Consider the following 144,179-nt stretch of genomic DNA (forward strand, 5'->3'; position numbering starts at 1 on the left):
TCTAGGGTTGCGTGCAGGGGGCAAACTTTTGAAGAATAGCCGCAACCTTTCTTTTTGCTCAGCATTGTTCTTTTTCCCCAGTCATTCTTTCATTTGCTTAATACTGTTTAGAATTTTGTCTTTTAGTCTTCTTTAATATTCAGCATATGGTTCATTTGACATTTGATTACAAATAAAATCAGCCTCACCGTAGTGAGCATTGCTATTTCTTTTATTGTTCTATGCACGACTGTGTGGGTCATGTTTCTTTCCCAGCAGCCATCAAGAGATCGTGAGGGCTGCATCATCAAAGAGTCGTGCCTTCATCGCCACCAGCAAGGATTGTCAAGGAACGAGGAAGCCGACACCCCTCACTACATCAGAGTGATATCAGAGCCAACACCTTTCCCCTCATCAGCAAGATGGGTCCGGAGGTGAGGGGCGATCCAGCGACGAAAATTGAGCAAGTGGATGCTGGCAACGCAGATCCAATGTTGCAGATGATGAAAATGATGACGAAGATGCAAGAGAACGTATTGTGTATCAGCCGAGATGTGGTCGGCATATCCTGACAACTTGATGGGGTCAAAAATCGGGTTGCGAGGATCGAGTTGTCGGCAGCAACACCTACACCTTCTACACAGAAAATGGATCCGATTAGGGGCAACAATGTTGTCGTCCTCATTGAAGCGGTGGCTGACGGTCCAACCCAACCAACTCTTCAGGCTGCCGCACCATCAGAAAATGCAGGGAGGGAACTGCACAGGAACGTCAGCCTCGTATCGCCCCACTCTGAGGTATCGATGATGGTCTGTGGCGAGATGACCACTCGGCTGGGGGAACAGGGAGGTTCCAATGGCAGTTTGGGTGCGCTTGCCTGACACCGACCCACACAGCAGGGGCTGCAGGTTGGGCACGACATGCGTGGCCTGAACTTCATGCTGGACCAGACCGAAGCGGGGCTCCCCAACCGCAGTTTGGGTGTGCCTGCCTAGCACCGACCCATGCAGCAGGGGTTGCAGGTCGGGCACGGCCCGCGTGGCCCGACCGTGCTGCCGGGTCAGGCAGCCTTAGCCCGGGCTGGGGAGGGTCTGTCGACCTTCCCAACACCTGCGCACGGGGGTACTGTCACAACCCACCTGCGGGTTAAGGGGACCGACCCATTGTGGTCTGGATCTAACCTCTCAGGGTCCGATCAAGACCCTATGTTAATTGGGTCTGGACCCGGTTACCGAGGACCACCTTTTGGGTTCTCAGGAGCGGGTCCAGGTCTAACACCCTCCTACTCAGTTGAATTTGGTTCACAGTTTCCTATGAATCTGACCCAACCCGTTAATTTTGAACCCCAAAATGGATCCTTTACCGACCCAAACTTGTATCGGACCTGAACGGTGCGCCTGTTTGATTTTGAGTCGGGTCAAAACCAGACTCATAATCGTGGATCGAGTTTAAACCAAGCCTTTTACCCCCACAACTCGATCCCCGATCCAACCTATCCAAATTTGGGTCTAACGAATAGTTTAGGATTAGGCCCTATCCATATTCAGTCGGGCGAATCATCTCAGTCCTATACCAACCCAACCAGATACCCGCACTCAAACCAACCCATTAACTCCTTACTGATCCTAAACCAGGTCCAACACCCTTGTAATAACCCAAACCCATTTTACCCGTTCCTACCCACTTAGAGCCCGAGACCCAACAAACTCGTCCACCTTTAGTAGGACCTTCTTACATCCCGATGCAACAACGTCAGCCACAGATGAGCCCCACCCGCGGGCCAACCAGACTGAGATAGATTCAGCAGGGACCGGTGCGACTTGAGCGCCGTCCATAGATCATCGGAGTACCACAACACCAACAGCCAGGCAAGCAGAACCGCGATGATAGAGCAGTGTGGGACGATGATACTTTTTGGAATGAGCACCCTGCAGGCATGGTGGAGGCTCGTCAGCAAAGAGCACCAGAGCGTCCCTCCACGTACAGGGTGAAGTTAGAGCTTCCAAAGTTCGCATGTCGGTTCGATGCAGAGCAGTTCTTCGATTGGTCATATGCCATCCAGTTTTTCTTCGACTATCGCAAGGTCGCCGAGTACCATCGTGTCTCCCTAGCCTCTACCCGGTTGAGAGGCCTAGCACAGACATGGTGAGTTGAGCTGCAGAGGTCGAGGGAGAGACAAAGATTAGTGCACGTATAGACTTGGGAAGAGATGCAGCAGTTGATGCAGCCTAAGTTCATGCTGTCGGATCACGCCGAAAGAGCCTACAAAGAGTACCTGACCCTGCGTCAAGGCACCAATATTGTGGCAGATTACACTTGAGTTCTATCATCTTTCCCTACGAGTGCAGATCGAGGAGACCGCCCTCTAGCAAGTCATAAGGTATATTTCTGGTCTCTGTCTTGCTATTTCTGACGACTTCAGTTGTATCACAGTCGAGTCATTGAATCAAACAAGTGGTTATGCCATAAATGTAGAGAAGAAACTGAAAAGAAGGCAAGAACATAGGACTTCCTGTAGTGATCAGTCCAGTCACCTAAAGTTGAGTTTTCCAACTAGGAGAGCGAGCTCCCCTAGGAAAAAAGACTCAAAGTCCACCCCAAGAGTCAACCCTAGCAAACCCGATCAGTCTGGACCAGCGTACCACAACAGATCTAGGGGTAAACCCAGTGAATCCACCATTCGTTGTTTTAGGTGTCAAGATTTTGGTCATATTGCGTCCAAGTGTCCCACCATGTGTAAGAACACCCATCTAGTAGAAGGCATTGTTGAGTCTGCGCCTGATAGTGAGAGTGAGGGTGAGTCGCTTGTTGAGGGAAATGACGAGGTGAAAGTCGTAGAGTTCGATGACAACATTAAAAATTTGTTAACCATCCATCATGTGTTGACCACATCCCGAGAGTCGCCCCCCACAAAATGGTTGCAAAATAATATTTTTAGAACCCGATGCAACTATGAGGGGCGTGCATGTGATATTATCATTGATACCAGAGCGTGCAAGAATATGGTGTTTGAGAGTGTCGTGTCCACCTTGAACCTAAAAACGGAAAAATTGTCCAAACCTTATAAAATGGCATGGTTCAAGAAAGGCAACGAGGTGTCCATCACCTTGCATTGTCTAGTTCGATTCTCTATGGGGGAGCATTACCACAATGAAGTGTGGTGTGATGTGGCGCCCATGAGTGTGTGTCACATCCTATTGGGACATCCCTGACAGCTTGACCATAAGACTATCCATGATGTCCGTAGGAATACGTACACATTTGTCTTTAAGAGTCATAGGATAGTTCTCCTTCCCACCAAGGAGGCCGGGTTGCTCCGGCTAGCGGGCCTATTCGACCGATCTTCCCTTCTTGGGCTGCCCAAAACTTGGTACCTTTCTCCTACAGTTAATATGTCTGATCTATATGCTTACTGTGGAGACAACAAGTCATCAGAGCCGACTTCTTTCCCACCAGGGGAGAATAATGCAGGGCAGGATAGACCCAGACCATACCGCAAGACCCGTGACCTGGATCCAGATGAGGCTTTTAAAAGCCTCATCTAGAGTTGCGTGCAGGGGACAGACTTCTGAAGAATAGCATCAACCTTTCTTTTTGCTCAACATTGTTCTTTTTTCTCCAGTCGTTCTTTCATTTGCTTAATACTGTTTAGAGTTTTGTCTTTTAGTCTTCTTTAATATTCAACATATGGTTTATTTGACATTTGATTACAAATAAAATCAGCCTCACCGTAGTGGGCATTGCTACTTCTTTTATTGTTTTGTGCACGACTGTGTGGGTTGTGTTTCTTTCCCAACAGCCATCAAGAGCTCGTTAGGGCTGTATCATCAAAGAGTCGTGCCTTCATCGCCACCAACAAGGATCGTCAAGGAACGAGGAAGCTGACACCCCACTGCATCACATGTACAGAAGGCTGCAAAAAAAACTAACATCGAAAGAGTTGTTTCCTTCGTTATGGGATAAATGCAAGGTTGTATGAAGGAATTCTCTTTTAAATTACATGTTTTTTTAACCTTAGTTGTGTGATCCTTTGGTTTATTAATTCATGTTGTTCATACATATTTCTACATCTTGGCCATGAAAAATAGTACTAGTGCCTTAGAATCTGTCGTTTGCGACTGAATTGGATTTTTTGAGAGTTACAAAATTCAGTCCCACTCATATTTTTTTGCTACGACAATGAGGTCAAGGGCATGGACCACAAGTTTTGTTTTCACTTGGGTTGACTCCATTTCTCTTACATAAATGTTGTTTTTGCCTCGTACATGATAAATACAATGTCATCAATTGACCTTGAAGGTATTAGAATTAAGTATTCTTTTATTTATTTATTGTGTATTGTATTATTGTAATATGTTCTATGCCCCAAGGGCATTCTTATACTTTTTCCTGTAAGAGTATTAGATATATATTGAAGAGGCACGCCCCAACAAATTACCACCTCCTCTTCTTTCTCTCTTCTGTTTTCTTTGTAAAGCAGGTAACACTGACAAGGGAGTGGCTGCAACTTCACATGGTACCAAAGAAAGTCGAGAAGAATCATTAGGTCATGTCCTTCGTTCATCAAGTAGTGTCCTTCATTCATCTTCGCTTCTATTCCAATCTGAATCTGGTAACGTCAAACCAGATTTAATCCTTTATCATTTTTTTTTTAAGAAAACGTCTTCACTTCTTTTTCAATCTGAATATGGTAATGTCTAACCATATTTAACCTTTTTTCTCTAAAATTGTCTCTCTTTTTTAAAGTCAAAAACATATTCTGGTGATCCAAAAGCCGGTTCCCACTAAACAAAACTTATAGATCACATCTACGATGTTAAATGTGAGAAAAATACCAAAAACTATGTTTTTTGAAAAGGTCTAACAGGGAAAAATGAGGGTTGGTTGTTCACCAAGTTTGCATATTTATGCCTTTGTGTGGGGCACTATAAGTACCACTAACACCTTTTGCGTCGACTTTATCCAACATTGGCTTCTAGAGATTTATTGCCTACCTACTTTTCAACCATAAAAGTGAATGTGGATCAAGCTTTTTGTTTTTTTAGACAATACAAGGAAACAAACCTATAACTCACTGCATATCGGCTAGGCTTAAGAAGGTAAAAACCCTTGAGGTTCTCCTTGTCCACCGGAGAGTACACCCAGTTTGTGGCAAGGACGCCAAAGGTGGGTTTGTTGGACATATGGATCGGGTCAAACCCAATGGGTGACCCAGTTTGACATTAAAAGCTTAGTAGGCATGATAGTGGAGGGCAGTTAATGCCATAAGGGAGGAGGTTACGTGAATGTGGATTGTCCATATTCACTATACCTCCTCTCCCTCCACTATATAAATGGTTGGTTGGCTGCAATGGATGATGAATGAGCATTGCCATACAGTAACAACTTTAGCCTAGCCTATATTCGGTTTATTGGGTTTAGGGTCCTGCTCATCGTCGACCTAAGGCCTGGGCTCATCGTGGGCATCGACCGACTGAGGAGAACGCCGAGCACCCACACTCGCACACCATGGCGTCTTCAGGTACACTTTTTATATTTGATTCTACAGATACGCCAACTTTGGGTTATGAGCCCACACATTTTGGACTGGGTCAGACCTGGGTAAAGGTCGAACCGAGTGAGACCTGGATCCAGTTTGGATCAAGTCCAACTCAGGTCCAGTTCGGATCAGATCCAACTCGGGTACATTTTAAACCGGGTCGAACCCATGTTACTGCAGGGTCTAGACACTATTTGGCCTGAACCAGATTAGGATCCGATTTGGCCCTCTCCAGGATCGGTTCAGAGCTATTTTTGACCGATTTCTTATGGTTTATCACCAGTTCCAAAAGCTAGAGACCTTGTTTTCATGAATCTATAAAAATACAGAGATTTTCTCATTCGGTTATAGGGTTTTATGAGCATTTGTTCATAATTTTATACCGATTCATAATGATCAAAACTGATTTAGACTCTTAGATGACTGGTTCAGGGCTATTTTAGACAGTTTCAGGGTGTTTTCAGATCGATTTCTGCTTAAGGACCCCAGGTTTTTACCCACTTGAGCATGCTTTAGTTATTTTCATGCTTTATAAAGTGTTTATTGTATGAGATACATGACTTATGCATGTTAATTCATGTATTTTAAGTTGGTTAAGTTATGCTTAGTATTTTAAGCATGAATTATGATTAAATTCATGACATGTTATCATCAAAATTAGTTTATGCATATAAGTTGAAGCATAAACTTGTATTTTGACGATATAAAATATATTTTGTCATGAATATACATGCATTAAAATGTGTGCATGGGCATGCTCCATAATACGAATATATTTTCGGTAAAAGATCTCGACTGACTGATTCATATAATCACCAAAGTGATCTGAGTCATGTTGATTAAGGATTCTTTAGACCGTATTAAGATTTGTTATTATGATTGTGTGTAAATTTATGAAACATTGATTTTACCCAAAGGTAGGTCATTGTGTTCCAAATTTATACAGGGTGAAATAGTAGATATGTATTCCGGCCCATGAAGCATGTTCGTACCCAAAGGTAAAGTACTGAATTACTTCTGGTTACATGATCTGCTAGTTTTACCAACTGAAGTCAATTCCTTGAGAATTGAAGAGATGGAACAACTATGAGTATTGTCATTTTCACCAAAGTGGAACGATAATGGCTCAACTATGCTTGTCTCAAAAAAGGTGAAAATAAAAGGTCTCACTTTTACCTTTTCATCACGAGTCTCATCTGAGCAATAATACTAATGTCTTTTTTATTCGTTCCTTGTTGTATCAGGTTCTTTTCTTATTGATAATTCTAGTAATATCTCCCTTCTTGATGGATCAAATTTTTCTGATTGGAAAGAAATTGCGTTATTCACTTTGAGCTATATGTATCTAGATCTGACTCTTAGAATTGATGAACCTTACGCTCTTACAGAGCATAGTACAACTGATCAGAAGGCTGCCTCTGAAAAGTGGCAGCGCTCGAACAGACTTAGCCTGTTGCTTTTGCAATCTTGAGTGGCTAAGAATATTCGATGCATCATTCCTCACTGCAGGACAATGAAGGAATTTTTGGAAGCCATTGAGGCTCAATTCGTCACTTCTAATAAAGCAAGGGCCAATACGATCATGTCTAAATTAGTATCTATAAAATATTCTGGCGACAGTCACATCCGACAACATGTTTTGGAAATAAGGAATATTGTGACTCAATTGAATGACATGAAGTTTACCATCTCTGACTCCTTCTTGGTCCATCTGATCTTAACCTCGTTACCTACTGAGTATGAACCCTTCAAAATCTCCTATAACACACATAATGATGAATGATCTTTTAATGACCTCTTGGCCAAGTGTGTTGAAGAAGATGAGAGATTGAAGGGTGAGAGGGTGCCAAGTGTACATATGACTTCTCATAAGAATAAACATAGGTCAAGGTCAAAGAAAAACTCTTTTAAGAAAAAGATTCAGAATAAAGTCGCTGAGGAGAGCTCAAACTCTCAGGTGAAAGCTAAATCTCAGTCAAGAGGCTCTTCTATGAAGTATTTTTTCTGCAAGAAGAAGGGGCATAAGAAGATGGACTATTTGAAGTATAAAAAGTGGCTCAAAAATAAAGGTAATGAGTCATTTGTTTCTCATGAGTGTAATTTAATTCATGTTCTATTGTATAGTTGGTAGATTGATTTTGGTGTCATGATACACATTGCTAACTCTTTGCAGGCATTTCTGAACAAGAAAGAACCAACAGAGCATAAAAGAAACATCTTTTTAAGAAATAGAATGTGTTTGCATGTCAAAAATGTTAGGACTTGCAGAATTGTGTTAGAGTAGAGATTCATATTAGATTTGGTCGATACCTGATTTCAATTTCAAAACTTGATAAGTTTGGCTTTATATTTAAATTTGAAAATTCTAAGCTTATTATTATGAAAAATTCAATGAATATATGTTCTACATATATGTGTGATGGTTTGTATCGATTAAGAACTAAATTCTAAATTTGAGAATCTCACTCCATTGAGAACTCAATGATTGACAATAAATATGACCTAAAGGATGATCAATCCTATCTGCTTTAGCTTCGAAGGTTAGGACATATCTCGAAAGAGAGAGTTCAAAGACTCGTGAAAGAGAGAATCCTTGAATCCCTTGATTTCACGAATATAGAGCCATGTGTTGACTGTATAAAGGCTAAGCAATCTAACACGTATAAGAAAGATGCCAAACACAACAATGAAAAGTTGGAGATAGTGCATACAGATGTTTGCAACCTTTTTCATCGTGTTATATAGGTGAAAAGTATTTTGTCACCTTTATAGACTATTACTCATGGTATATATATCTCTACTTATTATTTGAAAAATCAGAAGTCTTTCAGGTTTTTAAAGACTTCAATAAAGAAGTAGAGAAACAAACCGATGGAGTTATTAAGGTTGTCAGGTCTGATAGAGGTAGCAAATATTATGGTCATTTCACTGAGATGGAATAAAAAGAAGGGTCATTAGCGCAATTTCTAAAAGAGAAAAACATTATACCTCAATATACCATGCCTGGTAGTGCTTACCAGAATGGTGTAGCTGAAAGAAGAAACCGTATGCTTAAAGAAATGGTTTGAGCGATATTGAATCACTCAAACCTTCCTTTGACCTTGTGGGGGTGAAGCTCTTAGGACAACAATGCATATTTTGAATAAGGTTCCTACGAAGGCTGTTCAAAAGACTCCTTGCAAGTTATGGATAGGTAGAAAATCTTCTTTACCATATATGTGCATATGGAGATGTCCGACATAAGCTAAATTGTATAACCCATATATAAAAGGCTTTGATCCTAGGACGACTAGTGGTTTCTTCATTGGTTATCCAAAAAAGTCAAAGGGCTTTAGGTTTTATTGTTCGTTATACACCACAGATAGTAGAAATAGATAAAACAAGATTTCTTGAAAATGGTTATATTGGGATAGATGCATCTCAAAATATTGTTTTTGAGAAATCGCAGGATTCAGGTTCCATGCCTGCGAAGCATAAAGGTCCGATTTTTCCTATCATTTTTTCTTTGGATAATGTAAGAGAAAGTCTGGTCAATGAACATCAATCTCAAATAGATTCGGTTGTTGATGAGGATATACAACAACAACAGGATACAAAGGCTCGTTTTGAACCACCTGTAACACCTGTATGGAGGTCCATAGGAATAAAAAAATCTGTTCTCCATCCAGACTATGTGATGTAATTATAAGAGTAATGATTTCATAGACATTGATGAAGATCCCTTCACATTTGTAGAAGCCATTGAAAGTGAAAGATCAACACATTGGATCAATGCCATAAAAGAAGAGCTTGACTCTATAACAAAGAACCAAGTGTGAGATCTTGTACATCGACCTGATGGAGTCAGACCTGTTGGTTGTAAATGAGTCTATAAGACCAAAACATATTCTAAAGGTCATGTGGAGAGGTACAAGGCTAGGCTTATTGCAAAAAGTTTCACACAGATAAAGAACATTGATTATAATGAGACTTTTTCTCCTATCTCAACTAAGGAATCATTAAGGATAATCATGGCTCTCGTAGCTCACTTTGATTTAGAGCTACATTAGATGGATATGGAAATTTTTTTCCTAAATGAGAAGATATACATGCAACAACTTCCTGGTTTCAGTATAAATGACTCGAATAATTTAGTTTGCAAATTGAAGAAGTCAATTTATGAACTTAAACAGGCCTCCCCGCCAGTGGTATAAAAAGTTCAATTAGGTAATTATAAACTTTGGATTCACTGAAAATATTGTTGATCAGTGCACTTACATAAAGACTAGTGGGAGTAAGTTCATAATTTTGGTTTTATATGTTGATGATATTTTTCTTGCGATTAATTATTTGAGTTTATTATATGAGACAAAAATTTTTATTTCCTCTTATTTCGATATGAAGGACATGGGTGAGGCCACTTATGTCCTAGGAATCGAGATCCGTCGTGACAGAACTGAGGGTGTCCTTAGCCTCTCTCAGAAATCCTATATCCTTAAGGTTCTTAAAAAATATTGGATGGAGAATTGTTCTCCTAGTTTGACACCTATAGTGAAAGAAAATAAATTAAGCTTAAATGACTGTCCTCAGGATGATATTGCGAAGGTGCAGATGGCAGCTGTCACATATGCTTCGGCAGTTGGGAGTTTGCAGTACGCGCATACCTGCACTCGAACTGATATAGTGTTTGTTGTGGGAATGCTTGGTAGATATAAGTCAAATCCAAGCATTTTGTACTGAAAGGCAGTGAAGAAGGTCATGTGCTATTTACATGAAATAAAAGACTATATGTTGACCTACAGGAAAACTGACAATCTAGAGGTCATTGGATACTCTGATGCAGACTTAGAAGGGTGTATTGATAGTAGAAAATCCACTACTAGATACATTTTTCTACTAGCAGATGGTATTGTCTCATAGAGAAGTGGAAAGCAATCTACCACTGTTGCTCATACCATGGGAGAAGAATTTATTGCTCTATACGAGACTTTATCATATGCCATTTAGATAAGAAACTTCATTATAGGTCTTGGTATTGTGAACTCTATTGAGAGACCACTAAAGATCTTTTTGTGATAATGAAATAGCCATATCTTTTTTCAAATAACAACAAGAGCTCAACCTCGTGTCGACACATGAAGTTAAAATACTTTGTTGTTAAAGAAAGGATTGAGAGTCATCTGATATGTATTGATATAATTGGGACGAAGGAAATGACTGCAGATCCCCTTACTAAAGGGCTAGCACCAGGATTGTATTCCCAACATGTAAATGAGATGAGTCTTTTTTATTTCTTCTGATGTATGACAATACATTATGTGATCACATTTGTGTATATGAATTTGATTCTCTATGGCTTTGTATATTGTTGATTTTGCATAAAGGATCTCTCATATGAGTTATAGAGAATAACAATATTAAAGGACGAATAGAATAGGTAAGAGACCAACCTATTCATAAAGGTAATTTCAACATGCTAAAGCACTGAAGTTGAATTATAGTGTAGTGCATGAAAATATAACATTTCATAAAAGAGTGTTCATCTCCATGACTCATATGATTTATTCTTATGATAAAGGATAGCATGTGAACCCACATAAAGAATTGAACCGAGATAACAGTATAAACATCGATTTAGTGCACTTTTGTGTCAATGGGTCAAGTGAGAGAATGTTAGACATATGGATCGGGTCCAACCCATTAGGTGTCTTGGTTTGACATTAAAAGCTTAGTGGGCTAGTGGGTATGATAGTGGAGGGCAATTAATACCATAAGAGAAGAGGTTACGTGAATGTGGATTGTCCATATTCACTGTACCTCCTCTTCCTCCATTATATAAAAGGCTGGCTGACTGCAATAGATGATGAGTGAACATTGCCATACAATAACAACCTTAGCCTAGCCTACATTCAGTTTATTGGGTTTAGGGTTCTGCTCACTGCCGGCCTAAGGCCTGGGCTCTTCGTGGGCATCGACTGACTGAGGAGAACGTCGAGCATCTGCACTTGCACACCATGGTGTCTTTAGGTATGCTTTTTGTATTTGATTCTGCAGATACGCCAACAGATTTCGTTGTCTCATCTTAGCCGTAACTTTCAATGCCCTGTGCCTGATCGCATCCTAACCATGGTCACAAGTATCATCGATACTTTGAAAATATGGTGAAAATGTGTGATGTTTTTATACAATCATTTTAAACATTTCAAATATCACAATATTATGACTTAAATGAAAATGTTGTGACATTATCGTAATATTTATATTTTATCAGTAAAAAATTAAAATGATTTATTTTAAACATTTTAACTTATTATTATATTTTTAATTTTTAATTTTTTTATGATGAAGAACCCTCACAAAAACAGGGTCACTAATTAATGGGCCCACCCTGTGAAAGGTAAACCTCGGTTGTCTCACCGACACCCAAGGCCCTATGCAACCACCCAAAAATAGGTGCGCACACACCAGGTGGAGTCGAACATGAGATGAAAGGGTCGGCACCTTTACCCTAGGCTTCCTACCTGTCAGGGCAGGTTAAAGAGGTTATGAATTCAAGTATCATTTTAAACTGTCAAACTTCTAAAATAAGGATAAATGATTAATTTTATCTCACACATAAGGGTAAAATAGTAATTCAAAACATGAATTAGTTTTAATCCAAGAATAATCCACTGTTAATTTATGATTGGGAGCAATTTGATTAACCCAAGTAAAAATTTTGGTGTGAATTTGCAAACTTTTAAACTTTTGATGTGCGCATGAATTAGATGAAAAGTTTGAGGGGTATTTGAATTTTTTTCTTAATTTTATTTTGTGAATATTTCCTAAAAATGTGAAGAAAACAAAATCAAACCACAATCTACAGATAAAGTAACAGCTCATGAATAAATGCCATTTTAAATGTTGGCCACTATCATCCAAAGTCATGGGACAAGTGGACCCACCCACATGGTTCTCATTGATTTTGAAGTTGGACTAAAGCCTGGCTGGATCTCGAATTTGGATCCAAAGATTGCAAACGGTTCAGATTCAGTATTGGGCTTTGGCAAATTTTTGTTGTTCTTGATCCAACTCTCCAATGTATTTTTTGATCCGAAATCGGAATCGTCCAGTGTGCATCCCTACTGATCATGATATTAGACTGAATTGTCAACCTGTAGCTTAATTTGAACATATGTGGTTTACTCAGTACCTTGAACCGTGGCTCATGAGAGAAAGAGAGATCAGTTGATCTGTCATAAATCTGAATCAATTAGGATAAACTGGCTCAAAAAAATTGCAATTCTTGCCTACAAGAAATCATGTCTTGCATTAGATTCTTTTGATGAAATTTTTTATCTCTATAATAATGTGAGCTGCCAACGGAGGCTCCACTTGTCTGGCAGTTAGTGCACGTTGTGGCATTGCAAGTTCAAATCCCAATGGTATGGATGTACAGGGATGGCAATGGACTGGGGCAGGTGAGGGGGACAAGGGGTCTTCACCCTGGCATCGTCTTAAAATTTTGCCTTCCATCCGTGCTTGGGTTTTGATTTTAACTTCCATTCCCGATTCATTCATCATTTCATGTCTTTCATCCCTGGTCCAAACTGGGTGAGGTAGGGCGGGGCCGTTTCTCCCCGGTCCACTACCATCCCTAATTCACACCTCCATCCCTATGGAGAGGGGGCTTTGGACCTCCACCCCCACTGCGTTAGAGGAATGAGAGAAAGGAGAGGAGAGAAATGGGAGCTCGTGCGACTCGGTAGAGGAAGGAGAGAAACGGTTTTACGTTAGGGTTATATATTATATATTATATATATATATATATATATATATATATATATATATATATATATATATATATATATATATATATATATATATATATATAGGGTATAATAGTAGTTTTCTTAACAGAGATGGGAAATGGGGTGGAACGGGGTGAAGGCAAGAGTAAGTCCATCCCCACGGGTTTTGATTTTAGCTTACATCCCCAGTCCAATATCTATTTTATGTCTTCCACCCCAGTCCAAACCGGGTAAGGCAGGGCTCCGTTTCCCCTCGGTCCACTGCCATCTCTGAACTGGTAGGGGTCTGCCAAACACCAGTTTTCTCTGTCAAAAAAAATGTGAGCTAGCTCTCAGTTTTTAAATGTGTTCAAGAATATGTGCATCATAATAATCTATAATCTAATGGCGTTATGATTATCGACCATTTGACATAAAATTAAAGGTAAGAAGGGACATTACCTAAACATTCCACTGAATAAATTATATTCAGATTTGATTTGAGAAAATGAAGTATGAAAAACCTAAACCAGCTCATTTCCAGTCTTTTCGGAAGTTGGTTAGAATGAACCAATCTCTAAGTGCACCTACAACCACATAATAGAAGTTATAGGTATAGGTTGCATCTTTTCAATCGGATCTAATGGATGTATTCTTTGCTGATAAAGAGAAAAAATCATGATGCCCCATCACACCCCAAGTATACAACTCGGCTGCTATTTCAACACAAATTTTAAAATATTTTTGATTGGTTAAAATAATTATTTAATATTTTTTGATATTTTTTATTGTTTATTTTTTTTAGATGTATTCAACATAGTTTGTTTGATAAGAATGATAGCTTAAAACATGCTTTTTGAAAAAAAAATACACTTTATTTAAATCATGCAGTTTTCAAACGTGGGATATTATTTTTAGGGTATCTTAAAAGAACTACATATATGTGATAATCATGTTTTAAACATGATTTTTACTAAAAACAATTATGTAGATCATATTTGTAAAGTATGATTGACAAGGAGTCATGAGTCAAGCTGTAGGCACAAAATCAAATACATGCTGGTGCGTATGGGCTGACATTGCTTTATCATGGTTGGGGCAAGTAAGGCTGTGTAGTTGTGCCCTCAACCCGGAGTTTTACCTTGAATGGAGGCGAGTAAGTGTTTTGCACAAGGGTTTTTCTTTATATATATATATATATATATATATATATATATATATATATATATATAGAGAGAGAGAGAGAGAGAGAGAGAGAGAGAGAGAGAGAGATGTACGTGCACGCACCCTACACCAAAACAAGAAAAGAAAAAAGGTAGGCAAAAACATTCTCAACATCTGATTTTAAAGGCACTAATTTTTATAGGTTGGGGTCCGATACCTAGCTAAATCATACCTCATGGCATAGCAAGCCTCAACTAATCTTACTAGATAAGCATTTTGATTTAGAATAGGGCTTCATAAAAAGTTTAAAAATTAATGAAAATCTGTTGGGATCCTAATATAGTTAAGCAATTTTGCACTTAATTTAAGATCTCCTGTGGTAGGGAAGCAATTAAATTCCGACCCAGCAAGAGATAACACAAACCAAAACTTAATCATAATAATTACATTTATTTTTATAACTTAACTGCCTTGCCCATTGGGTTGATTGGTGTAAAACCCCAGGCATTCTTTGCCCACCCAGTACGCTCAGCTTCACAACAAGAGATGCACACCCATGGGTTTCGAATTTGTGAGGTCCTCTCAGCTTGGCAATATTTAGGATACTAATTGAGAAGTCACAATTGACTTTCAAATAAATATGTTTGTTATTACCTATGATTTTGAAATAATATTGGCCAAACTAATCATTTTTTGGCCGAAAAATGCCAAATATGAGAAATTTTATAAACATGTATAAGTGTTATATAACCAACACTACAAGAAAACACGTTGTTAGCGACGGACTGTAGCGACGAAATATTTCTGTTGCTAGTTAGAGACGGATTAACGAGCGACAAACATCCGTCGCTATAATCCATGAAGCATACGAAACCAGTGATGGAATATAGTCCGTCGCTCAGTCTGTCGCTATTTTGCGACGGATTTTGCGACATACTATTTTGTCGTTACGTCTGCACGATTTACCGACGACTCTTGCGACAAACTTTAGTCCGTCGCTAAGTAGCGACGAACTTAGCGACGACGTATCGTCCGTCGCTGGTTTCGTAAATTTGATTCACGTGGGCTTAGCGACGGATTTAATCCGTCGCTAAGTTTTGAATAACCCTAATCCCAGACAGCTTTTCCTTTTCTTCTTTCGCTGCTCCCGCCGTTCGCCGGTCCCACCATCCGACCCCGCCGCCCAGAGAAAGGTAAAGCCCCCCCCCCCCCCCCCCCCCCCCGCGTTTTCCGGCAGGGGGTCGACCCCCTACCGGAAACGCAGGGGGTCGACCCTCTATCGAAAAGTCAGGGGGTTAACCCCTTGCCGAAAAATGGAGGGGGTTAACCCCCTGCGTTTCCGGCAGGGGGTTAACCCCCTACGTTTTCCGACAGGGGGTTGACCCGGGCAGGGGTCGACCCCGGCAGGGGGTCAAGCCTTTTCTGCTCAGGCAGGGGGGCGACCCTCTGCTGTTCCGGCAGGGGGGCGACCCCCTGCTGTTCCGGCAGGGGGTCGACTCACTGGCGGAAAGGCTGAGGGTCGACCCCCTGCCCGAACACAGGGTCAGTTAACTCCCTACGTTTCGTAAGGGGGTTAACCCCCTATGTTTCGTAAGGGGGTCGACCCCCTACCGGAACAGCAGGGGAGTTGACCCCTTGCTAGAACAAATTTTTTTTCGTGGTGACTTCATTTTAAAACAGTGTTTTTTTGTGCAGATTTTTCAACGGAACCAGCTCGTGCTCAGCCACCTGTGGTAAGTAAGTGTCAAAAATAATGCAAATCGAGTAAATACCCGTGGTGAGTAAGTGATGCAAGAGTATCACATGTTATTTAATTTATTAGATATAACACTTTATTGTTCACACTCGCTTAGTTGTTGATATTTAGTGTTGCTTCGTTGGAGTTCGGAGATCATGCTGAACATGATTTTAATGTACGAATATTGAAGTGTTCTTATTTTTGGAGTACGGAGTCCATGCTAGGCATGATAGTAGTTAGTGAGATATTGAAGTGTGTTTGTTGCAGGTACATGTTTGCCATTTGTTTGATATGAATGATTACAATGTATTGCAATGTTTGATGTAATTGTATCCATGCTTGCATGTAACTTTCAATTTGATTATGATTTCCATGTGAAATTGTATAATGAAAGCATGTTTCAAATGATTGTATCGTGTCATTAATAGTTTGCACATGAAAATATTAAGTTATTAATGCATGCATCAAAATTCTTGTTATTGTATGACATCATATATTGCATGATAAATTTGATATGTTCTTCATCGTAGCATTCTGATTGTTCTCTTTTAATATGTTAGGCTATTATTCGTAACATCATAAAAAATGACTACAAACCGTGAATGGATATACCGTAGGATATTGGACAATGAGTTATCGCATGAATATATGGATGGTGTTGACAGTTTTATTGAATTTGCAACAGCAAGTATCAGTACAGTGGATCCCACAGGTCAGATTAGGTGTCCCTGCAAGATTTGTAAGAATAATCGATTTGTAAAACCTATAGCGTTAAACATCACCTATACAGGAAGGGTTTTGTGAGTGATTATCAGAACTGGATGTTTCATGAAGAAGAATTTAGAAACGATTTTGATGCACGGGTGAATATGGTGCACGATAATCCATATACGGATTTGATATTTGATGCCGCAGGAACAAAACTAGGTTCTGCTATGAGTTCTAGTGATGTAAGAACTGCCGTAGATGAAGAATCACCAAACGATACAGCTAATAGATTTTATGATTTACTTAAAGATGCTGATGAGACACTTTGGAACGGTTGTGAGAGTCACACTATCTTGTCTGCAGTTCTTCAACTAATGAATTTGAAGTTCGAGTATAATTTGAGTCAATCATGTTTTGACCGTTTGTGCATGATTGTGAAGAGTATGTTGCTCAAAGATGAGAAATTGCCACAAAATTTCTATCGTGCAAAAGTTATGGTCAACGCTCTAGGCATGGGTTACAAAAAGATTGATGCTTGTCTAAATCACTGCATGTTGTATTTCAAGGAGCAGGAAAACAACATATCATGCCCGTCATGTGGGCATCCTCGGTTCAAGCCAAAGACAAGAGACAATGGTAGCACGATGTCAAATAAAGTTTCATACAAGTCGCTCTGCTACTTTTCTATCACTCCTAGATTGCAGTGATTGTATATGTCTTCAAGGACAGCTAAACACATGAGATGACATGCAAATAAAGTTCGACTCGATGAAAACAAGATCACGCATCCTGTTGACGCTGAAGCTTGGAAGCACTTTGATCGTACTCATCAGAACTTCACAATGGAAGTGTGAAATGTTAGACTCGGTCTATGTACAGATGGATTTAATCCATTTGGGGGTAGATCAACTCCATACTCATGCTGGCCAGTATTTGTAACTCCATACAACCTTCCACCAAGCTTGTGTATGAAACGTTCAAATCTTTTCTTGTCTCTGTTGATCCCTGGTCCGACCTCACCTGACCAAAATCTTGATGTATATCTAAGGCAATTGATTGATGAACTAAAAGTACTGTGGGATGACAATGTTACCACGTATGATGCCCACAAAAAACAAAATTTCAACATGAAGGCCGCTGTTCTATGGACAATCAGTGACTTCCCTGCATATGGTATGCTATCTGGTTTGAGCACACATGGGAGGTTGGCTTGTCCGTACTGCATGGAGGATTCCAAAGCTTTTAGATTGAGGCATGGAAGGAAGCCTTGCTGGTTTGAGTACCATCGTCGATTTCTACCCAGCGACCATCCATTCCGACGACAAAAGAATGTGTTTAAAGCGGGCACAACTGAAACAGAAGGTCCATCCTCAAGATTGTCTGACATAGAGATTATAAGAAGATTGCGATATTTTTCAGATGTATTAACAGATGCCCGATGTCCTACACCCTTCCGTGGATTTGGGAAGGATCACAATTAGATGAAGAAATCTATTTTTTGGGAACTACCGTATTGGCCGACCCTATTGATACGACATAATTTGAATGTGATGCATGTGGAGAAAAATGTGTTTGATAATGTGTTCAATACAATAATGAATGTTAAAGGAAAAACGAAGGATAATCCGAAGGTCCGTATGGATTTAAAATTAATATGTAAAAGACCAGAATTGGAACTCAAAGAGTATAATGGCAAAGTACTGAAACCAAAGGCAAAGTACGTGCTCGGACCTGATCAAATAAAACATGTATGTTAATGGTTGAGACAACTGAGATTTCCAGATGGATATGTCTCTAACATTGCTCGGGCTGTGAAAATTGACGATGGACAGTTATATGGGTTGAAGAGCCATGATTGTCATATCTTTATGCAACGATTGATACCCCTAGCATTCCATGATATGTTAGACAAACCTATATGGGGGGTATTGTCTGAGTTGAGCGGATTTTTCAGAACATTGTGCGCATCGGAGGTCGTAGTATCAGATGTAAAGAATCTCGAGGACTCTGTCATCACCACTGTTTGTCTTCTAGAAAAGATATTTCCGCCAGCATTTTTCGATGTTATGGAATATTTGATCATACATCTACCATATGAACTAAGGGTTGGTGGCCCTGTGCAATATCAATGGATGTACCCATTTGAAAGGTATATGTTTTTGTTTATATTTGTCTCTTTAATGATAGATATTTAAAATTTGAAATGTATATTCTAGTCAGATGCATGTTCGACCTAAAAAAAAAGGTTCGTAATAAAGCAAGAGTAGAAGGCTCTATTTGTGAGGCGTACACTTTAGAAGAGATTTCAAATTTCTCATCTATGTACTTTGAACCTCATATTCCAACACGTTACACATGTCCGCCCTGTAACGATGATGGAGAACAAGTAACTGTAGCTGACAAGCTGTCGATATTTCAACCACTTGGGCATGCATTTGGTAGTTGCCGATCAAGGCTATTGACAGATCGAGAGCAAGATGCAACACACATCTATATTCTTTTTAATTGCTTAGCGATCGACTCATACATCGAGTAAGTATATGTAGATGCAACACAATTATAAATCCTTTTATGTTCTATATGTGAATACATGGCTCGGTAATATAAGTATTTGTGGTTTGCAGACGATTTGATCTGGAGTTGCAAAGAGAAGTTTCACATCTCACTGATGCAGAAGTACAAAAAGAACGTGAAACTAAGTTTGTGGAGTAGTTGAAACAGTTGGTAAAGAAGCTAACATAAATTTTATACTTATAAACAACACTAAGTTACTTAATTGATCGTGATCACAATCATTGTTTATGTCTGTGCGTAGGTCCGCCATGGTGATGTTAAAGATCAAGGAATATGTGATTTAGAAAATGGTCCGACCAAAGTTGTGCAATGCTACAACGGGTACATCATAAATGGTTATCGATTCCATACAAAAGATTACGATATAAACAAATCAACGATAAATAGTGGCGTGTGTGTCAAGGGTAGCAGCTACGGTGAAAATGAACATGATTACTATGATGTTATAGAAGAAATAATGGAGTTGACTTACTTAGGCATAAATAACAGGGTAACTTTATTCAAGTGTCATTGGTTTGATCCAACTGCAACAAGACTCGACAAAGCTTCAAGCATTGTGGAGGTGAATCATAAATCCAGGTTTGGAACATATGAACCATTCATATTAGCCTCGCAAGCTCAACAAGTTTATTATACTTTATATCCGAGTATAAAAAAGTCAGATAAAAATGAATGGTGGGTAGTTTGCAAGGTGAAGTCCAAACTATACCCCGAGTATGATCAGTTACAGGAAGATGAATTAGCTGAAGACAGCGATTACTATCAATCAGATGATGTCTATGACTTCGCTTATGGTCACGATGTTGCGCATGATATGCATGTCATATCTCCATTGGCCGATGAAACATTCATAGAGGAATGTGATCCAAATGATGTACCAAGTGGATGGGCAAACAATGAAGAATAAGAAGAAGAAGAAGAAAAAGAAGAAGAAGAAAGTCAAACTAGTGACGAGAAAGAATTCTCAAGTTAGTGAGCAAAATCTTGTACTACAAACCTCTATTTAAATGCATTGCAGTACTTGATGTGAATGATTTGAATTATTTGAATGTATTGTAATACTTGATGCGAATAAATGAGTTGTATTACAATACTTGGTGTGAATGATTAAAAATTTTATTTGAATGTATTGTAATACTTGATACGAATGATTCGAATGCATTGCAATACTTGATGTGAATGATTTGAATTATTTGAATTTTATTTGAATGTATTGTAATACTTGATACAAATTATTTGAATGCATTGTAATACTTGATGTGAATGATTTGAATTATTTGAATGTATTGTAATACTTGATACGAATGATTCGAATGCATTGCAATACTTGATGTGAATGATTTGAATGTATTGTAATACTTGATACGAATGATTCGAATGCATTGCAATACTTGATGTGAATGATTTGAATTATTTGAATTTTATTTGAATGTATTGTAATACTTGATACGAATTATTTGAATGCATTGTAATACTTGATGTGAATGATTTGAATTATTTGAATGTATTGTAATACTTGATACGAATGATTTGAATGCATTGCAATGCTTGATGTGAATGACTTGAATGCATTGCAGTACCTGATATGAATTATTTGAATTATTGTAATACTTGATGCGAATGACTTGAATGTATTGTAATACTTGATCTGAATTATTTGAATGTATTGTATGACATATGTTATTTGTTAGAATATGGTTCGTGGAGGTTACAGTGGTTGCTCATCCAGTAGTAGCCAGACCCAACCTTTATCTTCACGGGCTCTTGTGATAGGTATATTGATTAACTAATTGGATGCTTGATTAGTTCAAATGCGCATTCTGAGAACTTCTAACGTATTTTTTTACAGATGATGTTTAGCCTATACACGACCCACCTACACCAGTTGATCGCACAAGTCAGGAGCTAACACAGGAAGTGGGGTCTTCTCAGTCTGGCACAAGAAGACTCATTCGAATAATGTATATCGATAATCGACCGTAAGTATTTCATTTTCAATTATTGCATATCTTATAAATATTTTATATTGATATTTATTGTGTAACAATTCATGTGCAGCACGAGGTTTGAGCCACAAGAAGTAGTACAGGAGATTAGGAATTCACTTCTTCAACATCTACCAGGACCGGTTGTTCAATGGAAAAAGTACCCAACGGAGGTGTTAGACAGATTGTGGTCCTCATTCACGGTATATAATTGTTCATCATAGTTAATGTGTTTCATATTTAATTTTTTTAAATAATGTCTACTAACTTTCTGAAAATATTTGTAGGCTTCGAATTGCTTCGCAACTACGGTAGAAGAAAATGATGCAAGGAAGGTGTGGCAGAAGGTGACTGCCAATCGATTTGCAGATATGATGCACACTATGAAGACTGCAGCAAAAAAAGCATCTGGCGTAGTAGATGATCTGCTACAGTGGAAGGGCCATGACCCTATTACTATCAGGAGAGATTATTGGAATGAAATGTGCGATAAGTGGGCGGGAGATGCATTTAGAAATCGCTCTACGAAGGCTGCACAAAATCGAGCGAAAATGCCCGAAGCCCATCTACACACAGGTGGATCTAAGACATTTGAGAGCCACCTGAAGAAAATGGTAACTCATCAATATATAATATTAATTTTATAAGTATTATTGAAAACTTGTGTACTAAATCTTTTGTCCTTTAACTTCGTAGGAAGCAGAAAAAAGAGGCATTATACCATATAAGGATGCGTTTATTGAAACACAAAAATGGAAGACCACGGGAGTCTTCGTATTAGAGAAGGCGAGAACGATAATGGTATGCATTTATTCTATTAAGAATCATTGCAATATACAAGTTATTATAATGTTATCATTAATTATTAATGCATACTTTAAACATTATTTTGTATGAGGCATATGAGCAACAGATGGTAGAGCGATATGGCGATGACACTACTCAGCATCTATCATTTGATCCTGCAGCATGGGTGACTGCAGCAGGTGAACCCAAAAAAGGTCGCGTGTTCGGGTTTGGGAGTAATCTGAACACTTCACCAGTTATTGCTTCTTTCAGTTACGGCTCACAGGCTACTTTCGCCGACATAAGCTCCAAGCAGCAGCCTATTCTTTCCGGTGATGATATACGCCAGATCATTAAGGACACAATGAATGACTACTTCCATGACACTGTCGCCCCCTTTCTCCAAGATGAGATCACCAGTATTGTGCTGAATAGAGGATCTTCGATTGCAGGTCCCTCTCAGGTATAATCACATATTCAGTTTTTTGACTGCCTTAGCACACATATGAGCATGATAGAATCACATATATAACTTTTTGCCTGCCTTAGAGCATATATGAGCATGATAGAATCACATATAGAGTTTTTTTATTGCCTTAGAACACATATGAGGATGCTATAATCACATATAGAGTTTTTTTATTGCCTTAGAGCACATATGAGCATGCTATAATCACATATAAAGTTTTTTTCCTGCCTTAGAGCACATATGATCATGCTATAATCACATATTCCATTTTTTGACTGCCTAAGAACACATATGAGCATGATAGAATCACATATAAAGTTTTTTTGACTGCCTTAGAACACATATGAGCATGCTATAATCACATATTGAGTTTTTTGACTGCCTAAGAACACATATGAGCATGTTATAATCACATTTTCAGTTTTTTGACTACCTTAAACACATATGAGCATGCCAAAATCACAAATAGAGTTTTTTTACTGCCTTAGAACATATATCATTTATGATAGAATCATATATAATTTTTTTTGTTTTGCCTGCCTTAGAGCACATATGAGCATGCTATAATCACATATTCAATTTTTTGACTGCCTTAGCACACATACGAGCATGATCGAATCACATATATAGCTTTTTGCCTGCCTTAAAGCACATCTGAGCATGGTAGAATCACATATAAAGTTTTTCTAGCTGCCTTAGAACACATATGAGCATGCTATAATCACATATTCAATTTTTTGACTGCCTTAGCACACATATGAGCATGATAGAATCACATATATAACTTTTTGCCTGCCTTAGAGCACATATGAGCATGATAGAATCACATATAGAGTTTTTTTTATTGCCTTAAAACACACATGAGCACATGATAGAATCACATATAGTGTGTGATTTATTTCATTATATTTTGTTTATCAATACTGACTGTTCTTTTCTTGTGTAGGCTGCTAGCGATAATCAGCGTAGCAGAGCTGAAGGGACAGATAAAGGCAATGAACAAGAAGATGCACAAAATCTTGGCGATGATTAGAGAACTGTGTTGAAGAAGTTCTATTTTTTTATGTTTTCTAATTGTAATTGTTGAATTGTAAATAATTAAACTTGTTAATTTTAAGGTTGAACGATTAATTATTGTAGATTCCTTTTATATGGATTTTTTTAGTGTAGTTTGTTTTTTATTTACAAGAAATATAAATTGTACCGTTCTCGGTATTTAATTTTCAAATAAATTTTTTTTATTTTTTTCGTTTTTGCGACGGAAACATCCGTCAGTATGTATATAAATATAGCGACGTCTTAGCGACGGACGTAAATCCGTCGCCAAGCCGAGGTCGCCGTTTAGTACCGGCGGATTGGCGACGGAATAAAGCGCTCGTTAGTCCGTCGCAATTAGCGACGGATCTGGCGATGGATTTATTCTGTCGCCAGTTAGCGTCGAAAAATTTGCGACGTAAGCATACCGTCGCCTCGTCGTCACTAATCCGTCGCTACGCCTGTTAGCGACGGAATGTGGTCGTCACTAATCTACTGCTTTGTTGTGGTGTAGGTGTGAGAAACGAGATGAGTAGCTTGGGGCTCGGCTAATGTTCGGCTTGTAAAGAGCTCATTCAAACTCATGAAATAAGCTCGACAAGCTCAAGCATGACCAACCAATGTTTGTCTTAGTTCAACTCTTAATAATAAATATGGCTTATATAAATATTATAAAATGAAGATGGTCCAAGTGTTTGGCCCAATTTTCTTAATATCAATTCACCAGGTGAATCTTTTTTCTAAAAAAATCCTTGAATCGATCGCAATCACCAACTTTTTACCATAAGAAGACACGTGTTATTAAACAATAAAAAATAAAAATAAAAAATTATTTTAACCAATTAAAATATATTTAAAAAATTGTGTTGAAATGACAGCCGAATCGGCTAAGAGTAGTTTTGACCGAATACAATCGAATGTAGGAAAAACTCAACCTTGAAGCCATGTATCTATATACAACCGAATTTCTTTTACATTATAACAAACAACTCTTTAATCTCTACAAGGCAACTCTTTCATCTCATTGGGATAAATCTTGGCAAGCAACACAACAAATCCTTCATATTTCTTAAGAAATTCCTTCTGCAAAAATAGCACAAAAAGTGATCCCTTATAATATAATGTTATTACTAATAGCAGTTGTCATCAAAATAAAAGTTCATAATGCAAACCAAGAGAATACACAAGACCATGCATACTAATGTCAGTGAATATATGATTTAATAATGTAATTGTGTAAGAGGTATAAGAGAAATAGAGTCAACCTGAGTGAAAACAAAACCTACAGTCCATGCCCTTGACCTAATTTTGTAACTCTCAAAAAATCCAATTCAATCACAAACGACAGATTCTGAGGCACTAGCACTGTTTTGCATGGCCAAGATGCAAAAATATGTATGAAGCAACACAAATAAATAAATCAAAGGATCACACATGCATGGTAAAAAACATGCATTTTGCAAGAGAATTTCTTCATACAACCTTGCATTTATCCCATAACGAAGGAAGCAACTCTTCCAAAATGAAGTTTTTCTGCAGCCTTCTGTACATGTTACCAGTGTTGTGAGAGGCGTACGCCTCAGTACTTGAAGCGTACGCCTCACAGGTGAGGCGCACGCTCAAGGTACTGAGGCGCACCCTCAGTACCTGAAGCGTTCTAGAATTGCTTTGAATACATAATTATGTAAAATAATTTCAAATATATCACTGTTTGGATTGCCCTCACTATGATTTCAGCTAAATGTTTGATGCAAGTTTCAATAGCATTAATAGCTCCCGATTAATTGCGTGGTGGTAAACCACTAAAAATCTTGCATTAGTATAACTAACTTAAATTTACATATACCTGTATACAGTGGCGTAGCTAGGATTCATGTGGGGGGGGGGGGGCAAACAGGGGTGTAGCAAAAAAAAAGTTTATTTGTGTGATAGTCGGGGGTTCGGGGGCAGCGCCCCAAAAAATTTTTTTTTGAGATAAAATAAAAAATGGCTACAATTATTAATAAAAATCTATTTCATATGGACAAATCAAACTGTCTGCTGCAGTCAGGGCTGGGCTAGGACTGGGCTTTAAAAAAAAAAATAACTGTTTCGGGGGTCAGGACTGGGTTGTAGCCCAGTCCTGCCCCCCCCCCCCTAGCTACGCCTTTGCCTGTATATAAGTAAGAGATGTGCGCAAAAGTGCATTGCTGAAAAACTATAGTTTCATGATAGTTCTATTGCATGTATGCATTTGATATGTCCAAGAAAAAAATATTTATATGCATCACTAAGATTTTTTTTTTGTTTAGGCCGTTTTTGATGGAAACAAATTCAAGGTTATAATTTAAAAAAATTGGGAGCTATTTATTTTTCAAGTCCTTCAAAAACCTTATATTTACTAAATCAACCATCAAACAAACTCATATATGTATATAACAAACTCATATATGTATATTTATATTAAAAAACCATTTACCAGTGTTATTTTATTAATATTATATATTTATTATTTTGATCATGAAGCTTACGCTTCAACGCCTCGAGGCTTACACCTCGCTTCATAACATGCTCAACGCCTCGCTTCGCCTCATCGCATTTAACAACCTTGCATGTTACTAATAAATTTATCCATCTAAAATGAGGACAGATCATTGGACATATGCAAGCAAAACCATGCCAAATACAGGTTGGAAAGGGGATCAGTACATTTTTAGCTTACCCCAAGTAGAGTGGCTTTCAATACTTTTTGCATATCCATTTTTGACAATCCAATCTGGAAAGGTATATGAAAATGAATGTCATCAACAACAATATTTAGTGTCTAAAATTAAACCCATTGACCTGTGTGAACACTACTATGCTTGTGACAAAAAAAAAAAGAAATTTCATCATCATTGCATGTGACAACACAGTAAAAAAGTTGTGAAGAACAGAAACCCAAGAATCCCAATATTAATAAACTCAAGTTAATTCAAGTAATACACAAGGCTATGGCTAAATTACTGTGACTGAAATCAATCCATGGAAAATGACAGGCTTATTTAAAAGTGGTTATTGGGTTGTGAAGGACATTGTGGCTGCACCTTGTGTTAGAAAAGAAGAGAGAAGACCGTGGAGAGTTCTTGAAAGAGACGTCTCCTGGTTAGACTACTTGAGATTTCCTTAGCAGTTTATTAATAACATCTAATGGGTACAATTACAATCTTACCCTCTGTGATATTTCAGTGTACCATTATGCTTAATTACATGAAATGGCAGAATAAAAAAGTGTCAAATACATCCACATCCACTGCATGGCATAGAAAAAGACTAGCATGCCTTTGAACACGTAAAATGATGAAAATATTCCTTAGCCTATTTTCTAAACCAAGTTAGACCGAACATAGTCTGTGACCATAGAAGGAGTTTCTCTTTAGTCATCCAGTCACGTGCATGACAGAGCAAACTAGTGAATACTTATACGCAAAGGAAGGACCATCAAAGACTAGAATAACATTTAGATGCAAGGATACTTGAACAAAATCTATTACAAGACATACTTATCCTTAAAAGAGTAATAAATGCTCCTCTACATCAACATAGGAATCTTTATGAGAAATTCAATTAAGTAGGTCCAATAAGATAAGTGCAACTGGAAATAACACTTTTCTGATAAGACAAACAAAAGAGATGTGTAATGCAATTTATTTACCTCCTCGGGCTGCATTGTATACATCAAATCCTCAATTCTACTTCCAAATTGAAATAACTTGTCAAATACCCTGCAAAAACAAGAAGCTGAAACAACTTATAAACCTGAAATTACTATCCTATCCAAGAAAGGATTTGTACATGGCAGTTCAAATCTGAAACAAGAAATAATTGCATTTTCAGGTAGAGATCAATGGAAAGATTAAAGAAAGATGCTTTGCTTATGGAACTTACCAGGTATATTATTGAAGTAATATGGCGTGTGCAAGACTGTTCATATGACTCACTAGCTTGATGGTAAAACTTAACAAGTGTGAACAACATTGGCTAGCTCATAAAGGCTACAATAAAACAAATAAAAGAAGTTCATGTACAGTTGAAATTTCTTAGACTTAAGAAAAGTCAGGTTTTAAGAACATAAATCCTTACCTCAGCATAATTTTCCAGGAGTACAACATCAGAATACTTAGGGTCAGTTTGTGCAACACGTTCCAAAGTCACAAACATTATTGTCACCTGTATACACGATTCAAGTTGTGATTCATTATCCAACTTGAAACTCACAAATCAAGAAAACAATAGATTTAAGTGATTATTCTTAATAGAGACAAAGTTAAATCAAATCTCATATATCTTGAGATGCTCACACTTCCAATAGGTCCCATTGTATGCAGGGTTAGACTTCCACCCTACAACACAACTATTGATGCCAAAATCTTCTCTCTTTGGAAATTTTACAAATTCCAGTGGTTGCACATAAAGCCACATACTTCATTAAATGTGAAAATCACACTAAACATCCATTAGAACCAGCAATTATCAATTCATTTTTTAAGGAAAAGCAAGACCACAGGTTAAAAGTTTGACAAAGCCAGGAAGAAGTACAAATAATGCCTACAAATTGAATATAGTAATGTGAAGGTCTGAATACCATGTATTCTTCGGAATACAATATGATGTTAGGCTGTCAGCACATGAATTAAAGCCAAAAGTTTGGCGGATATTCAAAAATCTTCCTTTAAAAATTGTATGAAATATCTGGTGAGCACTTCTAAGCTGCCTTCTTGTTTTGATAAATCTTATCAACAAAATGAAAATATCTTGTCTTTTTTTAGAGGAAAGATAATTAAATCATATTAAATCAGCACTGAGAGAAGTGTGATGAGATATCATGCCCCCGTTCAGTGATTACTCAAAAGAAAAACATGACAGCTCTTAACTGGGAGCATATGAAAGCCCCAAGTGTTGAAAATGAGGAAAAAACTCAAACTTAAAGTCGTATCTATATAGGACCGAATTGCTTTTACATTGCAGCAAACAACTCTTTTATCTCTGCAACTGATGGCAACTCTTTCATCTCATTGGAATAAATCTTGGCAACCAACACAACAAATCCTTCATAATTCTCAAGAAATTCCTTCTGCAAAAATAAAACAAAAAATGATCCCTTAAGATATAATGTTATTACTAATAACAGTTGTCATCAAAATAAAAGCCCATACTGCAAACTAAATGAATACACAAGACCATGCATACTAATGTAAGTGAATATATAATTTAATAATATAATTGTGTAAGAGAAATGGAGTCAACCCAAGTGAAAACAAAACCTGTGGTTCATTCCCTTGACCTCATTGTCGTAGAAAAAAATTGAGTGGGACTGAATTTTGTAACTCTCAAAAAATCCATTTCAGTCACAAGACAGATTCTGAGGCTATGGCTATGAATCTCAATATTAATAAACTCAAGTTAATTAAGTAATATACAAGGCTATGGCTAAATTACTGTTACTGAAATCAATCCTTGGAAAATGGCGGGCCTATTTAAAAGTGGCCATTGGGTTGTGAAGGACATTGTGGCTACACTTTGTGTTAGAAAAGAAGAGAGAAGACCGCGAAGAGTTCTTGAAAGTGACCTCTCATGGTTAGACAACTTGAGATTTCCTTCCTTAACAAATTATTAATAACATCTAATGGATATAATTACAATCTTACCCTCTATGATATTTCAGTGTACAATTACTAGCAGGTCTTTGAACATGTAAAATGATGAAAATATTCCTGAGCCTATTTTCTAAACCAAGTCAGACCGATCACAGAATATCATCAATTGACCTTGAAGGTGTTAGAATTAAGTATTTCTTAATTTATTTGTTGTGTATTGTATTGCTGTGATATGTTCTATGCCCAAAGGGCATTCTTGTATTTTTCTTGTAAGAGTATTAGATATATATCCAAGAGTTAAGTGACCTCCTCTTCTTTCTTCTATCCTTTCTTTCATATGTTTTCTTTGTAAAACAAGTAACACTGACAAGGGAGTGGCTGAAGCTTCACATGGTATCCAAGCAGGTCGAGGCGAATCATCAGGTCATATCCTCCATTCATCTTCGCTTCTATTCCAATATGAATCTGGTAACATCAAACCAGATTTAATCATTTCTCATTTTTGTCAGAAATCGTCTTCGCTTCTTTTTCAATCTAAATCTGGTAAAGTCTAACTAGATTTAACCTTTTCCCTTTAAAACCGTCTCTTCTTTAAAACCAAAATCAGATTACGCCTAGATTTCAAAAAATAAGATTTTCTAAAAAAGAAAATCGAGAAAATCTCATGTTAGGAAATATATATATATATATATATATAGATAGATAGATAGATAGATAGATAGATAGAGAAAGAGATTATTGTTTTTTATTGTAAGAAGAGACTAATATAAGTTTACATACAAGAGTTATGGGTTTAGTTTCATATTTAAAAAGTAATGAATCCTGACCTTTTCACAGCCTATAAAAAGGAGGGCTGTGCTCCTTCACAACTCACAAGTGAAGCATGCGTGCCCACATTATGTGGGTGGGAAGCGTTTAATGCTTCTTTTTTTCTCAAAAAAAAGGAGAAAAAGAAAAGCAAAAAGAAAAAACGACATTCATGTCTTCTCACTGAGTGGGCAGACATTTAATGCCTTTTGCTTTTCTAAACAAGGAGTACAAGCCCACAAGGCTTAGTATTTATCACGATTTAAAAAAATAGTGATACTGTGAGATATTGAATATATGATGATTTAATCTGAAATATCACATTTTTTATTTATTGTTATATTTTTCATGATAAATTAAAAAAACATAAATATTTGTGAATATAGTCCATATCTTACTCTCACTATTTAAAGGTTTAAAGTTTGCTACATTCATTTGTAGGTGCAAACGACTCAGCAAACTTGGCTTATTTTTTATTTATTTTTTTGTCTTTCTTTGGTCCAAATGGCCCCATGGATGTGATCAACATGTTTTCAGTGGGAACAAACATTTGAATTACTAGAATTCAGCCTGTATACAAGGTTTTTCGGCAATGCAAAAATGAAAGGTTGTAATTGCATTGAATTTTTTCAACTTAAAAAACATGTTTTTCATAAAAAAAAAAAACATAATCCAAGAGTTGCTTTCCACTAAATCGAGCATATTGAACACGTCTGTTAAGTTAGATCGAGTCAAAACAACTAGTATAATAAGCTTCCAATTAGATTGCAGCTACAATAGGACTATGCTAAATATATACTCTTATTTAAAGAATATTTATATAAAAAATATAAGGACCATCCCTATCTTAGTCGTTATTTACAAACTGGTCGTGTCATGATAGGATAGCAGAGGCACTGCCCACAGTAACCCGTGTGATTGGGCAGTGCACGACCCAACGAGGTCAATTGAAAAAGGTATGCTTTAAAACAACTATTTGATTTTTTTAGACATTGTTAGTATAGTTTGTTAATAATAATTATTTTTTTACTGATTTAGAATCCTCGCTCTGCATGACCCTGGAGGGTAGGACGATCATTTTTAACTCTTTGCAAATCAGTGATTGTTTTATATTTTTTTGCAAAATGGTCCAGAGGTAACGGCAGAAGAGCCAATTTTACTCATTTTTTGGCAAATTAATCCCTTATTTATATTTTGCAAATTGATCCTCTATCAATATGTTGTCTTGTGATTTTTGCATTTTTTGTTTAAGAAAACAAAAATCATTGAATGTCCGCCCATTCACGCGGTGCCCAGGCATGAAACCAATTTTCTTTCTTTTTTTGACTCCCTTTTGTTCAGAAAGAGGAAGCATTTGTGGGCAAGCATGCATCACTTGTGAGTTGTGAAGGAAGGCACCCCTCCTTTTTACAGGGTGTGGAACAGCCTTAATTACCTTCTTCCATATGGCCCATAACTTGACTTTCTCTTCACCTCTTTTATTTAAACATATATAAGTTTTCATTCTTTTTTCCCCAAAATAATTTCATTTCTCTCACAATCAAGTAATAATCTCTCTCTCTCTCTCTCTCATAATGTTTATCTATATTCTTATTTTCTTAATTTGCCGAGGTTTTCTCAACTTTTTTTTCAAGAAAATTTCATTTTTTGAAAATATCCTGATATACTCTTTTGTTGAGAATATCCCGAGAACGAGATTTGTGACTATTCTCAAAAACCAAGAATTTTCCAAGAATATTTGAGTCCCATCCTCAGGTCAAGGAAACATCCTCGACGGTCAGTAGCACCTCAATAAGCTGAAGCCTGGTTCATGATTTATGAACTCATCACCCTTCATGTGGTGATGATCAGGTGCAACGGCAAATTGCATTTGTGCCTGAAACTATCATAAAAAACCACATGTTTGACGATGTGACAACTACTACTATAATGTTTTCTTTTTTCCGTTCATTACAGGGAAGAAACTGTACCTAAGATCGGAAGCTGGTTTTAGGTTGCCAACCTGCAGTAGTCATCCTGGCAGTGTAAAACTAGCAACCCCCTTGACCACGAGGGACTACTACTATAATTATTACAACCAATAACAACTGTCAACTTTCAAACAACAGTCGGCTAGCTTCAACTCAACACAATTTATTCAGGCTTGTGTATATGACCGTATTCATTTTTGTCAAAGTTATTTTACAAGCTCGGCCTGAACGAGTACTGCTCCACTCAGTGAGAGACAGAACAAGTGCTACATGAACAGAGATTTTCCATGTTTTGTGTGGCTCTAGTATTTTGGTATCACTGAATCTACTCCGTTAAAACAACTTGCGTGCCTCGGCAAGATATGGTGGTCAGATGGAATCAACCATTTGAAGACGCAGTTTATCGCGTGCGGAAGTAGCATCACAGCATTACGACTCGTAATATTAGCAACAACGATAATAATAATTTGAGAAGAAACAAGCAACAACAACCTTCTAAAAAAGGAAGCCAACAATAACAACAGCAATAATGTAACAATATAATATAATGAAAAGGTCAAAAGACATTAATATTTCTAACATAAGAACCCCCCCCAAAAAATAACAACAATAATAAAAAGCATCATCATCGTCATAACCGTCATCAAGGGCGGAAATAAAAGCAATCAAGAATAAAGCAAGGATTGTTTAAACACCAAAAAAAAGGATGCATGTGCTAGAAAATAAAAGCAATACTGTTTCAAACAATATCAATGAAAAACACCAAGTAACGATCCTGAAGTTTCCCGTCGGATTTATAATTGACACGGAGATAAAAAATAGTTTGCTAGTCAAGACCGAATGAATTCTTCTGGAAGCTATCTGGTGATCTCCAATGAGGAAACTCCACAAAAACGAGACGTTCGACCGTCTAAAAACTGCAGAAACTAGAACATTAAAGTGAGTGATGCTGCTGCGATTTCAACCTCCTAAAAGATCGATGAGTGGACATATGAACATCGCCTTAACTAGAAGTACTAATTAAACAGATCCAAAAAGGAAAAAGAAAAACATCACCGGCTGCATTCTTTCCACGTGAAATAAACACGAAAACTCGATCTAGTCACTCAAAGTGAAAAAGTATCAACTCCTAAACCGCAGCTTCCAATCTCTTCAAGTTCGTCGAAAATCCGAGTCCAAAAGAAGAGGAAAACAAACTAAACACAGCTCAAATCACGCTATCAACTCAGTCCACCAAAAATCAACGCAATTCGGAGCAAGAAAACCGATAGAATTGCTAAAGATAAAAAAAATTAACAAAAACTGAATGATCGGAAACTCAAATAATCTTAGGGGCAATCGATTCCTTCAGGAGGCTCCAGTATCCCGTCTTCCGCGTACATGCTTCTGTAGACGGGCCGGCCGGCCGTCTGCTGCGGGCCTTCTTCAACCTTGATAGTAGGACTCAACAGAGAGAGACACTAGCATAGGCTTCTCTAAGACACTAATCGGACAAGAGAGGCGGTTGAGTGAGAGAGAGAGTGTAACGACCCGATCTAGGGCCTCTCGAGCCTGGGTTCGTGGACGTTAGTTCTCAGAGGGAAATTACTCAATAATTTCAAAAACAACTCAAAATCATGCCAGATTTTTTTTTTCCTTTTATTCAATACTTGAAGGTCCATACATCCATTTACAATATCATCACCATCCAAAGACAAAAGCGAAATAAAAAGTAAAGGAAAATCATACTTCTGATGTGGCTAATGTGGCAGAGTCGTACTAAGTCCTGTGAGTGATTGCAACCGTCCCTGAACCTACAGTTGCAATCAAAAGAAGAGGGGTGAGTCTACAACCCAATTTACAAATAGACATGACCGTTGCAACTGTAGTGAGCTCTAAGCTCCTAGTCTTACTTTAGTTTGCTACCTATGCACACATGTTAGTTATGAGTTTTATCTCATTTACCACATCTCTATTATCATTTTCAAACACCTCTTCTACTCTAATCAGCTATTCCAGATATAGCCTCCTCGGGCGTAGCAACCCATGTAGACAACTCAGAGTCTACAATGTTGGCCAGACTTATGAACCATTCACAAACAACATAGTTCAAATCGGCCTAGCCTACGGACACAGGTGCTGCAGCAGCTCGCCGGTTGCAAGCCGGGAGCGAAGAGACTCAAACGGTAGCTAGCTGAAGAGCCAGGGTGGCTATACCTGCCCTCAAGGTGTCTCAAGGAGCTATACCTGCCCCTAAGGTTTTATGGTTCATGCTACATCCTACATGTGTCTAATGGGCAATGTTTTAACCCCTAAGGGTCACCTAGAAACGTTTGAGATATTTCCAGGTTGCTCAAGAGGTACACACCTTCACATTGCCTCAGACCATGCCTCCTAGTAGAGTTCCCATTATACACGAGGTAGTCATCCTATACACAACTTTTACTCAACATTCACATCTCGGAGTCAGTGCGTTATACAATCCTCAATGTATATCCACTAACTACTTTTTAACACATGTTTACATGTCTAAACTGTTAACGATGACAACCCACCACATATTAATTCACGACACTTACAATGCCCCTCCTAAGACATAAGCGTGACATTCCCAAGGTAATACCTACCATGAGACTCTAGAACTGCACTCTCCATTTTCACATAACACATTAATCATATACATGCAATCATGTCATGCCACACTTATTTCATAACTCAGAAAATATGCACGATCAAGTTTAAGCATCATACTTGAATTTTATAAATTCCTAAGCATGCAAAACAGTGTCTAAGCACAATAAACATAACTAGCATACTTGAAGCACTTGGAATCGTATCTAAAATGCCTAAACTAACTAGCATGTGTTTTAATCAACTAAGGAGGAATTTGCAAATGTTCACTTACCTGAAATGCTTAAATTCCAATTCTGAGCCTCATGCAACCCTTGCTTTGAAAACAACGAATACATCGTATCATCAAAATTACCAAAACACCCATAGACTTAACTGTCAAACTCTGACTTCATTCTTTCAGAGTTTGTTCACGCATCCCCTACTAATAGATTCTACCCAAGCAGTAGAATCCATGGATTCAAGAATCACATGGATCTGACTTTGGAGTACTTAGTTATGCCTTGTATGCTTTGTAAGCGTATCAAGGAAAAAATGGTCTTTTTTGCTCTTTCAATGACTTCTATGTCATCTTTACTTCATGTTACTTTAAGATCCACACCCATAATAAAATTTGACCACTTAGGTCCTCAACTCAACTATGATTTGGATCATGGATTCGGCATTCTTGATCCAAACCTGCTTGAAAAGGGTTTGTTCGGATCTAAATCAGGTCGTCTAATCGAATCCAACCTGAGTTTTGGGTACAACTGAGATGCAAACCCAAATCCAATTTGTAATAGAAAAATCGAGTATTCGCTACTTCGATTTTTCCACCACACTCGATAAATCAATCACACACGTATCTGATTTGTCTCGGTCTAGACTTAGTTGGTCTGACCCATATTGGGTCCACCTTCGGTCTAGACCAAAACGGTCCACCATTACAAACCCGACTCGGTCTGCTAACTACTTCGGACCCGACTCAGTTCGTATAGACCGATACGGTATGTCACAACACACATATCCACACATCATCATTTTTCTTTTCGTTTGGCTTGGTCTGGACACACCCAGACTGAGCCTACTTGGTCTGGTCGACCAACTCAGACTGGTTCACTTCTAGCCTGATGACCGACTCGGCCTGCAGAAACTGCAGACCGAGCTTGTCATCACGACGGGCAATAGTCAACTTCTACCGTCGTCAGACTTGTTGCAGCTTCCTGCAAGCAGGGCAGCGCCGCCGGCGCTTGCTGATTGTCAGTGGCTGCCGACCTAACAGCGGTAGCAGGGGAAAACCCATTTTTCTAATTCTTCTTTTTTTCTGCAATGACAAGGGCAGTGGTCGGAGCTCCTGCCTTCTAGCGACAGACAGTTCGTTTTACCTCATTTTCAGTCACTAACATCGGCAATAGCAGAGGAAAACCCCCTCTGCTTTTCCCCTAATAGAGCCAGACAGAGAGGGTTCTCCCTGCTCCTGCATCTCTGCAACTCGCAAGTGACACCTCCGTTGTCGACGACTACTGCTCTGAACATCAAAAGAGAGAGAGAAAAAAAAACTTACCTGGTGGTCGGCGACAAGCGGAGTTCCTCTCCCTCTTCTCCCTTCACGCTCCCTCTCTGCTCGTTTAGAATGGGGAAATGAGAGGAGCCCCCCCTTACTCTTATAGTTATGGGGGTTGGTCGATTATCCCCCTCCCTCCTTCTGTATTAAATGGGGGCAGCCCCCCTTCCTCATTATGTATTAAATGGGGGCAACCCGCTTCCTCTCCCACGATCTGATTCGTGGGAGAGAAAGGGGTGTCGTCCTCATCTCCTTCCGTAACCCCCCCCCCCCCCCCACGATGGGGGGAGCGTTACAATTCCACCCTCCTTACAAAAAGATTTGTCCTGAATCTTTCTCGAAAATAATTGGAAAAATTGTGCATGCATATCTGCCTCATTCTCCCATGTAGCTTCATCTTTACTGTGATGCTTTCATCTCACTAGGACCATTGGGACAATCTTGTTTCTGAGCTTGTGCTTCTTAAATTCAATTACTTCAATTGTTTCTTCCTGAATGCTTAAATCTTCTTAGATGTCTAATACTGACTCAATTGTATCCAGTATATGTGAAGGATCTGACACGCACTTTCTTAACATGGATACATGAAATATGTTATGTATTCTGGAAAGCGATGGGGGTAATGCCAACTGATAGGCTGTAGAACCTATTCTTTTCAAAATCTCGAATGGGCCGATATATCTTGAACTTAGTTTGCCCTTCTTTTTAAACCTCATTACCCCTTTAAATGGTAACATCTTTAAGAAGACGTGATCACCTAACTCAAACTCCAACTCACGTCGCCTCTTATCTGCATAACTTTTTTGACGACTTTGGGCTGCTTGGAGTCTTTCACAAATGAATTTGATTTGCTCTTCCATTTGCTGAACCAATTCAGGTCCTAAGGTTTTCTTTCACCAACTTGGTCCCAGCATAGTGGCGTCCTACAACGTCTCCCATATAAGGCTTCATAGGGAGCCATCCCAATACTAGCTTGGAAGCTGTTATTATAGGCAAATTCAATTAGCGGTAGAATATCGTGCCATGAGTTGTGATACTCTAGTGTATAGGCTCTCAACATATCTTCCAATGTCTGGATGGTCCTTTCTGACTGCCCATCCGTCGGCGGGTGAAAAGCTGTGCTCATTTTTAACTGAGTTCCCATTGCTTCTTGAAAGCTTTGCCAAAACTTCAAGGTAAATTTTGAATCTCTATTAGAAACAATGGAGTCTGGCACTCCGTGCAATCTCACTATCTCTTTTATGAAAAGATGAGCTAATTGTTCAAAGGAACACATTGTCTTGCACACGAGAAAATGTGCATACTTGGTCAGTCTATCAACAATTACCTAAATCACATTCATTCCCTCTCTGGTCTTAGGAAATCCTATAACAAAATCCATCGTTATATCTGCTCACTTCCATACAGAAATAGGTAGTGGTTGCAATAGGCCACCCGGTCTCTGATGTTCAATCTTTACTTGCTGACATATTAGACACTTACTAACATACTCAACAATATCTCTCTTCATTCCATTCCACCAGAAATTATTCTTCAAATCCCTATACATCTTTGTACTTCCAGGATGAATGGAATACTTTGAATGATGTGCCTCTGCAAGCAATTGTTTCCTAAGTTCCTCATCCTTAGGAATACATACCCACTCTCAAAATCTCAGCATGCCTTGATCATCTACTTTGAATTTTGGATCTTCACCATTAATTGTTATTAATCTGATTCCTTCTAACTCTTGATTTAAGAGTTGCTTTTCTTTGATTTTGTCCCAAATTTCTGACCCTAAGGTCGTCTGGACAAACATCAATCGACCCGACAGACATTGTACTTTGGCTTTTTGTTCTACAATGCTTACCAGCAGACTTGATATAGATAGTCTTGTGACTGATTCTGCTTTTCGACTGAGTGCGTCAGCTACTACATTAGCTTTTCCTGGGTGATACTTTAGCTCAAAATCATAATCTTTTAATAATTTTAGCCATCGCCGTTGTCTCATATTCAGTTCCTTTTGAGAGAACAAATATTTTAAACTTTGATGATCAGTGAATACCTCAAATTGTTCTCCATATAAGTAATGTTGTCATATTTTGAGTGCGATTACTACTACAGCCAATTCTAGGTCATGAGTTGGATAATTTATCTCATGCACCTTTAGTTGTCTTGAGGCATATGCGATAACCCTGCCATGTTGCATCAGAACGCAACCCAATCCTTTATGTGATGCATCGCTATACACGGTAAAACCTCTAGTGCCAGAAGGCAAAACTAACACTGGTGCAGTGGTCAATCACTTCTTGATTTCTTGAAAGCTTTTTTCGTACTTCTCATTCCACTCAAACTTCACTTCTTTCTTTGTCAGCTTAGTCATGGGAGCTGCCAATATAGAAAATCCTTCTACAAAGCGTCTATAGTAATCAACTAACCCAAGGAAACTTCGAATTTCTATGGCATTCTTGGGTGTAGGTCAGTTGGTTACCACTTCAACTTTTGTTGGGTCCACCATCACTGCCTCTTTACTGATAATATGTCCCAAAAATGACACCTAATCAAGCCAGAATGCACACTTAGAGAACTTAGCATATAGCTTCTGATCTCTTAGTATTTGCAAAACGATACTCAAATGTTCTGTGTGTTGTTCCTTACTGGCCGAATATATGAGAATGTCATCCACGAACACCACCACGAACTTATCCAAGAATGGTTTGAATACTTGGTTCATTAAATCCATGAATGCAGCTAGGGCATTCGTCAGCCCATGACTAGGAATTCATAATGACCATATCTTGAACGAAACACTGTCTTGGCAACATCTTCTTCCTGAATCTTTAGCTGATGATACCCAGAACGTAGATCCAACTTAGAAAAGCAGGTTGCACCTTGAAGTTGATCAAATAGATCATCTATCCTTGGCAGAGGATACTTGTTCTTTATTGTCACTGCATTTAATTTCTTGTAGTCGATACACATACGCAATGACCCATCTTTCTTTTTCATGAACAAGATCGGTGTGCCCCAAGGTGATACCGATGGTCGGATAAATCCGATATCCAACCACTCCTGCAGTTGATCCTTGAGTTCTTTGAGTTCGGCAGGTCCCATCCTATATGGAGGAATAGAAATTGGCGTTTTACATGGAGCTAGATCTATCTGGAATTTGACTTCCCTATCTGGTGGAAGTCCTGAAAGTTCTTCAGGAAAAACATCCACGAATTCTCGTACAATTTCTACCTCTGTGACTGAAAGTTTATCGTCATCCTCAGTCTTCATATAAGCCAAGTATCCAATCCAGCCCTTCTGTAGATACCGGTTGGCTTGAAGACATGAGATGATTGTCGGTTTTGCAAGTTTTCTAACGCCTTGAAAGGTGATAGTTGAGGTTTCAGGGTGTTGAAAACTGACACTTTTTCCTCGACAATTAATCGTTGCATGATGGTTAGATAACCAATTCATGCCCAAGATAACGCCCACTCCCTTAAAGTCCAGTATTAGAAGGTCTACAGACAATAGATGTTCTTCGACTTATACCATACATCCTTGGATGACTTCTTTTATATACACTGACTTTCCTATTGGTGTTTTTACTTGGTACTTTATTTCTAGAGATACAGGTAAAATAAGTAATAGTGTAGCAAAAGTAGGGGTGATGAAACTATGTGTAGCACCTGAATCAAAGAGAACATGTGCACTAACACCAGAAATTTGGAGTGCACCTTCCACCACGTCAGGGCTAGTCAAGGCTTCCTGCAGCGTCGCTGCATAAACTCATCTAGAAGCAATTGGTTTCTCCGTGGGTTTTGCTTCTTCTCCATGGACTGGCTGGGGACATTTCCTTGCAATGTGTTCCATTTGACCACAATTGTAGCATTTAGTATTCTTTTCATCGCAACGACCTTCATGATTGACGCCGCAAGTCCTACAATTGTTATTGCCCTTGGAAGATGCTCCTCGGTATCTAGGTTTCTTAGCTTTTGGTTGTTCAAGCTTCTTCCCCTGCTGATTATTGTTGTTTTCTGCACTGCTTCCCTCCTGTGGCTTCGAAGATCTGTCATTGCCTTGCCTCTTCTTGAAAAACCTTCAGGACGATGAACTAGTTTGTCCTTGTTGTACTTGCTTAGGTTTTTCTTGTATCTCCGGTTTTGTTGTTCGAGCATCCCAAAACTCGTACCGAGATGCCATCTCCACCAACCTGTCGAACCTCCGAATTTGCAGAGGTCCCACCATCCTTAGAATTTCAGGCTTTAATCCGCGCTCATATAGCTTGCATTTTTGCTTCTTAGTAGATACTAAAGCCTTCGCAAATCTGGATAATGAATTGAACTTTGCGGTGTAGGCTGCTACACTCATACTTCCCTGTTTGAGCTTTCTAAATTCTTCTTCTTTCTCCATCCTTTCGATCCTAGGGAAGAATTGTCTGTAGAACTTGTTCCTAAAGGTGATCCAGGAAACAAACTCCCCACTTCCCAAGACATCTCTGATGGATCGCCACCAGTACTCAACATCCCTAATTAAGTTTGATGTCGCGACCCATGCTTTCTGGTCCTCTGGGCACTGTATCGCATCCAGTGCTTTCTCTGCTTGCATCATCCATTTCTCTGCTGCTACTCCTCCAGGAGTTCCGTCAAACATGGGCAATCTCATATTCTTGAACTTCTCAACTCAAGAATTGCTTCCTGACGCTACTTGGTTTTGACTTTAATGCAGTGAATTTTGTAATAGCTCATACAAAATTCTTTATGTGGCATAGCCGGGAGGCACACCACTATCAATTGTAGCATGTTCGTGTCGAGGTGAAACTGGTGAAGCACCTCCACCTTCTGCTCTCATGCTCCTTGGAGGTAGACTGTCTGATGTGTGTGGAGACACAGGACCAATGGGGCTTGCAACACTTCTCCTTGCAGAGCCCTCACTCTCATGCCTTGCTTGAGAAGGGACTGCTTGTCTCTTGCTTACTTGAGAACCTCTTGACTGGTATGATGTTCCCTGACGAGTCCTCATACTGCATTATGAATAAAGTGATTACTAAAGTTTACGTTTGCTTCCACATAGGTTTGCACATTTGTCGTAAGAACTTACTATTTAATAATAAAAATAACATTTTTACAACTTTTCACAGGTTCTTCCGTAATACAACCTGTTACTTACTGCTATCACTAGGCAACCAATAGGCCTTTATTACATGATTTAAACAAAATAAACACTAAGGTGTCGGGGTACGAGGGGTGTAAGTAGGTTCTTCTTCTTCCTCGGAGTCTGAAGGAACCCTAACTGGTGCTGGCACTGCCATGTTGTTAAGAGCACATAAGTATGCGTGCCTATTCATATGTCCCCTGCCTCTCCTCAGTAAGGTCATTCCTCGAAGAGGTTGCACTGATTCTCTTATTTGTTCATTCTCTATAACATTAGTGCCCCTACCTTGTTGCAACATCAACCCTTGAACACCCTCATGATCAGATGCACCGGATTGCTCCTCACTTCTCCCGCTACTGGTAGCGTTGCTCGGTCCTGTCCTATATTGGCTAAAACGAGGTCTGCCGCAGCCCGAGCAACATGCTACAACTCTCCTACCACCTCGATTTGCCAGTGAACCTCTCCGAAAGAGCCTGTACGGAGGACATCCTCGTGACCCTGGCGATTCTCCAACGGATGGTTGGGGTGGTGCTACCTCTTCCTCTCGATTATTGTACCCTCAGTTGTTGATTATGACTGAAACTGGGGCCGGAGAAAGAACGGGAGGTGTCATACTCCCCATTGCCCTAGTGATGTCCATCATGACCGTCAAGAAGACCGAAAGGATGACAACCATCTGATCCGTCTGGATCACTTCAAGATGCCTCTGTCTCCCAGAGCTCCTACCGCCTCTACAGTCGCTCTCGTTGCCACTATCGTTGTTAGTATCCATTCATGCTGACAAGAGGCACTCAAAATTTCAGGACCTTCCTATGACTCTTTTGTCACATATGCCTTTGGATGGTTGTAATTATCGTTCTTTTAGGACCTTCAACTTATTTCAAATTCAAACAAAATTTTTATTTTATAATCCAACTTTTCTTATTGAAACCTGGCTCTGATACCACTTGTAACGACCCGATCCGGGGCCTCTCAAGCCCGGGTTCGTGGACGTTAGTTCCTAAAGGAAAATTACTTAATAATCTCAAAAACAGCTCAAAATCATGCCAATATTTTTTTTTTATTTTATTCAATACTTGAAGGTCCATACATCCATTTACAATATCATAACCATCCAAAGACAAAAGCAGAATAAAAAGTAAAGGGAAACCATACTTCTGATGTGGCAAAGTCGTACTAAGTCCTGTGAGTGATTGCAGCAGTCCCTGAACCTACAGTTGCAACCAAAAGAAAGGAGGTGAGTCTACAACCCAGTAAGCTTTCATTTACAAATAGACACGACTGTTGCAATTGTAGTGAGCTCTAAGCTCCTAGTCTTAGTTTACTTTGCTACCTATGCACACATGTTAGTTATGAGTTTTACCCCCTTTACCACATCTCTATTATCATTTTCAAACACATCTTCTACTCTAATTGGCTATTCCGGACATAGCCTCCTCGGGCATAGCAACCCATGTAGACAACTCAGAGTCTACAATGTTGGCCAGACTTATGAACCACTCACAAACAACGTAGTCCAAATCGGCCTAGACTAAGGACACAGGTGCTGCAACAGCTCGTCGGTTGCAAGCCGGGAGCGAAGAGACTCAAACAGTAGCTAGCCGAAGAGCCAGGGTGGCTATACCTGTCCCCAAGGTGTCTCAAGGAGCTATACCTGCCCCCAAGGTGTCTCAAGGAGCTATAGCTATACCTACCCCCAAGGTTTTATGGTTCATGCTACATCCTACATGTGTCTAATGGGCAATGTTTTAACCCCTAAGGGTCACCTAGAAACGTTTGAGATATTTCCAGGTTGCTCAAGAGGTACACACCTTCACATTGCCTCAGACCATGCCTCCTAGTAGAGTTCCCATTATACACGAGGTAGTCATCCTATACACAACTTTTACTCAACATTCACATCTCGGAGTCAGTGCGTTATACAATCCTCAATGTATATCCACTAACTACTTTTTAACACATGTTTACATGTCTAAACTGTTAACGATGACAACCCACCACAGATTAATTCACGACACTTACAATGCCCCTCCTAAGGCATAAGCGTGACATTCCCAAGGTAATACCTACCATGAGACTCTAGAACTGCACTCTCCATTTTCACATAACACATTAATCATATACATGCAATCATGTCATGCCACACTTATTTCATAACTCAGAAAATATGCACGATCAAGTTTAAGCATCATACTTGAATTTTATAGATTCCTAAGCATGGAAAACAGTGTCTAAGCACAATAAACATAACTAGTATACTTGAAGCACTTGGAATCGTATCTAAAATGCCTAAACTAACTAGCATGTGTTTTAATCAACTAAGGAGGAATTTGCAAATGTTCACTTACCTGAAATGCTTAAATTCCAATTCTTAGCCTCATGCAATCCTTGCTCTGAAAACAACGAATACATCGTATCATCAAAATTACCAAAACACCCTTAGACTTAACTGTCAAACTCTGACTCCATTCTTTCAGAGTTTGTTCATGCATCCCCTACTAATAGATTCTACCCAAGCAGTAGAATCCATGGATTCAAGAATCACCTGGATCTGACTTTGGAATGCTTAGTTATGCCTTGTATGCTTTGTAAGCGTATCAAGGGCAAAATGGTCTTTTTTTCTCTTTCAATGACCTCTATGTCATCTTTACTTCATGTTACTTTAAGATCCACATCCATAATAAAATTTGACCACTTAGGTCCTCAACTCAACTATGATTTGGATCATGGATTCAGTATTCTTGATCCAAACCTGCTTGAAAAGGGTTTGTTTGGATCTAAATCAGGTCATCTAATCGAATCCAACCTAAGTTTTGGGTACAACTGAGATCCAAACCCAAATCCAATTTGTAATGGAAAAATCGAGTCTTCGCTACTTCGATTTTTTCACCGCACTCGATAAATCAATCACACACATCTGATTTGTTTCGGTCTAGACTTAGTTGGTCTGACCCATATTGGATCCACCTTCGGTCTAGGCCGAAACGGTCCACCATTACAAACCAGACTCGGTCTGCTAACTACTTCGGACCCGACTCAGTCCGTATAGACCGATACGATATGTCACAACACACATATCCACACATCATCATTTTTCTTTTTGTTTGGCTTGGTCTGGACACACCCAGACTGAGCCTACTTGGTCTGGTCGACCAGCTCAGACTGGTTCACTTCTAGCCTGATGACCGACTCGGCCTGCAGAAACTACAGACCGAGCTTGTCATCACGACGGACAATAGTCAACTTCTACCGTCGTCAGATTTGTTGCAGCTTCCTGCAAGCAGGGCAGCGCCGCCGGCGCTCACTGATCGTCAGTGGCTGCCGATCCAACAATGGTAGCAGGGGAAAACCCATTTTTCTTCTTCTTCTTCTTCTTCTTTTTCTGCAATGACAAGGGCAGTGGTCGGAGCTCCTGCCTTCTCGCGGCAGGCGGTCCGTCTTACCTCATTTTCAGTCACTGACGGCAGCAATAGCAGAGGAAAACCCCCCTATGCTTTCCCCTTAATAGAGCCAGACATAGAGGGTTCTCCCTGCTCCTGCATCTCTGCAACTCGCAGGTGACACCTCTGTTGCCGACGACCACTGCTCTGAACATCAAAAGAAAGAGAGAAAAAGAAAAACTTACTTGGTGGTCGGCAACAAGCGGAGTTCCTCTCCCTCTTCTCCCTTCACGCACCCTCTCTGCTCATTTAGAATGGGGAAATGAGAGGAGCCCCCCCCCATGGCTTTTATAGCCATGGGGGTTGGTCGGTTATCCCCCTCCCTCCTTTTGTATTAAATGGGGGCAGCCCCCTTCCTCATTCTGTATTAAATGGGGGCAGCCCGCTTCCTCTCCCATGATCTGATTCGTGGGAGAGGAAGGGGCGTCGTCCCCATCTCCTTCCGTAACCCCCCACGATGGGGGGAGCGTTACAGAGAGAGAGACTAGCATAGGCTTCTCTGAGACACTAAACAAGAGAGAGAGAGAGAGAGAGAGAGAGAGAGAGAGAGAGACTAGCATAGGCTTCTCTGAGACACTAATCTGACAAGAGAGAGAGAGAGAGACTAGCAGAGGCTTCTCTGAGACGCTAGACAAGAGAGGCGGTTCAGAAATAAATTGGCAAAGGCGGGAACTGGCGCGGCGTTTATATAGCGCTCTCATTCTTATAAGCTGTGACAGGTGGACGTGCACTTAAAGTAGCGTTAATTTTACGTAATTACCCCCAAATTTTTAGTTCAAGGATGAGAAAGGATCTTCCGGAGCTTGTTTGACTTTATTCTTTGGCTCTAGGCCCATGATGCTTAGTTGACCCCGGAAGACTTTTAAAAGTCAAGGGAACCCTTTCATGCTGCCATTTGTCCACAAAAAAAGGCTGGAGCTGGAAAATTGTTATGCAATTTACACGTGGCAGGACATTTTTGAAGGCTTATTCTCTAAACAAATATCTAGTTCATGGACACTTTTATTGGCTTGCTCATTCTCCCTGCCATAAAACTTGAGAATTTTGTTGAAATCTTTATATATACTATTTACACGAAAAAACGCTCTCAAGGTCAGAAAACTAATTGTGCTGGCTATGCTTGTCGTACTTCCTATCTCTATATAATAGTTGCTTAAAACACTTAGAACGTCATCGAAATCCAAACTCTCTTTTGGATGTAATTTATGTCGTAGTCATAATATTCACAGTTTGAAAATATGGTGATCATATTATGATTTTTTGGAAAGTTATATAATTCTAATAAATTCATGATATTCTTCAAATTTATGGTTATTTTCAAGATATCATGGTATAAACAAGATGTTTATTTTTTTGTTAAAAATATCTTTGTGCTTTTGTGTACATTTTAAAATTTTTAATCTTGTATGGCTATATTTTCTCGAGATTTTTGACCTATGTCACAGGGACACTATTTTGGCGATGTGTCCTGGGTGACACTGACACTACAGTTAATATTTAAATATTTTTAGGTTTTATTTTAATAAATTATATATTTTTTTTTATACCAAAAAAGTTAGTTTTTATCGACCAAAAAATAAAAAAACAGTTTCCTCATGTCCTGTTTTTCCAAAAAACAATTATAACTTGCGAGTCATACCCGCATCACACGTCCTCGTATCCACATGTCTTTGTGGCAGTTCTTGACATTGATTTATAACCCCCTCATGTGCAACAAATGACATATGAATTAAATATAAATTTCTGGGATAAAAATATGAATTAAATAGTTTTCTCACAATAAGCTACGAAAGAATATTATTTTGCAGCACTCCAATCCCACTTTAACTGTAGGATTATATAATGGGTGCAGGATTAGATTGCTGGGACTTCTTTTTATTGGAAAATCATCAAAGATAGTGTTTTCTTTTTTAAATAATCCAAGAAAAACTGCCTCTCTATTGAACTCACTTGTGTAAAACCCTATGTCTCCCACACACAGCTTCGGTTTCATGGCAAATGAAGCACATATAAGTCGTGATGTTCACGTTCGCCGGTTGCCCTTATCAAAGAATTTTTTTTTTATGATCAATCAAACTGGGGATTAGCTCCCATTACTTTCCAGTTGACAAGCCCTACCCGTCCCTACACAACCAGGCAATTATTCAACCACCTCATACCATGGGGTTCGAACTTGCAAACTCCCATCGCATGGTGACTCGCACAGCTGCTCCAACCAAACAGCCGAACCCCTGTTGGTCCTTGCCAAAAGAGAGTTAAAACAAGAAAGGAAGAAAAGATAAAAGCACAAGCATATTGCACCTTCTCTGATAATTTACCAATAGGAGAAAATGGAACTTGCAGTAACTAGGCTAATAATCAGTGAATTTTGATTATAAAGGGAGGTTTTTGAGTCTCAAAAAAGAAAATTATTTTGCCGGTTTTACAGCACCACCGTTACAATGGTCCTTAATCTCCCCCAACAAAGCATGAGTGGTCAATCAGCTTGTGGACATTAGTGGGATCAAACACAGCTAGCGACCAACTCAAAGGCAATTGCTCTCACCATGACAGTACTTTTATGAATGTCATCGGAAGCTTTTTTTTTTATTGGGGGAGGGGGTGGGGGGGGCGCAATTTTCTACTGGATGTTGCACAACCAAAATTTCATAACTTTATCACATTTTTACATCAGAAAAACATAATCATGTTGAACACATCTATAAGGTTTAGCTGCCTAACACTTTGTTTGATAAGAACGATAACTTAAATCATGTTTTTTGAAAAAAAATACACTTTCTTTAAATCATGCAGTTTTGAAACGTGAGATATTATTTTTTGGGTATCTTAAAAGAACAACATATATGTGATAATCACGTTTTAAACATGATTTTTACTAAAAAAAATTATGTAAATCATATGATTGACAAGGAACTAAAAGATTATGAAAAATATGGTTTCTATTAGAGGGGTAGAACCAATGTGGTGGTTACCCATGTGGTCAGCGGGGTCATGAGTCAAGTTGTAGGCACAAAATCAAATACATGCAGCATAGGGGCTGAGTCAAGTTCTATTTTGGTTGAGCAGGTAAGGCAGGCTGGGTAGTCATGTCCTCAACACAAAGTTTTACCGTGAATGGAGGCAGGCCACTGTTATCGGCAAGGTTTTTTTTCGATCATCAAAAAAAAATATATATATATAAGGCTGTAGGCACACCCACCCAAAACCAAAACAAGAAAAGAAAAAAAGTAGGCAAAAATGCCCTCGACATCTCATTTTAGAGGCAGCAATTTTTATGGGTTTGGGTCGGATACCAAGCTCAATCATATCTCATTGCATAGCAAGCCTCCAATAATCTTATTAGATAAGCATTTTGATCTAGAATAAGGCTTCATAAAAAGTTCAAAACTTAATGAAAATCTGTTGAGATCCCAATATAGTTAAGCAATTTTGCATTTAATATAAGATCTCCTGTGGTAGAGAAGCAATTAAATTCAGACCCAGCAAGAGATAATCCAAACCAAAACTTAATCATAATAATTACATTTATTTTTATAACTTAACTGCCTCGCCCATTGGGTTCATTGGTGTAAAACTGCAGGCTTTCTTTGCCCACCCAGTACACTCAGCTTCACAACAAGAGATACACATCCATGGGTTTTGAATTTGTGAGGTCCTCTGGTGGGCTAATTGAGAAGTCACAATTGACTTACTTTCAAATAAATACATCGGTTATCACCTATGATTTTGAAATAATATTAGCCAAACTAGTCATTTTTTGGCCGGAGAGTGTCAAATGTGGGCAATTTTATAAACATAAAGTGCCATTAACTATGGTGTGAGAAACGAGAAGAGCTCATTCAAACTCATGAAATACAAGCATGAATAACCAATGTTTGCTTAACTGACTCTTAATAATAAATATGGCTTATGTAAATATTATAAAATAAAGCCGATTCAAAGTGTTTAACCCAATGTTGTTAAAATCAATTCGCAGTAAACAAACCCTTGAATCAATTGCCAATCAGCAACTTTTTACCATAATAAGACGTGTTATTAAGCAATAAAAAATATCAAAAAATATTAAATAATTAATTTAACCAATTAAAAAATATTTTACAAATTGTATTGAAATGACAGCCGAATCAGTCATTTTTTAATCGGCTAAGAGCCGTTTCGATCAAATACGGCCGAATGTAGGAAAAAACTCAACCTTAAAGCCATGTATATACAACCGAATTGCTTTCACATTGCAGCAAGCAACTCTTTCATCTCTGCAACTGATGGTAACTCTTTCATCTCATTGGGATAAATCTTGGCAACCAACACAACAAATCCTTCATATTTCTCAAGAAATTCCTTCTGCAAAAATATAACAAAAAGTGATCCCTTAAGATATAATGTTATTACTAATAACAGTTGTCATCAAAATAAAAGCCCATCCTGCAAACTAAGCAAATACACAAGACCATGCATACTAATGTCAGTGAATATATGATTCAATAATGTAATTGTGTAAGAAAAGTGAAGTCAACCCAAGTGAAAACAAAACATGCGGTCCATGCCCTTGACCACATTGTCGCAGCAAAAAAATCTGAGTAGGACTGAATTTTGTAACTCTCAAAAAATCTAATTCAGTCACAAACAATAAATTCTAAGGCACCGACACTGTTTCGCATGGCCAAGATGCAGAAATATGTATGAAGCAACATGAATTAATAAATCAAAGGATCACACATCTAGGGTAAAAAACATGCAATTTGAAAAAAGAATTCCTTCATACAACCTTGCATTTATCCCATAACGAAGGAAGCAGCTCTTCCGATGTGAGGTTTTTCTGCAACCTTCTGTACATGTTACTAATGGATTTATCCATCTGAAATGGGAACACATCATTAGACATATGCAAGCAAAACCATGCCAAATATAGGTAGGAAGAGGGATCGGTACATTTTTAGCTTACCCCAGGTAGAGTGGCTTTCAACACTTTTCGCAGATCCATTTTTGACAATCCAATTTGGAAAGGTATCTGGAAGTAAATGTCATCAGCAACAATATTTAGTGTCTAAAATTAAACCCATTGACCCGTGTGAATACAACTATGCTTGTGACAAAAAGAAAAAAAATTTATAACCTTTGCATGTGACAACACAATCAAAAAGTTGTGAAAAATAGAAACCCAAGAATCCCAATATTAATAACTCAAGTTAATTCAAGTAATAGACAAGGCTATGGCTAAATTACTGTGACAAATCAATCCATGAAAAATGGCAGGCCTATATAAAAGTGGCCATTGGGTTGTGAAGGACATTGTGGCTGCACCTTGTATTAGAAAAGGAGAGAGGAGACCACGGAGAATTTTTGAAAGAGACGTCTCATGGTTAGACAACAGATTTCCTTCCTTAGCAATTTATTAATAACATCTTATGAGTACAATTACAATATTACCCTCTCTGTGATATTTCAGTGTACCATTATGCTTAATTACATGAAATGGCAGAATAAAAAAGTATCAAATACACATGGCATAGAAAAAGACTAGCATGCCTTTGAACATGTAAAATGATGAAAATATTTCTGAGCCTATTTTCCAAACCAAGTAATCTGAACATAGTCTGTGACCATGGAAGGAGTTTCTCTTTGGTCATCCAGTTTCGTGCATGACAGAGCAAACTAGTGGATACTTATACGCAAAGGAATGACCATCAAAGACTAGAATAACATTTAGATGCAAGGATACTTGAACAAAATATATTACAAGACATACTTATCCTTAAAAGAGTAATAAATGCTCCTCTACATCTACATAGGAATCTTTTTGAGAAATTCAATTAAATAGTTCCAATAGGATAAGTGCAACTGGAAATAGCACTTTTCAGATAAGACAAACAAAAGAGATGTGCAATGCAATTTATTTACCTCCTCGGGTTGCATTGTATACATCAAATCCTCAATTCTACGACCAAATTGAAATAACTTGTCAAATACCTGCAAAAACAAAAAGCCGAAATACCTTATAAACCTGAAATTACTATCCTATCCAAGAAATATTTGCACATGGCAGGTCAAATCTGAAGCAAGAAATAATTGCATTTCCAAATAGAGATCAATGGAAAGATTAAAGAAAGATGCTCTGCTTATGGAACTTACAAGGTATATTATTGAAGTAATATGGCGTGTGCAAGACTGTTCATATGACTCACTAGCTTGATGGTAAAATTTAGCAAGTGTTGGAACAACATTGGCTAGGTCATAAAGACTACAATAAAACAAATAAAAGAATTAAGTTTTTCCATGTTTGAGAGAGTCATGTACAATTGAAAATTTAGGAGACTTAGAAAAGTCAGGCTTTAAGAACATAAATCTTTACCTGTTCTGGAAAGCAGCATAATTTTCCAGGAGTACAACATCAGAATACTTAGGGTCAGTTTGTGCAACACGTTCCAAAGTCACAAACATTATTGTCACCTGTATACAGGATTCAAATTGTGATTCATTATCCAACTTGAAACTCACAAATCAAGAAAACAATAGATTTAAGTGATTATCCTTAATAGAGACAAAGTTAAATCAAATCTCATATATCTTAAGATGTTCATACTTCCAATAGGTCCCATTGTATGCAGGGATAGACTTCCACCCTACCACACAACTATTAATGCCAAAATCTTCTCTCTTTCGAATTTTACAAATTCCAGGTAATGCTTTGGTTGCACATAAAGCCACATACTTCATTAAATGTGAAAAGCACACTAAACATCCAGTAGAACCAGCAATTACCAATTCATTTTTGAAGGAAAAGCAGCAGACCACAGGTTAAAAGTTTGACAAAGCCAGGAAGAAGTACACATAATGCCTACAAATTGAATATTTTTAGTAATGTGAAGGTCTGAATACCATTTAATGTTCAGAATACAATATGATGTTAGGCTGTCAGCACATGAATTAAAGCCAAAAGTTTGGCGGATATTCGAAAATCTTTAAGAATTGTATGAAATATCTGGTGAGCAATTCTAAGCTGCCTTCTTGTTTTGATAAATCTTATCAACAAAATGAAAATATCTTGTCTTTTTTTTTTAGAGGAAAGAGAATTAAATCATATTAAATCAGCATAGAGAGAGGTGTGATGAGATATCACGCCCCTGTTCCGCGATTACTCAAAAGAAAAACATGACAGCTCCTAACTAGGAGCATATGAAAGCCCCCAAGGGCTGAAAATGAGTACAGAACTCTAAAAATCCGTCCATCCTTGGCCGATCCAATCGGTGGAGAGGTGCAGCCATTTAGGATGCATCCTCTCCTTGACCTCCCAACAAAGCTGGTTCAAAATCCCCTCAAGATCATGTATATATATATTAGCAATTACATGTGTAAAATGACCAAAATGCCCCTACATGGGCAAAACCTATTACAATAATAAAGCAGTTAAAAAATATATAATATATACATATACACTCATATGAATATATATATATATATATGAATACATTTTACCACCTCCAACAACTCTCTCTCTCTCTCTCTCTCTCTCTCTCTCTCTCTCTCACACACACACACACACACACACACAAACACACACTCATACATTTGGAGAGTTTGAGTTAAGAAGTATATATATCATAAAAAAAGAACCACTTCCCACTTGGAAATAAACACAAAATTCATACCTTATTTGATATTTACCATTGCAAATTACTTATTTTTACTTCTTACTTTAATATCCCTCTCCTCCAACTACCATCTCTTCTCTGTCTCTCTCATGTTTTTGGAGAGATCTAGTTAGAAAGTGATTTAACTTTCCACTTGGTAATAAACACCTTTTAATTAATTACCACCCTTAACTATTTTAGCTAATTATTTTACCTACTTTACCTCTTATGTCTTCCTTGATTTATTATATTCTTCTCCATATCACCCATAACAACACCCAATTATCATCCAAAAACCGAGTAAGCTCATCTTCTCTTTATTCAACTCTTGCATATGATTTTTCATTTGGCTGATGAATTTTATGCTGAATTTTTAATATTTAATTATGATTAATTATTTGTATTCATGATTTGCTGAACCAGCTAATCACAATTTGCTAGGAAATTGGTTAGCCAAGGTTGGGTGATTTTATTTATTACTACTTTTTCTGATTCATCATGATTTCCTCAATAATCTGGTTGCTAAGAATTTGATATGTTTTTCCCACATACTAATTTCTTAGGAGGCCAGATGGGTGCCACTGATTGTTGATGATGAGCTTTGTGGTTAGAGTTTTAGACATTCAGGGAGTCAAGGCTTTGCCTGACTCGCGAGGTTTTTGGTAGGATAAAAGTTTCTCGTGAGGACATGAGATTAGTCTATGGTTTTTTTCTTTTTCTTTTGAAAGAAGAAATCCATAGGTTCTTTCAAGTGGTGAAAAGAGGTTTTAATCAGCCTATGCCAACATAGTTTCCTACTTTTAACTTAGGTTTATTAAATTACTGATGGACATATTTCTTGATGGTTTGCTCATTTAAATATATATTGTTATATAAAAAGAGAATTTATTTTCTTTTTTTGGTTGTATATTTTAAAAATAATGTATAATGTATTTTTAACAATATATATTTATGTCTTTATCTATTTATTTGTCATAAAATATAATATAAACATGATTTATCTAGACCCAGCCATATGGATGGGCCGTTAAATATCTAGTCTCCTTTAAAGTATTACGTAGTCACTATTTTTAGCTTGTTCACACTTTCTTGATCAATAGTACAAGCAGGGCATTTTTTGGGGACAATAAGTGAGCCTGAAACGAACAACCCATTTCTATCCTAAGGCTCCCCATTAAGCTCATATTTTATAAGACATGGAGTATCTTCGAAGAAGGTAATGTCAAAATATACAAACCTCTTATTAGTAATAACAGATCAAACATTTAGAGCCTTCCTAGATGGGAGGTAACTAATAAAGATAAACTTTATGACCCTATGGTCAGTTTATCTCAATAGACACTTGGTCCGTCAACATAACAAGTATAGCTAAATAACTTAAGAGTAACAGAGAAAATAGGTGTCAGAGGATTTACAACATGAACAGGAGATTTTCCTTCAGAAGTATTTGTTTCACATATGGTTAATGAGATAAGTTGTAGCAAGTACAACTTTTGACCAAAAACCTTTAGGAACATTTATCTCAAATAGGAGAATACAAGTGATCTCCAACAAATGCCTGTTTGTACTTCTCAGTGTTAGAGCAAGAATAAGAATAGAAGAAAATGGGAACAGAAAATTTTCAAAAAAACTGCATTAGCTTGATGATGAAAGTTACACCAAAACCTTTAGGAACATTTATCTCAAATAGGAGAATACAAGTTGTTGAGAATAGGTGGTTTTAAGTAGAGTTATTTTACATTAAGATGCTTTTTGTAATTTAGTTCTTTATAATAGGGCTGTATTGTAATTAGGTCTTTAAGCCTCTCTCTATTTAACATAGAGAGAGGCCCTAATATCGATTAAGGTTCTGAGGTTTTTCTTTGCAGCCGTCTCTCTCTCTCTCTCTCTCTCTCTCTCTCTCTCTCTCTAGGGCCCAGTTCATCTTCTACATGGTATCAAAGCCATACCGACCGTGGGAGCGTGATCGACTGTGACGTGGGAGCGTGATCGTGGGAGCGTGATCGACCGTGACGAGGGAGCGTGATCGAGTCTGATCAAGGCTCGATCGATCGTGGAGGCCATCGTGATCGTGATTCAATACCTAATCAGATCGTGATCAAGGCCACCAGATCTGTCAACAGATCCAATGAGTAAAAGAAATAAATACCTAATCAGGTCAACGATGTAAAATGTTTTTTTTGGATCTGTTGACAGATCTGATCACGCTGCGATGCTTGCTGTGAGTTCGCAGCTTCTTGTTTTTATCGTTTCATGACTACCTACTGTCTCGGTGGTATTTCCTGCCGTCAGTTTCGTGGCTACCTGTTGGGAGTTGATTGTTGTTGGTATACTGTGCACTGAACATGTCGTGAGATATTGATATAGTTGTTGTTGGGAGTCTGATTACTGTTGGTGATTCTACATATGGTTGGGGCCCTGTTTTGTGTATCTTGATATCGTGGCTGTGGGGAGTTTGATTGGTGTTGGTACTATTTGCACTGAAAATGTCGTGATTTCAGGTCGTGACTTCCTGCTTATTTTTTTTTTACAGCAATCCAACTCTTAGTGATGTTGCTCGTAAGAAAAAAAAATGAATGACTTATTGTCAAACTGTATATGTCTGGGGAGCTGCCCCTGTTATGAAAAAAAAAATATTGCTGCATATGCAGAAGTCGTGTTAGCTGTGATTCACTGAAGTGCTGAATTATCTTTCTGTTTGTGGGCTGCTCACTACTGTAGTGGGGTTTTTTTTTGTTGTTCGTGAGTGAACAACTGCTGGTTGGAATATCAGTTGGCGTGTGGGTGTAACACGCGGGGTTTTTTTGTTTAGTGTGGAGACTGTCCAGTTTTTTTTTTAACCTGCAGTATGGCTGAAACTTCGAAAGGTGATTCAAAATTGGAACATATTGGAGAATATAAGGCATTTGCCAATCCCTTTTCGTACGGCTCGTCTGTAAGGTTAAATGAAACTAACTATGCCAGGTGGTCCAGAACATTTATGATGTCGGTATTTAGACATCGTAGAAAACATATCTTGTTGGAAGATGGACCCACTGAAAAGGTGGGAAAATATGTTACCTGGGATGAAGATAATGACATAGTCATGTCATGTATTATGAATAGTGTCGAACCCCATATTGCAGATGATTTAATTTATTATAATACAGCCAAACAGATGTGGGACAATCTTCGAGATACATACTCACAAGAAACTAATGTGAGTCGTATCCTACAAGTCGAACAGGAAATATACAATTTACAGCAGGGAGATCAAACCTTGGCCCAGTACTATGCCTCCGTAAAAGCTGTTTTTGAAAGACTTAATGCTCACAGACCTCTCTGTTGTTCGAAACAAAAGGATCATCAAGAACAAACTATGGTTGCTAGGTTTCTTACAGGTTTATCTTCAGAATTTTCTGTTGCAAAAGTCCAAATGTTGACTGGTTCAGATGTACCTACTCTTGCTGAGGCATATAACCGTCTAAGCAGACTTGCTATATCTCTTCCACATTCTCAGCCTGTGACTCAGTCTTCTGCCTTAGTTGTCTCATCTGGTTATGGACGTGGAAATCTTCAGAACATCAGAGGACGAGGTCGCGGCCGAGGTGTGGGAGGCAGAGGAAAGCTTCAATGTACATTCTGTGGAAAATCTGGACATTTAGAAGATCGTTGCTGGGATAAGCATGGCCGACCAACCTCATCTTCATCAAAGTCATATGCTCCTAGAGCTAATACTACTTCTCTCGAGGCAACAAAGGCACAAGACAATATTTCTGCAAGTGACAGTAGTATAACCCTCAGTCGTGCTGAATATGATGAATTGATAGCTCTTCGTCCTTTGAGCTCTACCTCTCCTGTTGCTGGTGTTGCCTATTCAACCGGAAATCTTCTTCATCCGACTGACCATAAGTGGATTATTGATTCTGGTGCATCCAGACATTTGTGTGGAAATTCACTTGTTTTTTCAGATCTAAAGGATATTAAGGCTCAGCTTGGAGTCTCATTAGCCGATGGGAGTACCTCCCCGGTTGTTGGTCAGGGAAATATTTCTATATCCTCCTCATTACAGTTGAAAAATGCTCTTCATGCTCCAAAATTTCCTCAAAGTTTACTTTCTGTAAGTTGTCTTGTAAAAGAACAAAACTGTAGAGTAATATTTGATCCAATGGGTTGTCATTTTCAGGATTTGCTGACGGGGAAGAAGATTGGTGGAGGCTATGAAGAAAATGGAATCTACTACTTACATCATCCAATGGGTACTGTTCATGCTGCAGTGGACCATTCATTTAGTCCTGTTCAGTGGCATCGTCGTCTTGGTCATCCTTCACTGTCAAAGCTTCGTTCGGTCTTTCCTCAGATTCCTTCCACCACATCATTTCAGTGTGAAGCATGTCAGCTGGGCAAGCATCATCGAAGTTCGTTTCCTTCGAGTCAGAGTCAGTCTAGTAATAAAGTCTTTGAACTTCTTCATGCAGATGTATGGGGTCCTAGTAAGATTCCTACTAGGACTCAGTGTTGATACTATCTAGTTATTGTTGATGATTTCTCTAAGTTATCATGGGTGTTTTTAATAAAGGAACGATCTGATGTTCCAAATATTATCAAATCTTTAATTCTTGAAATAAAAACTCAGTTTGAATCGAGTGTCAAGATTGTTCGCACTGATAATGCTCTCGAGTTTAAATCAAAAAGTCTGTTACAATTTTACCATGATAGTGGCATCCAACCCCAAACTTCCTGTGCCTATTCATCTCAACAAAATGGGGTGGCTGAGCGAAAACATCGTCACCTACTTGATATTGCCAGGACCATTATGATCCAATCAAATGTTCCTGCGTTATACTGGGGAGATGCAATTACAACAGCTTGCTATCTGATCAACCGCATGCCTTCCTCTTCTGTGGGTGATCAAATTCCAATTCATATCCTAAAACCAAATACCCCTCTCTTCTCCCTCTCGCCCAAAGTGTTTGGATGTGTTTGTTTTGTACACAAACTTGGCCCTGACCGTGATAAATTAGCTGCTCAAGATACAAAGTGCATATTTATAGGTTATCCCAAAAATCAAAAGGGATATCGATGTTATGATCCTACTTCTCGCCGAGAGTATGTCAGTGCGGATGTGTCTTTCTTGGAATCCACTCCATATTACTCTAATACTGGTTCCCCGCTGCAGGCTGATCCAGCTGAGTCTTGTCCATTACCTATACCTCCTTTTCCCTTGGAATCCGTGCCCTCATTCCCGAACCACACTTCATCCTCTTCCAGATTTCATAATCCTCCATTGGTATATGTGCGTAGAGATCCACCTCCGCAAGTGCCTCCATCTTCTTCTTCCCCTGAGGTAAGTTCTACTGACAATAATGATCTTCATGATGATGATAACAGGCTGATTGCTCTACGAAAGGGGACACGACAATGTACTTTATATCCCATGTCTCGTTTTGTCTCCGAAGCCAGAATTGGAAATCAGATGAAATCTTTTATTTCAGCTTTATCTGCTGAAGTTATTCCTCTGAACTATCAGCAGTCGAGCTTCATACTCGCTGGAAGAGGGCTATGCAAGAAGAAATGGATGCCTTAATATCTCAGCATACTTGGGATCTAGTTGATTCCCCTGCAGATGCTGACATTGTTGGATGCAAATGGGTATATACGATAAAGTACAAATCTGATGGTTCAATTGAACGGTACAAGGCCAGATTAGTAGCAAAAGGGTATACTCAGACATATGGTATTGATTTCTTTGAAACTTTTTCTCCTGTTGCACGAATGGGTATCATTCGTCTTGTTCTCTCAGTAGTTGTGCAGCATGGTTGGAGCCTGTCCCAATTAGATGTGAAAAATGCATTTCTATATGGGGACCTATCTGAAACTGTTTACATGCAACAACCTCCAGGATTCGAGGTTGAGGGGGAGTGTCAGAAGGTGTGTAGATTGAAAAAGGCAATTTATGGCTTGAAACAAAGTCCTCGTGCATGGTTTCAGAAGTTGTTTGAAGTAATGTCAGGTTTTGGCTTTAATAGGTCAGCAGCAGATCATACACTATTCATAAAGAAAACTAGCTCTGGCATAGTTGTTATGGTGGTATATGTGGATGACATCATTCTTACAGGTGATGATGTGAAAGCTATTGAAGCCACAAAGGCTCATCTTCAAAAACACTTTGTTACAAAAGACCTTGGTTCACTCAGGTATTTTCTGGGTATAAAAGTTGCCAGGAGCCGTGAAGGGATGGTTTTGTCTCAACGGAAGTATGTTCTTGACTTATTAAAGGAAATAGGAATGTTGGGAGCTAAACCAGCAAATATTCCCATGGACCATAAAGTTCAGTTGTTTGAAGAATGGTCAAAACTGGTTGATAGCAAAAGCTATCGCTCCCTAGTTGGGAAACTACTGTATGTAACTGTGACCAGGCCGGATATTGCTTTAGCAGTGAGTAAAGTCAGTCAGTTTATGGACAAACCAACTGAGGTACACTGGAATGCAGCTATTATGATTCTCAGATATCTAAAATCTTCTCCTGAAAAGGGGTTATTGTTCAAGAAAGGTGGAACTCTGGATATAGTGGCCTATTATGATGCTGACTATGCAGGATCTGTAGTAGATAGAAAATCTACCACAGGATTTTGTGTGTTCCTGGGAGACAACTTGATCTCTTGGAGAAGTAAGAAGCAAAATGTGGTTTCTAGGTCGAGTGCAGAATCAGAATATCGGGCTATGGCCCAAACAGCTGCTGAATTGATGTGGGTTCGTACTGTTCTTCTTGATCTCCAGGTGAAGGTTTCCTCTCCCATGACCATGATGTGCGATAACAAAGCTGCAACATATATAGCGAACAATCCTGTATTTCATGAGAGAACAAAGCACATTGAGGTTGATTGCCACTATGTAAGGGATATGGTTCAAGCGGGTCATATCACTACCCAATATCTAAAGTCGGAAGACCAAGTTGCAGATATGTTCACAAAACCTCTTGCCAGACCAAATTTTTCAAAATGTTGTGACAAGCTGAGCATGATCGATATCTATGCTCCAGCTTGAGGGGGAGTGTTGAGAATAGGTGGTTTTAAGTAGAGTTATTTTACATTAAGATGCTTTTTGTAATTTAGTTCTTTATAATAGGGTTGTATTGTAATTAGGTCTTTAAGCCTCTCTCTCTATTTAACATAGAGAGAGGCCCTAATATCGATTAAGGTTCTGAGGTTTTTCTTTGCAGCCGTCTCTCTCTCTCTCTCTCTTCTCTCTCTCTCTCTTCTCTCTCTCTAGGGCCCAGTAAAAACAACTATTTTTCTAGTTTAGGATTTTAGATTTGTTCAAATGTAATTTTTGTCTTTTTAATTTTCTTTTTTTATATTACATTGGGGCCCCAATGGTCATAAATATGACCGTTGGGAGCTCCAAACGACTCTATGTGGGAGCTCCCAATGGTCTCTCTCTCCCCTCTATAAGTGTATAAATAAGGGATGTTTCCCCTTGTTCATTTTAAGCTTTTCAAGCTCTCTTCAATAAAGCTTTGCATTCTTTACTTATTGGCTTTGCCTTTTTTAAGGCTTTTGTATTGTCCCATTGTAGATTTTTTGCTTGTATGCTCCTTGTGCCATAGTGCTTGTCCATTATTGGACTCAGTTGATGCTTTTGCATTCTTATGTTATATTTTCGCATACTTCATTACATGATATCAGAGCAAGGTTGTGCTCTTGGTCTTGTTAAAGGTGACCATTTGAAAGATTGTGATTCGGAAATCTCGTCCATATTTCTTGCTTTTCTTCTCTCTAACTCACTATGGAGAATGAGCATAAGATTGATCTCTCCTTCAAGTTGAATGGCACCAAATATATGATATGGGCATCCACCATAAAGAATAACCTCAAAGGCAAAAAGCTTTGAGGTACGTGATGGCTCCATTCCAGAATCACAACTCAAACTCACCAAAATGGAAGGAGGACAACAAAAGGCTCTAGAGAGAAATGCTTGCACCAAAGCTATTGAAGATCACCAATCCAAGATAAAGGATTGGGAAAGTAAACATGCCAAAATCCTTGCATGAAATGTGACAACATAGCTAAATTTCTCAAAGCAAATGAGGCATAGTTTTTTATGAAAGGTATGTATACACAAAAAGATATTGCAAGACAATTTTTTCTTCAAAAAAAAAATATGTACCATTAAGCAAGGAGACATGAGTGTCCATGATTATTTTAACACCCTTAGTCCCTTATGGCATGAACTATCTCTTCTTGAACTCAAATGGGTTGCTACTGAAGATGTTGAACTAAAAAGTGAGTAAATAGAAAAAGAACACTTTTTCTAATTTTTACACAGGCCTAAGCCCGAATATGAACAAGTTAGATCTTCCCTCCTTCATAGATCTAAGTCTCTTCCTTTAGAGGATGTCATTGCCGAAATATGCTAAGAGGAAACTCATCTTGCATGATAAAATGAGGAGATAAAGTCTTAACTGTATCCAAGCCTGGCAATCACATAAAAACTTACAAGCCTCCACACTTTGGGAGGCAAAATAGCTATAATGGAGGCTATAGGAAAGTCATTTGCCATCATTACCATGAACCGGGTCATATACGGCCTAATTGTCCCAAGTTATATGAAATCCCAAAGAACAAAGTTGCTTCCGTTGAAGAAACTACACCAAGGAAGGAAGAACCAACCAAAGGAAATTATTCATTTTCGTTTGCTCAATTATCGGAGGCACTTCAAATACTACTCAAATCCTCATATACATCGAGTGTCGCAATTGCCTCATCTTCACCTCCAGGTATGTCTACTTGGATCTTTGATTCGGGGACCTCTTTTCATATGTCACTTCTTGAAAATGGTTTATCCGGCTTATGTAGTAATTCAAAAACCTCTTATGTTTCAACTGTCGATGGAACATCTTTACAAATCAAAAGTGTTGAAACTTTAAATTCTTCTAAAAATTTTTTTGTGCCAAAAGTAAGAGTTGTTACACAACTAAATTTAAATCTTTTTTCAGTTTCACAAATTTCCGATCATAGATGTGAAATCTCTTTCTCATCTAAGGGTTGCTCCCTGCAGGATCTCCAGTCCGGGAAGTTGATTGAGCAAGGCCATAGAAAAAAAAATCTTTACTACATGAACTATTTAAATCTTTCAACCAACTCTTTTTGTAATTATGTCCAAGATAAAAATATTGAAACTTGGCATAAAATATTGAACTATTTAAATCTTCCAACCAACTCATATTATGTAACCTTTATTGATGATTTCACTAGATATGTATGGATATACTTTCTTAATTTCAAATTTGGTGTCTTCTCCTTTAAAAAATTTCATATGATTGTTAAAAATCAATTTTCAAGCAACATCTTTAGTCTTAGATCCGATTCAGAGATGAATATTTATCAAATAGAATTTGTCACCAAAAATCATGTCCTAGAACTCCCCAAGAAAATGGATTAGCCGAAAAAAACATAGACACATTTTAGAAACCACTAGGATACTACTTATTTCTAAAGACATTCCAAAAAGTTTTTTGGCAGAGGCCGCTCTAACATCAACCTATTTAATAAATAGAATGATCTTATCGTCCTTACAAAACATATCCCCCTATGAAAAATTATTTGAAAGAACACCCAACTTCAATAGGTTGTGGATCTTTAGTTGTAAGTGTTTTGTGATTTTTCATAAAAGAGATAAATTGTTTCCAAAAGCCATTATATGTATATTCTTGGGTTATGGAGAAAACCAAAAAGGATATATATGTTTTGATCCTAAAAATAACAAACTATATATTTTCAAAGATGTGACCTTTTTAGAAAATGAAAATGGTTTTGAGAAGACCAAAGACAACAATGAAGTTGAATATACTTTTTTATTTGATCTTTTGTCGCATGAAGAGTTGAATTCTTATGATGATTCTTTGGATGACATAAGGGATAATCCCTTAAATTTTGATGAAAATAACGATGAGAATATGAAAGAAAAAATACATATAAATAATGATATTGTTGATAGACCTATTCAAACTTATACTAGGTGTGATAAAAAAATCCTCTAAATGCTCTAGAAAAATATCCTCAAAGATCAACCTTAGAGGAAACCTCTCTTAGAAGATCCAATCGTATTTCCAACCCACCAAATAGATTTGTATCCTAAGACACATTAACACCAAAATAGATCATGTTTAATTGCATTACATTCATTTCATGAACCATTGCATTATAATGAAGCAAAAAATCTTCCAGAATGGGTTTAAGCTATGAATTTAGAACTTAGTGCTCTTGAAAAAGCTAAAACATGAGAAATAACTTCATTACCCATTGGAAAGAAATCTATAGAATGTAGATGGGTTTTCAAAGTTAAAACAAAGAGTGATGGGTCATGACTCAGTCATACAGTAAATTTTTCCCTAACTCTCATGAATTCATTATACTACTAGGTGAATGATCTACCTCCTTTCTTGCATCTTTGGTCCTATCTATTACATCACATTTCTTTGCCACATTTATTTCCCTAAAGTAAGGAATCTATAACTGCATCTCATTTTCTCCTTTGCAATCTCAAAAACTTACGAGGGTCATTCCAATGGTAGGGTCCATAGTCTATAAGAGTCATGCCATACCCAAATAATTTTCACTTTCCCAACCCACATACTTAGGAAGCAATCTCTTCAGGCTTCTTGATTCCACCATTGATGTAGTCCGGCTTCTACTGTGCCCCACTGGATATTTTCTATGGACCATGACCATGTTTACATCAACTCTAAAGCTAGAGTTGTCACTAATAGTGGACAACCAACCTATTTGAGACTTTTGTTCAAGTAGAACCTTCCCATGAACTGATAGGTTTTTCTTTTGAGGGGCCCATAGCTGCCATAGTTAAATCTAGGTTTCTTTACTAACCCACAACAATTAAACACATACAGACTATGTTTCCAGGGTGGTTCACATTTTACCCTAGGAATTAACTCCAATAGACAGGTGTCCACCCATTCGTTTTGCATAAAAATTCTTCATGCTCAGCCATTTTCTTAAGAAACATGTTTCCAATGGTCCACCTACCTACATAACTTTTAGTTTTCCAATAACACTTTGACCTTTGGATTGACAAGCAAACTGTCAAATCAAGAGATATCGCAAGAAAAACCAATATAGGCCCGATGACATGAAATTATTTAAAATATTCATATCTCATTGAAGGTTTCTCAAAAAAATTTAAAAACCGTGTTCGTCTAAATCCTTTATCAAACACATATAGGCTAAGGCCCTCCATACTAGTTGCGCATTACATCAACATCTGATGTCATCTTGTTCATTTGCAGCTTCAAAGCTCCTCTATAGCTCTGATACCATGCACTGATCTTGATATCAACATGGTTCACATTGATCCCTGCACAACAGCGGCAAGAGAGAGAGAGAGAGAGAGAGTATGGATAGAAGTAGAAGAAATGTAAAGGGGAGAAAAATTAGGGTTAGATGTCTGTTGTCCCCTCATCCATTATATTCGGCACCATCAGTAAATAGCAATAACAAATACCCTTAGCACTATACAGTAAGACTACATACATGTATAAGCTGGTCAACCAGAAAATGGACCAAAAGTAGACACCAGATCATCCAATCTCATGCCTAATGAAATGATTGTCAATTTCTGTGTGTTCTATTTTCCCATGATGGACAATATCAAATTTATCCCTCTTATGCTTCCATTGGCAAAGTACAACAAATGATTGTGGAAAAAAACACATCCAAAAAGTAAATGCTGAACTTGTGAACATATTATGATGACAGCTGTGTCCACCTTCAATACCAGATCAAACAACAAACTAATGTTTTTATTAACCTCAAGAGTGACATTTCAAAACAAAAACAGAAAACCTGAAAACAACGCACTTTCATCCATGTATCCAGGCCACTAAAGAAGCTATACTAACAAAAGTGTATATCTTGGATATACTTACAGCCCTTTGCTAAAATCAAATCCTTCATTCATAAATTTCATACAATATTCTAATGCACTTCACAACATCCATATCAGGCATCCTGATTCATTCGCGAATTGAATAACTTGGTTCACAACATAGACTCTGTGAGGTCTCATGACGTGCAGTGATACTGCAGGTCCATCCATAACATCACAATGTATTATAGAATCCTCATAGAACACCATTTTATCCCCCAGCTTTGCCTATGATTAATAGGTAAGGATGGTGAAGTGGCACCATATCCTGTTCCTTCCCTTTCTTAAAATTACAATATTTGCATCAGGAAAAATATAGTTACAGCCAAAAGGGATAATTATTAGTCTTTTTCAGCCTCTCACTGGCACATCTATGCATGGTTGGCATTCTCGGAACTTGGTATCGGATCGGCCAAACCTGACTCGGTGACTCAGGCCAGTCAACTTGATGACTGAGGCGAGTCACGTTTTTTATTTAATTTATCAAAAAATAATAACAAACATATGTTTCATAAATACAAAAACATTTTTTAAAGAGTGTATTCATTTGAAATATGAATTTCTTATATATATATATATATATATATATATTTAACACACATATAATATATATTAAAGAAAAATCTTTAAAAATATTTTAATATCTTATACAATTTTTAGATATTTTTATTTTTTCTTAAATATAAACAAACGATTTAATTATCTCAATATCATCATATCTATGTCACATGGGTGCGGGTGCGGCCCAATTTCAAAAATTTTGGACACGGGGACTCGTCTCTCTCTCTCTCTCTCTCTCTCTATATATATATATATATATATATATATATATAAATTTTGAATGATGGATCCCAAATATATGATTATTTCAAATATTTGGGATCCATCATTCAAAAGTATGGAGAAATTGATGGAGATGTAAATCATAGGATAAAGGTGGGGTGGATGAAATGGAAAAGTGCTACTGGAGTGCTGTGCGATCGTAGAATGCCATTGCGGTTGAAGGGAAAGTTTTATAGGACGACTATTAGACCCGCTTTACTATATGGTACAGAATGTTGGGCTGCCAAGAGACATCATATTCAAAAAATGAGTGTAGCTGAGATGCGGATGCTTAGATGGATGTGTGGAAATACAATAAAAGATAAGATTCGGAACGAAGAGATACGTAAGAAGGTAGGTGTTGCACCCATTGAAAATAAGATGCGAGAGAATCGTTTACGGTGGTTTGGACATATTCGGCGAAGGCCTAATGATGCTCCAGTTAGAAGGTTAGAGAAATGGGAAAATATATTAGTTAAAAGAGGTCGGGGTAGGCCTAGGAAGACTTGGATGGAGATGATAGGAAAGGATATGAATGCTTTGAACCTCACCAAGGACATGGCGTTGGATAGAAATGATTGGAGGAAAAGGATTCATGTGGAAGACCCAAAATGAATTTCTTTTTTGGTTCATATCGCTGACCCCAATTGTTTTGGGATGAAGGCGTAGTTGTTGTTGTTGTTGTTGTATATATATAGAAAAAAATGATTGGATCCAGACTGGGTTACCGTTCCCCCCGTGCTTTTATAAAGCAACAGAAGGCAGTTAGGGTTTTCTCATTCGAGAAAACCCTCCCCACCTCTGCCGCCTGCCCTCTCTCCTCTCTTGTCCGACCACCACCGCCCCCGCTCCGGCAGCTTCATCAGAGCCCTCGCTGGACACCTCCCTTTCTCCTCCCTTGCTTGTACCCCCTCTGTCACCCTCTTCCTCCTTGTGTCTGGGAGACACACCCGACAACTCCCAAGCAGCCCCGACCAGTATCTCCTCCTTCCTCTACCACGGATTCTCCTCATCGACAACAGTCATCGAAGCTACGTCGCCGCAACCTTCTCAGGTGACCTCTCCCCCTCTCCATGTCTTCTTCTTCTTCCTCTGTCATCTTCTTCTTCTCCTTCCCTCGTCCTCTTCTGTTCGCTGGTGGCCTCGCTCCCCTCTGGTAAATCCTGACACACACCCCTTCCTCGCCTCCCGGCTCACCGGAGACGCCGGCAGGAGGTCGTCGACTTCCTGCCTCCCCTCTCCCAAGTGCGTTGACCGAGTCTATAAAGTGGACAGACTCAACTCAGGTGCGTTGACCGAGTCCGCCTCGTGTCCGAAGCCGCATCCGTGTAGGGGCGTGTCGACGCGGGTGCGTTGACCCCCTAGCCGAGTCCGTGTGACATAGCATCATATATTTTGATTGATGGGTTCTAATTTTTTTTCTAGTTTTTTTTTATTTTTACTCAGAGAAACCGCCCCAGGCGTAGAGACCTAGTTGTGTTGGCTTAGCCTGCCGTACTACGGTCTCTGCCCATGTCAACGTAAAACTCCGAGAGCTTACCCCTCGACCCCAGGGAGTCGCCAAGCTTCGGCTTAGGCAGGGGGTGACGCCCATTGGATTTGAACCATTGTTCGTCAAACGGTCTGGGCCCCATTCCACTACGCCAAACCCCTTGGGTCTAATTTTTTTTATAGTTAATAGAACTTCTTATGGCTACATTATATTTTATATAAGGTTTTAAATATTTTTTCCTTGTTAGAAGAAGCTAGTGCTGCTGCCTGGTGCACTGTGTCTTGGTGATAGTACATTAGTACTCTTGTCATGTGTGTGTAAAAAAATAGTCCCATATCGATGGGAAGAGGTGGAAGGCCAATCCAACATGTATTATAAATAGGCCTTCCATCCACCCAACCCTACACATCCTACTATTGGTAAGGGCCTTAAATGTAGCATTGAAGGCTATGCCTTCAATTTACCATTTTGCCCATTCAAAAGTAAATAGTGCTTTACTTTATACTTTTGAGTTTCTTTTTTAATTTAGGGCTATGACTAGGGCGAGTCAATGCTAAAACTCGTTGACTCATCCGAGTTTTGGCTAACTTGGCCGTGTCAAAGGACTCGGCTGAATTTGATTTAAACTGAGTTCACCTAATATTTTTTCTCGGTTTGTTGCCGATACGCACTAGTTGACTCACCGAGTTTTCCAACTATGCCTCTATGCTTTTGTTCCCCAGTCTAATACAAATAAAGACCTATAGCTGTATAAAGTATAAACAACCAATTTGACCTTCAACATGAGAGTAACTAAAAGTGTTGTCTTTAATAAATGCAATCAACACAAATAGAATTTAGAGTAACTATTGAATAAGTGTCAGTGTCAACACAACTGCTATCAGACATCTTTCTGCACCATTTTATTGTATTCTATAGATGAGCCATCCAACAGGCAGGAGTTATCATTTAACTGAACCAAAATTGATAGTTTCCAGAATAAATTCACCTGTAAACAACATATTAATGATATATATTTAAAATCTCCAAGAAGACTCCTGGGAGATTATGAGCATAAATGACAGCAGGTGGCTTCTCTAACAATTTGCCATGAATATATAAGATTGGAAGGCATGACATTAAGTCTAGTCAAAATCTGTAGCAACTGAAGCTTTTCTAGCACGGTTTTCTTCTCTTGGAATGAAGCGCAAGTGAAGCAATTGACTTACAAGTTTAGTATACGCTTGGTCAACCAAGTCCCTGGACTGCCCTTGAATGTACTGCTCCATCCGTGCTGCAAGGATTGCAAACCTACACAAATACATTGCTTCCTCCTCAGATCCCATAGAAAAAGGTTTTTGTAGATTGCAATTTTCAAGAATCAATGAGAAAATAGACCAACAGATTAACATTTGTGATGCTTAACTGATTCACATGGAAATCAGGAATGCTACCATATTGAACCACTTCAAACAAAAAATAGAAGTTCAAAAGTTTTTTTATGATGCTTATGGCCCACAAATTATTGGATATGCAGAAAACATATATTTTGACATCAGCTTATTGGGATTGTGTCATCAGTACTCATTTTTCAACTCATATATTGGACAAATAGTGTGGAGATATTCAACCATCCTACTGTAAAGAAGAAATGCACATAAATTCTACTATATAGGCAATGCTGTAGTATTACCCAATGCAATGTTATTTAATGCAACATATGTTCCTAACCACTTTCTGAAATTCTGTTTTGGCTGCATTTTAGCCTATTCTCGAGGACTTGAAGATGGGAAGGATCTATAGTCATGGATATGGAAAAAAGGATTGTGTACTCTCAAGATCCCCCGTGTAATGATGTCTACACTTACCAAATTTCTCCCTAATGTAGAGAAAATTTTGTTGTTGTATTCGAAATTGGGGCACTTGCCTCTATCTAAAACGTGAACCTTGTATCCTGATTTGGTTGATGACAAGGATAGTCAAGTTATAAAGTTATACAACATGAAGCTTAATAGAAGGCCAAATAGTATAGCACCTATTTTCACCTTTATATCTTTAAGAGTTCTGCACCCTTTAAGTTGGTTCATTCAAATGTTTACAACTCCTATATTGTTCATTTTTTGCTCTAAATATTTGTGTGTCTCTATGTCACAGGGATTCGGCTAGCAGGGTGCCACACCCGCGTCGACGCGACTCGACATGGGTGCAGGTGCGGGTGCGGCACTGGGTGCGGTCAACCCGACCCTAGGTGCGTTGACCGCACCCAGGGTCATTTTTGTCCATTTTTTTTATTTTTAAAAAAAAAAAATTGCCCTATGAAATGGGCTGTGGAATTTTAAAAAAAATCTTTGGGGGGGGCGCTGCCCCCCTATAACCCCCCGCCAGCAGGACCCGCGCCGGGGGGAGCCCCCGGACCCCCCTTCCTGCAAGGGCAAAAACAATTAATCAGGCTCCACAACTCATCACTTTCATCTTTGGGGACAACCATATAAGATAAAAAAATGGTAAAAAGTAAGTTGGGCATAAATGTCATGGACCTTAAGAGCTACCATACATTCATACATATAAACTATACATGATATATATATATAATTTTTTTTTTACATTTTTTCCCCTGCCGCACCCATGTTTTTTGGAAGTGCCGAATCCCCGCACCCGCACCCGCACCCGCACCCATGTGACATAGGTGTGTCTTGTGCGGATGTGTTTTTCCTATAACTATAAGATGGTTAAGAACCTATGTCACATGGACTCAGCATAAAGGGCACCGCACCCACATCGACGCGGGTGCGGGTGTGGCACCCAGTGCGGTCAATGTGACCCTGGGTGCGGTCAACCCACACCCAGGCTTATTTTTGTCCAAAATAGATACATTACAAAAAAAATAATTATTTAAAGTTTTGTCCCATATACAAAGCTTTGAAAGTTTGAAACATTGTGCATTAAATGTTTTGAGCCACGTACATTCTTTTACTATTTTTAAAAAACTGTCATAAAAAGTTGAGCCATTATATTCTTTTATTACTTTTTATAGAGCTTTGTCATAAATGCATTAATAAAAAAAGTGAAAACTGCATTGGAATGAATTTCTATATTAAATGAGGAGAACCAAGTACGTCGGATTTGGTATTAAATGTACTTTGTACTAAATGGGGATAAACGAGTAGGTCAAACGTTTGTATTAAATGCATTAATAAAAAAAGTAAAAACTGCATTGGAATGGACTTTTGTATTAAATGTATATAAATCCAAATCTGATTAAGTAATACTCGATTAAAATCTGATTAAGCAATACTTTTAAATTTTTTATTGTTTCTTGTGAAAAACAAATTTTTTTATTGGGAGATTGCTTTATGGATAAGTTTTATATATACATATATTAAAATATTAAAAATTTTATGTATATATATATATATATTAAATATATATATACACCCTCCCGCACCCAAGTTTTTTTAAAGTGTCGCATCGCCGCACCCGCACCTGCACCTATGTGACATAGTTGAGAACCAATATCAAAACATACTAACGATTCTACATTTACATAATGGGAGAGAGTACATCTCCAATGACAAAAACATCTTCATGCTCATAAAACTGAGTCTTAAACGACTTCTCAAACACACCTTAGCAAAATGGTTAAGCTAAGAGAATGAACAAACTCTTAAATAGAAGAAAATCTACATTTTTTAAGAGTTTTGTAAGAAATAAAGATACAACAGTAAATAAGAGGGAAAAATATTTGAGATAGAAAGAGAAGAAGGAGAGGAAGAGGAAGAAAGACAGGTATTTCATTTATCCTTTTCTCATCCATATACATAACTAAGGCATTGCTGATATGACCAAAATACCCTTACATCAATAATCAAAAGTAACAAGAGTTTGAACTTTACTTGAGACTAATGTTGTAAGTAAAGTATGATAATCTATGTAACAGGGATTCGGCTAGCAGGTGCTGCACTTGCGTCAACGCAGGTGTGGGTGTGGCACCGGGTGCGGTCAACCCGACCCTGGGTGCGTTGACCGCACCCAGGGTCATTTTGGTCCTTTTTTGGATTTTTTTTAATATTTACATAGTAAAAGAGGCACCATTTCTCATAAAAGAGAGGAAAAAATCTACCGTGGAATATAAGGGAGAACACCAAAAGGACGAACATTTTTCTCATTTCTCTCAATTTGGTGACAAGCTTCATCCACAAACTGCAATAAGCATGTTACAAAGAACAGATCACATGGAAGCATAACAGTAGTCATTAATAAATTTTTGAACTTTTAATATATATTAGGAAAAATGAAGGTAACCTTGCTGAACTGAAAAGAAATTTTGGAGTCCAGGTCATCCAGTAAACAACGTACAAACCCTGCTGCATCAGCCTTCTGGCCAGAAAGGTATTTCTCGGTAATCCCATGCATGGATATGCATCGAAGAGAATCAATCTTGTATGCCCAATCCACTACTGCATAAAAGTCCTCCTGAAATCATTTCAAAAAATATGGACTCTAAGGATAGCTTCTTCTTCTTCTTTTTAGTGCAGCAAAACATCAATAACAGAGTTAATACACATTTTCATGCATGTGTATCATTCAACAAGAACAGGACAACAAATTCCAAAGAAACAAAATGACATAAGATATTCTATCTGAAGAGAACCAGAAACGAACACTTACAATAACACAATAAGCTAATACGAACACAAGCAAACACAATGAGGCTTAACAAGATCAGAAATATAACATTAACAACTTAACCATACTAAACACAACTTTGTTTTAACAGAAACATCATCATGAGAACTCAAGGATTAAGGTGTACCGCCTGAAGCAGCACACAAGCCTCATGACAAGAGGCATGATGATGTTGGTGCGTCAATAGAGATGCATGGTACTACTAAAGTTCAAGGCCTGTGCAACATAACGCAGTAATGCATTAACTTGCTTCACATAGTGAGGCTTAAGCCCCAAATCGACAATGTCATAGCCTCTTCTTTATCCTTTATTTTTTGCATATCTTCTCCCTACCTTCTCTAAACATACACACACACACACACACCACAAATGGATGCATGCACACAACACATGCACGTGTAAGCATGTAAAGGACTCTGGATGCACCTTTGCTTGTGTTGGAAGAGGAAGAAGGAAGGAAGAAGACCGCAGGGATTCGTGAAAAAGTTCCGCTATTAGAATCCTTGGAACATACTCTCCTAGCTATTAATTAAATGACATATGGTGGGTATAATTAGAACACTTCCCTTTTATGATATTTCGCTTATACAGGGATACTATTACATTAAATAACATAAGACAATGACAACATGAAAATATCAATATTGCCAAGTCCCGCATGGTATAGAAAAATATCAATATGCCCCTTGAACATGTAAAATAATAAAAATATCTGTGGGCCCATTTCTTTCATTTCCGTCAAACTGAACATGGTCTATGACCATCAAAAGTTCGTCTTTGATCATAAAATGACGTGCATGAGAGAGGGGTTTTCTCATTGGAACTCCATATGAATAAACCATGGCTCAAGCAACTGATTTTTTATTTTTTCACGAATGAAATGCTTGTCAAATCTCAATATGTTTCCTCATGTTGTGCTGGACTGGATTCAATGGAAAATAGGGTGAAAAGATTAGGAATCAAGAAAGTTCTAAAGATAGACGAGTGTTTAGGAAAAAAAAGGATCAGGCATTAAGAAGAGAGAATAAAGAAAAGGCAAGAAGAGGTCTAGGAAGAAGAAAACAAGGTTTAGGAAGAATGAAAGGAAGGAGAGAAGGATCAATTTCTTACCTTGGATGGATCTTTTGCTCTCACACCACGAAAGACTTTGTCGCTGCACGTTTGCTTGAATTAGAAGAGGAAGAAAGAAGGAAGCAGACTGCAGAGATTTCTTGAAAGAGAGACCCCACGGTAGGAGTTCTTGGGAGATCCTCCTGTAGCTATTTAGTAATTATATTTTGGGGCACAGTTACAACATTGCCTCTTAATATTTAGCTTATAGGTGAATAGAAGTGACCATGGATAATTAATAATTATGCTAAATGACACAAATCAATGGCAGAAACCAAACAGATTAGAATACTACCAGGTGCTGCAAGTTTGCAGTACAGAAAAAGACCAGTGTCCCTCTTTGAATGTGTAAAATGATGAATATCCGCAAACGCATATTTCTTATAGCGCACACACATCATAGCCACAGATATGGGTCATATTTTGGAAACATCACAATATTTTCAAAACATCACCATTTTAGAGAAGGCTCAATTATATTAAAAACAATATTAGCATGATAATTGCCATTGTATTATCCTTACTTTTCAACCTGATAGCAATCCCTCATATGATAAAAATAAAAAGGATATATAAACAGGTGAATAGAAGTGACCAAAGATATATTTTCCCTTTGTAAACTAACATAAAGCTTCCAAACTCTAGGCTGTCTGAAGACCAGTATCTGCTTCCACTATCACCCTCATTTTAGACCACTGTCATTCTTTTCAGTACAAGATTGAACATGTCCAGGTCTCTTTAGTCATGCAATAAGTTTGACACTGCTAATACAAACTGCATCTTAGCTAGAAAAAGAATGACAAGCTCTTCTTAAGTAACTTCTCTTGAACTACTACCAATCTCTTTAATCCGTGTATCATCAGAGAAAGAATATCCTGAGAACCAAAACACAGCTGCTAATGACAGTCACAACAAAAACTTTGAATAAGAAAATTAGTAGAAAGTAAAAAGTACCTGTATACCATCAAGCAAATCTTGAAGAGCTTCATTCAAAGCTCCTAACTCAGCAGTATCTTTGCCTGCAAAACAGATATTAACAAAAACATATAAATATTTAGTTTTTCCAACAGGGAACTATGTAATGCATCATAAAAAGTGAGAACAAAAAGAAATTATAGAATGACCAGGCTTGGAGTTATTTCCATCAAGGTCCATGGGACTCAAATGTTCATCATTAAGGTCATCACCGTAAGAACCACTCTTGACCTCAAAGCACATAAAATGTGCAAAGAAGGAACTCTGAAATAATAATGAACAAAATTCAGTCTTGCAAGCATGAAAAACCTTACGGATATACCATTAAATGAATATTTGCAAATTATAAGTTAACCTCATCAACAAGTAGAGGAATAAAAATGGTAAGCATCTTTGAATATGCTTCAGAAACTGAAGAAGTATCTACATTAGCTGACACTTGGCTGGGACCTACAGAAGCTTCAAGCCAAACAGTAGGATTTCTTGTTGCTTTGATACTCGCACGAAGTTCATTTGCAAACTCACGAGCCTGAAGATTATGAATCATCTCAGCAAAAAATCTCACTACACAGAGCAAAAAAAGACCTCACAAATGCTATGCCATATCATATTCATGTCAGTACCTTCCAAAGACACAACCAGTGATAGGATATCTATGACTTGCTCATAAAGAAAAAATAATCATTTTTACAATGATTTTCTTAAGAGGTACATCAAAAAATCAATGTATTCTCTGCTCCCAAAAGAGGATTTACTAAACAGCCACAAAGGTTGCCAAGTTCATTCCCTCCAGAGAACTTGGTACTCAACAATCCCTCAAGGTTGCAAATTAATCCAGGACAAGGTCTCCATAAACCCAAAACTAAGACCCATGAAGAAAGAAGCTTCCTCTAGGAGGGCCTCCCCAGATCCAGATAGAAACAGCTAGCCAATAAACTGAAAATAACATAGTAGAGATTCACATAAGATAAATAGGAATTCTTTTCAAAATGTAAAGGAAAATTAAAGGAATGATCCAGAGAGTTGATAGGAAGCAAGTAAAGAGGCTTGTGAGGAAGGTCACTCGTGATATTCTTCAGTGAGATTTATTTGGAGTATCAATCGCCTTTTATCCAATTGAAAGTTCTGAATAAAATTGTAAAGGAAACTGGTAGTAGCTGAGGGTTCCTACAAACCGGAGTACAGTGTTCTAATGCTAGGGACTCGAGTAAAATATTCACTATCAGCAGCTATGCTTGCAACTGAAGAGTAAGGCAACAGTCACTTAGCTGATTTGAACACAACATGAGATATGATGGACACAACTGAGACTAACTGCCATCAGCGAGATTGCTATTAAACGATCAAGAAAGCATTAACCAAGATGAAAAGAGGTTCACATGACAAAGGCAATTTGGAAAATAATATGTGCTTGTTCTAGGTTTATCAAAGTATTGGCTGATTCACTGTGGATAGAATACAATCACTTCAATGAAAAGGATAAAATCAAAGAAGTCAAACATGATCCTGAAATTACTCTTAGCAAGTTGGTAGTTACATGTTTCTGGTCTATTCTCCTCATTGAAGATCCTACTAGACCTTTTAGATTGGCAAGTAAACCGTGGACTGCAGATGATAATCTAAAGACTAAAAGGAGCACCGCTAATTTAGAAGATTACCCTTGCCATTAGTTGAGGATATTGTCGTAAGTTATTTAGTTTGATGTCCATTTAATTTGCATTCACCAAACTGATAATGGTTTCAGTGACAAGTGATGCTTATAAAGGATAAAAGAGAATTTCTAAAACCAAGATTTATCCATTACTAAATGAAATATGCAATAATAATGCAGATGGTTGCACAAACCAGTAAATAAATGGATCAAACAAGAACAAAAGCATTAAGAGTGATGTATTCATGCTATGAAATAAAAGGAAGGAAAACAAAAATTGACAACATTAAGAAAGATCTTCTGACCTCTCTACGAAGCAGCAAGTTAAGCGAACGACAGTATTCTTTCCTCAAAGGACCCATGCAACTCTTATCAAGACTCTGAGAAAACGTGTATACAGTTAACAGCTTGAAAATACAAAAGCAAGGTTGTTTATGCATGTCCTTTCACAGATAAGGAAAACCTTCAAATGCTGCAGAAGGCGTGCATATGTCCTGCACTTGTATCGCAAATCAGCATGATCAGGCCTTTTCAACTGCCCTCGCTACACCATCCAAATGGGCAATGTATAGTTAAATTAGATAACTTATAATGGCCTCGATAAAATAAACAAAATTTTCAATGACACAAATATTTAAGAAGAACTACCTGAGAGAAATAGCTCTTGTCATTAATCATAAAATCTATTACACTAGCAAAGTAATTTCTCAAGAACTCAGATGCTCGTTTAACAAACATTGCCTTCAACTTTTCAAGTTCTAAACGCTTATCCTTAACCTGTAAAACACGTGAAAGCATCCATGATAATTCATAAAAAACCTCTAGCAAAATTTTTTAATATCTAAATCTTTTGATGATTCCTGGGTTGAGAGACCGGTAAATGCTATTCATGAACTTGACATTACAAATTGAGGAGAAAAACATTGAATTCATACCCTAAAAAAATGTAATACTTGTAAATGTAAACGTACATGCAGGATATTCTGGCTTGAAAGGTAAATTCTATCATTGATACTGTGGCATAATTTATAAAACCCACACCATATCATGAATCATAAATGCCAGGATTCACGGAAAATTTTATTAAATGTATACATAATAAGCAAAAACCAAATAAGTTAAAAGAGAATAATGGAAATTAAAAAATAACAAGACCAAAGGTGAGCAAACATTGATAATTCTAAATAAAGAAACTAAAGTCACCCACATATAACAAAATTTTAGTGTTTAAATTAGTAAAAAACAATAAGCTTAAATGGGGAAGAATACACAACAAAAAGAAAAGAGCCAAAAGACAAGAATACCTGCACACACACGTGTGCACATATATTGATATTGCAGTTTGAAGTTAAAGAATGAAAGAAACAAGGGTGTGAATCCTTCCAATCACAAACCTGAAGAAGGATTTCAAGATAAGAGGATCCTATCCCTACCAAATTATTTTGAAGGGTTGCTCACTTTCATCTTCTCAGGTTTATGTATGAAAATAGGGACCGAAGTATGATAGAGGAACAGTTATAATTTTCAGATTTCATTATGTCTATCACAGTTGTAACTTGTGTATTATCAGTTTTTTATTTTTTACTTACAGCAAGGGTTTTTTTGTCATCTTCTCTATTGGGCATTAAAGAGTTCTTAATGTAAATGAGATGCCCCCAAGAATTGAAAGTCACAATGCCACTAAGGGCTAAACACACAAGCCACTAAGGGCATACACAAAGGAACAAAGGGTACACAACCACAAGCCACTAAGGGCACAAAGAAAGCTCAATGTAAAAAATAATTATTTTATTAAAATGCTCAAGAGAAGGATAATAGAACAAGGGGGAATAGAACCCAATATCCACCAAGAGGGACAAGACTAGCCGCTAGGTTAGTCCTAAGGGTTAGCATTCTAAAGACTAAAATGCCCTTTAAGGGCATTAAAAGCAAAGTTGTAAGTATCATACCGTTACACATATAAATGGGGCCCAAAGTAACACTGTATCGTATCATAAATGTATCGTACATTTTTAATAAAAAAAAAATCAAAAAAAATCTAGAAAAATCAGAAAATTTTAGCAAAAATTATAAAAAAAAATCATATCACATAAAACAATGATGAATTGCACAAAATACAACCAAAAATTCACATATGAAGGCAACCACATAATTTAAATTAATAACAAACCATGCAACTAATAAGTGATAACTGACAATATAAATAAAAGACAACTACACAATTTAAATTTTAAACACAATTAAAGCCTTACATTTAACCAATAAGAGTTCATGATAACTAAAAACATTATATTCAACTAACGTCTTACATGCCAATCTTCATTTCTAAAGTTCTAAAGCTCTAAAGTTAAACTATAAAGAAGCTAAAACTAAACTATTTTCTAGAGCTTATTGTCAAACATCAGGATAGTATTTTCTCAGTTCTACATCCAACTGTCGCTCGATGATCTTTTCATGTTGGGCCATTTTTTTGGCAAGTGGGTCATCATCATGATCATCTTCAGAATCTAGAACAATGGTTGGAAGTCCTTCATCTTTGCATTTTTGCAAAAAAATTCTTCTTCGAATTTCTTCTTCGAATTTCTTCTTCGAATTTCTTCTATTTCATCAATAACGTCAACACGAAAAGTTATAGGAACAGATGGAAAATGACATGGAAATGTATTTTAATCTTAACCTGTAATATGTTGCTTAAATCTATGCAGCTCACCTCTAATAATAGCACCACAAAACAAATATCTCAAATTCAATGGTAACCTTAATCGTGGTACATCACCAATGCTTTTGCAATATTGTCATGCAAGATCATCTCTAATATGACATGAACGGTAAGACGTCATTGAAGGATCTAAAATAAAATAAAACCAATTAAAAAACTCAATGAGCAAAAAATAAGAAGCATCAAACACACATTTCCCCAAAAACACTCAATAAGCAAAAAATAGAGATTTTGTACCTTAACCCACTTTCTTAAGTGAAAATGGTGGAAATGCACTCTTGATAAAATCGCAAAAGCCGTCTCTCTTGCGCACGAATCGGCCCCCATATGGATCTCACGGAACTTAGGGTGTGTGGGTTCCCTTCTAACAGACTCTAAACATATGGAGAACTCGGCCCTCAAGAGGCCTTTTAAACCCAAAATGAAAAAAAAAAACAACTTCCGACCTTTTTTAAGTGCCTCAACACTGTATCGTATGATACCGTACGATACACTCGATACGGATATGAAACACACTCGTATCGTGATACAAGTGTATATTGTATCGCAAAACACAAAAGTAACGATACATCATACCGTATCGTACGACGTGGTACGATACATACAACCAATGATTAAATGTACAAAAAAGGAAAAAATACAAAAAAAAAAGATTTACATATTATCCTCAAAATACAACCTATAAAAAAAGAGAATATATATATCCTAAAACTTAATATAAATAACACCACACATTCTTAATGATTCAGGTTTGAGACTTTCATAAATAGTTGTCCCAATCTTTCTCCTCTCTTCATTCTCATACTCTTTATGTGCAGTCTTTGAGGAGAGCAAGGTACGTATCAAGATCTGACAGGTAAGAGATTTCATCCAAGCACCATTAATCACATCTACAACATTTATTGTCTATCTTTCAAAATCTTTTCTTCCTAAAACCTAACCAAACCTCATTTTCTGTCTTCTCATCAATAAAATCTATGTTTCCTGATCTTACACTCTTCTCATAACCTTACTTCCAACTCTTCTCTTGTTTTATACTATTTAAACCTCCTTTTCATGTGTTCTTCCATTAATATAGATCCGATCATCAGACCTGATCATTATTCTCACATTAGAATTAGACCCAAAAAAGGGCCATATCATTCTTGACAGTTGCAGTACTATAGGATATGTCATCAGATATGACTGACACCCGTAAAGCTTTCAGGTCTGCTTTTGACTCATCCTGTTTTCTTTATACTTCTGATTTTTAAATCTTTCTTTGATCATATTTCTTGTTTTGAAATTTGTTTTCAAACTACCTTTCTTTATCTGACAAAGGGTTTTATTCCGTCATCTTTTCCGTCTCAACTGGTTACATAAAAGTTGAATCTCTAACTTCCTCACATGGAAAAAACAAACTGTCATTAATGGGACACCTAGATATATCTATTCCAGTGCTGCAAGAGTATCTTGCTTATGGAGAAACAGATGAGAAGTGTGTCAAGTCAGTTATTTTGTGCCCCAGTCTTACAGATTTGGACTGGATAAAGAATGAGCAAGCTGGTACTATAGATATGATAATCACCTTATTCCAAAAGTGTTTATTCAGGTCCCTGGTAGTTGCATAGTACATGATTTACAGGCTCACCTGCTTATGTGGTTTGTAGAAATTTTGATGCAATTGCCAAGGATATTTGACATGGTATTTTTGGTATAGTTGACTCTCTAAACAAGATGAAGTCCATCACCAACCAGCTTGTTGCTAATGGGACATCAATTTCTGAGTAGGATAAAGTCATCTAAATACTCCAATGGCTTGAACCGGAATACAAAGTGTTCAGCACTATGATTACAGGATGTGTACCGCAACCCACATTTGAGAACTCATGATCCATGATTCTTTAGCATGATTCTCTCTTTCTCACAGGGTTCTCAAATATTGATCAAGTTATCAACCCCAGAATGGCCATGGAAGTGTCAGTTGCTAGTTATAGAGAAGCTGTCAATTCATCCCAAACAGGGATAGAGAAAGAGGAAATATTGAAGTTACACATGAGGATTACAATTCTAGACATGGCATATTGCCTGTAATACCTACTAGTACTCCTACAATGCCAAGGTTCAACCTACCTAGGAATTCAACTGCACAACTTATCCATGTTGGCACAAGTCTAAAGTAGCTTCTAGTGTGGCACAAACACAGAATGAGGAGCTCCATTTTTTTACACCTAGCATCAAAATCCTGCCTATAGTTTCTTTACTTGCTGATCTCAATATTCTAGATGTGAAAGAAGGTGGTTGGTATATAGATTTAGGCGTTGTCAATCATGTGACAAGTGATGCAGGTAAGTTTACTTTTACTTCCATATCAAGGAAAAGGAAGCGCCATAACTAGACATGATAAAGCACATCCAATTACATACATTTGAGAGGCTCGAGTCACTACTTCTCTTGGGTCCACATTTTTACCTAACACCTTGTTTTTTACTTCAAGTATAAACCTTATGTTTGTGCCTCAGCTTATTAACCAAACCAACTCACATGTCATTTTCTCACCAATAACTGTGGTTGTGCATGACCATTATAATAATAATATGTTCGGGTCAAGCTTTGATTTCCAACATTTAGTCTACAAATTGTGATAACAGATTTGCCAAATCAACTCGCACGGCATTTTCTCACCAATAACTGTGATTGTGCAGGACCATTGCAATAATAATATGTTTGGGTCAAGCTTTAATTTCCGACATTTAGTCTACAAATTGTGATGCCAGATTTATGACATAGTCTTTTGGGTCATTGTAATTATAGGGCATTAGACAAGTTAAATTTATTTGGTCTTATTTCTAATGTAAAAAACTCTATGAATAACGTTATTTATATTCCAATTGACAAACAAGAGCCATGAACTTACCCAATCCTCGACCCCAAGGATTCCTAAGACAGGTGAATCATAGTGCAAGCCATAAGAAGGTGATGAAAGGAGTCTTGGGGCACAGTGCACAACAGAACTATAGGAATGAGGGAATGATCAATGATGACAATGGGAACGATAAGATTATACCTGTGGAAGCTGCTGCTTAGGCTTCATCTCCTATCCCTAAACTCCCAAAGGATCCAACTGCCAGAAAGAGTGAGTTATGACTCATGGCTGCCTCCCAAGTGAGGGTGGCTCTTCCATTATGGGTAAAATGGGAAACCCAACTCTTCAAACTTGAGGAAAAGCAGAACAGTATTAGGGGTGTTAAGACAGGAACTTTTGAGTAGTGCTAGCAAGAACGCAAGGAATTCCACTGTTCGATATACAGATAGACATGATAGAGAATGCTGACAATAAGACTATGACTATAATGGCATTCATCGGTGCGGGAATGCCAACGATTATATGGAGAGATCTATATACCAAGTCATGAGCAATAATGAAGCCAAGCTTAAGCAGAAGATCGTTTACTTATACTTTCTCATATTAATCTCATCTCCAGTCATTTTGAGATACCAATTTCATTGATAAAAAAGTTTTATTTTCCTTTAACTTGTTCATCTGGATCTTCAGGGGCTGGCTCCAAGGGCCACATTTATCAAACCCCAAGTCTATACTAAATGTTTTTAGTAAGATTCACAAGGATATTTTTCTGAAATCCAAGTCTAAAGTGTTTAGTTTCCGTCAACACAAATAGAGGTGATGAACAAATCTCCTATGACTTCTCCAAATTTTTACTTGATAATGGAGTTAAATATCAAATGTTTCTTAAACACCTGGCATCACTATTATTATCTTATTTCAGCTCGAACACATAGCATCACTATTATATTACCATATGTGGATGATACAGTGACTACTAGCATCAATGAAACTCATATTTCTATGTGAAGAAAGCTTCACAAGAACAACTTTAGATAGAGGATTGGACTCGTTATTTCCTGAGCATTGAAGTTGATAAAATGGCTATTTATGACCATCACACAGCATAAATATGCATTTGATCTACTCAAGCAGACATTTATCATTAATTACAAACAAATGACAACACTTATGGCCTTGGAGTCTATATCTAGAGATGATGATGATGATGATGATGATGGAGAGTTACCGTCGTATCCCAAAACATGCAGGAGCATATGTATGACTTATAATACCTTACATTCACGCGGCCCGATATAGTATATTCAGTGAACCAAGTGTCACGGTTTATGTAATAGCCTAGAACACCTCGCTTAGATGCAGGTAAAAGAATTTGTGCATCACAAAAGGGAGTTTTATTGAGGGACTCATGTACAAGGGATCTTCGTTACTCCAAATCAACACAAGGTCACCATCACGGGATATTTACATGGTGATTGAGCTGGAGACCCCAAAACAAGAAGGTTAGTTTCACAGTACTATGGCTAGACACTTGGTCTCACAGATAGTAGAAAACAAGGAATGTGGCCAGGTCTAATGACAGAAGCTGAATATCATGTTCTGAAATCTGTGATGGCTGAGGCTACTTGGTCTTGTTACTGCCCTCCATCAAAAGCTTGGTAAATCCATATTATATTGTGATAGTTTAGATGTAAATTTTGTCCCCATGAACCCCATACAACATATAATACCAAACTCCATCAAAATCTTGTTAAAAGCATAATATATTGCAGAAGTCAAAGTGCAATTTTTGTCTCTATGAACCCTGTACAACACAAGGTTGTCAGGCGAGGAAGCGGAAGCGGGAAACGATACCGGAAGCGGAAGCTAGAAGCGATGCATTTTAAAATGTACAGGAAGTGAGGAATAAAAAAACACAATATAAGAACTGAATGAGAATAGAAATGGAACACAAATAAAACCTAAAATAAAAGTGATTGTTCTTAAATTTTATGACTTTTTGTATAAGAATTAAATTTTTAACAAAACCTAAAAATGATGACTGCCAATTTAGAGAAAGCATATGGAAGTGAATAAAAAGCGTGAGAGGAAAGACAAAAAACATGAACAGTAGAGTGAGAAAACATATAAGAAGAATAGATGAAATGTGTGAAAAGCATATGAGAAACGTGGAAGAATCGAGATTCCCATCAAGTTTCGGAAGTAAGGAGTATCACGCATCTGAAGCGAGTTTCCGGGAAGCGGGCTTCCCACCTATCTAAGAAGCTTCCGGTAACTCTGGACTACAACATATAAAAACAAACACATTGAGATTGACAAACATTTTTTTGGAAAGAGATGAAGAACCAAAAGATTGAACTGAGATTTGTTGGGATTGACTTAGAAGATTGCAGACTTCATAACTAAACCATTGACTTTCAGTCGGCACAATATCATCAAGAAAAAATTTGGTCGCTTTTAGACTATGCCTGATTTGATCTGGGCTACGAGAAGACATGGATATAGAGATAGTTGTAATTATTATAACGGATCTTACCTGGGATCGCAAATCATAGGGAAACTTTCATGGGATTAGGTACGAGCTATTCTTTACTTACAGCAGGGGTAATTTTGTCATTTTCCTGTTGAGCATTAGAGAGTCCATAATATAAATTACATTACATGTCCCTAAGGTTCAGGTATGGGACTTCCACAAACAGATATCCCTCTTCCTCTTCTGTCTTATATATCGTTATGTGAAGCCATTGGGGACCGCAAGTCCGCAATGTATGAATCAAAATCTGACAGAAACATTCTATTTGTATATATGATCATTAAACAGCATGAAAAAATTATGAAATTTCACTCAAGTCTAGAAAATACTTGAACAATCATCACAAAATGGTAAAACCAAAAGTTAAGGTGCAATCAAATGGCCCAATGATAGCAATATCAGCAAGTTAGCCTTGTATATTTCAGTATTTCAAGATCATGAATCACTACTCAATCTTCCAAATCATGCAAAAGAAATAAAAAATGTAGAATTATGATTAAACAAATGTAATTAAACTCACTTCATGAGGCAATAAGGGAGAAATAAACATACAGCTCGCATATTTGCATAGCAAGGATCCAAACTGGGCACTTCTAAAGTATGCAAAACACTAGTTAACCATTCACAAGCTTCCACATTCTGAAGCAGGTGTGCCTCATCGAACGAACCCCCAGTCAGCAATGCAGTTTGCTGCATCAGGACAAATGCAACAGTAACTTAACATAGAGGGAGAGAAAATTTTTTAGTCACGAGCATAATCAAAAGTATCAGCCATTTTTTGAAAATATCCTGATTTTACCATGAGATTTTTAAAAGCTGATATAATCTTAAGAAGAACATGATATTTTCAAAATATAACCTATATCAAAATTATCAGGTTTTTAATGTGATACTATCATGATATTATCACATTACTCATACAAAATTTATATTATATATAATTATATATTCAGCATTTTCTTATATTTTTATATATTTTTAACATAAATTTAAAAGTTATATATACCAATATTTTCTCTAGGGAACAAACTTTTTTAGGGCATGTTTGGAAGTGAGAAGCAATCTCATAGGAAAATTTCTCTATATGAAAATTTTTCTCTTGTTTGTGTCACATGAGAAAATCAGGTTGGAAAAATATGATAAATGTGATAAAATTGTGCACACACTTGTTAAAACTCAAATTGTTTGTTGAGACATATCCAAAACAATTGGTGGGCAGCAACCCCTTCCTTCTCCATCGTCTTAATCAGATAGACAATATTATCATCCGATCATAGAAATCAGCTACATGTTCTAAAGTTCAGTCCATCCATCACAATGGTAGTGAAGATTCAATGATGGTCTCTGTAAACTGGATATATAATTCATTATTGATCCAGTTGAAGCAGTTCAAGGAGGAGGGGTCAACCGAAGAAGATAGAATGGCAGTTTCCATAAACCGAACATGTAATTGCAAAACCTAAGGTGAGCAGCATCCATAGTCACAAAATCACCAATATTTTGAAAATATCGTGATATTATCGATATTCCAAAGTCAGTCGATATTTTCCCGAGATTTTCAAAATATTGCCAAGGATGAAAATATCGCAATATTTTCCCGAGATTTTCCTAATATTTTCAAAAACATATTTTTTAATATATTTTAAGTATCTTTTTTGTTTCATTTATATTTGAAAAACTTTTTCTAATTGTTTCTTTGTTTTTTTGTAAGAAAAATAATAGAAAACCTATTATTTTCCTATCTTTCTTATTACTATATATATTTTTTCAATTTTTAAAACTTCCAAAATTTTCTCGAGAAAAAAAAAACATTTTGAAAATAACTCCAAGAAAAACCCTCACCAAAAAATTACCTTAAACAATATAGGTGACTGGCAGCAGCAAACCATTGAATCAATTCATGGATAAGAGGGCCAGACAAACCCAATCTTTGTTCCACCATACAGCTACATATTGGTGAAAATGGTGGACTGTTGCTGCAAGAGAGAGAGAGAGAGAGAGAGAGAAATGGGAAAGAAAACTTTCTCCACCTCCAAAGGTGGAGAAATTTTTTATATGAAAAACTCACATTTTTTGAAAAAAAATCACGTCAAAATTTTTCTCTCATTTGGAACCTTCGTAATAAATTGCACTTTTTCCTTTCCATCAACATTTTTTCCATCGTTTTCCCACTTCTAAATGTTCCCTTAATTTATCCTGACATTTTCCTTTGCCAAGAAAAACCCAATAACGAGATTTGTGACTATGGACATCAGAAGCATTATATAGAGTCAGACAACCAGTACTACAAATAGATAAAAGAAAAATAAAAAATGAGTGGCATACAAGGGCATAATGTCTTAATTGAGCACATACCTCAGAAGGAACGCGTAAACGTTCAAGAAGTTTTTCAAGCCCCTCAATGAGCGTCTTATTGTTCAGAGAGTGCATCTCTAACTTATTATTCCTGGATTCTATCTGAGGATCATAATACATCATATAAGTATTGTCTAAAATGTGTATGTCAAATAAATTTAAAACTCCAAAGACATGAATGCAGCACCTTAGATAATCATCACTTCACAATATGCAGTAGCAACAGAGCAGCACAAGCATAAAGTGCAGTAAAAAACAAAGTAAATACAACCAGAACATAAAAAGAGTACCTAAACCAGTAAGAAGTATTAATTTTTAAGCATTCTGATTAATCCAGTTCCTCAACATGAGAGTGACAAGTTCCTCAAAAAACAAAAAAGAGGTGTATATGGGTTTCTCCCGGTTCCACTAGTTATTGGAGTAAACTGGTGAAACAGGCCGTGGTGGTTTCCTAGATTATTTATGTCACACATAGCATATATGATCAAGAATCTGGCTGATTGAGTTTTCTAAGTGGAAACTTAAATATTCCATGTGGTCCTTACTTATTATAAAAAATAACTTGCTAGACTGGTCAATCACAAGTTAGGGCCTGATTCACCCCAAAATAATTACAAGTCCCTCCCTCTGTACACTACAAACATGAAAAAACAGTGAAACATACCTACACCAGGCAACAAGACATAAAAACATGGGAACGATCAGAATAAAATAAAACAATATATTGTCAATAAAGCTAAGATGAAATGCTAAAAAATCTGCTCAGCAGTGTCTTATATTGCCAGAAAACAGTATGGCATATCCTTATTGCACAATGATAGAAGGTACCTAAGTTAACACATGCTACAAGATATATTAGCACCTATGTTCCCAAGCATGTACATCAACTTACTGATTCAATGTCCTCTCTCATATGCCTAAGCTTTACATTGAAAATACCAAGCCACTCATCCATATCATCCACACATATGGTTGCTGATTCAAGTCCTTGCAGCACCTGGATGCTTCACCACAGTTCCAATCAGAAAAATGACCATACGTGCTTGCTACAGGGAGCACATAAAAAATGACATAAAGAGTTTTGAGGAGAAAGGAGCTTCATGCTCAAGAAAGTTATGTGAATAACGAAAAATTATGAGAAAGGTATTGCTGTCTTGAACAGAATCCAGGCATGGCAAAATGTTGAAGCAGGCACAGCTGCAAACATGTATATATGGGCACAACCTTTAAAGCAAAGAAAAGTCTACTCCTGGAACTAAAAAAATGTATTCAAGTTTTTGGGAGGAAATTAAAAGAATAATATTCAAAGTTGTCATGTAGACACAACATTCCTTCACACGTATCACATGCACCATGGCAGTAAACACACTTGTGGAAAATTATTAAACGGGTTTTCTCATATTTTTCACACATATAAAGACATCGACAATCATATGGGCTCTCTGGAACAGTCAGATTTATGTGTTGTAGGGGCAGAATCAGCAACACTGATATTGTGTATGTGCATAAATGTAACTAGTCCTCAATTCTTAGTTATATAAGTCTACTGTTTTTTAGATAGGGGATTTGTCTCATTGAAATTATATGTAATGTTAACCCTAATAAAGATGGGACTCTTGGAGGTACAGCTTCTTTTGAATCATTAAAACAGCAGTTTGAATTGCGTACACCTTTCTTGTGCCTCAATTTCTACACCTCTGCACATGGTATCAGAGCCATGTTAGAGGTCGATTAAGAGGCCCAAAAGGTGGAAGCAATTGATGGTAAAAGAAGGCCCCAAACTGCCACTTGATAGAGCAAGGCTGACATCAGACATAGGAGGGACGACATGGCTTGAGTAAGCTGTTTCAAAATCTCGTTGTTTTCGGTTGGAAGAGCATTGAAAAGGAGGACTTTTCAAACAAGTTTTACTTAATTTGGAGAAATCTACAGTGAGATGAATTTTTTGAGATTTACAAATCAGTTTTTGGAAACGCAACCTGGTTTGAAAAGTCTGTGTTTCTGGCCTATTGGGGAGTGTTTGCTGCTTTAGATTGGACCTATCTAGGTTTCTGACCCATAATCAGAGTGGTGAGGTTGGTTTTGTAATGGATTCTTTGGGTAGATACGAAGAGGCGGCACACCTGTTATAAAGAAGCTTTTGGTGCTAAATGATGTTTGACAGCATATTTGTGTGGCTTTGTAGTATTAAATGATAACAGCATATTTATGTTATTTTTGGGTGTTAAGTGACTCTTGACAGCATACTTGTGTTTGTGGTGCTAAGTGATTCTTTATAGCATACTTGTGTTGCATTCATGGTGTGATATACTTTAGGTAAATATGGATAAAAGTGGCCTAGAACAATTAATGCCTGTCAAACTTGATCAGACAAACTATTTTTGGGTCCTAATTTATGAGTAAAGTTATAAAAGGAAAGGGACTTGGAGGGCACTTTGGATGGGACCAAGGGCCCACCTAAGATTGGAGAACCTAACTATGAGGACAAGGTTAGGGAATGGGACATAAGCAATGCAGGGATCATCTCATGGTTGTTGAGGTCTGTGGAACAGGCCATAGTAGTAAATTTGGCAAAGTTTGAAAAGGCCAGGGATGCTTGGTGCTTCTTGGCCCAAGTTTATAAAAAAGACAACTGGGCAGCTGGTTCAGGAGATTAGAGGACCTAGGCAGGAAAGCAAGAGCTGCAAGACAGTTCAAACATTTTATTGAGAGATGCAACAAGTTTGGAATGCAATAGAATGGATGGATCAAAATCCTTCATATGCTAGATGTGATGAATGCAGGACTTGTCATATGTGTAAAAGGAAGAAGATGGATAAGTCTATTATTATTGAGTTCCTGATAGCCTTGAGGTCAGAATTGACAGTCAGTGCCATGGTACGTAGAGCTGAATTCCCTGCTTTGTTTCACATGTTGCCAGAACTTATTGCCTAAGATACTAAAGTCAAATCTCTTATGGCAAAAACCAGTGAGTGATTGTAGCAGCAAAGCAGCCACCTGGATAAGAGGGTGGCAACAGCATCAAATTGGTCTTCCACACTGTGATATGAGTACTGTGCAAATAAACTAACATGTGCAATTTGACCTTATTGCTTGTGCCAGAGCGAAACGACCCAACTCTGATCTGTCTTGGATTAGCCCTTCTACAATGTGTTTCTTCCATTCTTCTCCTTTGCAGATCTGGTGATTCCATGTCATTATCCAACTTTTGATATTACTTTGAATAAATCTAACTCTCAGAAAATAAAGTGTTAAGATAGTGTTACAATCATTAATACCATGGAAACCGCTCTTCAGTACCCTCCAAAGATGCCAAATCTTTGTCAAAGAACCCCTTTCAATATATGATGATGCACCCATGGATCTTATAACACAGTTTCCCTTAATAAGTGATGGCCATTTTGTACTAGAAGGGACCAAACAAGAACCATAAATGGAGGGTTTTGTTTTTCCTTTCTACGTTGTGATTGACAATTAGGGTGCTTGAGCTCAGCCATGTTTGAAATTATTGATAATGATGGTATAAATATCAATGATACATCCCAGATTTCTCTAAGAAACACGGCAGAAAATTATTTATATTTTGAACGTATCTTCAGATCATCATAGATCAGACACAACTTTGTCCCTCCTCCTTCCTCCATCTTATGATAAAATATAGTTTGGCCACAGCATAGTCACCAGTATTTGTCTCATGATAATATTGGGAATGCGTTTTTCCAAGAAAACCTTAACATTCTTTAAAAGAACTGAAAAGCACTGCATTTTTTAACAAAACACATGGAAAAATATCATGATAATATTTTGATTAAATTATTTTACTGATATATCAAAAAATTTAAATGTCTGAAAATATAAAGGTATCACAATAGTCGGAGTATAGGGCGCTCACCAAATAGACAAATTATAGAGCTTAAGAGGGGATCCCTATCCACTTATTTTCAGCATAATGATTCATTTTCCAGTAGGTGCCTGCCGGGATGGAGCATGTGGGCGGAGAGAGAGAGAGAGATTTCAAAAAGCGAAAATTGAAAACCATATCATGATTGAAATTTGAAAATGTTTGAATTGGCTTTTCTTTCTAGTTTTTGAATCATTATTAAACACTAAAATGTATAACATTGATCAATTTTCAGTAGTGATAAAATTTAACCAAATATTCAAGAAAAAGGCATGCAGAAAGGATTCACATTTCGTATGGGACTGAACAGGTGGGGGTGTTTGATATGTGGAATCTAATATATTCAGCAAAAGGTACCTCATCTATCAAAGGTTGGCTTTCCAAAATGGCATGCACATTCGCTGCTTCCAGAGCAAGTAATTCTCGTTTTAACTTCTCAGAAAAAGCCTCTGCTTCACCAATGCCCATGACATACCTGCCATAATTTGCAAGCAATACTTATGACACTAGGAAGAAACTAAATGAATTACACACTATGTCACATGAGTGCGGGTGCGACATGGCAGTTTTAAAAAACTTGGGTGCGGGGGTGTATATATAAATATATTGCATGTGTGTGTGCCAATACATATTTAAGTATATATTATAGGTAAAATTGAACTCGATTAGGGTTAAATGGGTCCAGTTTTGGACAGAAATGGACCCCAGTGTGATTGACCACACCTGACACTGCAGAAGACGTGCCCAAGTGTCTCACCCGCACAGACGCAGATGCAACATGGGCATGTTGACCTTCTAGAAGAGTCCATGTTACATAAGTTACACAAAATTGGTACTGCTATACAGAGACAAAATTTAACGAATTTGAAGAAATACTATATCCTTCACCATGGTAATCAAGAAAAGGGGAGCAAAATCCTTTTTGGATGTTTGCAAGCAATGATTACATAAGCAGGCAGACTCAACAGTTTAACTGTGAAACCTTACCAAATAAACTACAAGTGCATTTCCATCATGGCCTTTGTCAGTATTTCTGAGTGAACCCAATTTAAACCATCTCCTTATAAACTAAGTTCCATAACTGAGATCATGCTTGAATTGGCCAACACTTATTACTAGTTTCAGATAGCACATAGAAATAAATCCTAAAAGTATAACAAAAAGAGATAACAGTTAGCACAATGGTGAAGCTCATGAAAGAACAAACCAAATGTGTTACATCACAATCATGATGACTGAAGCTTCTTTCTAAAAATCTCTCACCATAGGTTGATGAAATTTATTTTTCATATTTCATTGGCTTATTTAACTTATTAAGGGAAGTCACCAAACAGAAGAGATAGAAAAACAAAAGAAAGAGCTTTCAAAAGTAAAATGTGCTCATGGGTTATTTGTGAAAAGCCCCTTTTTTCCCTTAACAGGTGACAAGTAGCCACTCGAAAACAATGATTAAGAAATGGGGGAAGGGTGTTGTGAGAACCTTGTTACAAGGTGACATAAAAGAGGCAAATTCCTGACAATTTAGACTACATAATTTCATAATACAAGCATAATGTGAATATTTATCACATAGGTACTAGTGTGGGTACAAACTGTAACGCCCCAAAATCGTGGACTTGAAACCTTTTATGAAAAAGGTTGAAAGCTTTGAAATCAATCATTTATCAGAGTTTAAAACAAAAGTTCAGCGGAAGATCAGGTTCAAAACAACAAGTCCCTAAACCTTGGGCGCATTACAACCAAAAGCAAATTCCCCCTTACAAACCGATTTGCAGTTCAAATATATATTTTATTGAAATGAAAAGAAGAACCACATTTTGGTAATACAGTTTTAGAAATGCAGAGTTATAATCAAAAGAGATGCTTTCAAAGAAACCTTATACCATATCTATCAAAAGAGTCCCCAGGAATACAACGTCAGGAAAGGGCATTGTCTTGAATGCATCGCGTCATCGTGCCATCGCAAGTTGTAAATCTTGTTCACCACCTGCCCATGAAATGGGTCAGTCTCACAACAGACTAGTAGGGGTGCAAAGGACAAGAAAGAACAAAGGCTGCAATAAGCAAGATAAACGTTAGCTCAAGCAGGAACAAGCAAGACTAGCAAATCTAATCAAACATGCTATAGAGTAAGCAAGGCTCTAGTAAGGCAAACAGCTACGTACAAGAGCAAGAAGGATTATAGTGCTAAACAAGCAACTATAGCAATCTCATAGATATAATAGGTGAAGAGTAATTAACTCTATCCATCAGTCAAGCAAAGCAATTGCATAAGATAGGTATTCATGACAACACTCGTAATACAGGTATCATTGGATGGATCAGCCCATCGGCAAGTAGCTACATTAATCGTAAGGCACAAGCTATTGCATCAAAAGAAATTCGTAAGTTACACAAGATAAGCAATCAACTAGTATGAGAAGCTAGTTATTACTAAGCAAGGAACTGCGTAAGCAGTTTAACCAACAAGGGTAACGCCTCGACAGGCGTACCTAGCTCAACGAGTAGCCTACCGAACTACCGAGCTAACAAGCAAGCAAGCAATGCACGTCACATGCGTATCTCATGATCATGTGAATACGTTATATTTTGTCTCATTACTGAGCAGGCCGTTGTGGGTACGCACAAGGCAAAACGTAGAAACAGCCGAGATCGATTTGGGGGTTCATTATGCTATGTATTTTATTATACCCCGAATGACTGACTGAGCCCACTTCCTAAAAGGACGGTCTGTGACCAAGAGAGTAAATCCCCAAAGGCAAACAAAGGCCCAATGGATGCGCATCCGAACTTCTGCAGAAGTGGCCCGAAGGATTTCCCCTAACCTCCGATGACTGAGAAAGGTCGGATCTTTGCCCGAGATTGCCATTAATGACTGTCCATCGGAGTTTTATACCATTCATCCTCTCTCTTGATGAACCGTCCCGAATGAGCACGACGGAGGGTTTCTTAACCGCTGTCCCATTCTCATGCTCTGGTCTTTCAACCCAATCGAGCATCTTGCCTGTGAAGGCGCATGATTATTATTTAGGTGAGTTATACGCGTCATTACACGTTCGAGGCAACCACACAATTCTCATCCTACTCACCGCAGTATGCATCGTGCCTAATCAAATGTACAACCACGATGAAAGTGGTCAAACCATAGTGAGGTTAGAAACATCAGTCTTGTGATCTCAAACACATGTCATTGCATGTTCGAGGCAGACATAGGCCTCTCATCCTACTCATCGTAGTACGCAACGTACCTGTTCAAAAGTACGATCACGATGAGAGGGGTATGGATCTCTCGCAGGAAATCCCAATGCTTCTACTTTATAGAAGCCCGCAGTGAACTCATTTCAGTTCCAACTGATCGTGCTCGGGTCCTTTAGACAATCGCGAGCAATCTGCCTATTAGGCGAAAACAACATAACAGGATTAGCTTAATGTGTCAATACACGTTTAGAGGTTACTATAGACCTCTCGTCCTGCTCTTCGTAATCCAAGAATATCGTACGTAACTAAAAGTACAACTACAAGAAGAACATGGATTCCTCGTAAGTAATCCAACAATACCTTCACGAAAGAAGGAAGGCGCTACTATCTATGTTTGGCCAGAAAGCCTAGAACTAGGTCTTGAATCAGAAGTGATGCAATGCTTATCTAGCGATGACCCAAGTACCTTGCTAGGATCCCCGTCCTACTCGTGCACAAACTAATACAATGGCAAACCGAGAGGCAAGACTTGATGGGTGAAGCTGCACCTCGATGGTAGAACGTTAGGACTCCACACGAGGTATGAGGTCATACCTCGATCATCGTAACGCACAAGCAGGCAACTACGTAAGCAACTCGTGAGGTAAGAGATCCTATACTGACTACGCAAGTGTAAAGGACGACTCACGAGGCATGGGGTTGCACCTCGATAACGATAAGCGTAAGCAAGAAAGAAAGCATACGACAGAGATAAGAATACATGCATGAAGGGCAACAGCAAGGTAAGGACGAACACAAGCAAAAGGCAAGTGCAAGAGCAAGCACGACAGTACAAGAAAGTAAAGCACGAAGAGTAAAGCGAGAAGCAAAGGCCATGGCGCATAAAGTGCGGGGCAACAAGTAATTGCAGGAAGTAAGGTGCAAGAACGTAAAGGAAGACCAGGCATCCTGGAGAACAAGGCAAACATAAGCAAGCAAATGCCAGGGCGCAAAGCGCGGGGCAGCAGGAAAGTAAAGTGCGGAAAAGTAAAGAAGACAAGGATCGCGAAACCGCGTCCTTGAATTAAAAGACATGAAATGTAAAGACAGGAATGGAAAGCCTGAGCACATATAGCGCGGCGGCGACAGAAAAGAAAGTGCGAGAAAGTAAAGAGGACAAGAATCGCGAAACCGCGTCCTTGAAGGTAAAGACATACGTATATATATATATATATATATATATATATATATATATATATATATATATTATACGTATACATATATCGTCCTTTTTTAGTTTACTTTTCTTATTTTAGCATTTATCAGTTCATTGTCCTTTCACGCAAGAATCCCCTACCTTAAGAGGTTGCGGGTCCTCGTACGCATGCAGTGTAGGCAAACAAGAGCTCGAGCACAGAGGGCGAGCTGGATCCACCGTTCAACCTGTAGAACTTAGAACGTTAGTATATGCCAAATATAAACAAGCAACAAGGCAGCAAGGTCTCTTGCCTGCAGGAGGCAGATGCAGGAACTCTGCATCCTGTAGACAAGGGTGCCAGAGGCAGGGGCCTCAGCCCTACTTGGCAACAGCAGCAGAGGCAGGGAACAGGAGCTCCCTGTCTGCTAGCACAAGGAAAGGCAGGGGAGGGAGCAGAAGCTCCCTACCACACCTGTCACAACAAGGCAGGGGGGAACACCCCATGTCAGAACACGAGACAGGGGCGCAGCCCCCTGCCGGCAGCAAGAACAAGGCAAGGGGGCAAAGCCCCTTGCCGGAGAACAACATAGATGCAGGGGGCAAGCCCCTGCTCGAAAAACAGGAAAGCAGGGGGGCTTCGCCCCCTACTGGCACAACGCAGGAGGCAGGGGAACAGAGCCCCCTGCCGAGGAGCAACGGGAGAGCAGGGGGGCTCCGCCCCCTGCCAGGAACAACAGAGGGTGTAGGGGGCTCCACCCCCTGCAGGGGAAACAACTGAAGGCACGGGGGGCCTAGCCCCCTGCCGACAAACAAAAGAAGGCAGGGGGGCGAAGCCCCCTGCCGAGAAGCAACACAAAGGCAGGGGGACCCCGCCCCCTACCGAAAAACAACAAGCGAGCAGGGGGGCTCCGCCCCCTACCGGGACAACAACATAAGGCAGGGGGCAAAGCCCCCTGCCGAAAAACAAGAGCAAAGACAAGGGGGCCTCGCCCCCTGCCGAGCAAGCACAAGGACAGGGGGACAGAGCCCCCTGCCGAGACAGAAAAAGGCAGGGGGGGTGAAGCCCCCTGCCGACAGACCCTCAAAAAAGGAAGGCAGGGGGTTAACCCCCTGCCGACAAGAGGTGATGACAGGGGGCTCAGCCCCCTGTCGATCAACCCCAAAAGGAAGGCAGGGGGGTTTAACCCCCTGCCGACAAAAGGTGTCGACAAGGGCTCAGCCCCCCTATCGACCAAACCAACACCGAAAAGAAGGAAAGGGGAGAAGAGGTTTATACCTCAGAAGACCGCAACGAGGGGAAAGAAAGGCGGTCGATGGCGACGAACGGCGGCGGCTGCAGCACCCCGAACGGAAGCAGAGGCTGACGACGTGCTCGGGGTCCCTGGCGCAGCCTCTAAAGAAGGGGGCAGTGGTGGTCGGCGGCTGAGTCGAAGCTAGAAGGTTGTCGCCGGCTGCAACTACCGGCGACGAGGAGGCAGAGAGGAAGAAAGGATGGCCGGCAGCGAGTTGCCGACGTCGGCGACACAGGAGACAGCGAAAGGTTTTCTGCAAAGGGGTGCCCGAGGTTGCCGGCTGTCGAAGACCACCAAGAGGGGAGAAGCTGAGGGGAGACGAGTGGCGAATCGCCGACGCTCGACGACTGCAGGGAGGAACGCAGGTCGTCATCGGCTGAGGATGCCGGCTGCGAATCGTCGGCAGCTGAAGGGGAGACCACTGCTTCCCGGCGGCAGCTGCAGGGAGAAACAGCAAAGGGGGGGGGGGGGAGGCGAAGAGGTGATCGCAGGGTGGATCGCCGGCGTCTCCGAACGCCGGCGGCAGCGGCGTGAGGAGGGCGGAGCAGATGAGAGAGAAGGGGCGAGGGTTTTGAACCCTCGCCCGAGACGCCTGCGTCTTTTAAAAGACGCAGGTTCTCGAGGATTCGAGAACCCGGGTCCGGGTTGAGCTCGGGTCCGGCCCAGATCCGGACCCGACACAGGGGTTCAGACCATGACTCGTGTCTGACACGTGCCGGGCACGTGTCTGACACGAGTCAGACACAATTTTTTTTTCACGGGCTTTACACAAACACTCATAGAAAATGCACTACATTTATAAAATGCTCTCCATATGACTATCACTTACAAACTAAAAATATAAAACATGTCAAAGATATACAATTGATAAACAATTAATAATCATAAAGTATATAGCAGTGTTGTGAAAAGCGTTGAGGCGTAGCGAGGCGCTACACCAAAAACCGAGGCGAGGCGTAAAGCGTGAGCCTCAAATATTTTTTTTGAAAACTTTAAAAAAAAATATTAAATAAATAAAGAAATATTTTATTGATGAAATCACAACCAATAAGAAACAGAAAATCTCAAATAAGTAATAAAAAATATGGGATTAACATATAAAAGTAACTAAAAACTAATTACATAACTGAAAAATATATGAGATTAACCAAAAAAAGTTAAAATATACTAAGAAACTGATTACATAACTGAAATAACTAGAAAATATATGAGATTAACCTACAAAAGTTAAAATATATGAGATTATTCTAAAAAATGAGATTAACATATAAAAGTAACTAAAAAAATGATTACATAACTGGAAAATATATGAGATTAACCAATAAAAGATAAAATATACTAAGAAACAGATTACATAACTGGAAAATATATGAGATTAACCAACAAAAGTTAAAATATATGAGATTAACATATAAAAGTAACTAAAAAACTGATTACATAACTGGAAAATATATGAGATTAACCAACAAAAGTTAAAATATACTAAGAAACTGATTACATAACTGAAATAACTGGAAAATATATGAGATTAACCTACAAAAGTTAAAATATATGAGATTATTCTAAAAAATATGAGATTAACATATAAAAGTAACTAACAAAATGATTACATAACTGGAAAATATATGAGATTAACCAACAAAAGATAAAATATACTAAGAAACTGATTACATAACTGGAAAATATATGAGATTAACCAACAAAAGTTAAAATATATGAGATTATTCTAAAAAATGAGATTAACATATAAAAGTAACTAAAAAATTGATTACATAACTGGAAAATATATGAGATTAACAAACAAAAGTTAAAATATACTAAGAAACTGATTACATAACTAAAATAACTGGAAAATATATGAGATTAACCTACAAAATTCAAAATATATGAGATCATTCTAAAAAATATGAGATTAACATATAAAAGTAACTAAAAAACTGATTATATAACTGGAAAATATATAAGATTAACCAACAAAAGTTAAAATATATTAAGAAACTAATTACATAACTGAAAAATATACGAGATTAACCAACAAAAGTTAAAATATAGTAATATACTAAGAAACTGATTACATAACTGAAATAACTGGAAAATATATGAGATTAACCTACAAAAATCTTGTTGATCATGTCTAAGAAATCTTTTTGTAAAAAAAAAAAAATTGCTCCTCAGGCTTGCGCCTTGAGGCACAGAGGGTTGCGGCACAAGGCGAGGCGCGCCTTTTACGCCTCAAGGCGCGTTTTTGATAACATTGGTATATAGTTAAGCTATGTTACATGGACACTTCACCTAGGCTGAAGTGTCGATGTCGGACACTTTTTGAGACTGACATTGACACTCGCCGACACACCATTTTTAAAATTAAGAGTGTCCAAAAATTTGGACACGCGTGTCGAGTGTCTGACACCTTAAAAGGTGTCTCAACATGCTGTGTCCAGCAATTGTCATACCCATGTTGGATATCATAGACACGGGTGCCCAACTTTGTGGACACTTCCTTTTTAAACAACGAAGTGTCAAGTATTTTAGAATTAAAAGATACATGGGAAGCATCCATCACACATCGGACATTCCCATTAGTCTTGAAGATTTGTTTTGAATTTTTGCACTCAATCTTACATGTTCATATTATATCATTGTCATGTGTGTAAATCATTAAGGATCATAATGTTAAAATATGTATATATATATAAAATACCCGACAGGGGTATTTATGTCTTTTCACATAGTTGTTTTAATAAACAACTATTTTATTAGATTAGGTTTTTGTTCTTTATTTTTTCATGTTTTTCCTTTTTTTATTTTATTCAACACATGCCAAAAAGGGGCCCCACCATAGAGTCGTTGGGGCTCCCAACGACACTATGGGAGCCCCCTTTTTGGCCCTCCTTTTGGCTCCTCTTTTGAAGCCATTCTTTTTGTATAAATAGGGGTGAACCCCTTTGTATTTGTTAAGCTTTAATGCTCTCTCTCAATAGAGAGATTTTATATTTTAGTTTGTGCTTTTCTTAAAGCTTGTGTGTGTATTGTCCCATAATGGACTCGGCTATTATCTCTTTTGTTTTTTGTCCATTGTTGGACATTGTGAATGCTCTTAGCATTCTTTATTTTTTCGCATACTTCGTTACATGGTATCAGAGCCATTCAGTTCTTAGAGGAAGAAGTGTGATATTCATTTTCACATACATTGTCGCTATCCTTCACACACTTTTGGTGACATCATGGAATCCAAAATTGACCTATCATTCAAGCTCAATGAAAAGAACTACATGATGTGGGCATCGGCAATGGAGAACAACCTCAAAGGTAAGAAACTTTGGGGTTATATTATGGGTTTTATTTTAGAACCTCAATTGGAGCTCACCAAGATTGAAGGAGGCCAAGAAAAGGCTCTTGAGGGAGATGTTCACCTTAAAGCCATTAAAGACCACCAAAAGAAAGTTGAAGATTGGGAAAGCAATCACGCCAAAATCCTTGTTTGGTTCATGAACAATATTGAACTCAAGGTATGTGCTAACATAGCTAAATTTCGCAGAGCCAATGAGGCTTGGTTCTTTATGAAAGGTATGTATACCCAAAAAGACCTTGCAAGAGCGTACTTTTTACAATAAAAAATTAGAACCACCAAACAAGGTGATTCAAGTATACAAGATTACTATAGTGATTTAAATCCACTATGGGATGAGTTGGCTCTTTTAGAGCCAAAATGGATAGCTATGGAAGATGTTGAATTAAGACAAAAACAAATGAAACAAGATCGATTGTTCCAATTTTTTTTTGGACTACGTCCCGAATTTGAGCAAGTGAGGTCATCACTTCTCCATAGATCTATTTTTCCTCCAATAGAAGATGCCATAGCCGAAATCACACAAGAGAAAACTAGGCTTGGCATGAGTAAGAACATTGATGAAGTGCTTGCCGTATTCAAACCCGACAACAATGTCAAAACCTATAAACCACCACACTTTGAAAAATAAGGAAACTATAGTGGAGGAAGAAAGATGATTGTATGTCATCATTGTTATGAGTCGGGTCACATCAAACCCGTTTGCCCAAAGCTAAATGGAACATTCAAGCCTAAAGTGGCTTCTCTTGAAGAATCTACCACCAACAAAGAAGATGAAGGCAAGAGTTGAGACCTCAAAGAAACACTTGGCCAAATATCTATGGCTCTACAACAAATTCTTAAAGCCACTTCCTCCGTATCGGGTGCGACCATTGCATCTACATCATCACCCGGTACATATTCTTGGATCTTAGACTCCGGAGCATCCTTTCATATGACCCCTCATGAAAATGCTTTAACCGATGTATGCACCAATTCAAAAGGTTCATGTGTTTCTATGGCCAATGGGACTTTTTTAAAAATCACAAGTATTGAAACACTTAACTCTAAAAAAACTCAAAACCTTTTTGTTCCAAAAGTAAGAGTTGTTTCAAAACTAAATTTGAATCTTTTTTCGGTTTCCCAAATTGCTGACCATGGATGTGAAATATCTTTCTTATCTAATGGTTGCTTTGTATAGGATCTCCAGTCCGGGAAGCAGATTGGGCAAGGCCATAGAAAGCGGGATCTCTACTATATGGATTATCTAAACCTTTCTACAAACTCTTTTTGTACTTATGTCCAAGATAAAAGCATTGAAACTTGGCATAAAAGACTTAGACATCCAAGTTATTCAAAAATGTATCTTTTTCCATTTGAAAACAAATTTTGTAAGAAAAAAGACATTAATTGCAAAGATTGCATTTTTAGAAAAATGAAGTCTATTTCATCTCCAACTAGAACTTTTCTTTCTACATGACCTTTTGAATTGGTGCACTCAGATGTTTGGGGTCCATCTCCGGTTATGTCTAAAGGTGGTTACTCTTACTATGTCACTTTCATCGATGACTTCACTAGATATGTTTGGATCTATTTTCTTAGTTGTAAATTGAAAGTGTTTTCCTTCTTTAAAGAGTTTCATATGAAAATACAAAAATCAATTTTAAAGTAATATATACATTCTTAGATCCAATTCCGGTGGAGAGTATTTGTCTACCGAATTTCAAAATTATTTAAAACAAAATGAAATTTATCATCAAAAATCATGTCATAGAACTCCACAACAAAATGAACTAGCGAAAAGAAAACATAGCATATTATCGAAACCGCTAGAACATTGCTTGTCTCTAAAGATATTCCAAAAAAAATTTGGGCCGAAGCCACATTAACCTTAACGTATTTAATCAATAGAAATGCCTTCTTCCAAATTAAAGAATGCCTCTCCTTATGAAAAACTCTTCAAATTTTCACCTGACTTCAATCGCCTTAGCATTTTTTTATTGTAAATGCTTTGTTCTCTTACATAAGAGAGATAAATTATCACCAAAAGCAATTGAATGTGTTTTTTTAGGTTACGGGGAAAATCAAAAAGGCTATAGGTGTTTTTATTTCAAAAATAACAAACTTTATGTTTCAAAAGGCGTGACTTTCTTAGAAGATGAGAATGGATTTGAAGAACTCGATAAAGCAAATGAAATCGACTATGTGTTTTTGCATGATCGTATGGATGATGTATGTGATGATTCTACGAATCATCTTGAAAGTATAGAGGATACTTGTGATGTATCCAATATTGATATACCACCACAAAATGGTGATATTAGTAATGAAAATATTAATGTTTACACCCGAAGAGATCAAGAAAGGCCTATTAGTGCTTTAGAGAAATTCTCTCAAATTAACGAATCTTTAGAAAAAAAACCTGTTAGGCGATCTTCTAGAGAATCAATATCACCTAATAGGTTTGTGACCTATGAGTCCCTAGCACCCAATTATCGGGCATGTTTAATAACCTTATATTCATATTATGAACCTGCTCATTATAATCAAGCCAAAACTCTACCACATTGGGTTGAAGCAATGACGATAGAATTAGATGCATTAAAAAAGGTTAATACTTGAGAAATAGTCAACATCCTTCCACATAAAAAACCTATTGGATGCTGATGGGTCTTTAAGGTTAAAACCAAAAGCGATGGATCCTTAGAAAGATATAAAGTCAGATTAGTGGCTAAGGGATATTCGCAAGAATATGAAATTGGCTATGAAGAAACATTCGTCTATGTAGCCTGAATGACTAGTGTTAGAACTTTAATAGCTGTCGCATCAACCAAAAAATGACCTATATATCAACTCGATGTGAAAAATACATTTCTAAATGAAAATCTAAATAAATAAGTATATATGGATCCACCACCCAGAGTTAATATTGGACAAGGTCAAACCCTTAAACTTTTAAAAGCTTTTTATGGTCTTAAACAAGCCTCCAAGGCTTGGTGTGATCGATTTAGTGATATCATGATTAAATTGGGATTTCATTCCTGTTATACTGACACTGTTTTCTTTGTTAAAAATGCAAGTACTAGTATTGTTATCTTATTACTTTATGTTGATGACATGATAATCACAGGAAATGATCAAAATAGTATTGTTAATGTTAAAAATATGTTAAAAAATAACTTTGACATGTTTGATTTAGGCTTCCTTAGATATTTTCTTGGCATTAAAGTTGTATATTCTCTCCGAGGATATATTTTATCACAGATGAAGCTTGTTGCAGATATATGTACTAAATCTGGCATTTCAGATAATAAAAAGGTAGAGACTCCAGAGGTAATTAATGCAAAATTAAGGTTGGAGGATGGGGTTCTTTTAGAAGATCCCACACCCTATAGACAACTCATTGGATCTCCCACATATATAACTATCACTAGACCAGATATCGCTCATGTTGTTCACTCTACTAGCCAATTTCAGCATGCCCCTACAACTGTGCATATGAGCATCGTGCTCCGGGTCATCCGATATATCAAAAACACCATAACTAAAGGGATATTTCTATCTTCATCTTCTTTGTTAAATTTACTTGCTTATATTGATGCAGATTGGGGAGATAACCCTAATGATAGAATCTCAACTACCGGATTTTGTATCTTTTTAGGAGATTCCTTAATTGCTTGGAGATGCAAGAAGCAACAGAAAGTCTCGTTATCTTCTACTGAAGTTGAATACTGGGCTATGGCGACTACTACAATGGAACTTGTTTGGCTTCAAAGCCTTCTCAAAGATATGGGGGTTGACATTACTGGAGCTTCAAAACTTTGTTGTGACAACAAAAGTGCCATCTATATTGCCAGCAATCACATCTTCCATGAGCGCATCAAACATATAGAGATGGATTGTCATTATGTTCGTGATGAATACCTACGAGGAATAGTTATTCTATCATATGTCATTTCAGAATATCAATTGGCGGACTTCTTTACTAAATCCCTTCCTGCTCATCGCTTCATGTTTCTTCTTGGCAAACTTTCGGTTATCTCCCCGTAAAGTTTGAGGGAGGGTGTTAAAATATGTATGTATATGTATATATATATATATATATGTATAATACCCGATAGGGGTATTTATGTCTTTTCACATAGTTGTTTTAATAAACAACTATTTTATTAGATTAGGTTTTTGTTCTTTATTTTTTCATGTTTTTCTTTTTTTTATTTTATTCAACACATGCCAAAAAGGGGCCCCACCATAGAGTCGTTGGGGCTCCCAACGACACTATGGGAGCCCCCTTTTTGGCCCTCCTTTTGGCTCCTCTTTTGAGGCCATTCTTTTTGTATAAATAGGGGTGAACCCCTTTGTATTTGTTAAGCTTTAATGCTCTCTCTCAATAAAGAGATTTTATATTTTAGTTTGTGCTTTTCTTAAAGCTTGTGTGTGTATTGTCCCATAATGGACTCGGCTATTATCTCTTTTGTTTTTTGTCCATTGTTGGACATTGTGAATGCTCTTAGCATTCTTTATTTTTCCGCATACTTCATTACACATAATGCAAATGAGAAAGAAATGTGCATTTTATATTTTATGGTTTTGTTTGCATAATTCTCTCTCTCTCTCTCATACATATATTTATATATATATATATATTAGCCATGTCCAAGTGTCTAGTTTTTTAGGACTCGCGGTGTCTAACACTTATTCCCGTGTTCCACACCGACACCCGTGTCAGTGTCCATGTAACATAGTAGTTAACATTGAATGCCATGAATTCAAAGTGTTGACTGCATGTTTACTATATCATAAAGTAGATAAAATGGGTCAAACTAATTCCTAGCTCCAGTTGACCATACTTTAAGTACCTAAGTACTAGTGTGGGCACAAAACAGATAGAGGGGGGCAGGTAGAACATAGAATTACCCATGTTACAAGGGTGTGAATATTTTCAAAACAATCAGGGATACAAGTTTTAACTATTTAAGGTCAAGCCTCTGTATAATCTTCACAGAGTTTGGATTGCTAGAGAAACTATCTTTACCATGTCTACAACACAAATTCATTTGTCCAAAATAGTGATAGCGAGTTGATGAAGCTCTTCCTCAAGGTACCCTTTGATTGCTCAAGTATTCTTCTCCTAACAAAAAGTTTTTCAATGTTGGGAAAAGTGCACTAACTTTTCACTACTGTTTGATTGCTCAGGACTTTTTCTCAACAAAATTTTTTGAGTGTTAGGAAAATGTAGTAATCTATGTGTTCGATTATCGACAGAGGTATCAAATGGTAGTGTTACAAATACACACACATGCATGCATATATATATAGGTCCAGTTTCAGATCCAGGTCCAGTCCGATCTCAAAATTGAGCTCAGATCCGATTGAGATATGAGCCTCTATGGTACTGGGTGAGGTGCAAACAAGTAAAATCTGCTGGTTTCCAGGTGAAAAGGATAACACTCGTTAGATTAAACCCAATTCTGACACATAGACAACCATTTTTGCCTATCCAGTTCCAACCTGGATCCCTATAAACCAAACAACTTTTGTTCCAGACCTGACCTAATTATGGAAATATACTATCCAAATCCAACAATTCAGGTCCATCAGACGAAGCTCGGAATAATATGATGCTGAAGAATTAGAATATTTAGGACATTAGGTGTGAAATAATAAAAAGGAACTATGAATTATGATGATGATGATGATGATGATGAACATCACCTGATGATCACTGTATTGAATTTATATTTAAGGCAGAAAACCATTCCAAAAAAATGAACAGACAGAAAAACTTCTTATGTTGCACTTATTAATTAAGAAAGAGCCCCAAAGGCCAAGACTTGTTAACTTGATTATACTGGATTTTGCTTGCAGCCAAAAAACAATTTCCAAGACAAGGTACAAACAATAAACAATAAATTGAAAATTGTATTTCTAAGAAAAATACCCAAGGACTGTGACTTGAAAGAGCAGAAATTTAAAGGTATATATCCAATTATCAAAAAAATGCACCAATGCATACCTCCCCAGAAGTGCCTCCATATCTGCTTCTTCAGCTTGTGAGACAAGGTCCCTTTCTACAGTTACTTTCAGGTCATGTTGTGCCATAACAGCTGCAGTGGGCCCAGCTTGAAAATTTGCTCGACTAGACACTGGGGGAGCATTTTCCTGAACCAGTTAATGCAAGAAAAAGATAAATAACATGTTCCAAAACTAAATTTCAAAAAGATTTATGATGCAGACACATCCATTCAGAGAAGGAAAAAGGAAAAATGAAAAAGGATTCTATGAGCAAAGACATAAAGCAATAACTAGGAAGTGGATCTTTTGTATCTACATATCATTCCATTCTTTCCAATGAGCAGCTGAGGAAAAGATGTAAGGCCTGTAGTGCAGCAGAAGAGTCATACTATCAATACAAATGTAATTTTGACAACATCCTGACAGGTTTAACTAAGAAGAATGATACATATCTCCCTCACGTATGTGGCCAGGATATTTTTGTCTGTTTTTATGTAGCCATGACTGCTTTCACTTTTAAACACAACAGGCACAAACAACATGCACCATAAACAGTATAACAGCTAGATTGGTAGTAAGACACCACCTATCAAGCAAGAATACGCCTTCCATTCAATCAGCAAAAACTTGGGGTGACAGATGTGGAAAACATAGAAAATCAAATGACTGCAAAGAGCAGAATAAGTTCAATTAAGGCAAGCGTGCCTTCAAGAGATAAATACCACTCTTCCTATGTTAGAATTTCTACTGCAATCTCTGGGAGCCCAAGAAATTTAGTAGGAAATCTCTGACTTGATATTATTACAAAGCTTCTAAATCACTTCATATTTTGAAACTTTGAGCCAAAGCTGAATAATAATAGTGCCACAAACTACAAAGATAGTAATGATCACATTTTGAATTTGTCAACTGAATAGGGATAAAATAATAGGCAAAGATAGTGATGGCAATTTATTAATTCTCTTGCATTTATCTGTACGTGCTACTAGTTATGGCAGTGCATCCATTCCTTGCATTTGTCTGGGTGTCCTATTCATACAATTGATTTTGTGGACACAAAAAATGAACAGAAAATGAAACAGACCAGCCATGTTCATTGTTAAACCTGCGTACTTCTGATCAAGATAGTAGATATCAAATTACAAGCAGCTACACGTGACAGAGCATAAGAACACATTTGTGAGAAAATTGAACTATAACCATGCATAAGAACATGAAAAAGCTGGCATGTGCACACATATACACATTTGCACACAAATTAGAACACATAAGAAAGCAAAATAAAAGATATTAATATTTACTTGCTTGCTATATCTACAAACATTCACACATGAAATTACGAAGTCGCAGAGTTGACCACTTGAATATGATGGCTGGACGGATAGTCGGACCATCATCTGAGGGATCTCAGTTAGAATCCCACCAGGACCTACTACACTCTTGGCTATGAGAAAAGAAAACAAGAGGGAGAAATGGGTCAGACCTTTGCCCAAATGGCCATCTCCACAACATCTAGTCCAGTGACCTTTGGGAGGCGACCCAAAATTTCTCTGCACATACTTAAGATGCAGACGAGAAAGCGATTTCTGCAAAACAGGCAAAAAAAAAATGAATCCGATATGATAAACTTATTTAACTCACTAATGCTAGCATCTTCCACATAGATATTTCCGCACAAGAGTTCACAGTGGAGAAAGAAGGGAACAAAGTAACAAAACAACTGCCCGTACTTGCATAAGTTAATTATTAAATGGAATAAATAACCATGTTCCCTTAGTGAGTAATGAAGACCAAAAGAAACCTACAAAATCCTAACAATATAAAAGAGGGGAAAAGCATCATCGTGTTCACTTAGCAATCACCTATCGTCGATGTTGCGCAAAGTCCATTGTGGGGGTGAAACACTCTGGCTTCTAAGGTTATCAAATCCCTTAATCAACAGTAGACCAAAAGCATTAGCTTAGAAACATGCAGAATTTCTTCTCAACTCACAAATCAATATCTCCAAACAGGTTTCATACAAACCAAATTATAAAAGGCCTCAACAGACTAAAGATACTATCATAAGTATAAGAATACAACTTACCAGCATAAATGTGCAACCACTGTTGTCATTTGGAATAACTTCCACTCTAGAAAGATGCTTAACCTTGTAGAGTTTTGCAGGCTAAATATAAACAAGCAGCATAAAGTTATTAACATTCGCTGATCTTGGAAGCAAAATAATGCTATAGGGAACAAAAAATGCAGACTAATATACCATGTTCGCTAGTTTGATTTAAAAGAATTACATTTGACATGTAAAGACATAATGCATCTTGTAGATCACTTTAAAATCAGGTATGGTTGCCAAACAAATTATCAAAATAATGGAAGTACAAAAGCACCATCATTCATCATTCTTCACAGTATAGCCAAAAATTGACATTAAAATGTCTGCAAAATATTAAAATATCATGATAAGACCACAATATTCGCAAGACACAATATAATTAGATCACAGACAAAAAGGGTTTTAAGATGCAAGGGTCAGTGTAAGCATGTCAGATAGACAAAAACAACATATTCAAAAGAGTTACAAGACAAGCTAAAAAGGCAACATGAAACACATAGAAGATTTAACATATTTCATGCTTCAAGCTTCCTTAGGATTATAAGCATACATAAGGAATTAAATGTTACCCAGCAAAAAATACCTCCAGAACACCTCCAGATGCATATTTCAGAACACGAAGAAGAGCCTTCGTCCGTTGCCCCTTTGATTTGGCTGCAAAAGCCATACAGATTAATGCTTCAGTTTCAAGCCCAACATACAACAAGAACTGATCATATATTCTAGTTCCATAACCCAAGTATCAAAGGCAGAGTGACATCGACTATGATAACCTAAATTAATATGGAAAATATGGATAACAACCTTTACAATATCATCCTCTGCTGTATTTTAAATTGAAATGCCAAATCCAGGATTTAGAAACCCTTAGATTTACCAAATCATTCAACTGTTTGGAATCCATTTTTTAGGATTCCAGCTGGAGTTGGCATGTTCTTGCCAAATACCAGATCACAAACAGCCAACTATTCATTGCAGTAGAATGCTTCCTTGCACACCTTACAAACAGAGAACCATTTATATTGAATTACAACATAATTTCTGCTGCAAAAAACAGAAGGGAAATTTCCATGATAACCAGATGGAAAATTTACACAAAATAACTACAATGAACCTGTATAAGCATCATATGCACTTTCATTATGATTATCATGATACACAAGAAACACATTATTTACCTTTGCAAGCATTCAGTGTAATCTCATTCACAATAATATAATCATGAATGCTTTCACCCAACAAGTTACGAAGATGAGAGCAGGCAGAAAGAAGGTTACCAGCATGGCAGAATTGATCATATACGTTTGCAAATTTCATATCACAAAATGCTCACAGAGCATCAGGATAGACCACGATGCGCATATGACGATATAATGCAGCTCCATGTACGAAAACTCTTTCAAGCATTCTGCCAAACATTTTGCATGCGTCCCTGATCGAGCTGCATGCATCATACATACCAACAACTCAACAAGGGGTTTAAGAATCCATCTTCAGAACGTTTAAATGGCTCTATTTCCTTTCTGGTACAAGAAACATGGGAGATGGGAACGCTCGGAGCGGAGAGCGTTGATGATTCGGCAAATCGTCTCCGACGCCCTCCGACTTCGTTTCACGCAGCCCCGCGGGGGAAAGCCATTCCCCAGTGGGAGTGGTCGGACTGCGTTTTGTAAAAGTGCGGGTCCCACGGGTGGGCCCCACGGAAACGATAGGCTTACGCGTGCAAAGCGGGTCGGATGTATCTGATCCGAGTCAGACATGTTATTTTAGGAGTTGGATCCTTGAAGTAAGATCTGAATGTGCATTTTGTTCGGTTTCACTGTTTCAGATTGTTCAGACTCGGATTGGATTCTGTTCAATATTGTAAGTCGGATCTAATCTGGGTTTGGATTAGAATTTCACCTATTTGTATTTTTTACCTGTAAATAGCTTGCCTTTTTACATTTTTTTTACTGGATCCAGTGTTTCCACCCGTAGTTGGATCCAGATTCAACCTTACCTCATAGGATCTGTTTCAGATTCGGATTTGAGACTGGCTTGAACCCGATCCATTTTCACCCCTAGGAAGTGAAGTTTGTTTCAGTATCCGTGGGAAAGATCTCCCATTTCATACCAAAAAAGCCATATGAAATAGGGTGAAACAAACGCCCAACATTCTGATCATGACTAGTGTACCACGAATTTTTTAACAAGATTAACCCCTGTTGAAGGAAATATTAATTCATGATAATGAGGATCAAATCTTCTAAAAACTAGACCGTAGACAGTATGCCTGAACTTTCACATGGTCTTTTTTGTTGATGAACCTAATTAGCTACTCTATTCCTTTACAAAGTAGAGCTGCTCCCAACTTCTTACAAGTAATTTGATTGTTTAGGACATGGAAAAAGTTGAATAAACTGATTTGTTCACATAAAATGCTTGAAATATGGATTAGCCTAGGCAAGTTTTACCTCATACAAAATAATCGATAACCTCTTGTCAGAGGTTGATGCCTGTCTCAATGAAGGTTTTACCTTATATAAATATTAATGTACGACTTTAGCACAAGTCCAGGCTCATTAACAGCTGACTATTTCTAGTTAGAAAAGTACACTTTTTACAAAAGCACTATTTCCAGTTACAAGTTTGTTGACCACAATATTGTTTGTTAGTAATAGCAAAAACCTCTCTTTCTCTCATGCAAGAGGCCATGGATTCAAATCACACCCCTTTCCCTTTACCACCTTCAATTAAAAGAACAAACTGTTTTCCCAAGCATGAATCAAGCACGACCCAAACCTGTACCAACCCAAGCTTGACCAGTCAAGGCTAGGGTCAAGATTGTCTTATGTGCAGCCTTAGCTGTCTATTTATGCTACACAAATGCCCGATTTTGTCTCTCGTACTGTATTTCCTGATTTACTAATCATATTCAAAACTCCAAAAAGATGGTTGTATCTCCTTGAAGTATAATTGAGTGGACATGGGGAATCGATAGCAAAATGAAAGGAAAGATAAGCTATTGTACCATCACTCATGAATATTATGGAGGCACGTACATGATTATAGGGGAGGGTGGTGTATGTTCGCCCCGATGATTCACTGAATCCCATGTCTGTGTTCGGGGTCTGAATGAGCACCACGTATACAAGCACATGAGGCTCGTATTCCCGTGTATGTTGACATCACTTAGCATTTGAGTCTGGTGTGGTTGCAAATACTTAAGTACCCTTTCTTGTTATTCTTCTCATAAAGCAATGGTTTGAGAAAATGATAAAAATGTCATTCATTCAAAAAAGAAAAAACAAACAGTTCAAAAAAAGGACAAACATGTCCTCAATCCAGAAAGTCAAGGATGATGTTGACTCTTCAAAGTCTACCCAGCGAAACGAACCTTAATCGTTTCGCCGATGGTAATCCGGCGAAACGATGGTGAGCCGACGATCTGATGGTGAGCCGACGATCCGATGGTCATTCGACGAAACAAACCTGAGCCATAAAAATGTCCGTTTGAACTTTTCATCGTCATCTTTTTCTTCTTCCTTCTCCGTAAAACACTGTAAAACCCTCTCTCTCTCTAGAGAAGAAATCAAGGGAGGTAAAGAGTTCCTCCTGGAGAAGGCCATGAACATCAACCCTCTCACTCTTTCTCCCTTCTCTCTCTACTTCTGTGCACATCCAACAGACGATCCTACATTGCTCCATTAAACACTGACTGACCTGCACACTAACTGTAGCATCGTTCAACTTGATGAGTTATGGAGCCTGATTCATAGTTTTTTCCCTTACAGGAGGGGGTTTGGGGGCTCCTCCCAGCGTGGGTAACATCATTCAACTTGATGTGTTGTGGAACCTGATTTAGAGTTTTTGCCCTTACAGGAGGGGATTCTGGGGGCTCCCCCCCCCGACGCGGATCTCGGCGGGGGGCTCCAGGGGGGGGCGCCCCTGGCGGGGGCTCGGGGGGCAGCGCCCTCCGGACCAAATTTTTGTTGGGCTTTCCAACAGCGAATTATAGTATTATCGGGTTTTCCTACAGTGATTTGTAGTATTTTCGGGTCTCCAACGAGCCCCACAACGATTTATAGTGTTATCCAGCTTTTCAATAGCGATTTGTAGTGTCTTCCCCAAATCACTATAGTGATTTGTAGTGTCTTCTGCAAATCATTATAGCGATTTGTAGTGTTATTCAGTAAGCAAATCATTGTAAATCGCTACCCGAATTAGGACCAACTTGTCAGGGTCATATCTCTCTAACTGGAGGTCATATTCCAAATCCGTAAAAAGTGGTGTCTTCGTTATTGAGTCTAGTTTATTTATGTAAAATTTCAGTGATTTCTATTGTCATTTCATTCTCCATTTTAACTAAAAACCAGACCTCTATTATTTTGTGTTATTTGAGTTGTACAACACCATTCTCGCTTGACATCCATATCTTGATTCTGACAAGCTCCTTGTTGGATTTTCCATTGATTTTTTCCAACCTTGCTTGGAACAAAAATATGTCTTTCTCACCACGATACCCTATGCATTTTTTGACCATGACACCTGGGACCCGTGCCGGAGGGAGCCCCTGGACCCCCCTCCTGTAAGGGCAAAAACTCTAAATCAGGCTCCACAACGAATCAAGTTGAACGATGCTACCCACGCTGGGAGGAGCCCCCAAACCCTCCTCCTATAAGGGCAAAAACTCTAAATCAAGCTCCATAACGAATCAAGTTGAACGATGCTATTCACGCTGGGAGGAGCCCCCAAACCCTCCTCCTATAAGGGTAAAAACTCCGAATCAGACTCCACAACTCATTAAGTTCAATGATGCTACCCACGCTGGGAGGAGCCCTCAGACCCCCTTCTGTAAGGGTAAAAACTCTGAATCAGACTCCATAACTCTTCAAGTTGAATGATGCTACCCGCGCTGGGAGGAGCCCTCAGACCCCCCTTCTGTAAGGGTAAAAACTCTGAATCAGACTCCACAACTCTTCAAGTTGAATAATGCTACCCACGCTGGGAGGAGTCCTTAGACCCCCCCTTTCTGTAAGGGTAAAAACTCTGAATCAGACTCCACAACTCTTCAAGTTGAATGATGCTACCCATGTTGGGAGGAGCCCCCAGACCCCTCTCCTGTAAGGGTAAAAACTCTGAATCAGAATCTACAACTCATTTAGTTGAATGATGCTACCCACGCTGGGAGGAGCCCCCAAACCCTCCTCTTGTAAGGGTAAAAACTCTGAATCAGGCTCCAGAACAGTCAATGTGCAGGTCAATCGGTGCTTGATGGAGCAATGTAGGATCTTCTGCTGGATGTGCACAGAAGCAGAAAGAGAAGGGAGAGAGAGTGAGTGAGAGGGTTGATGTTCATGGCCTCTTCCAAGGAAGATTTCTTTCTCGGATAATCCTGCAGTGCAGAGACTGGGTCTTAAATAATTATCTTCGGGGCACTTAAGTCTTTACAACCACTCCTTTTCAAGAATCGTCATTTTTTTTTGCACCAATGGAGGAGAGAGTACTTAAGTCTTTGCAATCGCATCAAACTCCAACGCTAATTAATGCTGACAAACATGGAGATACGAGACGCACATGCTTACATACGTGGTGCTCTTTGGGACCCCCGAACATGAGATGTAGCTAACTCCCCTGTTCGGGGGGGGGGGGGGAGATATAACCTGCTTCGTGATTATAAGCCAAGGAGCAGAAGAGAAAAAGTACCCCTAATCAAACAAATATTGCATAGCCATAGAATGACAAAAAATAGGTGAAAAAGACAACGACTGTGATGTCATAAACTATTCACAAACGCTATAAAAACACTATAGTGACCGTAACCCATTACTTTGGATAGAGTTTCCAACTTGGGTATATACCCAATCCTAGAAAAAGCAGCACCCATATGTCTTGATTGACTGATACCACAGTTGCATTACATTTATTTCCAATTTTGCTAAACCACACACCACAAATAAGCAACACCAGCGTGTTTGTCCCTTTAACAAGTGACCAATTTAAATAAAGGAATCAATGTTAAGCAAGTAAGCCCTAGCACTTTTTTGTTCTTGTTTTTAACTAGCATGGAGGAACTACCGCTATAGTTTGGACGTTGATAGGTGATCGGGGCCGAGTAGTTTACAAGTACTTGGGTCACACAACATAGAAAATCGCTACCGCGTGCAGTAATTTTTCGTGTAAAACACAAAACATATAAAGTTGCTGCAGTGTAAAACACAAAATCATAGAATTCGCTACACGCACAGCGATTTTCTGTGTTTTGTTGCCCGAGTATTTTGTAAAGTATTCGGGGCCTGATCACTGGATCTGCTCCGTCCCAATATCCAAACCATGGACCAAAGTCAGGATCCGCAGTTTAAAACTCTAGGACTTGCGGCAAAGGACACGCTCCCGGTATCAAACTCCCCACCTCCTCCAACCGGAAAGCGTTAAGCGGTCAACAGCGAAGCCCCATTCCTCCAAAACCCATCACTAGCGAGTAATAATCTCAACATGATCTCAGAAACACACAAAACAAATGGACCAGAAGCGACTCCAGTTTTTAATCGGAAACAAAACTTGCGTAACTTCACTCAATTAGAAACCAGAATTGCACCAAAATTCAGGTAAAAAATAAGTTCATCCAGATCTCCATGACGACATCCTTTTACGGATCAAATAGAAAGAATGCATCACTACAGCAAAAAAGAAAAAACAATTAAGCAATTCTACCATATCTCACAACCAAAGAAACAATCCAACACTGATCCCAGAAGGCCAAAAACGCACACAAAGCCATTGCAATTTCACCAATTCCTCACGTTTGACGTTCAGGAGCAAGCAGAAGGCAATCACCCTAAACTCAAGAAAAAAAGAAAAAAAATTGGGTTAGAGATAGCGTACAGATGAGAGCCAAAACTCTAGGCTTGGAGACGTGGCGGCCCAACCTGCCGGACTTGCCCCACATGCCGCGACTCTTGGCCACCCGCACAGCCATGACGACCTTCTGACCGGTGCCCTCCAGGGCGGTTGCCACCGCTCTCGCGAGCTCCTCATCGTCCCCTCCGCCACTGCCCGACTTCCCCATCGTCTCTCTCTCTCTCTCTCTCTCTCTCTCTCTCTCTCTCTCTCTCAGATCGCGATCGCGCGCTCTGCAGCAGCGTGGATCCGAAGCGCGGCAAAGTCGGTTTATATAAAAAAGTGCGCCTTCGAGCCGTTGGGCCGTTGCTGACTTGGCTCTGGCTCACCAGGGAAAGCGGGGATCCGACCCTGTTGGGCCCTCCCGAATACAACCGGATTCCTGATTCAGGTAGGTAGATATGTAAACGAGTTGGACTGGAGTCGGATCTAGGCATTACCAAGTCCGGCCTAATCGGATTCAATTGGATTTGGATTATTTAAAGTCGGAGTTGAATGGGATCAGATAAAATCGAATTGAGATCCAACTAGCTACATATATTAGGACTCGGATCTTGGTTGAGTTCATACTCAGATTGGGATGTAAAAGCTCAGTAGTGAATCTGGATCAGATTATCAATAAACTAGGCGGATTTGGATTTTGGTCTGGTGTCATCAGGGCAGCGAACAGATCAGGTTTGTATCAGGTACCCAACCTGATCCGAACATGAATTTTTGGGTATGGGCATGGAAAGTGCCAACCCAAATAATATTCAGGTTGACCGAAACCCGTCCCGAGCAATATGCGAGCCAGGTTTGGGTCATGATTTTTGCCGGGTACCCGACCCAACTCGGCCTTTTTGTTGGGTACCTGACCCAAACCAAGTATTTTATATGTATTTTTAACAAAAATAATTTTTTAAAATTATGTGGATCCGGGTTTGGGATTCTATTTATATGACCTGGAAAAACCCAAACCCAGTAATTTGTTATTTGGGTGGATTTGGGTATACTCTAATGGGCCAGGTACTAGATCCATTGACAGCCGTAGATATCTGACCTGCTGGCATCCCTATGTTGACGCCTTTGACAGAAATATCCCCGGTATTTTGACATTTTATCACTTTTATGTTAAAAACTGATAGAATACCAAAAAATCGATAATTTCAAAATATAACATGTTTTGAAAAATATCACATAACCCGACTATTGTTCATTTTTCTAAAGGGAATTTTAAAATTACATTTAAACATGAGTGTAATACAAATATGCATATGTAGATACTTTGTTATGGTTAATAAAAAATATAGTGAACCATTCTAAGTTTTTAACCATAAATTTATGGCAGGTGTTGCTGATTGCTAGACATGGTATCTCTAATATCAAGTATTTTAATAATTAGTCATTTTATAATTTTGATAAAAATTTGGTTAAGTCTGGGAGAAAAATTGTTTGAAGCTCGATTTTTAGACTGAAGTCTTTGAGTCTAGAGTTGACTCAGGTCTCATCGACAAGGTTAAGGCGAGCCAAACGAAGCGTGAGAAAGAGTTTTAATTTTAACCTTTAAATTCAAGCAAAATTTAGGTTATTTTCAGGCAAAATTCAAAATTTGGTATTCGTGTAATATATTGTTGGATATATCTTGAAATTTTGAGCGCGATGATATTTTACTTTTTTGAATTCGAGTGCCGATTGGCCCGGAAATCATGTTTTTCTTAAAACTGAGCAGTTTGTCGAAATAGATCCGAAGTTGGACAGGAATGGATCCAAGGCTTAGGATCCGAATTTTTATGGGTTTGCATTCTATTTTGGTCATGCTTAAAATCTGGATTTGATCCAGGTCTTGCTCCAATTTTCGTTTTGGGTATGAGTTTGGATCTTGGATCTGAATCTAGATCTAAATTCAAGTCCAACATTTTTCCAGCTTTAAATTCAATATAAAGCCTTAATTTGGGGTTTATTAAGGTTAAGAATTTTTTAGGGTTAATTTGGTTATTTTTGAAAGTTTTTAGATATTTTTAATTAATTAATAATTAAATAAATAAATAATATCAATTCCAAATTTTTATTTTTGGGTTGAGTGGGACTCTCTAAAAGTGTTCATATTCTTACCTAAGAGAGGTTAAAAGAGTTTTTAGAAGGGATGAGAGTTTTAAGAAAAAGAAAAGTCAAACTCCTTTTTAGAGTTTCAAAAAAATAGAAAACTAGGGTAGAGTTTCCCCTATTGAAGACTCTTCAGCCCTTTCTAAAAGGGCTGAAAAAAGGGGGAATGTCACCCTCTCTCCCTCACTTTATAAAAGAAAAAAAAAAGAATAAGGGAAAGAGGGAAAGAGGAGAGAGAGAAAGAGGAAAGAGAGGAAGGAGGAAGAAGGAGAAGTCTTCTTCAGCCCAACCCCTTTTCCACCATTGTTTTTCACTATTCTTCGGGTTTTTTTTAAAGGTATGGGTTCTCTCTTTGAATTAAGTGAGAAATTGAATGTCGATTTGATTCTCATGCGATAATTAGTGTAAATCCATGATAAAGGGATGAATATATATGTTCATTTTACAATACATGGATAAGGATCCATGAATCCCTTAGTGTTTTTTTATTTTTTTCACACTTTCTAAAATCTCTCTCTCTCTCTCTCTCTCTCTCTCTCTCTCTCTATATATATATATATATATATATATATATATATATATATATATATGTATGTATTTTCTTTTGGTAAAAAGCAGAATTTACCTCATAATAGGTACAACTTGTTACAAGCATGCCTTAACATTCACGTGAATTAGTTTTTTGGTTGTATATATGCCTTTATTTTGATGTGAATCAGACATGATGGGGTTCACATGGATATGATTGGTTGTATGTATGCCTTGACATTTACTTGAATCAAATTTTATCATTTGTATAATGATACTCACATGATTATGGAAACCCACAAGTTGGTAAAGGTTGTTTGATAAATCGTGAATGTATGGTTTTAGTTTGCATAAACATGAGTGATGATATTTTGTGTTCAACAAAATCTAGAATCATGATCGTGTTAAGAATTTGCAAGCCACCTAGGCATTATGTTTTATGTTAAATCATAAATATGCAAATCTGTAATTTATTCATGAATCTTATTATTTATATCTGATATTTTAATTCATGAATGTGAAAAACTGTGTGTTTGTTTGTGTGGTGCATATATTTACACAGAGTAAAATTTGTAGTATGTACAACAAGCACTATATTGTATATACATACACATACTAAAATTTGTTGGTGTGTACATGTAATATGTTCGAATGTATATGCATGTCATGTTGTGCATATACACATGAATGACTGCAGGCAATCAAAGTAACATGGATGAATGACACATAGACTAACTAGCAATAAAGTGAAGGACATTAACAAAATTCATATATGAGTTCTAAGACTGACAAAAAAATTATAGTGATTCAATCTTGCAAATATGTGTTCTAAGGTTGTCAAAAAAATGACATAGTAATTCAAGCATGCATATATGGTTTATAAGATTTTCAAATAAATATGTTATGTATCACAATCATGCATATATATGTTATAAGGTAGTCAAACAACTTTCATAGTGATGAAATCATGCTTATATGTATTCTAAGGTTGTCAAAAAATTTTTATAGTGATTCAATCATGCATATATGTGTTATAAGGCATTCAAACAATTTCATAGTGATGAAATCATGCTTATATATGTGTTATAAGGCAGTCACAAACTTTCATAGTGATGAAATCATGCTTATATGTGTTCTAAAGTTGTCAAAAAACTTTTATAGTGATTCAATCATACATATATGTGCTATAAGGCAGTAAAAAAACTTTCATAGTGATGAAATCATGCTTATATGTGTTCTAAGGTTGTCAATAAACTTTCATAGTGAAGAATTCATGCATATATGTATTCTAAGGTCGTCAAAAAACTTTCATAGTGATTCAAGCATGCATATATGTATTCTAAGATAGTAAAAAAACTTTCATAATGATAAAATCATGCTCATATGTGTTCTAAGGTTATCAAAAAACTTTCATAATGATTCAATCATGCATATATGTGTTATAAGAAAGTAAAAAAACTTTCATAATGATGAAATCATGCACATACTAGCTTGAAATCTAACAACATAAAATAAATGATATGAAACTTTCATACCTGACAGACACCTGCAGATGAAGTTTTCCTGTCCCGAAAGAAGTTGCACAACTCATTACGGACAACGTCGGAAATAACTTCATGTAAAAAATTATACACTATGTCCTTAACAAGTTGGCGGACACTATCCCAAGAATTAACATGGTCAATCAGACACTGGGAGATGATGCTGGCGGGAGAACTCTGAGAGCTCTGACTGAAGAAGGCAATAACTAGTGTGGTGTTCATATTACTCCCAAACCCGAACACACGATACTTTTTTGGTTTACCGGTTACAGTCACCCATGCTACAAGATCAAAAAGCAGATACTGAGTGGAGTCATCGTCATATCACTCTACCATCTGTTGCTCGTATGACTCCTACAAAATAATGATTACAATATGGATTAATAATTAAGAATTACAATGTTCATGGTAACTTGTCAATTATAATATTTATTAATATAATAAATATATATCATTGTCGCTCTCGCCTTCTCTGATACGAACTTTCTCGCACTCTTACGTTTATGTGTTTCAACAAACACATGCTTGTAAGGCGCAATGCCTTCTTTTTATGCTTCCTACGAGGGTAAATGATAAAAAAATCAATTAAAAATTATGCAACAATACTTATAAATTTGACAATATATATTAATGAGTTACCATTTTCTTCAGGTGGCTCCCAAAAGTCCTAGATCCACCTGTGTATAGATGTGCATCAGGCATCTTCACTTGGTTTTGTACATCCGTTGCTCAGCAGTTTTGAAATTCATGGCTCACCCACTTGTCGCACATTGCATCCCAATAATCTGACATGATAGTAGGAGGGTCATGGCCCTTCTACTACAGTGGATCATCTATCCCACCAGATGCTTTTATTGTTGCAGTCTTTATATTGTGCAACATGTCGGCAAATCAACTAACAACCACCTTTTGTCACACCTGCCTCACGTCCTGCTCCTCTTTCACAGTCACAAAACGATTCGAAGCCTATAAATAAATTTAAAAAGTTAGTACACATGACTATAACAAAAAATTAAATATGAAAGACATTAGCTATGATAAACGATTGTATATCATGAATGAGGACCACAATTTGTCCAACACCTCCTTCGGATACTCTTTTTATTGAGCGATCGATCTTGAAAGAAGTTGAACTAGTGACTACCTAATTTCTCGTATTACTTCTTGTAGCTCGAACCTCGTGCTGCACATAAATTGCTACACATTAACAATCGACTATCGATATAAACTATTTATAAGATAAGTATTGGATAAGTGAAAATGAAATACTTATGGTCGACTATCGATATACACTATTTGAATGAGTCGTCGTGTGTCAGACTGAGAAGACCCTGCATTCGACGTTGTCTCGTGATGTGTATGAATAACTGGTGTAGGTGGGTCATGTGCAGACGAAACATCATTTATAGAAAAATGAGTTAGAAATTCACACAATGTACATTTAAACTAATCAAGTATATAATTATTTAAATGATATACATATCAAAGCATTACGTGAAGACGAAGGCTGAGACTGGCTATCACAACCTTCACTTGATCCTCGACCATTGGGTGCTCGACCAAGATGACCTCCACGAACCATATTCTAAAAAATAAAAATATTATTTGGATCAGTTATACAACTCTTGATCTTATCATGACATGATATTTGCATGAAATGTACAAATTTAAAGGTCCTACATGAATCAGTTTTATAACTATGCATGAACTATGCATGTACATGATAAGTATGCATGAAATGTAACATGATATACAATTCCATAAACATGGGTACATAATCAAATAAAAAATAACTTAATGCAAGCATGCATACAGTCACATCAAACATTGCAATACATTCAAATCATTCATATCAAAACAATGTCAAACATATACCTGCAACAAACACACTCTAATATCCCGCTAACTACAACCATGAATAACATGGTCTCCAAAATACAAACATAAGAGCATATGAGAAAGTGATGTGGCATATATTATAAGATATATTTCACTAGCTCGAGTATGCTTCCTCATCACTTGTTTAACTTTCATATTCTTCTCCTTCTTTCTCCTCCTCTTCGTCCTCTTCGTCTTCTTCGTCATTGGGCGCACATCCACTTGGTATATCATTTGGATAACATTCTTCCATGCATGTGTCATCGGACAATAGAGATGTGACATGCAGTCCATGTGTAACATCATGACCATAAAAGAAGTCATACATATCATCTGATTGATAGTAATCACCCTCTTAAACAATCTTGTCTTCTTGTAACTGATCATATTCGGGGTATAGTTTAGACTTCACCTTGCAAACTGCTCACCATTCATTTCTATCTGACTTTCTTGTATTTGGATATAAAGTATAGTAAACTTGTTGAGCTTGTGATGGTAATATGAATGGTTCATATGTTCCAAACCTTGATTTATGATTCACCTCCATAATGTATGTAGTTTTGTCAACTCTTATTGTTGTGGAATCAAACCAATGACACTTAAATAAAGTTACCCTGTTATTTATACCTAAGTAAGTCAACTCTATTGTTTCTTCTATAACACCCTAGTAGTCATGTTCATTTTCATCGTAGTTGCTTTCCTGACACACACACCATTATTCATCATTGACTTGTTTACACCATAATCTTTTGTGTGGAATCAATAACCATTTACGATGTACCCGTTGTAACATTACACAACTTTGGTCGGACTATTTTGTAAATCACATATTCCTTAGTCATTAACATCACAATGACGAACCTACAAGCAAAAACAATGACTGTGATCATGACCAATTAAATAACATATTGTTGTTTACACAAAAAGAATATATGTCATCGTCCTTACCAACTCTTTCAACCATGCCACAAACTTATTTTCACGTTATTTTTGTACTTCTGAATCAGTGAGATATAAAAGTTCTCTTTGCAACACCAGATCAAATCGTTTGCACTTAACAAATAATTATATTACTGAACCATGTACGTACGTAGAGAACTTAGTGTAACATATTAAGTATACTTACTCGATATAGGGGTCGATTGCTGAGCAATTAAAAAAGATATAGATTTGTGTTGTGTCTTGCTCTCGATCTTCCAAGACTCTTGACTAGCAACTGCCAAAGGCATGCCCAAGTGGTTTAAATATCGATAGTTCGTCAGCCACAATAACTTATTCTTCTTCATCATTACGAGGTGGGCAAGTGTAACATGTTAAAATGTGAGGTTCAAAGTACATATATGAGAAATTTAAAATCTCTTCTAAAGTGCATGCCTCACAAATAGAACCCTCCACTCTTGCTTTATTTTGAATCTTTTTTTTAAGGTTAAATATGCATCTGTCAACAATATACATCTCGTAATGCGATAAATTTCTAATATCATTAAAGAGAAAATTTAAAAAAAAATATAGACCTTTCAAATGGGTACAACCATCGATATTGCACAAGACCACAAACCCTAAGTTAATATGGCAAATGTATGATCACAAGTTCCATAACATTAAAAAATATTGGTAGAAATATCTTCTCTAGCTAACAAATAGTAGTGACGACAGAATCCTTGAGATTCTTTATCTTAGTTACAACAACTTCCAATGCACAAAATGTTCTAAAAAATCCACTCAACTTGGATAATACTCCCCCCATATAGGTTTGCCTAACATATCATGGAATGCTAGGGGAATCAATCATTGCAAAATGACATGACAATCATAGCTCTTCAACCTATATAATTATTGCTCGTCTATCTTCACAACCCGAGCAATGTTAGAGACATATCTATCTAGAAATCTCAATTGTCTCAACCATTGACATATCTGCTTTACTTGATCTGGTCTAAGCATGTACCTTGCCTTAAGTTTCAGTACTTTATCATTGTACTCTTTGAGTTCCAATTCTGGTCTTTTACATATTACTTTTAAATCCATACAGACCTTTGGATTATCTTTCGATTTTTCTTTAACATTCATTACCGTATTGAACACATTATCAAACACATTTTTCTCCACATGCATTACATCCAAATTATGTCGTATCAATAAGGTCGACCAATATGGTAGTTCTTAAAATATAGATTTCTTTATCCAATTATGATCCTTCCCAAATCCAAGGAAGGGCGCCGGACTACGAGCATCTGTAAGTCCATATGAAAAGTATCATAATTGTCTTAAAATCTCTATGTCAGACAACCATGTAGGTGAACCTTCAATTTCAGTTCCCACAATATTTTCAGTTCATCAATCAATGACCTTAAATATACATCATGGTTTTAGCTCGGAGAGGTTGGACCAGAGATTAATAGAAACAAGAAAAGATTTTGATGCTTCATACACAAGCTTAGAGGAATGTTGTATGGGGTAACAAATACTGACCCACATGAGTATGGAGTTGATCTACCCCCAAATAGATTAAATTCATATGTACATAAACCAAGCTTAACATTTCTCACCTCCATTGCGAAGGTCTGATGAGTACGGTCAAAGTGCTTCCAAGCTTCCATGTCAACAGGATGCGTGATCTTGTTTTCATCATGTTGAACTTTATTTGCATGTCATCTCATGTGTTTAGCTGTTCTCGAAGATATATACAATTGTTGAAATCTAGGGGTGAGAGGGAAGTAGCAGAGTGTCTTATATGACACTTCTTTTGACCTTGTGGTACCATTGCCTCTTGTCTTTGACTTGAATTGAGGATGCCCACATGACGGACATGATTTGATATTTTCTTGATCTTTAAAATACAACATGCAGTGATTTGGACAAGCATCTATCTTTTGATATCCCATACCTAGAGCATTGACCATAACCTTCGCACGATAGAAATTTTATGGCAATTTATCATCTTTGGACAACATACTCTTCACAATAGAGCACAGACGATCAAAACATGATTGATTCAAATTATACATTGACTTCAAATTCAATAGTTAAAAAACTGTAGACAAGATACTGTAACTCTCAGAACCATTTCACAGTAGCTCATCAACATCTCTAAGTAAGTCATAAAATTTACTATCTGCATCGTTTGATGCTTCTTTCTCTACCCCAGTTGGTACATTACTAGGACTCATAGCAGAACCTAATTATGTTCCTACAACATCAAATATCAAATCTACATATGGATTATCGTGCACCATATCCACTCGTACATCAAAATTATTCCAAAAGTTTTCACCATAAAGCATTCAATTCTGATAACTACTAACAAAACCCTTCTTGTATAGGTGATGTCTAATGCCATGAGGTTCTATAAATCAATTGTTCTTACATGTCGTGCAGGGACACCTGATCCGATCAGTGGGATCCACTATACTGACACTTTCCGTTGCAAATTCAATAAAACTAGCAGCATCATCCATATATTCAAGCGATACCTCTTTGTCAACTATGCTATGGTACATCCATTCACGGTTTGCAGCCATTTTGTTCTATGATGTTACATATATTATTCTAACCAGTTAAAAGAGAATCATAAGAATGCTATGATGAAGAAAATATTTAATTTATCATGCATTGATGGTGGATATAATGATTTGATATCACACACACACACACACACACATATATATATATATGTGATGTCATTCAATCACAAGAACTATGATGCATGCATTGATAACTTAATATTTTCATGTGCAAAACCATCATATCATATTTACACTCATTACAAGAATATTTAGAATGATTAAATCATATTCATCAACACAATATATTCATTTGAAACATGTTTTCATGATACAATTTCACATGGAAGGCATAATCAAATTAAAAACAACTTTATGCAAGCATGTATACAATCACATCAAACATGACAATACAATCACTCATTCTTACCATAATAATGTCAAGTATGTACCTGCAGCAAACATACTCCAATATCCCGCTAACTACTACAATGACTAGCAAGAAATCTAAATTCAAAAAATAAGAGCACTTCTATTTCATACATTCAAATCATGCTCAGCATGATCTCCAAACTCTAGCAAAGCAGTCCTAGATATCAATAACTAAGTGAGTGTGTGAACAAAAAAATGTTGCATCCAAAAAATTAAATAACTTGTGATGCGCCTGCATCACTTACTTACCACGAGTATTTACCCGATTTGCATGCTTTTGCCTTTGCATTTTTTTTTTGCATGACATTTTTAGCTGCATGTGATGCTTAGTACTAAGCATCACACAATTAACTCAGCTACACACCTGCAAAGCACAAATGTACAAAAGGAAGATTGGCTTGCAATGCATTTTTTATGGGTGTGTCGTCGGCTAAAATGTTGGCTCACAGCACGATGCGGTGAGGCAAGCGGGGGATTACCATAACCGTGCACTCTGTGTGTGGTGGATTGTCGTAGCTCGCATGAAGCGTCAGACGCTTACTGGAACTCTAAAGGCGATTTCTCATCTCAGCTTAACGACCCCAGGTCAGGTGAGGCCACCCACTGAGTTTAAGCATATCAATAAGCGGAGGAAAAGAAACTTACAAGGATTCCTCTAGTAACAGTGAGCAAACCGGAAATAGCCCAGCTTGAGAATTGGTAGACTTCACCTACCAAATTGTAGCATGTAGAAGCATCTTCACCGACGAACTGGACCCAAGTCCCCTGGAAGTGGGCGTCAAAGAGGGTGAGAGCCCAATCGTGTCCGGACCCTATTGCACCTCGAGGCGCTGTCAATGTGTCGGGTTGTTTGGGAGTCGTCAGGTCGTCAACACACGACACATGGCGGCGTCAGTGCTCAGGGGTCGGCAGTGGTGGCACATGGCACACAACGACATCATTCTCGGGGGGTCATTGTCGGTGGCACACAGCACACGACAGCGGTGACACACGGTGTTGAGGGAAGGATGAGATGAAGGAGAGAGCGGCAGCTGACGGGCGATGGGTGACAGGCGACAGTCGATGGGCGAAGGGTGACAGGCGACAGAATAAAACAGAAAAGGAAAAGAAAATGGCTCACATTATGGTTTTACGGAAAATTTAGAGACGGGAAAATTCCATCGCAAACACCGTCGCAAATTTACGACGGAGTAGCGACGAAAAAATAGCATCGCTCATCCATCGCGAAGTTGGGATGGAGTGTGAGATGAGATTTGTCCGTCGCTAATTTGTCATAAATTTACAACAACGTTTGCGATGAAATTTTTCTGTCATAAATTCTGTAACTAATTCCAATTTTAGGGATGGATAGTTTTCTCTCGCTAATCCTTCACAATGTTGCGATGGATTATTTCTATCATAAATTTATGTCGCTAAATAACATTATTTTTCTTGTAGTGTTGTGAACCACTATTTTTATGGATTTTTTGTCCTTTTCTACTGAATCTAACTGTACAGATATTATATGCATGCTTGAATTGATAAGAACTCGCTCTTGAATCATCCTATTTTATTGCTAAACTTGATTTTTTTAAGGTTTTAAAAGCAATGACTCATAATCTTCACACACACACACACACACATATATATATATATATATATAGAGAGAGAGAGAGAGAGAGAGATTTGGGTGCTCCGGGAGCACCTATTCCCACTACTAGAAATCATAGTTGTAGGTTACATCTTCTCAATCAAACCTTATAGATGTACTTTACACACTTTATTTGATAAGAAACATGTTTTGGATCACGTTTTTTAAACATCAAAATAGAAAAAATAGGTTTTTTTAAGTTATAAAATTTTGGTACATTGCAGGCCATTGATTTTTTGATATCATAAAAAACCCACATGTATGTCTTAATCACATGATCCAAAATTTGTTTTTCACTAAATAATAATTGTAGATCATATCTATAGGATGTGATCAACAAAAAATATACTCAAATTTTGAAAATTTGAAGCTTCTATTAGGTGAGATTAGGTGCTATGAGAGCACCCTATCATTACTAATATACAATATACAGATAAACAGAAATATGTTTACCAACCAAATATGTTTGGTGGTATGAATCAAGACTTTCATAATTTTTTTTTTTGCAAACTAACCCTGCATATGCATTCTGCATGATCCATTCTTTAGGAATCAATTGTTGGGTGTAATGGGATCAAGAAATGCAATCTTTTAAACTTAAATATTTATGAAAATTTTAAGTCATCGATTTTCAATCCTTAAATGATTCTTCTTATTTGGATCAAGAGTCTTTCTATAAAACAAAGCCTCTAGATCACATCCATACAGTGAAATTATAAAAAAAAAAGACTAAAAAAAACCTATGAAAATAATGATCCATACTAATAAACATATTTGGTTGGTAAACCTATTGTTTCTTAGCAAGCATGCAGTCAGTACTATCAGAATCAAGAGAAAAAAACAAAAAATTCATGAAAGGCATGGTTCACACTTAGTTGTCATATTCCAGTGATTATATATATATATATATATATATATATATATATATATATATATATATATATATATATATATATATATATGAGAAGCGGGAAGCATGAGAACCAGTGAGAATTACCCTTACCGTTCGATTGAATGTAATCCAACGGCTGAGAGCCGTTTGACTTTTTGGTTCCTCCCAACAAAAAGAACCTCCTCCATTTTTTTTTATTTTTAAAATACTGCTCTCTCTCTCAAAATCGGGGTTCCCCGCTCGCCGGAGCACAGCTCGCCAAGCCCTCAATCGCCGAAAGATCTCTCACCTCTCTCTCGCTCGTCGGGGTTCCCTGCTTGCCACCACCTGAAGCCCTCAATCGCAGGAATGAACCCTTCTCTCAGTTTTCTCTCACTAGAAGCCCCTGCTCACTCCCCAAACCCTCATCTTACCTGTCACGAGGGAGCTGATCCAGCTCGTTGGAGATTTATTCGCCTGAAACTGCCGAACACTAACCCAACCGCACCATCTCTCTCTCTCTCTACAGCTTCATCTTCGAGTTTGCACCCACCAAGGAGCTCAAGTATATGGATGTCTTCCTGGTGTGCACTACTTGCATGACTGTCGTTGTGGGAGTGATGGTGGCTCACTTGTACGTTGTCGCAAAAGGCCACTCCTCCACTCAACTGGATGCCATCCCAGGCCTGCTGCTTTTGGTAACTAGTAAATCTCTCTCTGACCTCCTTTACACGATTCTCTCTCTCTCTCTCTTAGAAATTCGCATTTTCAAAAACACAAAACTAGAAACCCAGTCTCCCTCCCGAGCCATTATTTTTCCAAAACCCAAATCCCAAATCCTCCTCCATTGAGATACCTTACAAATAAGACCGCCCCTTGCCCCCTTCTCCTTCATCCTCCTCTCTCTCTCTGAATGAGGGCCCAGATCATTCACATTATCTGTTAGCCCTGTAAGAGCTGCTCGTTCCTTTGATCGACATCACCATCCGCTGGGCCTTCTTCCCTGCAGGACCGATCCGACCGGCCTTCACCGTTAGCTGCACACAGGCCGATTTGCAGCAAAGCCTGCAGCAAGCGTGACCCGCAGCACCAACATGGGCCTGCAGCATCACATCAGAATCGCAATCACGCAGACCTGCACCCAGGTCATAAGAAGCAGACGTTGCTCCCTCTCTGCTGGTGGTGCAGCCAACGATAGGATCGACGATGCCTCCCTCCTCCAACGTCTTGGTGCTGCTCATCTTCACCATCTTGCAAGGACCCGACCAAGACCCGATCAAGAACACGATCACCGTGTTGGGCACCAGCTATGCTCGGGTTCCTGTTCATCATCTGGGTGCCTGAGTCGGAGGGTCGGTCTCTCTCTCGCTCTGGCTGACCTCCGTCAGACCCTTTCTTTCCCTTTCACGCCTCTCTCTCTCTCCCCCACCGAAACCCCCTTTGTTGCGAGAGGCGACCTCATCGAAGTCGCGCCCTGGTCGCTGAAGGCATCCTCGCTGGAATCATCTCGCTCTTCTCCTCTCTCCTCTCTCTGCTCGCTGTAGAAACAACCCATCTCAGCGTCATCAGGGTCACTATAAACGCCTCCACCGCCACCACCTAATGTCCCTCACCGCTTGGGAGCCACCATCGCCCGACCTCGTATGCAGCTACGCCCCACCATCGCCCGACCTTAGTTTCATCCTCTGCAATGTCGTCCCTCACGGCATCGGAGCGACCATGGCCCGACCTCCTCTCCAGCGATGCCCTCGCGAGAGGCCTCAGACCCAAATCACCATCTCTCTCTCTACTCCCTTTTTTTTGCAACCCTTTCTTCTCCGCTGAGCATAAAGGAAGGCCCCCATCTTCTCTTTTGCTGTTGAACAGAACCGAAGAAGCCCCCCATCAAACAGCCTCCCCACTGCCCCCTCCTCTCTCTCTCTCTCTAACCCTCACCCTTTCGCCCCTCACCCTTTCGCCCCTCCCCCTTTCGCTCCCCCTCCCCTTGCCTCTGGTGGACAGAGACGGTCGGACGGCGATAGTTCACACTCGTCGTCCTACTCAACATCTATGACAGTGGGATATTAGGAGTTTACTCGTCGTCCTACTCAACATCTATGACAGTGGGATATTAGGAGTTTTCGGCGTCCAGTCCCCAATGAAAGAGCCATGCAGGATAGATTCCTAGGTGGACCACCGACTGCAATTGCCCCACACCCCTCAAGCAACAAGTTTTTTGGGAGTTTTGGGGTTTCATGTCTACTGAAGAGGGCCTTCGACAGTGGATCCTCAGTCCTTTGGAGATTGGGGGGTTGCATCACCCTTGCTCACATGCCGTGCTCCAACCTTAGATCGACCTCCGACTGCAACCGTCCACCGCACCTCCGACAGTCAGGTGCTCTCTCTCTCTCCTTTCTTCTTCATGAGTAGCTTGTCATGTGTTTTTTGGGGTCTTGCTTCTGATCGCTCTTTAAGAGCAAATCAGTGAGCCCTCTATATCATTCAGGATGCTCTTAATGACTGGGGCGCAACATTAATCCTTCAACGGTGGGGTTTCGATGTTGACCTGTCGTTCAGACTCAAACATCGATTATTTTTCAATCTCTTTGAAGTCTTCTGTTCATGCCTAGATGCATGCTCTCTTCATATCTCAGACAACAGAAAATTTATCCGTGTCGTTAGGAGGGAGCCTCTCGAAGCCTGTTCAGTCATGGCGCTGCTTGACCCACCTTTTTTTTGGGAGCTTCCGCATTGGGTCACTGATCGGGGCTGGCAGCAGGTCCCGTCTCCATGACAACGCTCTTTCTGCGCTCTTCGCATAAGATCTCAGTTGCGTCGCGCTAGACCAGGAGATTGGTGGTGCACAACATGTTTCTCTCTGAATTTTCAGAAACGCTTTGATTGTCATAGGTGTGGTTTCTCTTTCCTTGCTCGTCGTCATCTTTTTTTTAAGCGAAGGTGAATAAATGTTCTTCACCACCATTCAACCGGGAAGCCTCTTGACTCCTGCGATTCTTCTGTGTTGGAGAACCACTTCGCTCATTAGAGTTCTAAGTGGCCTCCGCGGTGTATTTCTTTTTTTCCATGGGTGCAGATTGGAGATCTTCAGGAGCCAAAGATTTCTTTTCATGTCATCAAGATTGAGACTATCTGGGTCCCGGTCTGACTATCACATGCTCTGCCCAGACAGTTCACCGAAAAATCCTTTTCGACTCTGGTTTCAGCTATATCGTCACCATCTCTGATGTACATTGGCAAACCCAACACGTTTGTTCGACTTCTCGTATCTCGCTTTTAACAGCCGTTGAATATGCTACTTGAGGGCCCCGAGAAATCTGTCAGTGACTTTGTGCTTTACACGACTTGCGCCCCTTCTCAAGGTGGATTGACGACTCAGTTGGACAGTCACGCAAAAAGTGAAAAAAGGTTAATTTTGCTCTTATCCTTCACTATTTTTCTCTAATCAGGCGTTTTGATTATATGACGGTTCACATTATGACATTTAATGCTCGTTCCACTGAGGCTCACAGATGCATGATTATTGACCTATCAGTCCTTTTCTTTCTCAATGGTCGTCACTGAGGCCACTATTACTGCCCCTGCCGTCATTGATTTCGTGTGTAGTTCTTGGGGGGTTGTGGCTCTCTCTTCCGCTCCACCCCTTCCTCGGCAGTGCCCCCTTTGCCGCCTTTGGGTGTTGACGTTGAAGAGGCACCCCGGATGCTTGATATATCTTTCTCCTCGTCATAACTGTTTCATATAATTGTCGATATGGTATCTACCATTTCGGCAGTCTCTATTATCCTATGTGACTCCCTAGGTCCTTCACTTGGTGCTATCTCCGGTCTGAGGGGTGATTCTCTCGGTTCATCGAGGGCTACTGATCAACGTGTGAGGGTTGTTCGGCACCGACACATTAGCATAGATAATAGAAGTAGGAGGAGCAACCTACTCAATGTTACAGCTTTCAATGACAGGTCTCCACGAAGGTCGGCGAGGCCACACACTCCCCGAATCATTCCTGATTGTGTGTCATGGAGTCTCTTTGTTGGAATATCAGGGGCTTGAATTACCCCATTAAGCGTATGTTTCTGGCTAATTGGGTTAGACAGGAGAAGCCTGACCTGATTGCTATTTGTGAAACTAAGATGAATGATGTTTCTCATTTTGTTGCCTCTGGTATATGGAGGGGTGCTGACTATTTTTTTAAGTTTGCGGTCAACCATGTTGGTGGTATCCTTATTTTGGGAAAACAGTCTTTAAATATTTCTCAGCTGGACATGAGTCTTTTTTTATTGTCTGTTGCCTTCACTTTGCAAGACAGTGGCAGGACAGTCGTGGTCACTGTTGTGTATGGCCCTAATCACGCTGTCATGAGGCTTGCTTTCTGGAATGACTTAAATAGGATCGTCGTCTCAAACAGAGAGTACCATTTTCTTATGGGGGACTTTAATTATCTTTTGTCTATTCAGGATTCTAATAACCTCGTTCTTCCCAATCCATCTATACGAGGTTTTCAAGATTTTGTTCATTCACCATCACCTTTACCCTATTTCTTTTATCGGATAGCATTTCTGTTGGTCGAATAGGCAAATTCGCCCATGCTACAAAGTTCTTGACATGGTTTTTGTCACTCCAAATCTGCTGGATCTCATTCCCGATGTCAAGTGTGTTTTGCTAGCTCCTTCTATCTCGGATCATGGTCATTTAATCACTCTTTGCGGGGATGGTTTTAAATCTGCCATGAGTTTTGTGTTTGAACACTGGTGACTCCAAGAGCCAGACTTTCACATAATTATTTCAGACTCTTGGAATAAGCCCTCTAATGATCAGTGGGCAGCTATCCGGTGTCATGAGAAGTTGTCTCGTCTCGCTAAGGATATGAAAAATTGGCTTCATAATCGAGATGTCATGAAATTTCAGCAAATGGCTGCTTGGGAGCAAGAGATTTTAGCGTTGTATCAAACTATGTTTTCCCCAGAGTCTCTATCTGATTTGCATGTGCAGAGTTTGCAGACCAGATCTATTGAGTTATCAACGCTTTTGAAGAACTGGAGGGTCAAGAAGAAAATTAGATGGAAGCAGCGGGCAAGGGTGAAATGGCTTGCGGTTGGAGACAGTAACACTAAATTTTTTCACTCATATGCTTTTCATCATCATATGAGGAATGTCGTCCCATCAATCACCATTGAGAGTGTTTCGTACTTTAATCAACACGTTATTTTAGCTGTCACTCAATATTTTAAAGATTTATATTCTGTTTCACTTACTGCGGAAGGTGTCATTGGTCTTGTTTCTGTTGGTTTGATTCAGCAAGATTAAGCCAGAATTATGCAAATGAAGTTCTCTGAAGATGAGATATTTAGGGCCATTAAAGGTTTGTCAGGGTGAAAAGCTCCAGGTTCTGATAGGTTTCATGTGGATTTCTTTAGAATTTTTTGGTCTTGTGTGAAGCTTGATGTTATTAACATCTTTGATGAGTTCTATCGCAACTCCAGATTGCCTATTCAAACCCACTTGGCAATTATTTCTTTAATTTTGAAAGATGATGATGTCACTGATATCTCTAGGTTTTGCCCGATTTCTGTTATGAGTGCCTTTTATCGCCAAGGTGTTGGCTAATAGGTTGAAGGTCATGGCTCACCAAATATTTTCAAACTCTCAGTTTGCTTTTATCCATAATAAGAGGATTCACCATTCATTCATCTTGACCTTTGAAGTCATTCACTCCTTACATCTTAGTGGTCAACCTTACTTTTCTCTTAAATTAGATTTTCATAAAGCCTTTGATTATGTACATTGGCCCTTCTTATTTCAAATGTTATACAATTTTGGTATTGGTCATTGTTTTTCTGGGTGGGTGAGAAAATTGATCTCTAATGCTCAGGCCATGGTTAAGATTAACAACATTAGAGGTGGCCAGATCAAGTTGGGGAATGAATTACGACAATGCTGCCCTCTCTCGCCTTTGCTGTTCAATGCCATTGCTGAAGGTCTCGTGGTGTTGCTCAAGCATGCTGTAGAGGAGCGCCTGATAGATCCTTTAGATGTTTTAGAGTTCTCAGTCCATATTCTTATTTATGTTGATGATATGATTCTTTTTGGGTGAGCAAACATGCAGCAAATGCTTAGATTCAAACTTATTTTTCAGTTCTTTCTCTCTCTTTCTGGGCTTTCCCTAAATGATAACAAATGCTCTCTTACTATGTTCAATGTTGAGTCTTCTATGCTTGCAGCGGGTCAACGGATTTTTAATTGCACAATCTCTGAGTTGCCGATGACGTATTTGAGCATGTCATTACAAGTGAAGCACTTCTCTTCCACTGCTTGGGCTTCAACTATTCAAAAAGTAAAAAACAAGCTTTCTTCGTGGCAGGCATCTTATCTCTCCATCGTTGGTCGTCTGACTTTAATCAGACATGTTCTTTCTTCTATTCTTGAATTTTTCATGTCAATGTTCGTGATGCCTGTGGGTGTGGAGAAACAAATTTGCCATTTAATGACAGATTTTCTTTGATTTGGGTGTCAACTCCAGAGTAAGCACCATTTAGTTAGTTGGCGAACGGTGGTGTTACCCAAGCGTATGGCTGGCTTAGGTGTTTTTGCTCCAAGACAAAGGAGTATTGCTCTTGTGGCCAAGCAATGTTGGATGGCCCATCAACTAGGTTCTCCATGCGCTCGTTTGCTTCATGCTAAATACAGTGCGCTTGATTTATCTCTTTTTCGTCATGGAACCCGGGGGTTGGCGATCTCGCACTTGCGAAGCATGTGGCTGAGAGCCTTATCGTTCTTCAAAGATCAAATTAGAGACGCAGGAAATTATGATCAGTGGTTGCAATGGGCGATTGCACCAAATGGTGTGTTCCTCACCCACAAAGTGTATAGATCGTTGCTCCCCCCGGGCAAATTGGTTCCCTGAGTGTGTGTTATGGGCTAAGGGCCCTTCCCCAAGATCTCAGGTTTTGGCTTGGTTAATTTTGCATGATAGGATTTAGACTCACAATTATTTAAAGAAGTTGGGCTTTCGGTTTCCTAGCTAGTGTGTGCTTTGTCAAGCTGCTGAAGAAACTACTTCTCATTTATTCTGGTCCTACCAAATCTTTGTAGCCCTATATAATAGGACGTGGAGATCTCCAAATGTAATTGTCAAAGAAGAGTCTTTTGCGCTTGATCTGATCCTAGGCTCTATTGGAATTAGACGATGCAAGCGGTGGTGACTGATCTGGAAGACGTGATTGCTTACTACTTGGTGGTTTGTTTGGATGGCATGCAATGATGCCACTTTTCATCAAATTCCGGTTGTCCTTAATAATCTTGTCCATAAAATCTTGGTTGATGTATATGCGATTCTACGTATGCATCTTAGAGACCTCTCATTCCCTCTGAACAACCTTCACTCATCGGTGGTTTCTTCTAATCCAACGGATCCTGGTTGAGCTTGGCTTTGTTGTCTGTAGTTTCTTTTTCTTTAGCTTTTTACTTTTCTATGTTTTTGTTTTGTTTTCTATATTGTTCGGTTCATGGGTCCAACATTTTGTTGATCTTCATGAGTGGTAATGTTGATCTTCTTTTGGCTCTGTAGTTCCCAATTGGAAGCTCGTTGTCCTCTCAATGGAAGCCTCTGCTTGCCCGATCCAGCTTTCGCTCTCCCCATCTTTGCCTCGCCTCAGCCCCTGTTCAGTGATTTTATACGTTCTCTCTCTGGGATGAGTTTGGTAGTTTTGATTTGCTGGTCCTTTCATGGATTGTTTGTCGAATTGAAGCGAAAAATGATGGAATCTAAGTTAGCATATGGAAGAGTTTGATTTTGACGATATGGGGAGTGATGTCCTCTAAAAAAAGATGATATGGGGGAGTGATGAAAATGAGAAAAGGAAAAGGAAAAGGAAAAATTTTGGTGACTTCTTTCACCTGTAACTAATTTTTTGTGATGCTTGTGATGTGTTTTTTGTTTTTCACCACGTTGGTCTTCATATACATGGTTCATTTCTCTTGGTGGATGAATTTGTCTCTGTTACATGCAGCCTATTGCGTCGGGACTTGAGAAGATAGAAGCATTTTAGTCTTTGATTATTTCTTTAGACTAGTTCCAGGCCGCTTCACAAAGAAGTTGCTGCATTTAGCTGATTATTACCATCCATTGTAGTCAGGGGCGTAGCTAGGATTCATGTGAGGGGGGGGGGGGGCAAACAGGGGCGTAGAAAAAAAATATATTTGTGTAATAGTCGGGGGTTCGGGGGCAGCGCCCTCGAAAAAATTTTTTTTTGAGATAAAATAAAAAATGGCTACAATTATTAATAAAAATTTATTTCATATGGACAAATCAAACTATTTGCTGCAGTAAGGGCTGGGCTAAAAAATGGATAAAAATCTATTTCATATGGAATCAGGGCAGGGCTAGGACTCGGCTTTTAAAAAAAAAAAGTTTTTTAACTGTTTGGGGAGGCAGGACTGGGCAGCCCAGTCCTGCCCCCCCTAGCTACGCCCCTGATTGTAGTAATTGGCTTCTAGCTTGAACCAAATATTTGTGAAAATGTGTAACTGGACATGGTAGTGTCATGTTCACTAAGTTGGCTCTCTCTGTTGATCTCAATATGGGGCTGTGATGTGACACCAAGAGGTTTAGAAGGCAGTGAAATTCATGCAGCTTTGGGTTTGAATATAGAAAAAGAAAAACATGAATATAGGTGTTTGTCTTCTATTGTTAAGCTTTTTCCATTAGCCACCGTTATCTAGAAAAATTTCTCCTTGGTAGACCACCTCAACTGTTTTTGTGCTAATAACATAAGCCTTTACCCTAATTCCTTTTCAAATAAGGCCATACAGAGAACTCTTTTAGGCATCGTAGCAACAGAAGCAATAAACCCATACTCGTCCCCGAAAACTATGGCTCAGTTTGCTGAGAAAACTTCAATCGAATGGCATGAGACAATCAATTGGTACCCTCTTTGTGTGGACCAACCTATAAATTTACTACCCTCTTAGTGTGGTCCCTTGTCAAGTCCCAATCCAAGTTTTTGCATGTATTACACACCTCCAACCTAGAATTGTACTGATATCACTCACATTGATCCAATTTGATATGTTCACACATAATGATAATGTCATTATCTAATAAATGCAATAATATAGCACTATCAAGTCAATTTATCTGGTAGATCCAAGGGGGGATGGCGTAGTGGGATGGAGCCGTTTGACCGGCAGCCAAGGTTCCAATTCCATTGGCGTCACTCCCTGTGTAAGCCGAAGCTTGGCGACTCCTTGGAATCGAGGGGTAAACCCTCAGAGTTTTACGGTGACCGGGATAGCAAGCTGAGCCAGTGCGACTAGGTTTCTGTGTGTGTGTGGGGGGGGGGAGGGGGGGTGTTTGTGTTTCTCGGATAAAAAACAAAGGCAATTTACCTGGTTCTGGATAATACCAAAGTTCATAAGCGTGAGATTATGCGCTAACTTTAGTTTCGCAACTCATAACCCAGGGCAAAAGAATTACATGATGAAAAGAAAAGGGACAAAAAGAAGAGGGTCTACCAAAACAGTACCCAGATGTATTACTTTTTTCATAGAAAAAAACTGGTGCGCTTTAGCTTCCCACTATCACGTTAATTCCACTCATTTCTTTCCGAAGCAGGTTATATGTTCCTCCCCCCGAACAAGGCAGTTAGCTACATCTCATGTTCGGGGGTCCCAAAGAGCACCACATATGTAAGCATGTGCGTCTCGTATCCCCATGTTTGTCAGCATTAATTAGCGTTGGAGTTTGATGCGATTGCAAAGACTTAAGTACCCTCTCCTCCATTGGTGCAAAAAAAAATGACGATTCTTGAAAAAGAGTAGTTGTAAAGACTTAAGTGCCCCGAAGATGATTATTTAAGACTCAGTCTCTGCACTGCAGGATTATCTAAGAAAGAAATCTCCCATGGAGGAGGCCATGGACATCAACCCTCTCACTCTCTCTCTCCCTTCTATTTCTGCTTCTATGCACATCCAACAGAAGATCTTACATTGCTCCATCAAGCACCGGCTGACCTGCACATTGACTGTTGTGGAGCCTGATTCAGAGTTTTTGCCCTTACAGGAGGAGGGTTTGGGGGCTCATCCCAGCGTGGGTAGCATCATTCAACTAAATGAGTTGTAGATCCTGATTTAGAGTTTTTACCCTTACAGGAGAGGGGTCAGGGGGCTCCTCCCAACGTGGGTAGCATCATTCAACTTGAAGAGTTGTGGAGTCTGATTCAAAGTTTTTACCATTACAGAAAATGGGGGACTGAGGGCTCCTCCCAGCGTGGGTAGCATCTTTCAACTTGAAGAGTTGTAGAGTCTGATTCAGAGTTTTTACCCTTACAGAATGGGGGTCTGAGGGCTCCTCCCAGCGTGGGTAGCATCATTCAACTTGATGAGTTGTGAAGTCTGATTCAGAGTTTTTACCCTTATAGGAGGAGGGTTTGGGGGCTCCTCCCAACGTAGATAGCATCGTTCAACTTGATTCGTTGTGGAGCCTGATTCAGAGTTTTTGCCCTTACAGGAGAAGGGTTTGAGGGATCCTCCTAGCGTGGGTAGCATCGTTCAATTTTATTCGTTATGGAGCCTGATTTAGAGTTTTTGCCCTTACAGGATGGGGGTCCGGGGGCTCCCCCCCCGGCACGGGTCCCGGGTGTCGTGGTCAAAAAATGCACAGGGTATCGTGGTGAGAAAGACATATGTTTGTTCCAAGCAAGGTTGGAAGAAATCAATGGAAAATCCAACATAGAGCATGCCAGAATCAAGATGTGGATGTCAAGCGAGAATGGTGTTGTGCAACTCAAATAACACAAAATAATAAGGGTCTAGTTTTTAGTTAAAATGGGGAATGAAATGACAATAGAAATTGCTTAAAATTTACAGGAATAAACTAGACTCAATAACGAAGACACCATTTTTTACGGATTTGGAATATGACCTCCAGTTAGGGAGATATGGCTCTGACAAGTTGGTCCTAATTCGGGTAACGATTTACAACAATTTGCTTACTGAATAACACTATAAATCGCTATAGCAATTTGCGGAAGACACTACAAATTGCTATAGTGAGATTCAAAAACACTATAAATCGCTATAGCGATTTGCGGAAGACACTACAAATCGCTATAGTGAGATCCAAAAACACTATAAATCGCTATAGCGATTTGCGGAAGACACTACAAATCGCTGTTGAAAAGCCGGATAACACTATAAATCATTGTGGGGCTCGTTGGAGACCCGAAAATACTACAAATTGCTGTAGGAAAGCCCGATAACACTACAAATCGCTGTTGGAAGGCCCCAAAAAAATCCGCGCCGGGGGGGAGCCCCCAAACCCCCCTCCTGTAAGGGCAAAAACTCTAAATCAGGCTCCACAACGAATCAAGTTGAACGATGCTACCCACGCTGGGAGGAGCCCCCAAACCCTTCTCGTGTAAGGGCAAAAACACTGAATCAGACTCCAAAACTCTTCAAGTTGAACGATGCTACATTCAATGTGCAGGTCAGTCGGTGTTTGATGGAGCAATGTAGGATCGTCTGTTGGATGTGCACAGAAGTAGAGAGAGAAGGGAGAGAGTGAGAGAGGGTTGATGTTCATGGCCTTCTCCAGGGAGAACTCTTTGCCTCTCTTGATTTTTTCTCTAGAGAGAGAGAGGGTTTTACAGTGTTTTACGGAGAAAGAAGAAGAAGACTTTGAAGAGTCAACATCATCCTCGACTTTCTGGATGGAGGACATGTTTGTCCTTTTTTTGAACGGAGAAAGAAGAAGAAGACTTTGAAGAGTCAACATCATCCTCGACTTTCTGGATGGAGGACATGTTTGTCCTTTTTTTGAACGGAGAAAGAAGAAGAAGACTTTGAAGAGTCAACATCATCCTCGACTTTCTGAATGGAGGACATGTTTGTCCTTTTTTTGAACTATTTTTTTGAATGAAGGGCATTTTTGTCATTTTCTCAAACCATCACTTTATGAGAAGAATAGCAAGAAAAGGTACTTAAGTCTTTGCAACAACACCAGAGTTCGATGCAAAGTTATGTCAACATACACGAGAATACGAGCCCCATGTGCTTGTATACGTGGTGCTCATTCAAAGCCCCGAACACAGACGTGGGATTCAATGAATCATCGTGGGGGAACATACACCACCCTCTCGTTTCTTTCCAAGGTACAAAGGCTCAAAAGCAAAGTAAATACACAAGAGAAAAGGCATAAAAGAAACAAAGAGAAAAAGGCAAAAATAAAAATCAGAAGCGACTTCAAACCACTGAATATGCAGCTGGCTCAGCAAAACAAAATCACCAACTCATCCCAAAGAGAGAGAATACAATGAGGCGAGGCAAAGATGGGGAGAGCTGGGTCCGGCAAGCAGGGGCTTCTGTTGAGAGGACAACGAGCTTCCGGCGAGCTGAAAACCGTAGAGAGAGAGAGAGGGTTGGAGTAGCGTTCTGCAACAACGAACTGGGGTTCTAGCGATGAAACCTCTAGCAAGCAGGATCGACTCTGGTGTGACACAGGTAAGGTGAGGGTTTGGGGAGCGAGTATGGGCCCCAGTGAGAGGAAACTGAGAGGAGAAAAGGTTCATTCCTGCGATTGAAGGTTTCAAGTAATAACAAGCAGGAAACCCGAACGAGCGAGTGAGAGAGAGGAGAGAGGTCTTTTGGCTCCGGCTAAAAGGGAACCCTGATGGTGAGAGAGAGAAAGAGAAAGGAAAGTATTTTGAAAATCTAAAAAATTAAAGAAGGTTCTTTTTGTCGGGCGGGAATCATAAGTTCTCATATTTGATGAACTCATATATATAGTGTAGGTGCTTGAACATTAAATATTTGACACTTGCTTGAACTTGGTCGTCTACCGCGTGCTTTATCAAACGCCAAACGAGCAATACTGGCGACAAAAGTCGCTGCTAAAAGTCAATAGTGATAATTTTTGTTGCTACTATTGTGAAAAAACTCATTTTTTTTATGTTAATTATTTTTATGCTGATCGTCCATCAAGCACGCTATGAACGACCAATATGTTCAAGTGTGTCAATTACCTAATGTTTAAGCGCCTACCACTTTACCTATAAATATAAATATAAATATAATAATAAATTGATACCTGTTCGTAAAGTGTTAAATGGGTTTTTCTATCATTTTGGTACTTTTTTTCAGTTTTGGCCTCAATAATGTGTTTTTGATAAAAAAAAATATTTGAAGCCTTAAAAATTTAAAAAGATTTTAGACCGTTAATTTTTTTGAACCTTATAAAAACCTACACATGTAGCAGAATGGAACGCTTGTTCATAGATCACATATCTATCATCATAATTTATAAATAAAATAATAAAAATTGAAAACCCCATTTAACACTTAAGGTGTGAGTAGCTACCAATGCAATCACTAGTATATATATATATATATATCGCACCCGAGCCCTGGCGCTGGTGGTGACTAGCCTGTATCCATCCATCTCCATTAATTGCTCTCAGCTGCCTCTTATTACTTTACATTATCATTCTCTTATCATTCCCGCACCTCGTTTTCAGCGACGTCCACGGGTCGGGTCTGTTACTGATACCCGGTCAATCAATCACCCCTTATCTTTTTACCATGGACATTACCACAACATCAAATTTTGCACCCATACCAGATAAGGGAAAATAGCAACCCAGGTGAGGGCTTTGAATCCAGATCGGAATCTGTTTCCATATCTGAATCAGGCACTGCACATTTGATCACATGACATTCGGTAGTGCCCCATCCGACCCGGATCCGATCAGTCTACAGTCTCTGCCAGTTCTGGATCTCGGGTCCGGTGTCTTACCCTCGAACCCTTGACCATCTCAGACTCGTGCCACGTGCTCGCGTTGGATCGCACTAAGCACGTGCAGCCTTCACCCCGAACACACTCGTCTGCACGTGTCACGCAAAGAGAGAGAGAGTGTGCGTGCGTGCGTGTGTTTTTATTTGTCGGTGGAAGCAAAGCGAGATTTAGAGAGAGAAGAATGAACGCGAGGGATCGGCCGCAGTACGAGTTCGTGTGGCCGCCGGCGGCGACAGCGAAGGCCGCTCCCGCCCGATCCGCGCCGGAGCTCAGCCCGCCGCTCATCGCCATGTTTGCGGTCGTCGCCACCGCCTTACTCGTTGTCGCCTACTCCCGCCTCATCTCCAAGTACATCCTCCCCGCCTTCGCCGGTCTCCTCCGGACGCTCCAGCGGCGGCGGCCCTCCAACGACGGTTTCGGCGCTTCCCTCTCCCCCGACTCATCGTCCTTCTTCCACCCGACGTTCTCCTCCTACGGCCTCGACGAATCGGTCATCAAGACGATTCCCCTACGCGTCTTCGCCAAGGGGAAGCAGCTCGTCGACGGCAGCCACGACTGCGCCGTCTGCCTCCTGGAGTTCGACTCCGGCGACTACCTACGTGTCCTTCCCAGATGCCGCCACGCGTTCCACGTCGACTGCATCGACATCTGGCTCCGGTCCCACGCCAACTGCCCCCTCTGCCGCGCCGTAATATTCCACCCAGATTCCCCCTTCGTCCCGGTCATGGCTTCCCGGATACGCCCGAGCCTTGACGACGGCCTCCTCCGAGACATCATCATCGAGGCCGAGACGCGGCCCGATCCGCTGGAGGCGGAGGCCAGACCGTCCCCCTTCTCTAGCGCCGCTGCCTCGCCGGACCTGTCCAAGAACGACGTTGGAGACGACGCGGCGGTTCCGGCTACCGGACGGAGCTTCGGGTTCCTGAAGAGGTCGTACTCCTTCGGCTTCGAGAGCAACTTCGAGACGGAGCGGCTTGTCCTGGAGGCCGCCACGGCGTCGCCGTGGAGGGACCGGCGGAGCGGCGGTTTCTGGGGGAAGCGCCCCTCTCCCTTCGGCCTGAAGCCATCGGTCTTCTCCTTCCGCCACCTCAAGTCCCCGTTTATCCGGCGCCGGAGCACGTCGTCCCTGGGCGGATTCTTCCCTCTCTCCGAGTCACGGGTCCACGGTGGCGCCTCCTCGTCTCGGCGCTGCAAGTCGATGACGAGCCCCATGTTCGTGCGGTCCGTCGCCGCTTTCTCGTCGAGCAGGCTGAGATCGGGCGACCCGGAAGCTTTGTTGTCGCCGGAGAGATTCAACCGGCGGTAGAACCAAACCGAGGTGGTGCTTCTTGTTGTTGGTGGCAGAGCAGGAGGAACGGTTTCCGCTACAAGCGGAGGCGGTGGTTTCCGGAGGGGACAGAGTCATAATGGGCGTAGCGTGCCGAATTGAATGTGCATCTGGTTGGGGCTCGCTTATAGCATCAGGCATTAAATGTGAAGGGTGCGCGCATTGATTTCTCGGGAGAGACAGTCGTTGGAAACGCATAGTAAATGCAACGGTTTCTACAAATGTCACCGTGAGGTATAAGAATACGAGAATCTAGCTTCTTACTTTCTTTTTCTTACGATTTATCTGATAAAATGACCACACGTGCCCTGGAACGTAAACAGGAGATGGCCATTGATTGAAGGGCAAAAGTGTCATTTCTCGGGAGAAAGGAAGAAGGTCTGTGGGTCGATCCTACATACTGACAGACACCATAAAGCTGTTGAAGTTGAGCGTAGCAGGTGGTAGGCTGGTGATGTTGACGAGACTTTGCGTGCACCGATAAAGGTTGACTCGGGAAGGGCACGGAAGCCGTCGTTATGGTCCTGTGCTGCCTCGGGTTAGTTTGATGCACTGGCCGAGCATTCATGTGTTGCAGCGATCCTGCGTGCGACATGTATGCATCAAAGTTTTTTTTTCCTTGTAAACTTTTTTTTTTGAAATTTGTGCAAAATCCTATTATAAAAAAGAAGGAAACGGTGGGAATTGCGGTGCGTTTCTCTATGATAACTGAACCGAGCTGTGTGTGTGTGGTTCGAGAGCTCAAGCTCGGTCCTTTTTTAAGCTGGTTCGGCTCGGTTGTTGAAGGTCTATTGTGGTTTGGCTTTGCTTTTTGCAAACATTGTAAAGGTGCAATCACATTGCACACTTTGAGTGTACTGTGGTGTCGTACTTAGACTGCATTTCATGATCCCTTCCATCATACATTCAATTCTAGCAATTCATCGTTCGTTGGATGGTTAAGATTGAACGTAATATTTCAAATGATGGGATTAATGTTTTTAAAGATAAGCTTGTTGGCAGGGGCGTAGATAGGATTCATGTGAGGGGGTGGAGCAAACAGGGGTGTAGCAAAAAAAAAATTTATTTGTGCGATAGTCGGGGGTTCGGGGGCCGTGCCCCGATTTTTTTTTTTTTTAACAAATCAAACTATTTGCTGCAGTCAGGGCTGGGCTAGGACTGAACTGGGCTACAAAAATGGATAAAAATCTATTTCATATGGAATCAGGGCTGGGCTAGGATTGGGCTTTTAAAAAAACAAACAAAAAAAATTAACTGTTTCGGGAGGCAGGACAGGGCTACAGCCCAGTCCTGCCCCCCCTAGCTACGCCCTTGCTTGTTGGAAAAAATTGTGTGAACCTAAGTATGATAAGTAACACGTTATATGTTGTCTATGGTTTAAGCCTCTTTTTTATGTGATCTAATTCGGTTGGGACAAGTTATATCTCATATGGGTTTGTGTTATTACGTGAAGAGACTTCTTATATTTTTTGTGTTAATTTTTAATTCTATGACGAGCTTAATTGAAAATAGACTCTTAAATGATTACAATTAGATTATAATCCTTAAACCTTATATATTAGCTATTTTTTTAGGCTCTCCATCATCATCAAGAGAAAACGATCTTTCTCTCATAAGGTTTAGAGAAAGGCAAAGCCACATATAGAGGTTCTGAAAGATCATATCCATCAAAGATCTGTCGAAGCACTAATGAATTCAGTTACGCTTTCGCATTAAGATTTGATTTCAGTATTGCTTTCAATGATTTATTCTGAACATGTTTGATGATCATTTTAGTTTTTTGATGGATTTAAAATTCAATAATTTGTATCAGAGCGCCTTAATCCTGTTAAATCATTGAAATATAAATTTTTTGTCATTGTATGTTTTTTGTTGGGTCATCAAAATCCCATTGGATTCAGTCTTTTTCTTTTTCGACTGTCGACATTATGGGCTAATAAAAAATAATAATTTTGTTTGCTGCAGTCGATAGAGTCGTTGGAGGACTGATGGGATCGACATCCGACGGCTTGTCGGACACTATCAAGTGCTTGCACATTTTTTTTTTAGGAAGAGGGAGGATCAGACGGTTCTCCCGACCCTTTTGTCGATTTGATGAGGCATGAACCCTCCCCCCCTTCCCAGTTTTTCAGCTTTTCGTCAGGGCGCTGGCGGAAGAGGGTCGATTGGCCCTCCTCGCATCGTTCGATTGCGCCCGGACAGAAGGAGAGTCGATTGACCCTTCCATATTTTAGGAGTCCGGGGTGGGTGCTGGCTGGACCGACGCCTGATCACCCTCGTCAGACGTCGATCGGCGCCCAACGATGGTGGTTCGGGCATTCAGATTGCCCAACCACCCCCCACTTTTGATTTTGGTTATAGGAAGGGTCGTTCAACCCTTACATCTTTTAGGCGACCAGGGTGGGTGTGCCGGCAGGTCCTCTGATTGTTCACCCACGCTGGACGCCACAATTTCAGTTTGCCTCATCCACCAGCGGGTGACCAGATCAGATAGGCACCCGACGGCTAGGGCATCCGGTTTGCCCCAGCTACCGCTTGGGTGGTTCAAGGCCGGCGGCAATCGACACTCAGTTCAGGCTCCACCCGGGAAGGCGGAAGCTGGGGCCATGCTTGGCCTCCACTCGATGCTAGGTCGAGTTCTTTCTCTAGGGGCCAGACCAGGTTCGCCCGTGGGCTGACTCGGTTCGGTCCCCATTAGGTTGAGGGGACCAAATCAGCGTGGGACCTGACCAATGTCGGGTCAGGTATGACCAGACCCGAGGGCTCAACCCACACCCGGTGATGGTTACTTTGGTCCCTACTAGCTCGGGTAGGGTCTTACCCGTGCAGGGCCAGATCTGATCTGACCCGCTAGTTGGGTCTGGCCCGATCTTCATGGGCCGGACCCTCGCATGTGCTTTGAAACTTGTATAAAAAAAATAGGGACGTACAATTTTTTTATAAGAAATTTTTTTATGAGATTTAGGGTCGTTGAGTATGTATTTTGGGTCCCTTTAGAGGATTGCCTTTGGTTACTTTTCGAACCTATACGGATTATGGTTATGTTTTTCTTTTGTTCATATGCATGTATTGATTTATTTGAACTTTGGTATTCTTTTGATTTAGTGTTCAATATTCTAATCGAATTAATTAAAATAATATGTTACCAAAATA

The 144,179-nt window shown here is 38.8% G+C and overlaps 2 protein-coding genes and 1 pseudogene across 3 annotated transcripts; 1 reads left to right on the forward strand and 2 right to left on the reverse strand.

Annotated features, from left to right (window-relative positions):
• Window positions 1–40,338: 40,338 nt before the first annotated feature.
• LOC149835148 (uncharacterized) lies at window positions 40,339–40,902 on the reverse strand. The gene has a single exon (XM_090009530.1). The coding sequence runs from the start codon at window positions 40,900–40,902 to the stop codon at window positions 40,339–40,341; it is 564 nt and encodes a 187-aa protein (XP_089865656.1).
• Window positions 40,903–48,883: 7,981 nt separating this feature from the next.
• LOC149835149 (exocyst complex component SEC3A-like) lies at window positions 48,884–108,027 on the reverse strand. Its single transcript, XM_090010424.1, has 25 exons — window positions 107,850–108,027; window positions 107,156–107,226; window positions 106,546–106,626; window positions 106,322–106,389; window positions 105,943–106,045; window positions 104,461–104,606; window positions 89,807–89,924; window positions 86,441–86,545; window positions 85,549–85,650; window positions 83,746–83,883; window positions 75,745–75,873; window positions 75,560–75,640; window positions 75,402–75,476; window positions 73,801–73,974; window positions 73,595–73,709; window positions 73,425–73,489; window positions 70,977–71,147; window positions 70,795–70,874; window positions 67,904–67,985; window positions 51,181–51,278; window positions 50,961–51,069; window positions 50,730–50,798; window positions 49,774–49,839; window positions 49,597–49,686; window positions 48,884–49,172 (listed from the first exon to the last, which is right to left on the reverse strand). Exons 1-25 carry the CDS (start codon window positions 107,887–107,889, stop codon window positions 49,056–49,058), a joined length of 2,493 nt encoding a protein of 830 aa, XP_089866550.1. The 5' UTR covers window positions 107,890–108,027; the 3' UTR covers window positions 48,884–49,055.
• Window positions 108,028–139,037: 31,010 nt separating this feature from the next.
• LOC149835150 (RING-H2 finger protein ATL65 pseudogene) lies at window positions 139,038–141,692 on the forward strand (annotated as a pseudogene). Its single transcript, XR_016432601.1, has 2 exons — window positions 139,038–141,260; window positions 141,350–141,692. The product of XR_016432601.1 is annotated as an RING-H2 finger protein ATL65 pseudogene (transcript).
• Window positions 141,693–144,179: the final 2,487 nt, after the last annotated feature.

This window comes from Nuphar pumila, chromosome 6 (assembly GCF_984573655.1).
Source record: "Nuphar pumila chromosome 6, dmNupPumi1.hap1.1, whole genome shotgun sequence".
NCBI lineage: Eukaryota > Viridiplantae > Streptophyta > Magnoliopsida > Nymphaeales > Nymphaeaceae > Nuphar > Nuphar pumila.

Coding starts and splice junctions, on each gene's coding strand:
- LOC149835148 (XM_090009530.1), bottom strand. CDS start 40,902: ATGAGATTGCCCATGTTTGACGGAACTCCTGGAGGAGTAGCAGCAGAG.
- LOC149835149 (XM_090010424.1), bottom strand. CDS start 107,889: ATGAAATTTGCAAACGTATATGATCAATTCTGCCATGCTG. Junction 104,607..105,942: donor AGATGGCCATTTGGGCAAAG/GTCTGACCCATT, acceptor TAACTGGTTCAG/GAAAATGCTCCCCCAGTGTC. Junction 75,641..75,744: donor ACAAGAGCTATTTCTCTCAG/GTAGTTCTTCTT, acceptor TGGATGGTGTAG/CGAGGGCAGTTGAAAAGGCC.